The following is a 139,862-nucleotide window of genomic DNA, read 5'->3' as shown; positions in this document are numbered from 1 at the left end:
GCTGACCATTTTGAAGTCGGGGGCTTTTGAGGGAAAAGAGAACAAACAGGAGAGGACTGCACTCATAGTTCGGCTTTATTTGGTTTCAAACTCAGGACCGTCTTTCTGTGAGGCGACAGTAATCACAACTGAGCCACTGTGCCGCCCCAGGAGGCTCTTGAGCTGCCTAATATCCCAGCACCGTCCTCATAATATATATAAAAGATAAGCAGTTATGTTAATGTGGTTATTAATGAAGTAAATCAGTGCACTCATTTGCAGATAATCCTATGTCAACATACAGTACTTGTCTTCACTCATTACATGGAATATATTAATATGAACTCAGGCATGAACTCAGAATCTTACAGCAGTGAGGTAATTTAGGTTTTCTTATTAATATGATAATTTGTGCAGCAAAAAGAAACTCTACAGTCTAATCAGATCACCCACTTAGTTTCTCCCCAGTTTCTAATGTGTGCTGTTCTTGTGTTTTCCCGAGAATTTGTCTCCAAACAGATACCCAGGCATGCGTCACTGAGTAAACATAAACAAGATTTACATAAAAAGTTAACAAAAGCATGAATCTTTAATACAATAGATCCAATCATTGCTTGCTAAAATGCTGCTGTAAGTGCAGACAGAGACACACAAACAGCTCAACAGTGAATGGCCATGTAATGATCTCAAAGCATCTAATGAGGAGGTTCCCAAGTCATCAGGTAACGATTCGGGTGAAAGTTAAGCACATCGGGGTGATACATTACCTGTGATTGTGTTGCCCCATTGATTCAGGCTGTGAGTTCACAGTGAGGTACAAATCTGCGGGTGAGAAAGAAACACTGTGCAGGCAGCATTAGAGACAGCTGGGGAAGATTGGGGGAGGAAACTAATTTTGGCCTCCTACAGCTCAGTCAACAGTAAAAGGTAAAAGATTCCTCCTTCCTCCCAGATGGAAACAGTGTGAAGCTGTTATGATGCATCGGTATCAGCAGCATTTTCCTTTAGGCATGTTAGGATTTTTTTAAATACATGTTAACTGATTTTATAATGTAGTCTTTTGGACAGTGTGAACAACTCTACTACTTCAAAAAGACCCATTTGTCCTGTACAGTGATGGGAAAAGTACATAACTCTATTACTTGAGTCAAAGTATAGATACTCCTGGTCAAATAATACTCCAATACAATTAAATGAGCCAAATTATTATGTTAGCCCTTTGAAACCTAAGCAAATTAACTTACTTTCATTCAAAAACATGGAAAAAAGGCAACGAGCAACTTCACAAGAAATTACTCACAAATCTGCAACAGTAAGTTACAAGAAAATTACCTAAAAAATAGCAAAAATTGAAAATAAAAAGTGTAAAAAATGAAGACAAACAAGAAAATTACCTGAAGTGCAAAATAAAATAAAATAAAATGAAAATATCTAATATGTTATATATAATTAGAACTGTAGTTTTATGGACAGTTTCTGCTAGTGCTTTGATCATTTTCTAATAATTTTCCCCCTCTCTCTTTTTTTTTCTCCTTTTGCAAATTTCTTGCATTTTGCCTGATATTTCTTGCTAAATAGTTGGTTGCCTTTCCCCACATGTTTTTGAAAGAAATCAAACCAATTTGCTTAAATTTCACAAGTTTATATGCTTCTGAAAAGCATCTGACTCAATGTAGGTTTCAAAGGGTTAAAGTACTGGAGTACTTGCTTTTTTTTTTTTTTTTTTTTAAAAAGTACTTTGAATACTTTGTTTACAATGCATTACACCTCAATGCATTGTTGTGTAATGTCACAACAGAACCTGATGACTCTGAAACAGCCCACTGAATGCACTGACCTGCTTGTAGAACCTGTAAAATGAAAAGCTTGTTGAATATGCTGCAGAAATGCCCTCAGAAACACAAACTGACCTGCTTTCTCCAACTTGATGGAAATTTCTTGTAGTTTGTGATGAAGTTTGTGCATTCAACATTTAAAATAATACAAATCATTCTTCATCTCAAAAATCTCAAATATGTACTTGAGGTATGGCCATGGGTGATCTGGAAGGGAATCTTCATCTCCATCTGCTGCTGTAGCCGTTACTAACACCATGTAACCAAATGCAAGCTCCTGCTGATGACCTCTCCTCTCTACCTGTCTCTAACAATGAACTGCCCAATTTGAGGAGCACATGCACCAAGGTAAAGGTACGAAAACACAACATTCGCAGAACTGCATGATCACAGTTTATGGACTTTAGAAAAGAATTTTTTTTTCTCCTGACTTCAAAGCAAATGTAAGGCCTTTGTATGTATGTAGTGGAGTAAAAAGTACAGTATTTGTCTTTCTAATGTAGTGGAGTCACAGTAATGAGTTAAAAAAGAAATACTGTACAGATACTCAAAAACTGGACTTGTACTTAAGTAACTATACTTCGATTTTTGCCATCACTGGCCCTGTATGCCAGAATAGTCTGCACATGCCATATTGTCTGTAATTTTTGGAAATCAATGCACATACATCCATTTATGTGGCAACAATCAGCATTGTGTCCTGTGTTTTGAGTTATTTGGATCCAAGTGATGGAAACAGAAAGTAATATGAAAGTAGCTGTATCATCTCAATTTGTCAAATATTGCCGCCTGGTTACTAAGTTACATGCATGTAACGTGTTAACACGCAGTGACAGCGTGTCAGTTTATGTCTGTTAAATGTGTTGTGTCTTTTAAATATACTTTCACAGGAAATGTAGAGTTTCTGCTCATTAGGCGCATACAGTCTTTTTTCAAATAAACATTTGACTTCAGTAAAACATTTTGTATTTACATTCATGTCCTTGTGCAAAACAAGCTCTTGGTTAGGTTTAGAAAAAAAACCCCCAAAACATTAAGACCAAGCGGCTGTATGTGACAATTTGGGAATTCAGTCTCCCGCATGTTCCTCACAGAGAGGCAGAGATCACACAGCCATTGGAAATTTCCAAATGTTTCCCCTGCTAAAATATTTACCCCCCCCCCCCCCCCCCACAAAAGACATTTAAACATTTTGAATTCAGACATTATTTCTAACATGTTATCTCCTCATGAGTTAATTTTTGTTTGTTTGTTTGTTTTTATTCTTTTATTTTTCATTCAGGATTTGGTTTCCTGTTCAGGAACAGGTTTCCTGTTTTATTTTGTCAATCAAATCTCTCATTTCAGATCACTTCACTTCCTGTCCCTGTGTTTTCCCCACCATGTTGGATTGTCTGTCTCACTGATTAGTTTCACCTGTCCTGCAGTCCTACCTGAACAATCCCTTTGGTTTTTTTTTTTTTGGTCAGATCGTCTGCTTAACTTTCCCAGTGGCTTCCCTGCATTTTTGGATGTTCCTGTTAATTGCTGCTGCCAGTTTGCCTGCCTGTCTGATCTACATCTCATCTGACTGTAAGCCTGTTTTTCCTCACTTTTAAGTATCTTTTTTGACACCACCTGACTGTTGTCCTGCATTTGGGTCCTCCCTGCCTCTGCTGCTTCACTCAGCCCTAATAATTAACCAAACTGATCAAGTTTTGAACAGTTATAGTACTTTATCTTTTTAAAAAATGTGAAGAGCTAGCACTTCCCAAATTTCCAATCAAAAGAATGCAAACTACTCACATTTCACTTGTTTAAGGCTTTAACACCTGGATCGACATCAGTTTTGTTGTGCTGCAATGAGACGCCTTGCACTGGCATGTAAGCCTCTGAAACCTCATTAAATTGGTTTGATTTCTTTAAGAAAATGGGGGGAAAAGCAATAAGCAACTTGGAAAGAAATGTCCCAGAAATTACAAAAACAAAACTGTATCAGGTGACAAGAAAATGACTTGAAAATTAGCACGGGTTAATACTTATAATTATATATTTAAAAATATGTTACAGAAAAAACAAATATTTCTTAAGGTTGTTTTTTTCTGTTTGTTTTTGTTTTTAAATCTAATTTGATTTGCTTATTTTTAATTCCTTGTGAATTTTGACTGGTTTCTTGCTTTTTTGGGGGGCAGTTTCTTGTTCTGGTTGATATTGCAGTATTCCCATGTTTATGAAGGAAATCTGGCCAATTTGCCCAGGTTTTAAAGGGTTAATTGGCTCATATCATCATGGTGGAAAATATGTTTAGGAATAAAGTATAAAATGTATGTGTTTCTGCAGTGTTTTGGTTAACTGACCATGTCTTTTTCCTTACTTACTGGTCAGCAAGGTTACAGAGAGGTGTCAGTTTCTTGGCGCAGGCTGGAGACAGGCATCGTGTTGTTCAGACTATATAACTAAGACGAGGCTCACACCTCCATCTGTGACCTTGTTTCTTGGGTATAGTAACTGAAGTTGGAAAGATTGTTTCTCCATGGCATCACTCTGATGTGGGAGTCTGTTTCCTGGTACTGTAAATGATTGTTAGACAACAGAGACTAATGAGAATGTTTTCTCTTTGCCAAAATAGACATTGACCTGAAAGTGAATTTTTTATTCATCAAGCTGAATAAGAAATTCTTGCAAACACATTGAACAGAGGGACAAGTTCAAACATGATCCTTTATGGGGACAAAATAATTGTGCAAAGACAGTAAAGCAGAGGTGGACAACAGTGTGACCTGGCCAGGTCGAGTGTCTGCAGGCTTTCATCATTATAAAACACAACCGTGGACGATTTCTCTGATTAGCACAGCTCGAACCAGAAAGGGTAAACTAATCAGTGAAGTGTGTAGCACTTGATTTGTTGTTAAAATAACCTCTTTCAGCTCAGCTTTGGATGTAAACAGTGCTCAGTGTTTTGTTTTGTTCTTTTAATCTGTGATAGAGCAGACTGTTGTTAAAAAGTTGTGGATGTTGGACATTTTCTGTGACCGTGAAGTGCTGCAAATGGATTTCAGACTTCCATTCTGCAGAGTGGTGTTTGCTACAGGGACTCTGCGTTGCTTTTACATTGAGATGCATGATGTGATAGTGGTCTGAGGGCAATAGCTGAATGCTGTTTTGTATTTTGTGTTTCAGTTTTGATAGTACCTCCTTAGGTTATTTAAAGGAATGCTTCACTCACAGAACAGCCATTGTTAAATCAATTAGTCATGTTATGTTGAATTTGTAAAGAAATCTTTGTTTTTCTTGCATGCCTCTGTGGAAAACAGCAAATGTTGAATCATTGATTTATGGGGGACCATGTTTATCACCTGGAACTATACCAAAACATCTGTTTACAAACTCTCACAACTTGACCAATTACCAATAGGTATACAAATGGTCATTTTGAAGGCGAGCTATTCATTTTAAAGGAATAGGTCCACATTTTAGGAAATACATGCTTTCTTGTTTTCTTGTCAAAAGTTAGATGAAAAAGTTGATACTGAATTGAAGCGACCGCCAGCAGACGGGTAGTTAAGCTTTGCAAAGAGAGTCTGCTGGTTGATGATAAGACTCCAAACTGGGAAACTAACTTCTGCTTCTGCATTTGAGAGTGATTTCCTCGGCGGAAACCCCCCCACCCAAAAAACCCTTTTTTGCAGATATAAAAATCAAAACTTCATGTTTTAAGTCACTGGTTTGTCTGTAAGCCTAAACTTTAGATTGAAAAAGTGTTTTATATATAGATTGAAAAATAGTTTATATATATATATATATATATATATATATACACACACACACACACACACACACAACACACACATTTATTTATTTATTTATTTATTTTTTCTTTCACGGTACATTGAAAGTGAACAGTTAGGTTGGCCTATCTGCATGTTTTTTTTGTGCTCTTCATGAGTTTTCCTTCGAAATCACGTTATTGTTATTCATTATTGTCATAGTTTTCTTAACTGGAACATCTCACCTCCCACCAGTTCACAGAGCAACATAGCTTGATTCCAACTCCTCTTTGTATGACTCAGGAAAATTAGATATTTGAGGAGATCACAGTCAAATTAACATTACTAGGATTTTCAAGTCCATTATGAAGATGGATTTGGGTAATTATTCCATCATACCATCCAATAATTAGTCCTCACTTTACGAAAAAGACTCAGAGAGAAAGGGTGCAATGACATTTTGTGGTCTTAAAACTTTCTGCACAACGAACAACAGTCACCTCTGCATACAGTGCCTGTGGAGCAGATTTCTGTCCGACAAATACAGAATGATGCTGTGTAATTATTTCCATTCATGTGTGCGAGACCTTGATTGTAATGTGCCCTGACATTTTGCAAGGAAAACAGGCCTAGTTAGAGTTCATGGTGATTGCATGTGAGAAAGAGAGAAGATGTGAGCACTGTGTGAGGTGAGCAATAACCATCACCTGTCGATTAAAGTATTAACTTAAAGAATCTGCAGGTGCCTGCATAACTTACTCTAATGCTTCGAGTTCCATTTCAAATTATGTATTGTTTTTGTGTGTATTTGAGTGATAAGACATTAAAAATATATACATATAGCTGCTGAAGTGAACAAAATAACGCAAAGTATAACACTCAGGCTCCTGGTCAGTGGTAAATGGAATGCAAGGAAATATAATGAGTTAATAAAAAAATACTTTTAGGGTAATTTTGATATTTATTCTGGAACAAATTGAGGTTGAACATGAACCCTCCCATTTAAACAACATCATAGTTTTTGACTTATTGTTATAAAATGTATCTTAAAAATAGAACATAAATAAGTGATTGATTTTCTTCTGCAATGTTATTCTTAATTTTCTTTTATAGGCTTTTATTGTTCTACTAGGACACATGACAAGGATTTTTACTGCCATGGTTTTGCTGCCCTATAGAGAAAATGAAGGTAACTCACGCCGTGTGGGACGGAGGCACCATCTGGTCAGGTAAGGACACTGTTATCTCGTTTACCAAAGTGTCCACTTTCACTCCAAAAATGAGGGTTTACAGTGTCTGGGGCTGTGAGTGGAGGTGGTGCATCAGGGTCTGTAATCCAGCCTTGGGTTGCAGAGTCATATGAATGTATATTTTCTATTGTGATGAGTTTGTCCGAATACTGTAGCTTTATCAGTGTAGCAGGCACAAAGCATAAAAAATTTTACTGCATTTTTGAAAAATGCAGTAAAATGAGAAACCAGTATTACCACCTAGTGGCTGTATGCCTCTGCAAAACAGTCAAGTTGCAGTTACAGTTTACATCCCTGTCTGTCTAGACTCATGTAGCCATAACAGTTGATCCTGCTTCAAATATGGATGTTGCTGCAAAGAATCTGGATGCTTCACTAGCGTCTTCATCCCAACAGTAAAGATCAAGGCAGTCAGCATACTTTAGTCTCCCTTTCTGTTCCAGAGTTAGTGTTGAAAGCATTATGATGTAACAGTGAATTTAACCTTTGACCTTTTGGATTTAAAATGTCAAGATTTCATCATATTATGCTGTTAGAAATGTGTGCGAAATCTTGTCATAATTAGCATAATAATTCTTAAGTTGCAGCTAGAAACATGTTTTTTGAGGTCACTTTGACCTCTGATCAGCATTAAGGCTGAGTGGACGTCTGTGTCAAATTTGAGAACATTTCCCCAACATATTACTTAAAGCCTGACAAGATGGACTTTTTTTGTGATCCTATGATTCTATGCCGTGCAAGGTATCCTTTCTGCGGGGCCGGATCTACATTTACCTCAGATGTAATCACAAAAGGATGTCTGTAGTTATTATTCTCAAAACAGAAGAACACTTCACACATTCTTTTCATGAGACAGGTGCGTAGGAGATGGATGAGTAGATCAAAAGTTGCAAACAAACTCCCGCACACTGTCTAACTTAAATACATTTATTTTCTGTGCTAGACCTTCATTAGGCATGACTGTGATGTGTGGTAAATAAATGTCTTTTTGCAGGTTTCACATTGTGCGGGAGTTTGTTTGCTGTGCTCTACCAATCTAATGTTTTGGCTTCACACAGTCCATGCTTTCCATGATGTCGTCATCATCTCTGTCAACTAAATGTTTTGTTCATCTCGTGCTTTCTTTTCATTGTCCACGCGTCTCCCAAGTCTCACTGAAAGAGTTGTAACAGCACTTTATCTTAATACTCCAGTGGATGAAGCCTCAGAGGCAGCAGTGGAACAGTGTTTGTTATGGCAGTGATGTAATGTCCAAATCATCAATCTAAGGCTTTTGTTGTGTGATGATTTCAGGCTGATGAGCTCAATTAAATGTTGTTTGTTGACACTGACACATCACTCCTCCTTTTTTCATATGATAAAGACGGGGGCTGCTGAGGGAACAAAAGTCTTTCAGTCTCTGTGTTTCTGTTTTGAGTTGTGCCAGAGTTTCTCTGTGTGTGGTGTTCATTACGCTGTTGGTCCAGTGGGAATTTCTTTCATTCAAACCAGTGGCTGAGATTTGGTTTTTGGTTACGGTGGTGATAGGTTAAAGGTTTAGGGTCAGGGACGATAATGACCGTGGGTAATTCAAAGAATCTCATCATGAGTGTTTGTGTTTTCAGAGCTTATATGTCATTAAGCTTTTATTCCTGTCATGACGTTTCTCTCGCTCCCCCTCATTGTCAATATGGATGAATAGCATCATCAAAACTAACTTATTTTGGGATTACCCGTTCTAGTTTTCTGTGAAGTTGAAAATGTCTAGCTAACGTTTCTTTTTCATAATATTTTTACATTATTTCTTACTTCTTGGATAGACATCTTTGGACATTTTAATAAACTCCTAAAAGTCAGCTCTTTTTGTAGCTCACTCACAAAAAAGAACATGATATTTTGTTGCCATGCATTCTCATTTCCAATATGTCAAATGCCAACACTCAACCAGTAGATTTATCATCAAGCTGTGATGCTCTTAGTATGCCTGCATCATCAGTTTTGCACACTCAGGGATGATAAGTCAATGTACGCTTGTTGCATATATTGTGTTTTTCAAAATAAACTTAACAAGAAATTTTTAATTTTAACAGGAAATGTACAGTTTCTGCTTATTAATTACAGACTGTTTTCATAACAACAACAACAACAACAACAACAATAATAATAATAAACTTTATTTGTAAAGTGCTTTTTGAAACAAAGCTTAAATAAATGTGGAACATGGCTGAAACACATTGTTTGTAGGTTAACTTCCTTAAGTTTGGGCAAAAGGTTTGAGGTTAGATTTAGAAAAAAACATGGTTTGGCTCAAAAGAAGGACAATTGTCACTTACATATTCATAGCCTACTATAGAACACTATGTTGTTATTAAAATAACTCAGTTGACTTTTGGTTTTACATAAACAGCATTCTCCTTGGTGAAAGTCCTCATCTGCCTTATGTAGACTTTCTTTCTCTTTATATCACAACAGTTGCTCGGGGTGTGAAAAACGGCAGCTGCAATGCATCTCATACTGCCACTAAAGGGTGCCTTTGTGCGTCGTTATCTAAAGCAGAGTGCAACTGACCAAGTTGGGAGTGAGATAGAGTTGTTAGTTCAGGTCCACAGCCAACGACCAGCTCTTCACTTCTATAGAGAGTTTGGTGCTTTACACTGGTTGTTAACTTTTTGCGTCAATAGATTTAAAAAAAAAAATGCATTGACCTGTGCGTGTAACAGTCCGTAACCTGACACATTAATGGAATAGTTTAAAATTTTAGAAATACACGCATTTGTTTTTTCTTGCAGAGAGTTAGATTAGAAGATTGATGACGCTCTCATATGGCTGCTTGAGCCAGTAGCTGGTTAGCAGTTTAGCACAAAGACTAGAAATAGCTAGCCTGGCTTTGTACAAATGAATGAATGAATATCTGCGCTCCAGCATCTTTTAGGCTAATGTAAAACCAACAGTTTGTATTGTTGTGAGGGTTAATGTGCCTATTTCTTCCAAAAACAAGTTTGTTTTTTAAGTTATTGTCTTACACTTTGGTTTTTGTTGTTGTTTTTATGAAAATTATATATGGAAAACATGACATTTATCCAGAAGTGTCTCTGAAAATGTGCCAGGCAGATTGTTTTTTTATATAAATGCTTAATTAGTATCCTGGCTGCCAGTAGAGCTGTCATTTATGTCTGAGACTTTTGGACTCTGTGCTGGTATTTATTTGACAAACACTGCCTCACCAATTGCCACTGTTTGCAAAGATGACATCTAGTAAACATCTCTCTCTGCAAACACAAAAATATGTGAATGCTCACATTCACAATGCCTCACTGAATACATCTGAGACTGGTGATTGCCGAAATGTTTTAACAAGTCACAATGCACACAATTCCTTCCATATGTCGAGCTGTAACTCTCACTGTAGTGGCTATAAACACAGCTCTACAGCGCTAAATGTCCGGTATGACGATGCTGAGACTTCAGGTCTGTCAGGCTGCAATCCACTGCTGCTAAAGTCAACACATTTTGTCAAATGAGTTTTGCTGATAAGTCTGAAATGCAGATTTTGTTTTGTGGACACAAATTTATGTGAACATTGTGTTTCATCTACCATGGAAAGATTATGTGACAATGTCATAAATCGGACTTTGTGATTGTAGTACGTTTACAAGCTGAGGGCCAATCTGATTTTATTGACCATATAGGCTATAGCTGCAATGACACAGGTCATTGAGTCTGTGCTGTACTGGATAGTTTTCAGTGATGTCAGCATCAAGTTGGCTGCTGTGTGTGGATGGCTTTGGCGAAGGATAAAGGGAGTTTTGATATCTTTCTATGGGAAAGAACACAGTGACTATTAGAGTAGATTTCAATGGTAGCTGTTCATGAACACAAGTAGGTGCTTTTAGTGCGTTCATGTAATTCTATTACAGAAAGACTGGCCTGAGAACAGGTTTGGTTTCATCCACGTCTCATACTCCGCAGCTCTGTCCAGCTGAGTTTCCTCATGTCCTCACAGTTCAGCCCCTGACCCTGCTTTGCTCAAGAGTTTCCTTTCGCAAGGCTCACTGCCTCCTCCCGCATTTGTTCCATAACCATTTCTTTTCCCTGATGACCCCGTGGCCCAAGTTGCACCTGCTCTACAATATCCCATCATGTCTGAGCTCTGACTGTGCCTGTTGGCTGTGTCTCGTCAGTTTCATTTGCATCCTGCTGAAAAAAAAAATCCCTGCAGCTCTGGTTTTTAAATCTTTATACTCTCTGTCAGTTTCATTTTACATTTTACCTTCGTACGCTTAAGCTTTTCTATTAGTTTGGATGGGTTTATCTCCCCTGCCAATACAAAGCCACACTAGGAAGGCTTAAACTTCTAAATCTGCTGTTTAGCATTTAAGGTTGCACTTTGTAATGTCCCTAAACTCTTGCTGGGCTTCGTAGTGAAAAAAAGCCAGATAGTGGCAATCAAAATCTACTTAGGCCTCCTAGGTCAGAAACTTAATTTATATACTGTGTGAGTATGCAGTAAAACTTAACATTTGATTGTATTAATTGATTTTGAATTTACATCTTGTTCCCTCTCTGCTGAGTGTGCTCATTTTTATCACAAGAGACTAAATTATCACACATCAATAATTGGCTGTAAAAGTATTGAGCTTTTACTTCAAAGTTTTTTCCCCTCCATATCTGAGCTTTATACTGTATAGGTGCACAGGTTGACATAGTGTAGCTGATTTGACAGGCCCTTTTTGAGATGTGTATCCCCACTTTTTCAGCATGTACAGGTTTATTTGTATAAACTATGCTCTGGATTCATCTCCTCAGCAGTACATGCACATTTGACAGACTTTACACCATTACTATTACAAACACAGAGATACATCATTTAATCACAATCTGACTATGTGTGGACTAAATCTGTCCAACACATCTATCAAACTTTATATCTCTGGTGGCTGCTCTGATTTTGATGAGGGATGGTACGTCATGATATTCAGTTGTGTCCTTGAGAGGTTGTTATAATTAAGGGAAGTGGCCCCCAACCCCTTCACTCACTCACTCACTCACACACACACACACACACACACACACAAGCGCACGCACAGTCTAGACCTTGAATGACCAGTTTGGTGAGAAAGGGCCCCTTATCCTCCTTTGTCGTTAATTTTGTGTGTCAAGTATAAGAGGCTTTTCACAAGATCAACCATTCAGCTGCAAAGGGTTTACAACAGATAAATCACATTATTATTGCATTTTCTATGTAGAATGTAGAGCTTTTGCTACTACCAGAGCTGCATTTAACACTTTTGAATTAATCTGCCAGTATTTACTGTTGAAGAAGACATGTTGAACTAAAAATGCAAACAGGAAAATAATTGAAAATTCCAAAGAATGTGTTTGATTTGAACAAACTATATATTGAGGGAGTAATGAATTACACTGGAAACCAAACTGAAATTATGTCAAAGCAAAGATGGGGAAATCTATTGCAATACTGTATAGAATTATCTTAACCAATTCTTAATCAATATTTACTATATACTTCATATTGTTCACTAAGACTTTGATACATCCAATTTTTATACTTTTAAAGATACGGTTTGTAACTCGAAAATGACGATAACTTTGTTTCATATTTGCTGAAACTTCACCATTCTGAAAGAAGTACACAAGATAGATAGAAGAAGATAATTTCATCTTGCTAGAATGAGACTGTGGTATAGTCAGCAATAATCAGTCAGAGAACAGGAGTGTCAGAGCAGCTGTTAATCATGCCAATCTCTGTGAACAGCGTCCAAACTGTCAAACAAAGCAGCGCTGAATCAGCATTGTGTTACTGAATGGCATATTTCCTGCCTCAAATGCTTTCAGAAACATATTTTGGTGTACTGTTTAGTTGTAAAATGAGTTGGTGGCGGATGCTTGACAGTCCAGTTTAACTGAATCCAACATGGCCGCTGGGTCACAAACTTCCTCATATTACAGCTAAACAGTACACTAAAATATGTTCCTGAAAACATGTGAAGTTAGAAGTGCAGTAACAGAAACTTGATTCATATTTTATCAGCACTGCCTAATTTGACTGAGATGTATCAGCAGTGATTGACAGCTGATGTTCTTCACAGATTATTTGGCCCATTTAGTCCTTGTGAATATAGAGACAGTTTCAGTTGTTGGGTTTTTTTTTTTTAAATAAAAGTTACTATCTGTAGCTTTAAAGTGAGTTGTGTGACTTTTAAAATTAAGAACTCATCAAGAACCAACTTTGACAAACATATTATTAAAGGCTCTAAAATTCAGATAATTGGAAGCTATTAAAATGGCACAAATCATGCGTAAGTTTAAAAACACATTTCCACTTGAAAAATACAAAAATACTATATCAAAGTCCACAGGAAGTTCAAATGTGAAAAAGTGTGCATGTTTAAGAAAATATGTGGCATACTGTGCGTTTAAATGTTGTTTTTTAAGATCACTTAATGGACAAATGTATTATGTTTTTTTTCCTTCTCTTTAGATGATGTAAAAATCCACTTTTCCTGCAGTATTAAATATGACATGACATTTTCTGAAGTCAAATTGCAACATCAACAGACAGAAGTTTCAGGTTGTTAACAGTATCTAGTGAGTTTTTTGATAGGTCCGAAGAGGTCTATGCTATAACCAATTTTCTTGTTCTAGGAAACATCCTCATTGCATCACTCTATCAGTGAAGGGAATCATAAAATAAAAGACAGAGCTTGTGCAGCATATTGCACAAAATGTGTGCAGACAAGTTGGTATAAGACTCTGAAAAGTAATTTTTGTGTTTTGACCATCTGCAATGACCACGTGAAATTGTTTGGATGCAGATATGATAAGAGTATAGGAGAGCCCAGGATATAACACAGGAGGGAGAGAAAGGCAGCGAGGGGGAGATGAGCCTCAGCCAAAACACAGCTGCTGGCTGAATAAGTAAAGCCACCTAGAGGAGGAACACAATGATGAGAGGAAGCAATTCCCACAGACTCCATCAAACACAAAGACTGGAAAAACGGACACATGGGAGAATGTGTGAAAGCTGCAGACTCTTTTTTTTTCTTGCAAAAGTAAGAAGCAATTAGACCTACAGTAGAAGGAACTCTTTGTAAAGAAGGAGTAACCAATGCCAAGGAGAAGCTAGTTTATCTTCAACAAATGTGGGCCAGCGATTTTGCAGATCTTGTAATATAGAGAAAAAAGCAGGGAGGAGAGGGATTTTGGAGGGGGTGTTGGCTAATGGGGAGGTGGAGGAAATGTTTCCGTGAGAGAGCACATAGTGAGAGACGCGAGGCAACAGATGGAGAGAAGTGGCCCAGAGAGGCTGACAGCAGTGATACTCCAGAGAGAGAAGGCAGTGGGGGGTGAAGCCCTGCGTCCACTGAATAACTATCAGGATCTTATTAGGAGACGCAATAATGTGCTTTAAAATAAGTGCTTGATATGTATGAGTCTATTAAGCCTGAGGTGGTTATTTTGCATGTGTGCTGATTAAAAAAAAATGACTGTTTTGATTTAATATTTAAAAGGTAATGGTATTTTTACCTTTATGATTGCGTTTAAATATAGTGCAGAGCGACTGTATGTCGTTATGCCTCATCATCCGCTAAATTGCACGCTCCACAACAATGTACAGGCATTATGAGTCTGCTTGAAGGGAGGGGAGATAGAAAGAGCGAGGGAGGAGGGCGAGGAGGGGGAGGAGGAGTAGGAGGAGGAAAATGAAGATGAAGTGCTTGATGTATGTCTTGAGAACAAGACTGGCCTTAATGATAAAACACTGCCAATGAATAAGTCTGCCAGTGGACAGGGCAGGCCTGTCAGCGTAAGCATAAAAGGTGATGAGTGAGAGCTTTGCACTGTTAAACCTTCATGCTCCAGGATGCACAGTGTCGAAGCCACAGAGATGGCCTAGGAATATAAAGCATAGTTATAATTAACTGCTGATATAAAAGTGGCAGCATCCCCTCTGTTTAGCAGCAAATAAAATAGAAAACACGCGATCTGCTCCTGAATCAGAAAACTCAATTTCAGTAAATTGTTCGCAGCATGCAGAATGTGACCGGAATCAAAGCCTTGTTTACATTTTCAGCCAATGAAACTCAGCGTGTTTAATCTCCTGCTCAGTATTTCAACAAGTGTATGAAATAACTCTTATTTTCTCAGGAAAACAGCCTCAAGTGCAACAGATATAACTCAGTTGTATTTGAGTCCAGTGCACATTCGGCACCTAAGGCAAGCTTCCCCTGCCACCCCTGCCCTTATTACAAATTAGAACAACAGCTAATGAGAAATGAACACAAATAAACAAATTAGCTAATAAGCAATAATAATAAATTCAAAACAAAAGAACATTGTACATGCAAATTTGGAAATTTATGTCTTCTTGTTTTGGTACTGCAGTCGGGCTCTTGACTTTTCATTTTCTCTTACTCTAATTCTCTCCACACATAGATGGATTACTGAACGGGCCTTCCAGGCACAGGCCCAGGGGCACAAAGTGTCAGGGGGTCCCTTTGGCCTTCACCTGCAAAATGTCACTTTAACTAACAAATACCAAGCAGGGAAGAGACTCAAAATGACCACAGAGAGACAAAAAGCCACCACAAAGACATGCAAAGGAACTGCAAAGTGACACAAAATAACCAGAAATAGCATAAATTACTCCAAAGAGACACAAAATTACCTCAAAGAGATCTCAATAAGTATAAAATGACACAAAACAACCACAAAGAGATGCAAAATGACCAAAATAAGACACAAAAATGCCTCAAAGAGACACAAAAACACCTCAAAGAGACACAAAACAACCACAAGCAGACAAAAAAATGACCACAAAGAGACAAAAAAAAACAAAACAAGAAAGATGCATAACTACAAGACAAGCAAAACCACCACAAAGTCTGTGTCTTGTGGTTGGGCCCCCTGCATATCTGTGCCCAGGGACCCTTTGCTCATAATCCGATCATGCCGCCACATTCACTTCACCCCACCAAACCTTTGGCTCCCCAGGTAGCCGTCTGTGTCACCCATGTAAGATCCACCACTGACTGAGTCACTTCGCTATATGAAGGTAAACATGGAGAACTGTTTTTTTTTAGAATTTTTTTTTGGCTTTTATTGCCTTTAATCGACAGGACAGTGTGAGCATGAAAGGGGTAGAGAGAGAGAGGGAGACATGCAGCAAAGGGCCGAGGCCAGACTCGAACCCACAGCTGCTACGGCAAGGACACAGCCTGTGCACATGGGGCGCTCTATCCATTGAGCCACCAGGTGCCCCAACATGGAGAACTGTTGATTTATTCAGCATACATGACAGGTTTTTAACACGCCTTCTGTGAACAACTTCATATGACAGGTGTTAATAAATCAAAAGTGAGAGATTTGAAATGCTGAGTGTGTGAGATTCTCAATCAATTTACAGGTTATGAACAGTGCTACTGCATATTTATAGCACTTTTAAAAACAACCACCCTTTACCAAAGTGCTGTGCGGTACACAAACAGTAGTAAAAAGGCACAATAAAAATAATAAATGGCAATGAAAAATACAAGGAAATATCATAATATGTGCACAAAATAGGATAAAACATGTAAGATCAATTTATGAAAAACCAAAAGACCATAAAATACTCAATTATTAAAACCACTAAGAGTAACCAAAGGCCATAGAAACATGCAGGCCTTGAGATATGTCTTAAAATTGTCAATGGAGGGGTAAAATTTGATTGAAAGTAGAAGGCTATTCCACAGCTTTGGAGATGCCATGACAAAGGCACAGTCTCCCTTTCCCACTATCCTTGATTGAGGAACAATTAAACCAATTGCTCTAAGGATCTAAAATGCCTCAGGACAAAGAGGTTCTAAAATGAACAGGGCTGCGAGCTCATGTATGTATCTGTCTCTTTTTCTGTTATCAGTTAGATTAATAATATCTAATTAAATTATGAGTGAAATAGATATGTAGATTTTAATTGTGCTTGGGTTTTTTTTAAATACAGTGCTGTTCTTAATTATTATCTACTTTCTGTCTATTTGATGCACAGAGCCTGTTAGCAGGAGAACCCTTACATTTATTCTCATGCTGGACAGAATACAGAGGGCTTGTGAAAGGAGAAGGAGCAGAGATGTAACGTCAGTTAAGGGAAACATGATCCCGAGTCTGTGCAAGGTATTTTATTTTGAAAATTGACCAGATGCACCACTGCTTGACTTCTGCCTGGTATGATCTGGTCTGTGTGGCGTGACATGACTGCTGTCTGCCTCTGGCAAAAATAGACTCAGCGCGTAGTCTCTGCGAAGCAGAGCTGGGACCGGTAGAATAACGGGTATTGTCTAGACCGTCTATGATCAGCTTCAGAGGCCGTGCCATGACTGTAACGCAGCACAGGTGGACCTGGTGGAATTCAGCCGCAAGAAAGACGTGAGCTTGCCAGAACTCTGTAGCTCGCTCTTCATCTCTGCTCAAGACTACATTTGACACAAATAGTATGATACACTCAACTCTTCAACCAAACTGTCAGGGGTTGAGCTGCATTGTTTGTAATGTAGGCACATGGAAGTAAACACATGGTATAGAAAAGACAATATCTCTGGTTTGGCTGAACATCTATTTTTATACTTAAAAACTGTCCATTGTGAGTCCAACAATGTTATAAGAATTTGATGCTTAATCATTCAGGTTAAGGTAAGCCTTCAGGGCATGACTGAAAGTTAAATTAGTGTCAAAAGTGTTTGGGTGGAGTGCAACATGTTTAGTATAATTATAGTATAATTTATTTACAAAATACTCAGTTTTCACATTCCTTTTTAGTGCCACAGTCCAATCAACACTAGCCACTCTGCATATTGCTGGAAGCCACAATGTCGTGAACAGTTAAAAATCAGAAGCTGAACCACCGAGAATGAATAAGGAGCATTAGCCAGTTGTTTTGCAGACCATCAGATTTCACACTCAAATGATTTTTATTCTGCGCGGCTGTTGCCATATCTGCAAGTTATAAAAACAAGTTCCTGCTTTAGCCAACAGCCACTTTTATCAGATACTTGAAAACCTGCTCTGAATACATTACCATGAATGATGAAGTGTTTTAAAAGTCTTCTTTCGTATTTGGTCTTGAATTCATTTTCCCTGCCTTGTAAACTAAAAAAAACCCCTCCATAATTAGTACATAATATATTTTCATATTGCTCATGTTTAATTACAGTGTTTTTCAATACATTTACACACTCTGAAAAGCCACTGTAACAACTGTCAGTGAGCTCATTGAAGTGATTGCATTTGATCAAACTAATTCTAACCCTGTCAGTGTGTTTCCTCTAGTTGTGCTTTTAGCCGAGCTAGCGGCATGGCTCTGGGCATGGCAAAATCTGTCAGTCACTTAATTGGTCAGCTGGTCCACCACTTTGGTGCAGGCTGAAATGTGGCAACTCATAATGGATGCATTGCCATGAGATTTGGTACAGATATCCATGGTCCCATGGACTTTGTTGATCCCCCAAATTTTCACCAGCAGGCCAAATTTTTCACTCATCCATTGAAATGTTCTGTCATCTGCTGGATGTATCAGAACAATATACATGCGTCCTTGATGATGAACACTACTGACTTTAGTATTCCTGTGACTTTTCCTCTAGCGCCCCCACTACAAGGGAACTGACCTGAAACGGCCCAATACCCCCCCAATGGTCTGGGCGTGGCCTAAAGCAGGAGAAAGCAAGAATGAAGGACAAATAAAAAAACAGGAAGAACAAACAAACAAATCAAAACGAAACGAAATAGATAAATACATAAATAAAAGAAAGGGAGAATAAATTGAAAATGGATGAATGAATAAATAAAACTCTGATCTGAGTCAGCTGTCCTGGTTCAACCCCGACACTTCTTCATCCACAAGGCCTGACCACAAATGCCCCCCTGGAGCCGCCCTCTCTCTCTCTCTCTCTCTCGCTCTCTCTCTTGTGTGAGCATTGAGCCCAAAGCACCATGGTGTCTGACTACAGCCCCACAAAGCCTCTAGCATGGCTATAAACTCTTAGTCTCTTTTAAAACAGTTGACTCTCTATCACTTGTATTTCACCTTAAGCTTTTAAAACCACCTTCATATTTAAAGTGCTTATATTCATTCAACACAAACATGAACACACATAAATGGACATACACACTACATGGAATAAACAAACATACTGCTACCCTCTCACACACACAAAATATGATGTTATAAATGCCAGCCAGAGTATGTCTCTCATGATGTCACTGCACTTACTCCCATTAGACCGACATGACAGCCTTTTGTTCTTCCAAATATATTGGCACACTTACCCACAGATCCACAATTTTATACTTTATAAGTTCGAGACACTTACCAACACATAAGAAAGTCTTACAAGAAAGATACATTTGGAAGCCTTAATGCATTTTTCTGTGTTGTTGGTTGGATTTTTTTTTACATTTGATTGGAATAAAAGTCATGTTAGGGCAGATGTCAGCTGATTCCCAACTGGCGTTTCAGCCCTTTGAGTACACCAGGGCCAGTGGTCAGACCTTAAAAGCCTACAGTCTGGTAGGTTGAGGTTTGCACAAAAGCACTTCCTCTCCATTGAAACACTCACAATGGCCGAGGCTTTTGCTTTGCGGGTAAATTATGCAACTTAATGGATTCATCTGTGGTCGTCTCTGCTGAGGTAGATTGGCTGGAGAGAACACAGCGAAATGTCTGGGAATGTGGAGAATTACAGAAGGATGAAGGGATATAAGAATGGGAGTGAAGGAGAAGGGGAGATGGGATATCTCAGAGGTAAAGATACCGCCAAGGGCTTTAAAGCTGTAAATCCTCCTTTCTTGAAGAGATGTGTTTTTTTCCCTTCTCCCTCTCACTCTCCTCCCTTTCCAACCTCCCCATCATAAACACACACACTAACATAAATGCACAAATGCACTCAAACAGACCTTCTACTGCACAACCCATAACATCCAGCTATCTATATGGAATAGCCTGAAGTACTGTATAAGAAGGGATGTGTGCTCTTATGTTGATGGCAAGGGAATGGCGCACAGGGTACTCAGCTTTAATACCACAAAATGATCATTTGAATTACCTCTGAACTAATGCCTTTCAGCCTTTGCATCATTAAATTTACACTTTATTGAGCTCTTACAGTAACAATTTACAAGAGAAAACTAATAGTCATTTCGTCTTACGTTCATGAAAGTGTTCACAGTCTTCTTGTACTAACTTATCCTAAATTTTCTATTTAATCTGACTTGAGATAAAAGAGGTTCACATCTGGGCTGCTGAAACAACCCTAGGCTTTTTCTTTCTATACTAATATGATATTTAGCCATTTTCATTTTTACAGTCAGATTGTAGCTGATAATGTTCACAAGATATGGTTTGTAGACTTTTTAATTGCCTCTGTATCAGTCTTGAGGTTCTATGAACATTTTTTTCATAATATGTTCATCTTTAGTCTGAAATCAAGCAAATAGGATGTATGGTACAAGTAGTACAAGCAGTCAGAAGAACCTTTTTGGTGAATAGGAATTATAATGTGTTTGTTAGCTTACAATGAGCTGTTTCTATCTACATAGAGAGTAGGTGCTTGTCCACAGAGTCTGCCATGTTGCACCACCATGTTTCTACATAGCCCAGAATTGACAAACTAAGCACCGGCTCTAGATAAGGCCATTTGAGTTTTTGTGTTGTCACAGTAGTTAGCAGCCTCTCCTCAACAGTGACAGAGAAACACTAATTTGTAACATGAACATGTTGTCTGTTGCCTGACACCCATTTTACCTAGGTATCACACATCCACCATCCTCTCTCTGTGATGAGAAACTCAGCTCATCTGCATGTTACCACATCATGTATGAAACATACAGAAGTAACACATCCGTGGTTCGAAGAAATGTACAATACCAACATTCTATTTTGACAACATGGCTGGACATTAATTTCAGTAATTTCTTCTCTCTTAAATTCTTACTTTTATGTATGTACATAAATGTGATGATGTCATTCATGTGTTAACCAGCAGATGATTTCCAACTGGTAACTGGCTTATTTCTTTGGATGACAGCTGACAACACTGTAACTAACAGTCGTCTCGACAGATGAGATGACTGAACAAATCTTAGCAAATTGATCATTTATAAAAATAAAACAGTTAATGAGTACAGGTAATTAAATCTAATGGCAGTGGTAACACTGATGTCAGAATATTAGACTTATTGACGTGCAAGTAAATTAAGTGACATGGTGACGGTGCAGTTTGGCTCATTCAAGTGCAGTTTAAAATGCAATTTGACAAGTCCAGACTAAGAGTGTGTGGATACTTATAGGTGGCAGTGTGTGGGGTTATTGACTTGATATTTACTTACTTTACTTTAACACACGAAAACCTACATCTTTCTAAGTGGACAGTGTTCGAGAGACTGAAGGACATAGAGACTGTTGGGGGACATGTGAAGAAACATAAAGGACAGCAAAACATCAGCGATGTGTCATGAAAACTCCTCCAAAACAGAGGTGAAGAAGGTGGATGTCTGTGCACATGTGATAGAAAGACATGAAGAAAAGTGATGGAAGTGTGAGTGGTCAGCCTATCTCCTGTTTATTAAATGAAACTGGCATTGAATCAAGACACTAAAGACGGTGGGTGAGAGCAGATAGAAGGAGTTGGAGAGGAGTGTGTACAGATTAAGAGTGGTATTAATTCTGACCCGTAATCTCTCTGCCTCTGTAATTGAGGTCGCACACCAGGGGAGGCTGAGTTTGGAGAGAGACAGGCTTTCTGCTTTACTAAGCTCTAAGGAGCGAGCAAACAGACACAGAAATGAACTGAGGGGATGCAATCCTCCCCAGACCTTCTGACTGTAGAGTTTGTGTTTAGAGACAAAGTGAGGGGAGACAGCCAGGGACACAGTGAGGACGACCTCCGTAAAGTCCCACAGACATAAAGTCAAGTTAAATCAAACACAAGACCAAAGGAACTTGAGATGAAACTTAGCAGTTAGTCAAAGTAATGCACAGAAAGATCAATAGTGTTCTTTCGTGTAATGTGAGATGAATGGAAAACACTGTGTGGAAGCTGCCAATGACTCAGCAGGTGATAAAAAAACATGAACAAAAGCATATGTCTAGTGGGAATCCATGCTAACATTAGTTAGTTAAGATAGCTTCCACTTTATGGGTAGAATACAAATGACTAATGCTATATTAAAGGCTTGAGAGGTACCAGTGTTTCATGGTATCATGGTATAACACAGCATATAGAAATGCAGAAGGTATAATTTTCAATACTATCAAAAATGCAGATGTTCCTCTTTCTGTTAAGATGATACTGAGATGCTGTATTGAGGGGATGTATTGCAGTGCACAGCACGCACCATCAGAGGTCAGTCTCTGAGTTGAGAAAGATGACACTTGCGAGTGGTGAGGATAACATTACAGGACTAGAACAAAGAAAAAATTGACTTTTTGGACTTCTTCCAACTACAAAAGCAGTTAGTTCGCCACATGAGTTTTCCACGATCAGCGCATCATCTCTGTTCAGCCGACTGATGTGTTAGTATCTGTCATGGCAACAAGTGTCATTGTGTCCTTTAGCAAGAAGGGTACTTTTACCTATCTATTTGTTATTATGAGCCACAAGTATTTAAGACCAGCAAGACTTGTACTCTGTAGGCATAGGCTTATTGTATTTTGGAGCTCTGGTTCGCCCAAGCCCGATTGGCCCTGGCCCGACCAGCTGGGTTCTGGCTGTAATTTCTTATTATTCACCTGGGCTTGAGTCTGCTTCTGGCCCACTGTTTTTTGTTTTGTTTTGTTATTTTAGAAACTGGCACTTCTTGTGTGTAAATGGCAGGATTTTTTATGGACTGAATGAAGAGGGAAAGAAAGAGAAAGAGGGGGAACCACAAGTGTACCTTGAGTTATACCTTGTATAATTATTATACAGTATAATTATTTGAGAGCGAGCGGGTGAGTGAGTCAGTGAGTGAGTGAGTGAGATGAGAAACTATGGAGATAACTTAAGAAGGATGAGAAGTAGGAGTGGTGTGAGGAAACATGTCAGCCTTAGTTTGTTGTAATGTTTTGATATAAAAGATATATATATAAAAAAAATATATATATATATATATATATATATATATAGCCATACATATATATATATATATATATATATATATATATAAGAGCCAACAACACACCAATGCAATGTGTGCTTGATAGATGATAAAATCACTAAAATGTCCATAGGCCCTAAAGGTCTTTGACATGTAGCGTGCCACAAAACTTAACAGCATGTCTTCCAGCAACTCAAATGTCTGTCAGCCGCTGCCGTGAAAAACACCAACCCAGCGGACTGAACCTGAGATGCTTTTTCAACAAATATGGCCAAAAAAAGGTTTTGTCCTCTTCTGACAAATGGAAAAATGTGCTGCTTAAATGCAGTGGTATCATTACAGTTTATATGTCCTCACATTAAAGTAAGTAGAATTTAGATTTCAGTTTGACATCTGTATAGACCAAAGCTCCCAAGCATAAACATAAAAAAATCTAAGACAGCACCAAAACATTTCACAACATGTCCAGGACTGGAAAAAAACTGGTCTTTTGAAAAAGTCTGAGATCCAGAGCATGCAAACATAAAAACACATTTCTCCTCGGTGCAGAAAGCTACTCTTCGCAGTAACCCCGTCTACCTCCCTTAATAAAGACCTCAAAACCAAAAGAAGAAAACACGTCTCAGGATACTTAAACTGTCTACCTTTCTTACAGCAATACCAAACCCAGCTGAGTGTGCTCATATGTGGTCTGTCCCAACCCACTGATTCTTCTCACAGCCTCTGCTCTTAGTTCCTCAGCCTCTGAAACTTCACTCCTCTATTCACTCTGTTCTTTTGCATCTGTCTGAGATCAATATTGTAATAACTGGAGAGGAGAAAGCCTCATCATAATCAATAAGAGCAACGTATAGCTAGGCAGAGGTAGACAGAGAGAAATCATTCTGCCCAACAGCAGAGCTGAATGTTTCTGACACCTCATTCATTACACTATTGAATAATCCATCGGCTCTGTCACAGCCACAGAAGAATAGAATAAGCTCCAGTGAGAGCTCGTCTGCGGGCGCTCGCAGCGGGAGGAAGACCTACGGAGAGCTTCATATTTCCTTTGATTGCACAAGATTCACATGGGTTTAAGAACATATAAATGTATCCACAGGAGTTTGGAACAAGTCTGAGACAAGTCTAAAGGCTGTCAGAGCAGAGTCCCAAATCAAGTCACAAGTCTAATCCCCCTCTAAGGTTTCTGAAAGCTGCATTTCAATGCTGGCCTTCCAAAGAAGTTGAAAACCAACTGTTAACATGTCCATATGGTATTTTTTTACATGCCACAAGACATATCATGAGCAAAATAAGCAGTCAATGCAATGGTTGAGCATTTCCACTTTGGAACTGTAGTGTACCATTGACGTCACATAGCCAATTCGGTCAACTTGCAGGTTAGGGCTTTTACACATAATTTATGGTATCAGAGGCTAAATTAACTTTTACGATTTTGAAAACAATGACAGAGATGTGAATTTATAATTATATAATAAAGATGTAACAATATGAACACACTGTAGCTGATATTATTTTATGTTTCACAGCCATTAACACTGTATCCACTTCATCTGGCTCTATTGGATGTGAAGGAGCTGCAACTCATTTTGGACACTTTGATCCGCGATCTCATTCTTTTCGGTCTCTAGCCAAACACCTTGACCATAGGTGAGGGTTGGCATGTAGATGGAAAAGTAAATCGTAAGCTTTGCCTTATGGTGCAGCGCCTTCATCACTGCAGATGCTGTCCGAAACTGCCTATACATTTGACATCCCATTTTTCAATTACTCATGAAAAAGGCTTGAGATACTTGAACTCATTAACTCTCTCCCAATAAACAAAAGAAGCTGACTACACTTGGTATTCTTACGACTTACCAAGTCGCTGACTGTGGTGCACAGCAGACTCTTCATGTGAGTCTGATTGAGGCTCAAACATGAATGGTATTAATCTGATATTTCCTTTAATGTTAACATTAGCTATCTTTATGCACACTGCTCTTCCACCGATGACCCTAACACTAGTCTTACATAGCTAGACCTATCTCCACACTTTGTTTTAGTGCTGTTCCAGCGATAGAGAAAGCAAAAAGAGAAACCTGCTGCAAGAGGCAGTAGTTGGCTGGCACAAGGCCACATCCAAAATTTCTCAATGGGGGAGAACTAGCCAATGTGCTTCAAGCCCCTTTTCAGAGTTATGTTTTTCTTTTTTACTTTTTACTATTTTTACTACAACAAAATATTAATCATCAAAGCAGAGTACTTGTGACATATCGATTGGCTACTTTAAAACACGTCTGGAGTGGGACTTTAATAATGTTTATATACATGCACAAGACACATTACATGAGCTTTGCTGTCTTATGTATTTTTAACTGTATAAAATTTTAACAGACAAAAACATTCAAGTTTCAACAGTATAAGTCAAGTCTCAAATTTGTCAAAGCCAAACACGTCTCACTTTCAGATCTGTTAAAGTTTACAGCTCAGCAAAACAATATTACAAAAAAAGATAAAAAAAAAAAATGTCTGTAATAAAGGAATGTAGGTGTATGTTACAATTTTAATGCATATTACTAACTTAAGAGTTTGGCCAAAAATGAGATGACAAAGACTGTGACAAAGTCAGTTCAAAACAGAGAGAAGGCACTAATACCAGCAATTTGAAATCCATTATATCTGTTAATGGCTTGTTAGTATCCTTTAGCTTTTCCCTCAGCACTCCAGCTGACACATCTCTCAGGTAGCTTTCAGTGGCTGATTCTAATGAGGACCTCTTAAAAACAAGATGGTGCATCTCCAGGGGCTTATTATCAAATTTAACATTTAAAAATAAACAGCTAGTTATATGAAATCTTCCACAACAACCTTGCAGATTGTCGCTTTAGTTCATGATTCCAGTCACCTCTCACAGCTTGAGACGGCAGCATCATGCAGGGGTTTCACCTTTAAAAGAGGTATTTGATTCTTTACGAGTTTATCCATCGACAGCAACATCAGTTCACTACACCCTGAGGTTTGAAAAAAATAAATCCGTGTACCTTAGTGGCTTATCGCATGCCTGCAAAAACTGAAATCTGGCTCTAGTTTCTGGGGACAAGTAGGACACTTACTGATGATGAGATGCTATCAAAGTGACTCTGGGAACATTTTGTGCTTGATCTTCAGTTCATATCTAGTTTGGCCTTGCTTGGGTCAAAATGATTGCAGCTGCTGCTCACGCAGCCGCACGAAACTATTACACCGTGAACACAGACGCTAAGGTGGGAGGAGAAAGACTCAAACGTAAGATGCAAAGTCATCAGCTCGGATCCACATGTGTCTGACAGACAGAATGAAACACTTCTTAAGAATTGCACTTGCAGGGCCTGGAGGGCTTGTCAGTTGACTTCGGTGTGCTTTAGACTCGGGGCTAATAAGGATGTGCTGTTGGGAATTTGTGTGCATGACAGCTAAGCAGAAGGAGAGGCTTTGATTAGCTACGGGGCCCGTGCAAAGGGAATCATAGCACAGAGACCAGTCATAAACCTGAACCCAAAAAGGTTCAAATGCTGCAGAGGTTCAAGGCGGTTTAAGGAAATTAAAGCATGCAAGCTCCATCTTCTCTGACTAGACACAGTGCATTTAAAGGTCAAATTGGGGAACAATCTCAAGGTTAAAGACTTGCTGAGATAACTGCTCATGCATTGCTAACAAGCCCTAGACCTTTGTGGCATTTTAGCCAGTAAAAACATGTGAAATTGAGGCTGTCAAACTAGATCATGGCACAGACGAAAGAGCAAATGATTATTGTTAGGGCCCTAATCAGATCAACTTGTACCTGTAAACAAGCTTTTACGGTACAGAGAACATCCTCGCTCTTAAATGACCTTAACACATGGATTGTGACAGAGATGATTAGAAAACATCGGGAGTCACCATAGGAGCCCTGGTTGTGTCGGGGGGATGTTGTTTTCAGTCTATTTCACACTAAGAGGAATTCATTAAGATGTTGAGATTCATTTTTTGATTGAGGGTTTGGAAGAATTATACTGTGACCACTTTGGGAAATAAAAAGAAAATGATGTCAAAACAGCAGCAATCACACTAGTTCTACTAGTAGTTCATCTATTAGAAGTGCACACCATCACATTTAGACAGTAAATTGATCCATAAACTTTATTTGTCCCATTAAGTTACCTGTATGTTTGTCACCTTTAAGCTTATTAGTGATCAATTGGTGTCATTATTGTAGAATCGTGTACACATAATCGTTAATCTATTTGATGTTGCTTGTACAGAAATAAATGACTTCTGGAGGAACTCATATTTCAGAGTGGTGTAAACACACAGTAATGAAGAAACCAATGAAAGCAAATTAAAACATGTAAACACTATTACTAATATCTCTGCAATTATTATGCCAGTGGTTTCAGAGGATAGAAATTCAGTTATTGCTTTCTGTTCTCATGAGCATGAAGAAATATTTTGATATTTTGTCTGTCTCACTTGAATGGTCATATTTTTGTCAATTTCTTTCTTTCTCTCATTATTACAATTTCCTGCATTGCAGAAGAGCTGAAGAACTAGTAAGTGCTAGTGTTGTATCATCCATTCATGAGCTTATGTTGTTTGTTGCAAAAGCTTTTTTTTTCAATTGTAAATCAAAGTGGTTCCCTTTTAAATGACATGAACAGTGGTGGATAATAAACCTTTTGAGACCTAAGCAAATTGGTTTGATTCCATTAAAAGAAATGGGAAGGGGACAAGCAACTTAGCAAGAGAAGGCCCAAAAAATGGCAAGAAATTAGTAAAAAAGTTAGGAGAAAATGACCTGAAATTAAAAACAAAAAAGAAAAGAAAAGAACCCCCACCCCAGAAAAGGATCTCAAGTGAAAAGTTTTCTGGTTTCTGTTGCATAACTTTAAATGTATAATAAGATAATTACATATGTAGTTTTCTGGACATTTTTTCCTCTTTTGTTGTTGTTGCTTTTATAATATCTCATAATCCCCCCTCAGCTAATTTTTAGATCATAACATGTTTTGACTCATTTTTGGCGAGGGACATTTTTTGGCCAAGTTGCTCAAAAAAATTCAACTAATTTTCTCAGATTTCAGAGGTTTAAATACTAGGGAAACGCACCTCAGCATCAGAAAACTGGTAATGACACAGTTGTTACAGGGTTAAAGTTGGTCTGAATCTAAAGTGAGTAAATACAGTACAGATGTAGCGCAGACACAACTTTGCAATAATATGAGCACTAAATACTAAATATATTCTTTAAAATTAGGTCACTTGACTAACAATGACTTTATATATGAATAAATGGGTCTATAATGAAAGACACACTTGGTAACGCCTTAGACAGAGGTCACTCTGACCCTCCTTTGTCGTCCAGCTGAACTCCTTCTTTAGCACAATCAGTCTCTCCTGAGGTCAATCATGTCATCCTCAGGGGAGACTGACTGTGGCCGCCTCCTATCCCAGCAGAGAAGAGGAGGATGGTCTTCATCGTGTCACACTCACTGGCTGGGAGCTCAGGGAATGTGCAGTCGAGTGGGGCGGGGAGATGTGTTGACACAGTCACTCCAGCTGTTTTTAGACCATAAGTCATGCTTTAAGGCCTCAGGTGGCTGCACGCTATAGTGATTTTAAAGCCCCTGAAAACCCTATTTTTCAATCAGCTTCTTACTATGAGTGATGGCGCCAACTTGAATTCAACATTTTCTGCCAACTTTTTCAAACTTAAATCGCACAGTGTGTAAATTCTACAGCTAGGGGCCTCAACAAAACCTGAACAAAAAAAGTATGACTTTGATGATGTTGTGAAGTACTGTGTGGGATCATGGGCATTGTTGTCTTCATTGATAAACAACCACCATTGGTGGTGAAAATCTGTCTGAAATGACTCAGACAGAAATTTTGATGACAGACAAGTAGAGTCTTACTTGTAAAGTTTTATCCATGTCACATTTAGTCATGTTTATTCACAAGCAACATTAAATAACATTAATTTATCAACTTAGCATTAGATGAGTTAACTAACCATACCGTTATTATAAGTTATTGTAGTAGATTTTTGACATTTTAGTGTGTAAATGTTACACTTTTAATTCTGATTGTTGCTTATTTAGTCATATATACTTTCTAAAAATGGTAATTAAACAACCTGAGTCTCACAATCAGTTGGACTTTCACCTGAAGACTGCTGTCTGTGTCCTGTGTGAAACCAAAAGTAAATCAAGTCATTTAAAAAAATAAATAAATAAATGAGTGTACTAGTAAGGTAATCATACTATGCTAGTGACATATGTCATGCAAAATTTCATTGTATCAGTAAAATACAGATTTATTTTAAGTCCAACTATGATGTTTTTTTCTAAACTGAACCACATACTTTTGTTGCCAAAACCTGAAGAAGTCAACCCAAAATCGAAGTGTTTTACGGACGTTCTAAGTTTATTTTGAAAGGAGCATTTTTGCACTTTACCAGCAGAACCTGTACATTTACCGTGAAAATGGAAGTTTATTTTGACAAAACACAATGCATGTAATGAGCGTAAACTGACATGCCATATCTGAGCTTCTAAAACTGATACTGGACAAGTACCATAGTGTCATAGTTTGACGTGTAGGGCCACATTGGTATTTGATGTGTTGAGAGAGAATGTCTTTATGTGAAGCCAAGGTTTCAGGCTCTTTAAAACTACAAACTTCTGCAAAAATACAGGATGTTGACCAGAGCCTGTCCAGTTTGCCTGTACAGCTGTAACATTCAGCCACTCATGCAGGACCTAATGCCATATACTCTGCAGAAAATACTTGTCTAGTTTTATGGATTTGAAATTTCCAGGCACCAAAAACATATTTAATATGAAAGGCTATAAATCAAAAGATTTCCTCCATTCACTTTTCTATTTACATCAGATAATGTTATGCTAATACTTACATAGCCTTTTAAACGTCTACATCTGAAACAAGAACATTTTACAGATTCTGTTTTTTTTTTTCTACCACAGTGACGTACATTGAAACCTAAAGTAAAATAAGGTGAAGCTCTGAGTTGCAGCTTTTATGGCTTATTAGACAGTGTGGGGGGGGGGAGCGAGTGGAAAGGTGGGAGAGGATTGGGGAGGATGTGTTATAAAGGTCATGTTTTAAATAGATAGTTTGCACCTGGTTGATTTCTGATTTTTTTTCTTGCTCTTCTTCTTCCTCACATCTGTGTCAATTAATCTCCTGAAGAAAAGGTAATTTGTTTCTTTCATGCCTCCGTGCTAGCATGACTTAAGAGCTCCTGACAGAGCAAGTGACAAAATGACAGCGTGTGGAAGGAGTGGAAAGGCAGTGAGAGATTCTTGTGGACAGCTTCATATTACTTGTTATTCCTCTAATGCATAATTATTCCGAAGCTGTTTACTCCCTGAACTTTAATTGGCACAGCTCATGTAGATGTGCAATGATTTACAATAAGGATCAAGAATGCAAATAACGTAAAATGGGGACGTATTTCAAAAGCCAGTATGTTCCCCCGACTCCCCTTTACAGCGCAACGCTGAAATTTCATTACTACTAAAAGCATTGCATGCAATTTTGACTTTTATCACAAGTGCTTTTCTCACAAAGCTGTAATGCATTTAACTGTCTCTACTGACATGGAAAGTATAATATTTTCAAGCAGCAGTCAATCAGAAATTCTTTCAGGTATCAAGAGATGCCCCACTGGCCAGGTCTGTTACCCAAAAAAACAGCTGAAAAACCTCAGTGTGCTACAGAGGCCAAATACATCTGAGGGAAGAGAAAATTACAGAGAGCAGCTGTGATTTGGCCCAACAAAATTGTGAAGAAGATGTACAAATAATACAAGAGCAGTCGGGCCAGCAAGTGCAGACAGATGGCAACATCTCAAGGCAAAGCAAAATGAGAGGAGGAAATATGAGTGCAAGTACACCAAAGAAAGATGACGCAATAAAGCTCTGACACTACAGAGAAAGATGGAAGCAGAAGAAGGGGACGGATGGACGGAGGGTGAAATAAACTAGAAATCAGTGGAAAAAATGTTTGAAAAAATGCCGGATGGCGAGCAGCCGTTCCCATTTACCGAAGATAGAGACATGGAGCAATAGAAGAAGAGAGGTTGAAGCAGAGAAGTGGGAGGGTGGCCATCAGTGCACAAGCCTGAAGCAATGAAACATTACGCCGGGATAATGAAGATGGTTCTGCTCGGTCACACTCCACATTAGCCCAGAGTCAGGCCGACCCCAAAGTGTCAACAAGTTAATAGACTGGGTATCAGTGACTCTTTCACACTGCTGCTCTCCACCACAAACACCAATTATTTACAGGAATTTTGTGGATAAATAAACACAGATACCTCTGCATGGAAATTAATAACACGGCCTTCGGTAAAGCCGAGGGTGCGAGCAAGTGTGTTGAATTGTTGATTGCCATTGGTAGTGTGTGTGTCAAGTGGCACAACAACCATGTTTGTGTTTAGTATTTCTGTGTGGATGAAAGACAGAGGTAGGGATGTGTTCTTGGTGCTTCTTTGTGGTCTTTTGTTTTTTTATGGACAGGAACTTCCACTTTCAATAATTATGTGTTTAAAGGAATAAGCACTATATGAAAATTGCATGGTGTTAGCTTGTTCTTTATTTCTTTGAATTATCTTTTGAAAGAAGATGTTGGAGTGGGACATAATGTAGGGAGTGATTATTCAAAAATGAAAATCAGTGGGGAGTTATGGAGTGGGAGAAAGGCAGTTTGATTTGATGGGAGAGTGGGAAGCACTGGAACTGTCAGGAATATTTCTGGTTGGTGTTTTTGTCTGTTTTTACTGGTGCAGCATGAGCTCTAATGCTGTTAACATTATTTTATTTTGATATAAAATAGGTGGATAATATGGTGGCTTATTTGTTTTCCTTGACAGTTTTACACTAAGTAACCTTACAAAATCTATTTAGAATCCTTTAATTTATTCAGTTTTGAGACCTTGTAACAGTCATTCAATAATACTGCAAGAAGGGTTAGGGTTAGGGTTAGGTTTCCTTCTTCTTCTTCTTCTGCCAAAGCATCATGTACAATACAACAAGACAGTCTACAGCCATGCAAGTGGCTCCAGCATGGCTGTACAGGGACTCTACTTAGACCAGCAGTGCTTTGAGTTTAACACAGGAACAGCATTGGGCTTTGAAGCCGATTTGACATAGTGTCCAAAATGTGAAATTATAACTTCTTGGTCATTCAGCAAATTACAAGACAAAATGCCAGTTTGACCTGATGATGGCGCTAGATGAAAAGTTGAGGAATAAATAAAAAACTAAAAAATTGATTCTGAAGGGGATATGAATATCTGTAACAATTTTCAAGGCAATTCATCCAGTAATTATTGTCAAAACATTTCACCTCACCTTGTGTTAGGGGATCATGAAACTCAATAGGATACATCCTCTGGGAACCATGATTGCTGGTATAAATAGTTGCTGAGATATTTCATTCTGGACCAAACTGGTGGGACTGACTGACCCGCAGACTATCATTGCTAACCCAGGAGCCATACTATGGCTAAATATATCTACCAGTATCCATTCTGAATCCCAGTAAAATCTGACAAGTTGATCTTACTTAAAATAAGCTTTGAAACCGATTGCTCTAAAAAAAGAAACAATAACTATGAATCTTAATTTGAGTTTACTTAAGTTTACTTTATATGTAATTGTTAAGTTTACTCAAAATTTACTTAATTTTGCAAAGGTGTTGCAACTTCAGAATAACAAGTGAATTTACCTTGTTCTAGCAACTTCAGTAAACCAGACAAGTCTGACTTCATGTGATCACAAACTTTGCCAATGATGAAGTTAGGATATCTGCAAGTTCTGTTTTGTTAACAGGTTTAAGTATACACAGACATGATTGACTAGTTTGCAACCAGCAGAATGCAGATATGTTGCACAGCAAATTTGGTTTACTAAAGTTACTAAAACTAAGAAAGACTGATTTCATTAAACTAATCATTTTTAAGTTGCAAAAACTTTATAAAATCAAGTAAATATAACTTCATTTTAAGTAAATTTTAACAATTACATTTAAAGTAAACATAAATTAAGACTGGTAGTTATTTTTACTTAATTTTTCAAGGCAATCTCTGTCCTGGATTTTTTTCAAGAAAAATCAACTTGTCAGATTTTACAGTGAGGTGGTGGTCAAACCGGGGAAGTGCTCAGTTTTGAAGTCATTGAGTTTTTTGAATCATGACTGCTGAACAACACCCACAAATCTCCTAAGATTCATTGCTCCCCTCTGTACACAATGAAAGCAGTTTTACTGCGATGCATTCCAATGACATTACAAAGAAGGCTAGCTGGTCACAGCTCCGTCCTTTAAGGCACTTTTAACCCAAGTCTTGAAGCCATGAATTTTAATTCAAATCATTGATGAAATATACCATTCTTTTGGCTTGAATACTTCAGATGCCACACAACAAACAAGTGAACAAAGTGTGATCTTGTATTGGGTTGAGAACAGCCACATGGCGCACGGATTATGTTGGCTCAAACAGTGTTTCTGTATTATTTAAGTAGCATGGTGAAAGACTGTTGTTTGTCACGTCTTGATATTTAAATCAAATCCTTCTCAAACTACAACTGCACGATGTATGAGGGACTCTAAATCTCTCCGTTTATTTTGATTCTACTGCAGTAAACATTTGAATGAGGCAGCCATAAACAAACCGAGCATCTCCAAGTTTTTATTTGAGCAAAATTAAATAGACGGGGAGCTCTTTAAGACAATTTGCAACCCTCCATCTCAAGCAATTAGGTGAAGATGGGATTGACAGCAGCACGGAGGCAGATGCAGAGATGTGACAGGCAGCCAGACGCTCTCCAGTGTGCTACGCCCAGTGCTCTTAATGCTTTGGCTTGTAGATAACTTTACAGATCAGCTATGATTATGTTGCTTATTAATTCAATCAGTCAGCTCTGGCTGGCTGCTCTTTTATTAGTGCAGTCTTTTACTAATTCACTCCACAAAGGCAGATGTGAGTGATGCAAGCAAAGGGAAAGCAAAGGAGGGAGAGACAGAGCAAGGAAAGACAGAGGAGACCTTTGGCAAACTCTGCAGTAATTGCCTCGAGTCATTTAAAAACGGGTTTTGAGGATGAAAAATTGATCCATAGATCTATTTAATCAAGAGCTGACTCAAGAGTTGTCCTTTAGAGTACCTTTGGCTGCAGACAAGACTTAAATAAAAAATTGGATACTACGTTTTAGATTTTACTTTTTTGACATTAAGCGTGGTGCCACATTAATTGACCGAAGAGGCCTGCGTGTCTCTCGACAGGTTTCTAAGGATTCAGCACTGCTGTGTCATGAATGGACCAAACACATCCTCTGAAAGCCATCAGAGACCTGAATGGCAGTCTTTTTTTGGGTATAAAAGAGTAAAAATCGGCTTGACTTATTTGCAGTATCATACTTGGAGTCATCCTAAAGCTTAAAAACATATTAATTACATCACATGATAAAAGTTTTACAAGGCTGTTTTTGTGACTGTGGTTCAAGCCTTTTTACAAAGATTAGTGGAGAGGGTTGTATATTTCTTTTGATTCCAACACATCAGAAAGATGCTGTAATCACATCACAGTTGCATCATGCATCATTTGCAATGTTTTGACCTTGTTGTACTGAGCTTGTGTGTGTGTGTGTGTGTGTGTTTGTGTGCATTTGTAATCTAAGGCACTGTTGTGGCTATTCATGTGTGTTTTCTTTTTGTTAGATTGTAAAACCAAATTATGAATTGTCGGAGAACTATAAAATGCACACTCACTTCCCAATGTTGACACATGAAAAATTAATTTCTTGTCGCACTCCCTCTCTCTTTCTCTCTCTCTCTTTTTCTGTTTGTTTGTGTGGTGCGTGTGTGTGTGTGTGTGTGTGTGTGTGTGTGTGTGTGTGATTGTGCACATATAAAGCATTAGCTGTCATTCAACAATACATCATGGTAACAAAAGCATAATGGCTTATGATGTCCTGATGTAAGAGTCAGGACATGAATTGCACTCACAATTAAATATTTTATGGAGCTGAATGTTTCACCTCAGTCCCTATTTTTTTGTTTTTTTAGTCATAATATGCTTTTCACCAATTGTCAAATCAAATTTACAAAAATCATGAATGCTTTTTTTTTTTTTTTAAAATGCAATTAGTTGTTAAAACATTTTTTTGGGAGCTTTTGTGTCTCTTTTTTCAGCCTGCACATTCTGCATTTCCTTTTTTGTTGACCACTACAAAAGTGTTTGTACCCAGACAAAAATTATCCATGGTATGCTTTCTTCTAACTGACATGCAGTAACTTGACATCAGTTCTTTGTGGTTCTGTCTTGCAAAATGATTGGATGCTGTTGGATTGGTTCAAACAAGTCAAATCAGGGGAATTAGGTATTGACTTTGAATGAATGAATATTGTTAGTTGATGATGTGATGATTAAGTGAAAAGGCACAAGCGATTGAAGTCAAAATTCTTTTGTGTTAAAGTCCAAGTCAAGTTTTTTTTTCTTTGGCTATTCAAGTCGAAAGTCATCAGATTTGTAACTCAAGCCCACATCTCTGTTGAATTCCAAAAATCTACCAACCACTCAATAGATGGTCATTGTTTTGTTGGCTGGTGAGCGAAGCAAATCCGTCAGCCACTTTAACAGCATTTGGCTGCTAATTTTCAACCCTGATTGTATGACCTCCATTACATGTTGGTAAAACGTTTGGAAGAAGCTCTTTATTTTCCTCTAATGAGTTAATTTTAAATCACTTCTGGACATTGTGATGCTGATTTTATGAATTCAGAAATGCTGCTCCATCCTTGTGAAATAATTTAGAGACAGATGCTGGAGCTCAAAACTCTGGTGTTCTGGAGATCTCATTAGGGGCACTGTTTATTTTAGCTGTATGCTCTTGCAACAATGCTCTTGACTAAAAAGCTGATGATGCACACTTGTTAAAGATATATATACACTGAAATTATAGTATGACATACCAATGTACAAGACAAACATTGGCTGCTGTGCTTTTCTTGTTTCTTCCCTTGTCTCATCTTTTTTGGGTCACGCATTTGAATGACAGCTGCTTTATAAATAATGCTGCCACCACATTTAGCACCTCTTTCTCTTTGCACACCACAAGGACCCACAAGTCATTAATGTAAAATAATTAAATCAAAGTTTCAAACAAAGCTCAGTCAAACGCCGTCAATTGAGCTTGATTAACAAAAAGACATCACAACCACAGGAAACATAAAATAAAGTATCTTAGCTAATAACCCATAAAATATGTAAAACTTGATTTGCCTCGTGTACATATTATTATATATATATATATATATATATATATATATATATATATATTTACTTTTTTTTAAATGTCACTCAAAATAAAAAAAATATTTGATATGCAGGAGATCAAACTCTTTGTGAAAATCAAAAACACAAAGTGGTGAGTCCTTTTTGAAATCAGCTGTCAAGTCATCTGAATGATTCTTTTGTCCTTATTCACATCAGTTTTTAATTATTCTGCTTAGTTTTAATTAGTTTTGTTTCAGGGCCACTGTGTGTATTTAAAAGCGAGAAACAAAGAGAGAGAGAGAGAGAGAGAGACAGAGAGAGGAAGGGAGGATTTTTTTCCCAGATTGATATAGCTTCCTCTGCTTAAAGTGTTTCGCCATGTACAAGCATGAATAACGCAAAAAGCAGTCTGAATCGGAGGGATAGAATCGTGGCATAATGGGAACTCAGTGATTTTTTCCATCTCTCATTGAGCCTTGATGAGGTCTCTAACATGCCGCTTCTTCTTCGTCCTTGATCTCAAGAAAGAGCAGTTCACTGTCAGCGGTTGCTATGGTGCACATATCTTCACACACGGCAGTATGCTGTGTGATGTCTTCATGTCAGCAAGATCATCAAAAATGTCCCAAACCACTGTGAACATAACCCAGTTTGTACACTTGAAACACTCCCCAAGAAGAGCAGCGTGACATGGTCAGACAGTCCCAGCTGAGGCTGTAAGAGCAGGAGGTAAACATCAGTGTTTGACATAAAACTCAGCTCAAGTGTTTAGTCCACAGGGGCATGTCTTCTGTTGCTTGTCGTTAGCAAGCTCAAAAGCCAGATTGGTGTGGTTAATGTTACCAAACACGGTAGCAGCGCTTAGCGTGGGAACCTTCCATTGAGGACAGGAGCTGAGCCAGCTCACAAAAGAGGGCAGTGGCTTCTAGCAGGATGTAAACATTGGTTACGACAATGGAAATGAACTCTCCACAGAGGGAGAAAGGACTGGAGTTTCCAGTGAGGTGAACAAAACTGTGAAATGCCACATACAGTGTATGGAGAAGTGGCAGCAGCAGTGCATAACCAGGAAGCAAATAACTTCACCTTTACATTTAAATAGTATTTCTGTCATCATGAAAAATAGTGTGGTCTGGGAGGATCGTTTCAAACTCTGGTACCGATTAGTGTTTTCGATCTAAATAGTTTGCAAGAGTTCATTTTATACCTGAATAGTTGGACATTTAAAAAAATGCTTCACCTCCTGAATGGTCATCGCATTGCACATTGCACATCCAATCAGGGTGCTCTCATGCACTGTTTGTATGTAGGGATGTACGATAATGTCGGCACACCATCGATATTGGCAGATATTGGCTTTAAAATGAAGATCTGAATTGGACAACATGCTGATTTCTGCTGATATCACAAACCAGTGGTCTTTTAAATTGACAAAGCTAACATGTACAAAACATCAAACCTAAATTGAAGTATTTTTCATCGACTTAATTGTCACTAAAATTAGGTAGGGAAAAAGTGGATACATCTGTCAGTATCGATTATGAGCCAGATGAGTTATTATATTGGATATTGGTAATTGGTAAATATTGTTCTTCCCTATATGTATGTTTACCTACAAAAAGTAATTCACCATATCCTATGTAATCATGAGCCAGTAATTTCTGTATTTGGGAAGTCTGTGATCACCTGACCAATGCACGGCTAGGAGTGATGGTGCATGCCCACTATACGCTCCGATTCATTGTGTATATGAAGCAACTGATTTACTGCAAAAAGCATGCTAGGATACCTGTGATTCAAGCTAATGGTGCAACAAGGGGGACTGGAAAATTTGATTGTGATGATTTGGCGAGGCATGACAGACGTGGGTTTGTGTGAATCTGTCGTGTATAGTGGGCAATCACCGTAAGAAGGAAGTAGTCCACCTAGGGAGGCAGGTTGGGGTGGTAAATAGGATTTCTAACCTAACAAATGTAGCTTTTATTGCTTGAAATTGAAGATGCCTAACTATGTTTCTTTTCCAAAACCTACTATACCATACCATACTATACCAACTATAGTTGCCAAAAGCAACGTAACTTTGTTAAGTAACATCATTCATGGGGCAGCAATTTGTTAATATTACACAAACTGTTGTGTGTGCATTTTTGCGAGAGAACAAACAGTTGTATAAGAATATGTAGATCAATTAAACATTCTATATTATATTACATTTGGGGGAAAAAAACCCTTTGTTTTCTCATATTTCTCCATAGTGAATGAGGAATCCCAAAAAGGCAAACAGTCTTGAATTGAAGTCATAGGGGGATTACATTTCTAAAAAATCAAACTAGATAAAAATATCGGTTTACAAACTTTTATACAACTTCTGCAGTGTAATCCAGGTTTCATTCATGTAGTCGGATTTTTGTTTTTTCAAAAACAGATGTGTTTGACACCTGTTTTCTTTTACATAAGAAGTTGCACACACAGATTAAGACTGCAAGAAAACAGTAAGATTTTAGAGAAAATGCATGGAAAGTCCTAAGCATACGACTGGATAAATGAGACGTGTATTTTACTGCATGAGCTGTGTGAGAGTTAGTAAATGGATGTTTTGATATAGTTTTACTGTTGTGAAACACAAACTCTTGACTTCAATTTATCAAGAGTCCTTGCATTTTTTCTTTATTCACTGGAAGTATGCGAAAAAAACATGGGAACAAAAGCTTTCCTCCTGAATTCACAATAACAAGTGGTGAGTAATTGGCATCGAAATAAGTATTCCTTTAAAACCACTTAACATACATTGGACTTATTGCAGGTTTAACGTTAATACTATTTAATGCTGTCATACTGAATATATTTTGTCCCAGCTTGTTTTAAAGCTTATATGATGATGTTTGTACTGAAGGAAAACTTCAAACCAAATAATTTTTTTGGACTGCACCGTTATATCATATAAAAATATTCTACATGTCTTATACATCATTTAATACACAACTTTGGGATCACCACTAGAATGTACAATAGAGTTTAGTGAGTTTCAACAAGGTTTGGCTCCTCGGCATGAGTTGGCAATGACTGGCCCACTGGGAGGTCAGTGAGGTTTTGGAGGCCAGAGAAGCAGCTACCAAAGCTAGAAAGGTCAAATCTTTAACCTCAGTGTTGATTTCTAGTTCTGTGCATCTAGGAGGGGATGCAGTCTTAAACTTGTGTGTTCACAGTTTGTCACAGATGTTTAGGAGTTCTGAAAAAAACCTGTCTGGTTGGTGCATTACATTTACATTGATTTTTGATGAGTGTCTGCTCCAGTAGTGGCCATGAAACAGTTTGTTTTGGGGCCATGCCATGAAAAATCAGCTAACTGACAAGCTGAAAAAGGTGTGATAGAAACACACATTGTTGGTCCTTTTTATTAATTACCTCAGAGCATAGCAGCAAGTTTGTGTTGAGTGCATAGAACATGTTGTCCTGCTATAAATGTGTGATGTCTTCTGGGTTTCATGGAGAAAAGAGAATTGATATCAGAATTCATGTATAAAGTCATGAATCATAAAATATTAAATAATGTATTTACATAGCCTTGGGTGCAGCAACCCATCATGCCCATCCTTGCTCTGTGCTGCCATTTCTGACCTGAATTACATGTGATGATAATTATATTTGACTGGCTTATTACATGTTGAAATTCATCCGTGCAGCATAACTCCTGCCGTTGACCGGGGACACGGTAATATGAAATTATTTAAAACCTGCACTCATGTTTTTTCAGTTAAAATATGATGCAATGTCTGGTTTAAATCAAGTGTGAATTGGTACAGTTTGTTGTCACCAGCTGGCTACGTGAGACCGACCAGCCCAAATCCATGTTGCTCAAAGAAGGATATCGCATTACAGGAAATAATAACGCTGGTGTAAAAGCATATCGCTGACGGAGATTTTCCGTATGTATTAGTCAGTTACATGTTCCCAGTGTGCACTGAGGTTGGACGGTGGGGGTTGCATGTAACATTAGATTTATTGTGGCTGCTCCCGCTCCTCTCAGCACCTGTCCCAAAAGGCAAATTAATCCCATACCCAAAACATATCCCTCTCTCCCCCTCTGTGCACGGACATGACACATCTGTCTCAGACATTATCCACGGCCTGACATGTTGTTGGGACACATCACATGCCACCTTGACATGAAGGATGTAGCTACTGCAGCGCTCTGCCTGACTGACTTCACAACTTCTATGTGAAGTCCTTTTTTTCTCTCTTTTTGAAGAATCCGCTTCGCTCTCTGCTGCCCTACTCGCCTCATATAACCCCAATCATTACGCTTTCATGCTACGGGATAGACAACAAAAATGAATTGAAAAAGAGAGACACGTACGATCTTGAAATTGCACAATCATGTACTTAACAAGAGCCTGCTTTCCTGTCTTAAAATGCTATAAAATATGTACTGTACAAAGAGTATTCTGTGAGGCATCCTTGGCTGACTTCTTGTGATAAGGTTTGTTTGTCTCCATGTAATTACAATTACTGCACTTCACTCTTCAGTGTTTTGTGTGTTGGGTGTTTTGCAGAAAATTTCCCCACAAATCTCGAGGGGACCTTAGGGGACTCAGTATTTTTTTCAGTGGAGGAAAACACAAATATTTACTCAAGTAGTGTAATTAATTATAATACTGGGGTACCTAACTTGTGTATTTTCTGATACTTCTAGTCCTCTACATTGCAGGAGGAAATGTTGCTCATTTACATTTATCTGGCAGCTGGAGTTAATGGTCACTTTTAAGACCAAGTTGCAGAAAGACAGCTCATAAAATACTAAGCATTGTAAAAGATTAAACCATTTGTACTCCCGACCTTCTTGACTCATGATAGCTTACAATAAAGAACTGTATTTGTGGCTTCTTGTCACAAGTCAATGAATGGTTAGCAGTTCCACCCAATGCTGCTTACATATTGGCACATACGTTTTAACTGTACACTTAAAAGGACAGATCACCCCAAAAACATATTTATCAATCTAGACTGTTTAGGTGTTAGTTACAAGGTGTTTAAGATATTGGCCGTGAAGATGTCTGCCTTCCCTCCAATATATTGCTAGGTGGCTTTCACCTTGTGGTGCTGAATGCGCCAAAAGATTACATTTGAAAAACTACACAGCAATGTCTCCAGAAAACATGACCCAGTTATTTAAGATAATTAGACCTTGTTGCAGAGGTGGAACAGAGTCATTGTTTTGTAAGTGACTTCTAAGTTACAAGTCTTTATCCTCAAGTTCCAAGTCCCAAACTTTGCGTTTTGCGTCTGTCGTTGTTTCCTAAGTGGCAATGATGTGTAGACGATGAAGAGACTGCCGCTGACACCGATTTGGTTGCATAAGAATTAATTTATTACAACAAAGTTCAGCATCCACCAGGCACCCTAATCTGCCTGGGAGAGGATTCAGTACCAATGCGAATCTCTCTCTCTCACAGCTCATGCATGTCTCTTATATAGGTACAAGCATCTACACATTCATCAGTAAACATTCCTCACCTGCTGTGATCAATCACAAAGAAAAAAAACCCCAAGGGGCCGCAGTCCATGTCATTTAAGCCTAGTATCAATATTCTACTCATCTGGCTCCAAGACGTAATCATCCCTAGACCTCTGACCTCAAGATAAGACCCATACAAACAAAGCATAATACACCTCACGTCCTTAACAAGTGAAAGCGCACTCTTCACCAAATGTAAGGGCATTTTAATAAATGTGCAAAATATTAAATTAACAAAATAATGATTGCCTTTTTAAAACATTGCATATATTTGTTAAAAAAAGATTGTAGTAAGTTGTTGCAGCTCTGTCTGTAATTTTTAGCACGCATGTATCACATACTGCAATTCGTTTTTCGCTCACCTCCCATGTATAGGAACAAAATTATCTGTGGTCTTATGTTTGGAATTAGGTGTCAACTTGATTCCGCAAATAAAGGGAAATGAATTGATTCATGACACTGTTTAAATACCGTACTTTTTCATCTTTGGCTTGTGGAAAATTATGAGGTAATTTCAAGTTTAAAGGGTGAGTCCATACCTCTGCCTTGTTGTGAACCAGGTCCTGATTTCTGGAAAGAGACATTGCAGTTGAGTTTTTCAGATGTATTTTTTTTGTGTGCTTTGAGCACCACAAGCCAAGTGCCATCTAGTTGCATTGTACTGGAAAGAAGACAGGAGAAAACAGACATCTCTACAGTTGCTTTCTCTAACACTCCGGGACCAAAATGATCTACACTGATAAACACTACGGATAAGAGGGAAAATATTTGAGGTTGAACTGTCCCTTTAAGTATATATTGAATGTTTTTACATTGTTGCATTGGCACTTTCAATAACGTAAAGGATCTTATTACTTCTTCCGCCACTGGTATTTTTACTATTTCCTGATAATAAAAAATCCCACAATAAAATAAAATCATAAATTCAATCCGGTTCAGACCAGTGTGTGACTGTGTCCCTGTGAAGGCAGTGTGGTGCAGTGCCCAGTGCTCAGGTGGTGGCTGCCCTGATGAGACATGGCTCTTGGCTGTTCTCAGTCCAACTCAACAACATCATCAACAGCCAATCACAGGGTCCTGCACCGGGCCCTGAAGATCAAAACCACAGGGACTGGGCATGCCTGTAATGCTGCATTTTCACGCTTATTTACACAAATGTAACAGATGTACAGAAATGTTTTTTGCTTTAAGGGGGGGGAATATTGCTGGGCATATTTGCTCGGGAAATATGTTTTCTAATGCCTCAGACATTTCGGCTGATATTATTTTCAAGTATTTTGTTACTATCTCCCCTAGCCATACCAGCAGAGGCAAATCTACTCCTCCATCTAATGCTGCTTTGACATACAGCTGCGAAAAGAAATAAGAGAAGGGGGGAAAAACAGAAAGGAACAGAATCCAGGCTTCTTTTTCTGAGCAAGAGTATGTATTTTCTGGTTTGGAGCAGATAAAAACTCACTCATTTGAACTCATTTGAACCTTTGATCTGACTTTGAGGAGATAAAATGAGGAGATCTCGCTTTTATTATCCACACAATTTCATTTTATTAGAGTATTGTTGGGCTGAGTGACTTTTGTGATTAAAAAACAGCAAATCAAAACATACAGTAATTATGCATTGCATGGATTTTTACAAACAGCTTTGAGTCCCAAGGTGAAACACACACACACACACACACACACACAAACACAAACACACAGACACACACGCACGCACACACAAAACAATCAAGTACATTGTTGGCACATTTTCCCTTTCAATTACACAGCTGTCTCAAAATTCTGTCTCAGCAGCTCCATCATGCACTCCACTGCCCTATACCTGCAGGATATGTGTGTGTGTGTGAAGAGGGTGTTTAAGTGAAGTGCTATAGAGGCAAGGAGAAAAAAAGAGCTCAGAAATGTGTGTGTGTGGGACTGTAAGCGAATGAGATGAAAACGAGGAAGTGAGGAAGGGCTGAGTGAAAGGGATGGACTATATATGGCCCGTCTCTGCACCTCTTTCAACCTGCTCAGTGAGCCATGTGCTCGGCCTTGTAAACTGCAGCGCTACTTGATTACTTTGTCAGTCTCCTAAAGTGGCTTTTGCTCTTTGGAGAAAATAGGGGAGACACTTCCGACAGAGGATGTCCAGCAGAGGGAAGGAAGAAGTGCAGGGAGGAGCAGAGAGGAGACACTGCATCCAAATGAAGATAAAATTATATTCTGCTATCTTGTGGGTGAATAACGGTGTATCATCATCAGCCATGTCAAGTTTTTCAAACCAAACAACCATGACCTCAGTATCAAGCAGCACTTCTATAAAGGGCCCATTCTCCCTCTGCTGTGTACAGCTAAAAACTATTCTGTGTCATCCTCACGTCTCCTTAAGGAGACCTCAGAGACCAGACACAATTAATTCCTCATTCCCAATTCCCAGTCCAGTTCTTTGGATAAAATTCAAGTAATTATGAAAGACATTTCAAACACACTTGTCCTGAGGTACCTTGAAGGAGAGGGAGGAAGGATGTGGATGGTCAACTTCATGAAAAATGATGATGATACTGTACATCATTTAGCAGCACTTTCAAGGAAAACGAGTGATCAAAATGAAACATATTTTGCTTGGATGATTTGATCTACACAATGTTTAAAAGTTGTTTTTTTTTTTTTTTTTTAAATCTGTTTCACAGTAACACACACAAGGTGTTTCTCTCTCCAACACTCGAGGAGAATCCAGATAGACAGCGCCACCCCTTGGCAAAAAAAGGTACTCACTAGTCATACAATCCATCCCCATGTTTGCTCACTGCATATGCCCTCTAAAATGTTTAAGTATAATTAATGCCTATTGGCACAACAAATTTACAAATTACATCTAGAATAAATAACTTGATTTCATTTCATTTGGAGCTCTTTTAGCTCATTGGCCAATCTTTCAAGAGGCCACATTAAAAACATTTAAGCATACAATAATTCATAGACATTTTGACATATAATTGCTTAAACACACATCACATACATGCAAACATACACACATACGACATACACACATTAGCACATATACTACATATATTCGCACATCCAACTACACGTACTCACAACAACAACAGTGCAAAAATGCATTTAAATCAGAGAATCGTTCATTTAACAGTGTCTAACTACTGTGTTATTGTTTAAAGAGTTATTGTGGTGAATTCCATATTTGTAATAATAATAACAGTTCTGAAAATAAAAGTCCATCTTCCCATTTCAGTTTTTGTTTTTGGTGGAAGTGGAACATAGCGATTTTTATTCCTTATTCTTATATTAACTTAATGTTTTTTTACTTAACAATAACAGTTTATGCTTAATACTAAGTGCCATTTTAAACATTTGAATTTTTGATATTAGTGCAATAGAGTTGAAACTTCAGTGCCTGCCATGGAAAAATGAAAAACTCTTGTCAATTATGAAAGCTAAGCATTGGTCTTAGATACATGTTGCACTAGTGATACATTTGTGATAGGAAGACATATATTATTAGGGCTAGCCCACAAAGTTAAGTTACTTTCTATTCTCTAAAGAAGTGAGTGTTACTTATTGAGTGAAGAAGACAGCTGCTATACTTACCAGTACATACCAGTGATTTTCAACCAGAGGTCAGAGGATCGCCAGGGGTCCTTGAGGGATTGCCAGAGGGTCCACAGAAAAATGGGTAATAGTTTATTTTCACTATTTAAAGGAAACATTTATATAATATAGAGGGCTTTAGTGGCATCAAGTGGTGAGGATTGAAGATTGCAACCAGCTGAAACTTCTCCTGGTTCATTGTTCAGAATGTTTTTTACTGGGAGCAGAATTATTCGCAGAGGTCTCATCCTCTCCCTAACAAACGAACATGCTGATTTGAGCAGTAAAACACTGAATAAAGCAGTTTCACATTAAAAAATCTTTTTTTTTTTTTTTTTTTTAGATGTTCTCTCCATGAAAGCGCTTCCAACTACGATGGCCACTAATGAAAACACTAATGGTCCTATCAAGAGCCATTGTTTGCTTTTTTCAATACATGCCAGTGAGCACGGCAATCTCTGTAAACGAGGAGCTGCTCCTGATATAGATATAAACGGCTCATTCTACAGAAAAGAAAACACAATAATTCCTAGTTTCAGATAATTATACACGTACCTATTATGTTACATTCCATTTCTGCCAATATACCCCCCTAAATTCTATACATTGGACCTTTAACTTACAATAAAAGTGAGCCAACTGTGAGTATGAATATTAAAAGTGTCCATTCTGATAGTTTTCATTTCTTCAGCTGTAGTAAACAACTATATAGTTCTAGTCTGAATAATATCTAACAACCAAAATCTTTTTAGATGACGGTCCCTAAAGCAAATTATAAATGACCCCCATGTAGGAGTCCTCAACACAAAAATGTTTGAGAACCACTGGTTTCGACCTATTCAGAGCTTTTTCCTGTTTCTTTGGAGTGCATTTCCTCGCGTATCCTTCAAGAACAGATCTTAAATATTCATCAACCAACAGATAACTGTCGTTTTTAAAATGAATAGTAGGCATTCAGACATAGTTCCCTCTAAAGTGCATTGCATGCTTTTTATTCTCATGGCATGCTTATGCTTCAAGGTTTTACGCTGTACATTACTTTCACTGAATAGCTATTCATAACTTCAAATACCAGACCCAAATCATTTGCGTATTCAGGCTGAATAGATTTTGAAGAGGAGAGCGTGAGAGTGTATTGATCATGCTGCACCGTCCACTTGAATTCCTTTTGCTCTTCCGTATTGACGGATAAGGCTGCTGCAGACATTTATGAGGTCTGTGATCAAGCAAGGCTTTGTGCCATCTGCGGTCGCTGTGCGCATGAAATAAATGATGTGTTTCTTGGCCAAACAATACTTGAAGAACAAGTCTTCTCTGTGATCAAAGTGCAGTCAGCAGTTGTCATGTGGGTTTTAGTGGCAGCTCTCAGTATGTGAACACCTGTTGGTCTACTGTTTCAAGGCTGCATGCTGGTCCTTTGAGCCTTTGAGAGGGATGGATTTAGAATTTCTCTCATTTCCACCTATTGAACTTTTGCATCAGCTAAAGATGTTAGTGGTCTGTCAAGTGGTTGGTGCCATTGAACCTCACTTTGTTTTCATTGAATGAGGGTCTACATTACTTGAAAATATGATATGATTCATAATGTTGTAGAAAGGGGAGAAAAAGTGAAAATTTGAATATCATACATAAAGAAGCTGTACTTTCTGTGCAGTGTGGTGGAAAACCCAAAGCCGGCAATGCTGCTGATTTTGACGGACAACAACATGAAGAGCCCTGTCAGATCTGCACCAGTGAAGCATGGCCGAGCACAGAGGCCAGTGACGGGGGTTGGGTAGGCAATCAAATAAGACACATTATTGGCAAAAGAAAGAGTTATAATATTGCTGTTCTTTCAAAACTCACTACTGAATTAGATATTGAGTTAATAAGTAACTATTGTTTCCATGAGAGCAAATGCAGATAACACTGACAGAATAGAAATTGGGTTTGGTGGAGCATAAAAGAGTCTTTCAAAAGACGTAAATAAAGATTGAACCCTTTGACAGTTAATATACGCTGTAGCTCAGGCTCACATTATGAGCAAAGCTTTAGTAATAACAGGCATTCAGAGGGCTGGATAGTTTTGGATTACTTGAGCCAACCTGATATAAATGTAAATATACATGGGGTATAAAAGGAATGTCATGGCAATTCTTTTACATTTAAAGTAGAAATATATTTGAATTTAATCTTAAATTTTCCATTTTATACCTCAAATGTGATAATCTGAAAGATCACTGGATCAAAGTCAGAGTGACTCCATGTCCTTTATAGAGCCATGCAAGCAGGTTTGTGGTCTGACTACTCAGCAGCACAAGAGAAAGGTCTGAAAATAAACTGCAGGTTAGGATTTTGGTTACTGTAAATAGTAACAGGGACATTATAGGGGTCATCGGCAAGCATTTGAAAACTGGAGGTCATGGCTGTGCAAATGGTATTTCGCTACTGCCTCTGCATGGTGACATAATGAGGATACTGGAATAAACTGTAATAACAGCTCCCAAAATACATCCAAACAAAGACTACACTAACCTGGACTCCTGGGTATAGACAGTCAAAGTAGTTAGTAAGTAAGCTCTGGGTTATGTATTCACATTTGAAAATTAGACTCCAGGGTCCACAATGGTTAATTTAAGCTCTTCGTCTTGGCTACAGGCTTCTGTAGCCACATCATTTGACTGGACAATAAACATCCTATTACTCTGCTTCTGACTTCATTTCACATCAGTGATTTTAACCTTGATTTTGTGGGTATAACCTCGGAAAGTCAGAGATAACCCTGCTCTGAAGCATGGTTAAGCCCTGGGCTAACAGTGAGGATATCCGACTATTGAAGGTTTTGAGTGTGAAATGACTGTAAGCCCTGGGCTAACAGAGGTCTCAGCCAGAGGTTAAATATAGAGTGAAAAGTCCTTATGATGTCATGATGTCTTTATCCAGTAAAGACTGCAGGTTAAGAAAACAAAGCAGAACTGTTCCTATTCTGAATGGATATACAGCACATAATATTGCTCTGAAACATCACTGTGCATACTTACAAGACTAATTAGTATAGTTTAGTTATTAGACCAAATTTAACTTTCAGTGCATCACCTCTTTTTACTTCTGAAATTGCAATATTTATTCCCATGACACAAAACTGTCAGAGATAGAAATGACCAGGTAGACATTGCACAAGAAACACAATTTAGGAAAACATTTTTTTAAAAAAAACTTTGAAGTTGTACTATAGCAAATTAAAGCTTTTATTACTGTGTCTGCAGTACAGCTGCAAAGCTTTGTACAAGAGGTGGTAGATACTGTAGTTTACACTGACAGAGCAAAAAAAAAAAGAAAAGAAAACAACATAAAACATATTACTAAACATAGCCTACTTGAAGACTGTCGCCATCTTGTGACCGGTTGGATATTAAGGTCCTGGTCTCCTTGTGTGTGACATAGCCTATATAAAGTACCATCTAAAGTTTTCTGTAGAAACTATTATGATTCTAATGTATATGTTATAAATATGACGTCTAAAAACCTTTACACAATTCTTTTTTCTTTTTGTCAAAAGGGCTAAAGAGAGATGTTCTGTTGAATGCCTTTGGAATGTAGAATTTATTTCTGCAGCAGAACAGTCTGCATATTGTTTATTGTTGTTGTATTTTTTTTAGCAGTCATCATTTATTGAGAAACAGGCCTAGGCCTATGTTTAACTGTGCTAACCTGGATCTTGTTGATCATCACATCCTTTTGCTTAATAATGTTTTCAAATGGTTTGGCCAAAATGAAATATTATGAAAAACACACCACTTGAATTGAGATGGTGGTTAGTAGGCTATTGTGGTACAAATGCAGTATGTGCAGGTTTACACGTGCAGGTAAGAAGATCTGTGATTACTTAAAAGATAAGTTAAATGGTTGATTTGCAATAGCCTACTGTTTTTCCTCACAACCAAATATTGACACTGTTTTTTTTTTTCAAATTCCTTAAACTGAAGTGATACATTCAATACATGGGCCTATGTATTTGATATCTTTAAAACAGAGGTTGTTTAACAATTTTTCATGATAAAATTTACTTCAACTGCATAATAAACAAAATGTAGTTGAACTAAAGAAACAAAACAAAAAAACTTAAGTCTGCTACAAAGATGGAATAAAACTGAAATGTCTGAGTAATCTAATAGTTTACGCCAATTTAAAATCGACGAGTTTTAAATTTTCAATTGTTGTCAAGTATATTTTAAAATCAGTATCTCTAAAAATATAAAATGGGGAATCGTGTTTTGAGGCAAATCATCATATACTATTTTGCTAAGATATTAATCAAATTACGTGCTTTTCAGCAGCTGCAAACTTGGTATTGTTAAAATCCATTTATACGGTATAACTTATTTTGTTACAGACGTCTTTTTTTTTAAGTACATTTGTAAATCAAACCAAAATAGACTGTGCTTCTTATTTTGAAAGCAAGAATGAAGCGGAAGTGATGTAAATCTGTGTGGGCGGGACTACCGCTTTGTATCCTCCACCAATAGCGTTCTTGCTTGATAAAATATGAAAATGGCGGCTCTCTGTAGTGAGTTTGGGGACTTGGTGCAAATCAAGAAACAGCTAATATCGGTGATTTCTCTCTGCAAAGAAAGAGGACTTTTACACAGCGCGAAATGGTGAGACTGAGTGTGAGCAGTGCGGCATTATCTGCCCGTCTTTCCGCTCTGTTACCTTACTAACTAGCATTAAGGGTAAACGCTAGTTACCAGTCAGTTAGCTTCGTTAGCGGTGCTGTTGACAAATCTCATTAGCGTTAGGTTTTGACAATTTAGCTAAAGCTGGATAAAAGTATTAACACTAACATTACCACTAATGTTACATTTCAGTCGTTATACGATTACTCGGGTTAAAGAAATCAATATTGTGCAAAAACGCTACATGATACAATGATGTTACCTCTTAACCACTAACGCTATTGGGCTTAATTGCTGTCGATTAGAAAACTTGTAACGTTAGTTGTTGGACAGAGTTAGATTAGAAGGCAAATAACTTTGTGCTTGTTACAAACATACACCTGGTGTGAGCAAATGAATGTAATCAACGGCCAAGTTTTGTCACATTCACGCTTCCTGTGTTTACGTTTTAGGGCTTCTGAATTGGCATTTGCTTTGGACCCTCTTCCCAAGGATGAATTACCCCCATCACCTCCTTTTACTGAGGTTTGTACTGTTTACTGCCAGGCCCGAGGCCTTCTGGGGTTAGCTGGTTTTAATTACATCATTTTTTTAACATCCAGATTTCCTTAATTTCCCCTTGAAGTAGCTTTTATGGTTAAAATATCATCGTATTCCAGGCTGACCAGCAGTATTGCATATGTGCATTATAGTCTTTATCAGCTTGTTTTAGCTCTTCATTAAAGCTGTGTGATGTTGACTGTGGAAAATATGCAAACCTTAGAAACCGTGTTTTTATGTCAAATGGATATATTAAATATTCTGTGCATCATATAATACACGTTTTGTCAAATTCAGCCTAAAATGCACCAGTCGACCCCTACAGATGTAAGTCTTTAAAACAGATAACAAATGTATTTTTCCAGCACATAAGCCTTATTAATTTTCTGTAACAGCTGGTAAATGAAATGTGACCTCACACAGGAGTAAATAGTTAATATCTTAGGAACTTAAACTATTTTCAGCCACAAGGGCAGCCTAAGTGGGATCTTCTTAAAATAAACTACACTGCCTGCATTCATTGTAACAAAGGAACATGTCAGCCAGTAGAATGTTGTGATCACTGATGTATTTTTAGTAGTTTTGAACAACACTGATGATCTGTGGCACAGAGTAAGAGAATAAGCTAAATCAAGATTGTTTGCAATATCTGTCAACTAATTGCAAAATGATTTTTTTCCCTCATATTTATATGTTCATATTTATTAGTCTGTGGAATCCATGCATTGTTAGTTTGAGACTTCTCATGGGATTTGCTGTTAATCAACTGTATAACACAAGGAGGAAATAAACAATATGAGGTTCAAAGCTGCAGAACCTCTTTCTGTATAAGTTTTTCTATTGTGCCCCTCTCTCAATATGGGAAAAGTCATACTGCCCCCTGGTGGCTTGTTTAATGTAAAAAGCTAAACTTGCTGTTAAACATCTGTTCAGAAGTGACTCATATAGTTAACACTTTCTGAAAGTCATTTTTTTCAGTGAAATTAATCTAATTTTGTTTAGTCGTGGAGTTGACTTTACACATGCTATAAAGAAAACCATTTCTTTTTCACTGTCTTTCTCAAATACAGGAAGATGCACAAGACCTTGATGCACTTACGCTGGCCAAATCCTACTTTGACCTGAAAGAATATGACCGTGCCGCTTACTTTTTGAAAGGCTGCTGCAGTCAGAAGGCTTATTTCCTCTATATGTACTCTCGCTATCTGGTAAGGTTCTCTAGATATCTTTTGTGCCCACATCCTTTGAGCCCCGATATCATTTCATGACAAGACTGCTTTCACTTTGATAATAATGCTTGTGGAACATTGTAAAAGTTTCCCTCTTTGTGTCTTCAGTCAGGCGAGAAAAAGAAGGACGATGAGACTGTGGACAGCCTGGGTGAGGACTTGTCTGTGTGACCTTTTAAAAGAGAACTGAAAGTTCTTTTGTTACCCTTTGTAACCTAACTTTTTCTTCTCTGTGCGGCTCTAGGTCCTCTGGAGAAGGGTCAGGTGCGCAATGAAGCCCTACGAGAACTGAGGGTCGAGCTCAGTAAAAAGCACATGGCAGGAGAGTTGGACGGGTTCACCTTGTACCTGTAAGAACTTTTCCTCCAAAGTGTGCAAACTTTTCTCAGATAATGCAGAGAAATACAGTGGACTTCACATAGACTCTATACGTGTGTGTGTGTGTGTGTGTGTGTGTGTGTGTCGGAACACAGTTATGGGGTGGTGCTACGAAAGCTGGATCTGCTAAAGGAGGCGGTGGAGGTGTTTGTTGAGGCCATTCATGCTCTTCCTCTTCACTGGGGAGCCTGGCTGGAGCTTAGTAACCTTGTCACCAACATTGAAATGGTAACTATCATATCATCAACCCCCACAGCCCTCATGACTTTTAAATTAAACTCTTACAAAGTTTTTGTTTCATGTTTGCTCTCATATTCAATTAGTGCATAAATATGTAAAAACACATTCCATCTCAGGTAATTATATGGACTGAGGTGATTGCATTTACCCTGGTCGCTTGATTTTTGTCCCCAGCTGAAGTCACTGTCTCTGCCAGACTGTTGGATTAAAGACTTCTTCATGGCCCACATGTACACAGAGCTGCAGATGATAAAAGAAGCACTGCAGAAATATCAGAACCTCATGGAGGCCGGCTTTTCCAAGAGCACCTACATCATCTCACAGATTGCTGTTGCCTACCACAACATCAGAGGTTTATTTTCGACCTTTTCAATAGGGACTTTGTCAGTGGAATAATATGGTTCAAGTTTTGCAGAACTTAGTCTGTATTCATTTCAGATATTGACCAAGCTTTGGCTCTCTTCAACGAGTTGAGGGAGCAGGATCCGTATCGCATCGACAACATGGACACATTCTCCAACCTGCTCTATGTCAAAGTGAGTTCACCAATTGTAATGAATTGAAGAAGTGTGTTTTCATAGGAAGTTAGAAGTCTAAATAACATCAGTCAGTAGGGGTGAAAAGGACCCTTAAGTTGGATGGATGCTTAGTGGCAGAGGGGTCTCTAAATGTGTGTGTGTGTGTGTGTGTGTGTGTGTGTGTGTATGTGTGTGTGTGTATATATATATATATATATATATATATATATTGCTGATGGTAATGATTATTTCCACAGAGCATGAAGCCTGAGTTAAGCTACTTGGCCCACAACCTGGTGGAAATCGACAAGTACAGAGTGGAGACTTGCTGTGTTATCGGTAAGTGTTGAGCCAGCCTGATCAACGTCACTGTTAAATTCTCCACCACTATTTTTCAGTGATGGAACAATTAGTTGATGAGTTAATAAAATCAATCATAACTTGTCTTAAATTGTTTGGAATTTAGCAGGTAAAGTACAAAAGTATTGAATAGTTACAGCTGCACAGGTGTGTTGGCTTACTTTATTTATTTTTTTTAACTTGAAGTTTAAAGGTTTTTCATCTGGTCAGACAACATTTTTTAAGACATACTTCTGTGTCTCATCCACAGGTAACTATTATAGTTTACGCTCTCAGCATGAGAAGGCAGCTCTATACTTCCAGCGTGCCCTCAAACTGAACCCACGATGCCTTGGAGCCTGGACCCTCATGGGCCATGAATACATGGAAATGAAGAACACTTCAGCTGCCATCCAGGCCTACAGGTCAGACTGGAGATTTGGTAGAGCATAGACGGCCCTTATGCTGGTGGCAGTCTCATTGTCTTGTTCAGTGTGTTAGTGATGGAGTTTTACTTGATAAAAGACCTTTCACAGGAGTGCGTAGGATTTTTATCAGCTATACTGCTGTGAGGGTTATTTCTTGTTATCTATGCCAAACGTGAGCCTGGAAGGGATAATGCATCGGCCATCAAGCATGTGTATGCGTGTGCATCTGTGTGTGTATCTGTCTGTCCACAGCTTATCTGAAACAACTACTGGACTAATCAGCTGAATTTTTTTGACATTTATGACTGACTGCTCAAGGACCTCTCGTGGCTGTGGTGATTCCGTTTTTTGAAAAACTTGTTTTATTGACTGCTCTGCTTTTCTGTCATCATTGACTGCTGACTCATCTCTCCTTTTAAGTGGCTGCTGCAGGGTGATCAATAAAATCACATTGCTAAAGCCAGTTCTGCCACTGAACAAGGGTAAAAACGAGCCTTTCCTGATCTGCTGCAAGCCTCATTTCACAGTTGCTCAAAAGTTGGCATCCATAGAAAAGTTTGGTCCCATTTTGAACCAGAGCATCTGAAGATGAATTCCATACCTGATACTTTATTATTATAAATCCTGAGGGTTCCCATGGTCATGAAATTCTTGGAAAGGTTATGAAATTAGAAAAACTTTTATCCAGGCCTGGAAATGGTTTGGAATTAATAGAATGCTTTGAAAAAGTTTTAAATAGATACTGTTTTGGCTATTGTATTCATGAAATTCTCTAAGCATATTGTGAATGTTAATTGAATCTTCCTCTTTTTTCCCCCCAAAAAGAGGCACGGCTTTGAGGTTTTGTGTAGTACCTGTATGTGCTGGTGTGGTCCATTGGCATATGCAGCTAGTTGGTGGTAGGAATGTCTAACTTGTGAGTAAAGACAGCAAGCGTTAGGTCCCCTAATGCCTGGGAAGTGCATGTTCATAGGCCAACCTATTCCAAACTACTTAAATAAAGTCATGGAAATTAAGTAAAATATTGCAAAGAAGTTCTGGAAAGGTTTTAAAAATTCATCAGTAAAAATGTGTGGGAACCCTGTGCAACTTTTTCCCGACATGCTATACTATGACTTTTTAATAGTGTTTTCGACATGCATACGAGGAATTTTTTTTTCCAACATACAATACTATGACTACAATATGACTTTTTTGTGCTATTTTGGAGGACTTGCTGGCTACATATGAGAGTATAACTTTGTCATGCTATTTTGGACAACATACTATACTATGACTTTTTTGATGACATAGTATGGTATGACAACATAGTATGATGTTTCATGCCATTTTGGATGATATGTTATACTATAACTTTTTTTTTATCCCATTTTGGGCGCCATACTGTAATATGACTCTTTTTTGCTGTTTTGGATGACATTCTGTACTATGACTTTATTATGCTATTTTTGACAACATACTTTACTGTGACTTTTTTAATGCAGTGTTAGACAACATACTATACCATAATTTTTTATAATATTTTGGATGACATACCGTACTAGTATTTTTTTTTTTTGGCATTTTGGACGAAATACTATAATTTGAGGTTTTCATGCTGTTTTGGAAGCCTTAATATGCTATGACTTTTTATGCTTTTTTGAACAACACAGTGCAGTACAACGTTTTTATGCCATTTTGGATGACATACTACAGGATGCTGTCTTTATACTGTTTTTGAAAACATACTATACTATAATGTTTTTATGCAGTTTTGAACGACATACAAAATTGTGACATTTTTCATGCTATTTTTGATGTCATACTATACTATAAATTTTTTTATGCAATTTTGGTTGACATAATTTAGGATGACCTTTTCATGCCATTTTGGATGCCATACTCTACTATGACTTTTTTTAAATGCTATTTTGGACATAGTGCAGTATGACATTTTCATGCCATTTTGCATAACATAGTTGGGGCGGGGATCTACACTGTACTAAATGCACTTTTCTAGTTTTAACTCTTTTTTTTTCCCAAGCAGGCATGCCATTGAGGTGAACAAGCGTGACTACCGTGCCTGGTATGGCCTCGGACAGACATATGAGATCCTTAAGATGCCCTTTTACTGTTTGTACTATTATCGAAAGGCTCACCAGCTCAGGTATGGCTTTTGACAGAATGCAGTGTTTTAGTCAGGTTTTATAAAATATGCAGTGGTCTTAAATAAAATGCTTAATATTTGTTTTGACATACAGTTATTTATTTTTGGTAGGCCCAATGACTCGCGCATGTTGGTCGCACTAGGGGAAAGTTACGAAAAACTGTCGCAGCAAGTGGAAGCCAAGAAGGTACTTGCATTACAACAGTCAGTGATTCCTCGTTTGTGTATTAAATTCTATAAGCCTTATGGCTGGTTTTTGACATATTTTATTTTCGTCTAGTGTTACTGGAGGGCATACTCTGTTGGAGATGTAGAGAAAATGGCTCTACTCAAGTTGGCAAAGTGAGTACAATTCAGTATAAGTATCCTGAAGTAATACTATTGAGTACATTCAATGAAAAAGATCTTGTAGTAAAAAAAATGGTTCACGTCAACATTCAAATACAAAATGATCTGATCTGTGGCTTTCTTTTTTTGTCATCATATGTGAATGTGACAACTGTATCGGTCAGAAATAGAAGCTAATTTTGAATTCTGCTTCATCCTTTTGTCAGGCTCCATGAACAGCTGAATGAGTCTGATGATGCTGCCCAGTGTTACATGCTTTACATCAAAGACATTTTCTCATGTGGGGTAAGAACTATGAAGGATCCAAAAACATATGATGATTTTTGACTCTTATGTCCACAAACCTTTGTAGTTTTGATCTGGGGCTGTATTCATGAATTAGGCCAGGCCCCTTAGTCTTAATTAAGGGACACACAGGGTTCTCACAGTTATAAAAAACCTGAGATGTCATGAAATCTCACTATCATGTTTTCCAAGCCTGGAAAAAGCCATTGAATTTTGTTGAGTATAATAAAATTGTTACATAATCTCAAGTGGATAGCCTAGTAATGTAACATGACCTCAAATACATTTTCTGTAGCTGGTGACGTAGTATAGCTCTAATTTGTCATGACGTTTCATTTACCATCACGTACGCTTCTCCATATTCTCCTGTGCCACATCTCTGTTTTCATCATAAAAAGAAAATCTTTTCCTCACAGGAACAACTGGAGCATGCTGAGGTGAGCACAGCCCTGCGGTACCTGGGTCAGTACTATTTCAAGAACAAGCTCTACGATGAGGCGTCCCTCTGCGCTCAACGCTGTTGCGACTACAATGACGTAAGTGTTCCTGCATTGTGCAGCACTGTCTTTCCATTGCTTTAAAAGAGCTGACGTGGTATTAACACATAAACTGGTGTGGATGGTCACTCTGCTCATAGGCTCGTGAAGAGGGAAAGGCCCTCTTGAGGCAGATATCACAGGTCAGGGATCAGATTGAAACGCCATCTGCAGATCTGTTTGCTCCGCTCTCAAACAACAACACTCCCGTCAGAAGGGTATCACCACTCAATCTTATCTCCTTCACACCCTGACATCCACCTTCCTGTTCACTGGCTTTATAATGGACAATTTGTGTATCAATCCGCTTTGGGGGGTTTGATTTTGCCAAAAAACACCATTGGAAGGATTTACTTGTTGATGCAGAGATTTGTTAATGACATTAAAAAAATGGTTGTTTGTAAAATTCGCAATCCTGATAATTTTTGTCCAGGATAAGACAAGTTACATGCTACAGACTTGAAAACAATCGAAGCTCTTGCAATGAATGCTGGGGGCACATAAGGTCCAAATAGATTTTTTGAATACATATGCAGCTTTTGTATGATTCAATGCTAGGTCAACAGTGGGGAAAAAAGCACAAATAGAAAAGATCCATCCGAGCACAGTAACTCTGTGCTAAGAAGGGACATGTTGAGCTATTTACACATAAACACACACTTAATTAGAACAAAGACAGCAAAAACACATTATGTTTTCACTTGCGCACTTCTCTCATGCTGTATATATATGTAAATAGTTTAAATAAAGCACATGGTTAAAAATGTTTATCCAACAAAATGCATTTTTGTCGTGCCATAGTCCAATTTAAGACTACTCAAAACAAAGCTTTTGTGGATTTTATTGTAGAAAAGTAGTAAAAAGAGAAAAAGGTGTACAAGGGAGTTACAGAGGCAGTGAAGCTGATTTAAAAACATGCAATATTCTCACCATACAGTCCATAATTATTGGCTACTGACCAGCTTCTCTGCTCAGGAGCACCTCAATTTCCTTGGTAATACACAGAAACCCCATTTGAAGCGACATACTACATATGACGTTTTTGGCAATTTTTGAAGGACATACTATATTATGACATTTTTGGCAATTTTTGAACGACATACTATGATGTTTTTTTATCAATTTTTGGATGACATACTACACTGTGACGTTTTTGGCAATTTTTTGACGACGTACATGATGCTTTTATCATTTTTGGAATGGCATACTATAGAATGACATTTATATCAATTTTCATACAACATACAATATTATCATGTATTCATCATTCTTTGAAGGAAATACAATACTATCACATTTTTATCAATTTTTGGACGACATACAATGCTATGTGTTTTTATCAGAATCTAAATGACATACAATTCTATGACATTTTTATCAAATTTTGGACATTTTCCAAAAATGTCAAATTTTTACATGTCAAAGAATGGCTGAAATGACATATTATAGCTTGTAGAGACACATCATAGTATAACATATCGACAAGAAAAGCCAAAAATCATAATATAGCATGTCGAAAAAATGGCCGAAAACAACATAGTGTAGTATGTCGAAAAATGTTACATGCCAAAAAAAAAGGGGCTGAAAACAACATTTAATTGCTTATAGAGACATGGCATAGTATGGAATGTTGAGATAAAAAAGCCAAAAACGTCATAATTGGAAAAAAAAGTCCAGAAACTTCATAATTTAGCAGGTCAAGTCAATTTTATTTATAATGCCCATTATCACAAAACACTTCCTCAGAGGGCTTCACGGCATACGACATCCCTCTGCCCTTAGACCCTTACATTGTTTAAGGAAAAACTCCTCCAAAAAAACCCTGTGACGGGGGTAAAGAAATAGTAGAAACCTCAGGAAGAGTGACTGAGGAGGGATCCCTCTTCCAGGACGGACAGACTGCAATAAATGTCATAAGTAACAATTGAATAATGACAAAAAGAAAAGAGAAAGAGAGGGGGAGAGATGCAACAGCAAAAATCGCAACAATAGCATGTCATATAACAATAGTGATAGGTATAAGATTACAAAATGTACTCTATGATGGCATGTGATGTTACATGCAAATATTGTAGGTGTTGATAAAAATCCCATGCGTATATTGATAGTGGAGGCATGACTCATAATAATGGCAGTAGAAGGTCACGTCAAGCAGGATCATGGCATCTGCGCAACCAAGGCCCACAACACAGTCGCAGCCTCAGACAGGACCACAGCAACAGCACAACCAAGACCACGATCAAGTTGAGCCGGAGGTACAGTATCAACGCAGCCACAGCACGAGCCCGGCCAAAGGCAGGGTCACAGCACCAGCACAGCTATCGCCACAATCAGGCGCAGCCAACATTGAAGTCAGGATCAGGGAAAACTAGGAAACAAGGGGGAACGCATGCTCCGGAGAGGCACCCAGGTTATTATAATACAGTAAATAGACATGAGCGTTTTCAGATGGAGGGAGCGAGTGAAGGAAAAAGGAGCTCAATGTATCCTAGAAAGTTCCCCGGGAGATTAAACCTATGTCAGCCTAACTAAAGGGCTGGTCCAGGCAACCTGAGCCAGCCCTAATTTATAAGCTTTATCAAAGAGGAAGCTCATAAGTCTACCCTTAAAAGTGGAGACGGTGTCTGCCTCCCTGACAGAAACTGGAAGATGGTTCCAAGGCCAAAAATGCCATAATTTAGCATGTCAAAAAAATTGCAGAAAAGGACATAGTAGAGTATGTCAAAACAAGTTAAATTTTGACTGTTCCTAAAAATGGCTGAAAACATGTAATAACTTAGTAGAGATGTGTCATAGTATGAAAAGTGGGAATGAAGGCCAAAACAGGCCAAAAATCCCATAATTAAGCATGTCAAAAAATGGCCAAAACGGTGATAGCATAGTATGTTGAAAAAGTCAAAATTTGACTGCTCCTAAAAATGGCCTAAAACAACTTATAATAGCTTCTATAGATGCATTATGGTATGCAAAGTGGGAATGAAGGCCAAAAAGGCCAAAAACCTCATAATATAGCAAAGTAAAAAAAAGGCCAAAAAGGAAATAGTATAAAATGTAAAAAAAAAAGTCAAATTTTGACTGCTCCTAAAAATGGCTGAAAACAACATACAATAGCTTGTAGAAACACGTCATTGTATGCCAAGTGGGAATAGAGGCCAAAAAAGGCCAAAAACCTCATAAATTAGCATGTCAAAAACATGTCCAAAAAGGCATTAGCATTGTATGTCGAAAAAAGTCAAATTTTGACTGCTCCTAAAAATGACTAAAAACGAATTATAATAGCTTGCAGAGATGCTTAATAGTATGCAAAGTGGGAATGAAAGCCAAAAAAGGCCAAAAACCTAATAATTTCACGTTAAAAAATGGCAAAAAGCCAATAGTATAGTATGTCGAAAAAAATGATCCTAAAAATCCTTAAAATGGCTGAAAATGACATATAATAGCTTGTAGAGATGCGTCATTGTATGCCAAGCGGGAATAAAGGCCAAAAAAGACAAAAACCCTCATAAATTGGTATGTCAAAAAAATGGCCAAAAAGGTGATAGGTATAGTACGTCTAAAAAAGTCAAATTTTGGCTGCTCCTACAAACGGGTGAAAATGCAAGACAAAAAAATGGCCAAAAAATTGTCATTTTTTTACATGCATTATTTTGCTGTTTTTGGTAGTTTTTGCAAGATTCTTTGCTATGGCATGTCTTGGCAGAGTATTTTATGCTGTTTTTAAGTGTTTTTAGCTGTTTTTGGGACATGCCCTTTTTTGACATTTTAGCCATACTATAGCCTTGCCTTTTCGGTCATTTTTTCAACATGCATTATTTTGCTGATTTTGGTAGTTTTTGCAAAATTCTATGCTATGGCGTGTATTAGCACGCTATTTATGCTGTTTTTAGGTGTTTTTCAGCTGTTTTTTTGGACATGCCATTTTTGACATTTTTGCCATAATATAGCCTTGCCTTTTCGGTCTTTTTTTTCAACTTGTTTTTTTGCTGATTTTGGTAGTAGTTTTTGCAAAATTCCATGCTATGGCATGTTTTGGCATGCTATTTTATGCTGTTTTGAGGTGTTTCAGCTGTTTTTGGGACATACCACTTTTTGACATTTTAGCCATACTATAGCCTTGCCTTTCGGTCATTTTTTCAACATGCATTATTTTGGTGTTTTGGGAAGTTTTTGCAACATTCTATGCTATGCTGGTCTTGGTACGCTTTTTTCTGCTGTTTGGGGGTGTTTTCAGCAGTTTTTGGGACATGCCATTTTTTACATTTTAACCATACTATAGCCTTGCCTTTGTGATCATTTTTTCAACATGCATTATTTTGGTGTTTTTAGTTGTTTTTGCAACATTGTATGCTATGGCGTGTCTTGGCACACCAGTTCATGCTGTTTTGAGGTGTTTTCAGCTGATTTTTGGGGCATGCCATTTTTTGACATTTTAGCCATACTATAGCCTTGCCTTTTCGGTCATTTCTTCAGCGTGCATTATTTTGGTGTTTCTGGTAGTTTTTGCAACATTGTATGCTATGGCATGTTTTGGCACACTATTGTATGCTATTTTGAGGTGTTTTCAGCTGTTTTTGGGACATGCCACTTTTGGAGATTTTAGCCATATATAGCCTTGCTGTTTCGGTCATTTTTTCAACATGCATTTTTTTGCTGATTTTGGTAGTTTTTGCAACATTGTGTGCTATGGTGTGTCTTGGTACACTATTTCATGTTGTTTTGAGGTGTTTTCAGCTGTTTTTGGGACATGGACTTTTTTGACATTTTAGCCATACTATAGCCTTGCCTTTTTGGTCATTTTTTTCAACATGCATTATGTTGGTGTTTTTGGTAGTTTTTGCACATTTCTTTGCTGTGGCATGTCCTGGTAGAGTATTTTATGCTGTTTTTAAGTGTTTTTAGTTTTTTTTAGGACATGCCATTTTTTTGATTTTTTTAACCATGCTATAGCCTTGCCTTTTCGTTCATTATTTCAACATGCATTATTTTGGTGTTTTTGGGCCATTTTTTTCAACACTCTACGCTATGGCCATGTCTGTGCATGCTATTTTATGCTGTTTAAGGGTTTTTCAGCTGTTTTGGGGACATGCTATTTTTTTTTGACTTTTTAGCCTGTTAGGTCATTTTTTCAACATGCATTATTTTGTTTTTTGGTAATTTTTGCAACTTGCTATGTTATTGCATGTCTTGGCACGGTATTTTATGTTGTTTTTAGGTGTTTTCAGGTGTTTTTGGGACATGCCATTTTTTGACATTTTTTAGCGTTGTCTTTCAGGTCATTTTTTCAACATGCATTTGTATTGTTTTTTTGGTAGTTTTTGCAACATTGTATGCTTTGGCATGTCTTCGCACGCTATTTTATGCTGTTTTGAGGAGTTTCAGCTGTTTTTGGGGGGACATTTTGTATTTTCAAATTTTAGCCATACTATAGCCTTGCCTTTTGGTAATTTTTTCAACATGCATTATTTTGGTTTTTTGAGAACCACAGGTTTTTGAACGAAAAAACTTTGAATGAGACAAAGCCTTTATAAGCTCTCATCGTGATCTCATCTCAGCCACATTTTTGTCAGAAGATGATCCAGCTGCCTTTTCATGGAGAGAAATGAGAGATGGAGGAAACAAACTCAAGCCAAGTTTTTGCAACATTCTATGCAAACCGACCGAGGCCAGCCACCAGAACCACACGAGTTGTAGCCGAGATGGTTTCCAGTGTTCTCACAAAGGCCACTTTTTGCAAATTTCCAGAGCTAAACCGTTTCCCCGGCATCGCATTTTTTCAGGAAGGTGATTTTTTTTTTCCTGTGTTTTTTTTGGAGTTGATGCTCTTTAATAATAGGAACACATAGGAAGTTTTACACCTAGGTCAGGATCTCCCATTAATACAATTCCGGGTTATTCTCTGATCAGGCCTCCTCTTTATCTTTCCCTTCAATGTTTTATAGGATAGGTTGCCTCTCTGCTGTTGATCGGTGCTTGACATTGACTTTTCATTAATCTTAACTTTTCATCTGCTTGATCATCTTGCACTATTTTCAGTGCACCTGATCAAGTACAGATGTCACATCTACTTCAGTTCCTAACTTTTTTTCATCTCCTCATTTTTATTGTCGCTTCATTTATGAGTTTTTTGTTCATGTAGTCAATTTATTTTACTTCGTGTCTTTGCTTTATTCACTTTTCACCATTTATCCATACGCATTAAACTTAAACTCATTCATTTGTAGTTTTAGTAGCATTTTTTGCTGTGTAGTGAGTAGTTTTTTAAAACTTTCATTTATAAAGACACTTGATTTGTGATGTGTGTGTGTATAATGTCATGTTCCCTGTACACCTGGAAAAAGAACTCTTAGGAACCTTCATATTATTCAGACATGATTTTTTTTTATAAGGCAAAATGGGCTATCAACTTTTCTATTTTAATGACTGTGCTCTGAGGTGTGTTAAACTCTAATTTTCAATGTAAACTTACTGTTCCTAATAGCCTAAGTTGAGTCCCATTGCTCCACTTCATCTTTATACCAATTCTAAAGCCATACTATAGCCTTGCCTTTTGGGTCATTTTTCCGACATGCATTTTTATTGTGTTTTGGGCTGCGTTTGCAACATGCTATGCTATGGTGTGTCTTGGCACGCTATTTTATGCTATTTTAAGGTGTCTTCAGCATTTTTTATAACATGTCACATTTATGTTTTGAGGTGTTTTCAGCTGTTTTTGTGACATGCCATTTTTTTGACATTTTAGCCATACTATAGCCTTGCCTTTTCGGTCATTTTTTCAACATGATTTATTTAGCTTTTTTTTTTTTTTTTTAATTTTTTGCAAAATTCTATGCTATGGCGTGTCTTGGCATGCTATTTTATGCTGTTTTGAGGTGTTTTTTCAGCTGTTTTTGGGACAGGCCATTTTTGACATTTTAGTCATACTATAGCCTTGCCTTTTCGTCATTTTTTCAACATTCATTATTTTGGTGTTTTTGGTAGTTTTTGCAAAATTCTATGCTATGGCGTGTATTGGCACGCTATTTTATGCTGTTTTGAGGTTTTTTCAGCTGTTTTGGGACATGCCCCTTTTTGACATTTTAGCCATACTATAGCCTTGCCTTTTCGGTCATTTTTTCAACATGCATTATTTGAGCTTTTTTTGGTAGTTTTTGCAAAATTCTATGCTATGGCGTGTCTTAGTACGCTATTTCATGCTGTTTTTGAGTGTTTTCAGCTGTTTTTGGGACATGCCACTTTTTGACATTTTAGCCATACATAGCCTTGCCTTTTCGGTCATTTTTTCAACATGAATTATGTTCGTGTTTTTGGTAGTTTTTGCAAGATTCTTTGCTATGGCATGTCTTGGCACGCTATTTTATGCTGTTTTGAGGTTTTTCAGCTGTTTTTGGGACATGCCCCTTTTTGACATTTTAGCCATACTATAGCCTTGCCTTTTGGGTCATTTTTTCGACATGCATTTTTTTGTGTTTTGGGCTGTTTTTGCAACATCCTATGCTATGGTGTGTCTTGGCACACTATTTTTGCTATTTTAAGGTGTCTTCAGCATTTTTTTATAACATGTCACATTTATGTTTTGAGGTTTTTCAGCTTTTTGTGACATTCCGTTTTTTGACATTTTAGCCATACTATAGCCTTGCCTTTTCGGTCATTTTTTCAACATGCATTTATTTAGCTTTTTTTTGGTAATTTTTTGCAAAATTCTATGCTATGGCGTGTCTTAGCACACTATTTTATGCTGTTTTGAGATGTTTTTCAGCTGTTTTTGGGACATGCCATTTTTTGACATTTTAGTTATACTATAGCCTTGCCTTTTTCGTCATTTTTTCAACATGCATTATTTTGGTGTTTTGGTAGTTTTTTTGCAAGATTCTTTGCTATGGCATGTATTGGCACGCTATTTTATGCTGTTTTGAGGTGTTTTCAGCTGTTTTTGGGACATGCCCCTTTTTGACATTTTAGCCATACTATATAGCCTTGCCTTTTCGGTCATTTTTTCAACATGCATTTTTTTTTTTTTGGTAGTTTTTGCAAAATTCTATGCTATGGCGTGTCTTGGCACGCTATTTTTATGCTGTTTTTGAGGTGTTTTCAGCTGTTTTTGGGACATGCCCCTTTTTGACATTTTAGCCATACTATAGCCTTGCCTTTTCGGTCATTTTTTCAACATGCATTTTTTTGCTTTTTTGGTAGTTTTTGCAAAATTCTATGCTATGGCGTGTGTTTTGGCACGCTATTTTATGCTGTTTTTAAGTGTGTTTTAGCTGTTTTTGGGACATGCCTTTTTTTTGACATTTTAGCCATACTATAGCCTTGCCTTTTCGGTCATTTTTTCAACATGCATTATTTTGAGCTTTTTTGGTAGTTTTTTGCAAAATTCTATGCTATGGGTGTCTTGGCATGCTATTTTATGCTGTTTTGAGGTGTTTTCAGCTGTTTTTGGGACATGCCACTTTTTGACATTTTAGCCATACTATAGCCTTGCCTTTTCGGTCATTTTTTCAACATGCATTATTTTTCTGTGTTTTTGGTAGTTTTTTTGCAAGATTCTTTGCTATGGCATGTCTTGGCACGCTATTTTATGCTGTTTTGAGGTTTTTTCAGCTGTTTTTGGGACATGCCCTTTTTGACATTTTAGCCATACTATAGCCTTGCCTTTTCGGTCATTTTTTCAACATGCATTTTTTTTTTTGCTTTTTTTGGTAGTTTTTGCAAAATTCTATGCTATGGCGTGTATTGGCACGCTATTTTATGCTGTTTTGAGGTGTTTTTCAGCTGTTTTTGGGACATGCCCCTTTTTTGACATTTTAGCCATACTATAGCCTTGCCTTTTCGGTCATTTTTTCAACATGCATTTTTTTTTGCTTTTTTTGGTAGTTTTTGCAAAATTCTATGCTATGGCGTGTATTGGCACGCTATTTTATGCTGTTTTGAGGTGTTTTCAGCTGTTTTTGGGACATGCCCCTTTTTGACATTTTAGCCATACTATAGCCTTGCCTTTTCGGTCATTTTTTCAACATGCATTTTTTTGCTTTTTTTGGTAGTTTTTGCAAAATTCTATGCTATGGCGTGTATTGGCACGCTATTTTATGCTGTTTTGAGGTGTTTTCAGCTGTTTTTGGGACATGCCATTTTTTGACATTTTAGCCATACTATAGCCTTGCTTTTTCGGTCATTTTTTCAACATGCATTTTTTTTTGCTTTTTGGTAGTTTTTGCAAAATTCTATGCTATGGCGTGTATTGGCACGCTATTTTATGCTGTTTTGAGGTGTTTTCAGCTGTTTTTGGGACATGCCCCTTTTTGACATTTTAGCCATACTATAGCCTTGCCTTTTTCGGTCATTTTTTCAACATGCATTATTTTGTTGCTGTGTTTTTGGTAGTTTTTTGCAAATTCTTTGCTATGGCATGTATGGCACGCTATTTTATGCTGTGTTTTGAGGTGTTTTCAGCTGTTTTTGGGACATGCCCCTTTTTGACATTTTAGCCATACTATAGCCTTGCCTTTTTCGGTCATTTTTTCAACATGCATTTATTTTGCTTTTTTTGGTAGTTTTTGCAAAATTCTATGCTATGGCGTGTCTTGGCACGCTATTTTATGCTGTTTTGAGGTGTTTTCAGCTGTTTTTTTGGGACATGCCCCTTTTTGACATTTTAGCCATACTATAGCCTTGCCTTTTCGGTCATTTTTTCAACATGCATTTTTTTTGCTTTTTTTTGGTAGTTTTTGCAAAATTCTATGCTATGGCGTGTATTGGCACGCTATTTTATGCTGTTTTGAGGTGTTTTCAGCTGTTTTTGGGACATGCCCTTTTTGACATTTTAGCCATACTATAGCCTTGCCTTTTCGGTCATTTTTTCAACATGCATTTTTTGCTTTTTTGGTAGTTTTTGCAAAATTCTATGCTATGGCATGTATTGGCACGCTATTTTATGCTGTTTTGAGGTGTTTTCAGCTGTTTTTGGGACATGCCCCTTTTTGACATTTTTAGCCATACTATAGCCTTGCCTTTTCGGTCATTTTTTCAACATGCATATTATTTTGCTTTTTTTGGTAGTTTTTGCAAAATTCTATGCTATGGCGTGTCTTATTGGCACGCTATTTTATGCTGTTTTGAGGTGTTTTCAGCTGTTTTTGGGACATGCCCCTTTTTGACATTTTAGCCATACTATAGCCTTGCCTTTTCGGTCATTTTTTCAACATGCATTTTTTTGCTTGTTTTTGGTAGTTTTTGCAAAATTCTATGCTATGGCGTGTATTGGCACGCTATTTTATGCTGTTTTGAGGTGTTTTTCAGCTGTTTTTGGGACATGCCATTTTTTGACATTTTAGCCATACTATAGCCTTGCCTTTTCGGTCATTTTTTCAACATGCATTATTTTTTTTGTTTTTTGGTAGTTTTTGCAAAATTCTATGCTATGGCATGTATTGGCACGCTATTTTATGCTGTTTTGAGGTGTTTTTCAGCTGTTTTTTGGGACATGCCCCTTTTTGACATTTTAGCCATACTATAGCCTTGCCTTTTCGGTCATTTTTTCAACATGCATATTTTTGCTTTTTTTGGTAGTTTTTGCAAAATTCTATGCTATGGCGTGTATTGGCACGCTATTTTATGCTGTTTTGAGGTGTTTTCAGCTGTTTTTGGGACATGCTTTTTTTTGACATTTTAGCCATACTATAGCCTTGCCTTTTCGGTCATTTTTTCAACATGCATTTTTTTGCTTTTTTGGTAGTTTTTGCAAAATTCTATGCTATGCGTGTATTGGCACGCTATTTTATGCTGTTTTGAGGTGTTTTCAGCTGTTTTGGGACATGCCCCTTTTTGACATTTTAGCCATACTATAGCCTTGCCTTTTCGGTCATTTTTTCAACATGCATTTTTTTGCTTTTTTTGGTAGTTTTTTGCAAAATTCTATGCTATGGCGTGTATTGGCACGCTATTTTATGCTGTTTTGAGGTGTTTTCAGCTGTTTTTGGGACATGCCCTTTTTTGACATTTTTAGCCATACTATAGCCTTGCCTTTTCGGTCATTTTTTCAACATGCATTTTTTTGCTTTTTTGGTAGTTTTTGCAAAATTCTATGCTATGGCGTGTATTGGCACGCTATTTTATGCTGTTTTGAGGTGTTTTCAGCTGTTTTTGGGACATGCCCCTTTTTGACATTTTAGCCATACTATAGCCTTGCCTTTTCGGTCATTTTTTCAACATGCATTATTTTGCGTGTTTTTGGTAGTTTTTGCAAATTCTATGCTATGGCATGTATTGGCACGCTATTTTATGCTGTTTTTAAGGTTTTTTCAGCTGTTTTTGGGACATGCCCCTTTTTTGACATTTTAGCCATACTATAGCCTTGCCTTTTTGGTCATTTTTTTCAACATGCATTATTTTTTGCTTTTTTTGGTAGTTTTTGCAAAATTCTATGCTATGTGTATTGGCACGCTATTTTATGCTGTTTTGAGGTGTTTTCAGCTGTATTTGGGACATGCTCCTTTTTGACATTTTAGCCATACTATAGCCTTGCCTTTTCGGTGAGTTTTTCAACATGCATTATGTTCATGTTGTTGGTAGTTTTTGCAAAATTCTATGCTATGGCGTGTATTGGCACGCTATTTTATGCTGTTTTGAGGTGTTTTCAGCTTTATTTGGGACATGCCCCTTTTTGACATTTTAGCCATACTATAGCCTTGCCTTTTCGGTCATTTTTTCAACATGCATGTTTTTGCTTATTTTGGTAGTTTTTGCAAAATTCTATGCTATGGCATGTATTGGCACGCTATTTTATGCTGTTTTGAGGTGTTTTCAGCTGTATTTGGGACATGCTCCTTTTTGACATCTTAGCCATACCATAGCCTTGCCTTTTCGGTACAGCAATCGTATAGTATATCGAAAAAAGTCAAATTTTGACTGATGCTAAAAATGGCTGAAAATAACATGATAGCTTGTCGAGGAATCATAGTATGCAAAGTGGAAGTAAAGAACAAAAAAAAATCCCATTATTTTGCATGTCGATAAAATCGTCAAAACGGCAATAGCATGTTGAAAAAAAATCTAATTTTGACTGCTCATAAAAATGGCTGAAAATGACTTATAATAGCTTAGAAAGATGCATCATAGAATACCAAGTAGAAATAAATACCCTCAAAGGCCACAAACCTCATAATTTGGTATGTCAAAAAAATGATCAAAAAGGCAATAGTATAGTGTCAAAAAATGTTAAATTTTGAAATGTCAGAAAAATTGCTGAAAACAACATAGCTTGTAGAAATGCGACAAAGTTTATAAAGTGGAAATAAAGGCCATAATTTAGCATGTAAAAAAATTGGACGACATACTATACTGTAATGTTTCATCAGAATTTGGCCAATATACACACAAACACACATATGCATGATACATATATATGTATATGTATATACATATACACACACACACATACACATATAAGTATGTATGTACGTACAACATCATGTTTTGACATATGCTCATGCCTCATGCTGTGTATATATTTATATTAAAATATATGTATAAGTAATTAAAGTTAGGAATGTGTTTCCTTTTAATTTTCATTTATTTTTGTAATGTAAATGCAAACAAAATCAATTTTCATCTTCCATAGTCCAATTTAAGCCTACTCAAAATGAGGTTTTTGTGGATTTATTGTAGAAAAATACAAGTTGGAGCAAATGGTGTACAGAGGAGTTGCAGAGGCAGTGAAGCTGATTCAAAAACACATGCAGTATTCTCATCTTACAGTACATAATTATCAGCCATTCAGAAGGATCTGAATTTCCTTGGTAGTGTACAGCAACCCCATTCAAAGTTTAACTGTTTTACTGCCATGAATATCAGAACTGTATTTGGAATAACAGTGATTTAACTGCACTGTGAATGTATATATAATATAAAGTTAATAGCAAATTAAATGTTTTTTTCTGCATAATACAAAAGAGGAAACTCACACTGATGCTCCTAAGAGCTTAGTACTTCCCCCTCAGACTGCGTGGGGTTGGGACAGGACTGGGAGGTGGAGACTGCTGGCGAGAACGCAAGATCCGTGAGTAAGGGGTAACATTTGCTTCTTCAACAGCACGAGTATTGTATTTACGTGTTGGGGTACGTGTCGGGAAAAGAGACTGGAAAAAGGGCCGTTTATGTGGAGGCCGGTTCTCAGTGTCACTTGGTGTGGGGGCCACACAACCCCTCTTCTTGCAGGAAGCCAGTGTGGTCAAGGTAGCAGAACCTGAGGGGGGCAGCTGGGGCCTGACAGCCTGTGTCTGTGCAAGGGTCTCTGCTTTCCGCCTCAAGTCAGCCTTTACAAGCACCAGGCCATTCTGGAGGTCCGATAGAATCTGGTCCTAAGAAGAAGTCAGTTGACAGGGTTAGATAGCACCATAGAGGGTGAAGTTAGGATAAAGTCAGAGATTTGGAGGGATAAGTGAGCCACACCAGTTTGATCATGATATGCAAAGTAATCACCTGGTGCACATGTTAGAAACCTAGATTTAGTTTAAAAGTTGGCTGTGCATTAAGCTTGTTAGTAGAGAGAGTAGAGGGAGAAAAAAACAAAGTATTTCAAATTGAGAATTACACTTGAAACAAATCCTGCTTTAAAATACAAATAATCGTTGCTTCTCTAAAGTTAGCGAATCCGTAATCAGCCTATAAGTTACAACAGATATCATTCTGTCCAAACTCTGCCCAAACAGAAAATGTACATGCAGAGCTTCCATAGAGACAGAATGAGAATAGAAAACTTTCATTCAAAAAAATTTAAAAAGTCATAGTATAGTATGTCATCCAAAAAATGATAAAAACTTCGTATGCAGTTCAAAAATAATAAGAAAGTCATGTTGTTGTATGTCATCCAAAAATCGAAAACACGAAGCAATACGTCACAGTATGTTGTTAAAAACATCATAAAAATGCAAATATTACAATGTCATAAAAAAAAAGATTTTCCAAAAATTAATAAAAATGTCAATCAAGTATGTCAGCAAAAAACTGATAAAAACATTGTATAGTATGAGTTCAGTAAGCCATCCAAAAACGGATTAAAATGGTACAGTGTACTTTGTTGTCCAAAATTGATAAAAAAAAATAAATAAATAAAAAAAAAAAAACACAGTATATATAATGTTGTTAAAAAATGTCATATTATAGTGTGTTGTCCAAAAGCTGATGTCATGGTATTGTTTTTAAAAATTGATATAGTATGTTGTTTAAAAAAAAAAAGAAGATGCAAATGTTATAGAGTAGAATTTCACCCAAAAATGGATAAAAACATAGCAGTATGGTATGTCATCAAAGTATGTCATCTCAAAGTATACCATGACAAAATAACAGTTTATAAAGTCATTGTATAGTAAATTGAAAAAGACTAATAGTATAGCCAAAGAAACAAACTAAGAACATTATTATTAACATCAAATGTCCAAATGTCACCGTAATTTCATTTGTTTGCACCAAATTTTATATTTTTTGTGGCCTCTGATCGAAGATGGCTAAGCTCACCTTTAAAAAATTAACAAAAAGGTAATGTCTATTAAGTATTATCAGCTACATAACCTTATACTGTGCATATTTATGGCTGTACCTGTTTGGCCAGTGTCTCATCTGCAGCTGTTAGCGCCTGCCGCAGTCTCTCTCCTCCAGTGTTGCGACAGCAGGCCCGTTCTCCAGACTGCAGGTCTGCCCCAAGCTTCTGCAAATCCAGGCGCAGCTGTCGCAGGTTCTGTTAGAAAAAGTGAGAATTTTAATTTTTCTGAGGGTAAAGTGACACATATGCAGCAAAAAAAAGAGGGAAAAAAAGGAGTTTTTCATATGGTAAAGCAGTATCTGACCCGTTGACCATCCTCAAGCTTGCGGTCAGCAGCACCGGTGAGGGTGCCTGTCGTGCCTGGGACTTCCAGCTGCATTTTCAGCCGTGTCAGCTCTGCACGGGCAAGCAGATCAAGACTGTTAAGTACCATTAGCGACATCCAAACATCAGCACGTTATTAGGGCAGTGTTTTATTCACCTTGGTTCTTGGTGAGCAGCTCAACACGACACTGATTGAGCTCAGATTGCAGTCTGCCAGTTTCTGTCTGAGAAGTGAGGCGCTGAGAGCGTCGAGGGCCCTCAGAGTCTCCATGTGGTGCAGACATGGAGACCGGTTCAGCTGCCCTGTTTTTTTCAAGGGCAGCAGACAAAGCTTCAATTTCCTGATCACGCTCCTGAAAGAAATGATGCAAAGAAAACTATTAATGAAAGATAACGCAGCTCAGATGTAGCAACATGATTACAAATATAACTACGTTGTGGATACTCATTGCATTTTTGGAAAATGTATGTTTTTAAAGTGCTAATTTTTATAGATTATGTGCATACTGAAACCCTACCGGGGCAGAAAGTCTGACAGTAACGCAACTTGAAGCTGATGATTTAGCTCTCACCTTCAGCTCCTGGCTGTAGAACTTCTTCAAATGCTTTTGCACATTCGCTATCTTGTCTTCATATCTCTCTTCAATTAAAGCCCTCTCTGCCTCCAAGGTGTCACTGTTGGGCAAGAAGACATCACGGCTCAGGATCTGCATTCTTTTCAAATCCCAGCTGTCTCTCATATTTTAACATTACAGCTTTCCAGTAGCGGCAATGTCTTTGAATAAAAATACAACAAGGAACGCAATTGATTTGCAAGCAAATTCTGCACCAAGAGAACTGCTGGTTTTACTTTTTCTTTAAATGCAGCCTTGATCAGTATTAAAAAGGTTTGATGTAAACAAAAGAGACACACACCTGAACCCTTCTTGCATCCCACTGATGACCTCCATCATCTCAGAGACCACCTGCTCTCTCACATTTGCCTCAAGATCCTCTCTCTCCTCCCGCTGGCGCTGCACCTCTCTCTTCAGGACATCAATGGCCTGCAGCAAAGCCTTCAGAGAGCACAGTCGGCTGTTAGGGACACTCTGCAAATATTCTTTTTTGAGACATTTACAATGCCGGTAAGCTGTTTTTAGTTAATCTTAAAAGGCCTCATCTAGGTGTACATCTAAATATGCGGATGCTCATTGCTTTATGTTTTGCAAAGTAAAGAAACTTGGTTATGAAAGTGGTTGTAGAGAATAGCAAATATTTAGCTCTCACATATGATGGCAGGAACTGTTACCTCAGTGTTTAACATGGTGATATCTCCGTCTTCGACATCACTCTCATCCTCGCCCTCTTCCAACAGCGAACTTTCGTTACCATTTGCTGCTGGCTCACGCAGCAGGGACAGGATGTAGGCCACTCTGGTCTTTGTGGATGGGCCATGGACCAGCTGAAATTAAATTTGGCATGTTTTTTATGTTTTTTTAATCATTCTTCTGGTCTTGTCTAAACATACATGATCAAATCTCTTATTACTATCTATTACTATATCTTATTACTTGAGTGGCAATCGCTGAGAATTTCAAGGCTTGAAGGGTCTCGTCATAGATGGAGGCACACGGGTTGATGTTGACCACCATGCTGGAGGTTCCTCGGCCACAGAAGAAGCCCTGGAGGACCCGAGTCAGTTTACTGTCCCTGAAGGGCACCACTTGAGGGGGTCGCAATCTGTGGAGGTTGTAACGTTTTAAAAAATAAAGCTCTCTCTGAAAATGCTCAATCCATCATCTTGTAAAAACAAAATAAACTTATTAACGCTGTCTCATATTATATGGAAAAATATTGTCTTTATTACAGAAGTTAACACGAAAAAAAAAGCTGAGCATTAAAGTTCATTTTTAGATCTTAGGAACAGAAAAAGGGGGGAAAAAACAACAAAAAAAAACTCTTAAATGCCTGCTTACCAGAGGAGTTATTTGCCTTTTTTTTTTTAATTCACAACACTATTATTATCACATTATACTGATCATTTCCATTTGGGTTAAATACGTACTTGTTGTTTTGGTTGTGCCTCAGAGCAGCGATACAGCGTCCCAGTGTTAACAGGGAGGTGTTGATGTTGTTGGCCTCCTTCATCCTCTCACCATTACGCTGCTCTTTACAGCGTTCGGACCCAGCCAGATCACACACAGTCAGTCTGAAGATGAGACGGTAGGGGACACACTGTGTTTTATCTCTTTCACAAACTCAAAATATGCCGAAATCATCCGAAGCTAGAGTTCAAAATAGGTAACTGAAAGTCAACTTACTCGCTGATGTGCATGGCCTGGGCTGAATCTGCCTCTGGGCGGACGTGCAGGACACGGATGGAGAAAATGCTGTGGCTGAGTGGGCGATAGATTTATGATCAGAGAAGCGAGAGTCTATCACATATGTCAAAAAGAATCAAAACACGGCAAATGCGCAATGTGCTCCTACCTGCGGCTGGAGTTTTGGTTGAGGTGAGTGCTGGCAAAGCTCTGGTTACGACGTCCCGCCCTCAGAATTCTCCAGGCTTCCTCGGCACTGCGGACCTGGATCCAGCTGAGGTCTGATGTCACAAGAGGAAGAAGCAAAAGAAGTTACACTTGACATGCATGTTTAGTGTGTTTGCTTTGTTTCGCTTCCTTACATTCACATGGATACTTCAAAATCTTTACAGGAGCACTCTGTCAAAAATGTATCATCTATTGCACAATGTTTCTCATAATGTCATGTTGCACTCACTCAAATAAGCAATCTACAGTTTTTAATATTTCTGTCCTACATGAGACAACATACATTAGATGAGAGACGCTGCATACTGAGTTTCAGGAGGTTCACACTGATAAAAACACCACACTAATTATAACAGTTTAATGGTCTATAAACATGCAAACAAGTAAGCGTTACCTTTCACGTAAGGATTGCCTTGCTTGTCGTCACTAAGCCGCAGCGTGACTCTTTTTCTGGGCTGCAAGGAGGGCGAAGCATCCAGGAGGTCGTACAGGAACTCATTGTAGATCTCATAGAAGGACACCCAGATGGAGAACTGCACCCCTTCCTCCAGATCATCTGCACTGTGTGAAAGGCTGTCAGGCTCCAGACAAACACTGTCGGAGTCTGCAGAGACAGAGAGGGCTGAAAGTCAATATATGATGTGTTTCAAGAGAAAAGCTTTTACTACAGGACTGCATGTATAATATGGATATTATTTAATTTGCTTTATTTTGACAAGTAAAATAGTAACCTTACTGGAATTTTTGCGTGGCTTTGTACTATGCGCTCGTCTGTAATTTATCAACATTAACATTAGGGGTCGATAGATTATCGGCCTGGCTGATTATTGAGGCTGATATTTGGCGTTTTGCCAATTATCTGTATCAGCATTATATTTTAATGATCGCTGATAATTTTTAATCATTACAAAGTGCAAATAAAGTGTCAGCATGGGAGGAACTTTTATTTTGTAAAACCTCAGTGAGCTAGTTTTACCGAGTCATTTTTTATTGAAATTTTCACTTGACTAAAAATGTTAAATTTAAAAAGTTATGTGACAGCCCTTGGAAATTTGCCAAAGGTGTCTCCAGTTGAAAATATAATACACTGCTGTCTTCCTCACCTTCAAGGTGGGTGGCACTGTGACTTGTAGAGGAGAGTCCTCCAATGCCGCTGTCCCAGATTGTAGTGGTGCCGCCTCGACGAGAACTCTGATTCTCATCCTGTAACAAACAGAAACAGTATGTCAGCTCAAATCTGCGTGCAATAAGACGTCTAAAGAGCAAACAGAAGTTAAAATCAAAGCCCCCTTTTGTGATAAAGGTGTAACATTTTTTCCTAGTTTGATATGCAAAGGTTGGTGGAAGTTTTTTTCGAGAGTTTAAAACTTGGGACTAAGATCTCACTGGACACAAACACACACACATATACATATATACATACATACATATACACACATCTGTCCTTTACTCAGACATAAACATAAATTCTTTTCTACTAATTCTTCAGTTGTTAGTGTTATATGCATTCAAAGATTTAAGGAGAGGTTACGTGGAGACAGAGATGTCGACTAACATCTGTAGCACTCACTGTGAGTTATGTCATAGATTCTAGCAGGATATTCTTTTTAGGCTTAGAACATAAAAAAATGGGTCCACCACATTTTGTGAGTGCTGGACTGCATGTAATTCTTTCTCTGCCTGAGTGCAGAATGAAGAAGTTTAAATGGCACAATAACTTTGAAAGTTGTTCTCATGTTTACCTCTTTGAGCAGAGAATTTCTGCGGATTTCCTCGGCCCTGACCTCACTGAAGCTGAGGTGCCTCACATCCTGATACATGATGGGCTTCAGGTCCATGGCACCATAGAGACGACCCTGCAGTTTCCTGAACATGGATACTAAAGCCCGCGGCAGGAGGCCTGCCTCTCGACCACTGCCTGCAGGACAAAGTTTCAGACTTAAGATTTGCATTTTAAACATTTAGCAGACCACATAAGCACTGAGTGCTATATCAGCATGTACGTTTTCACAGAGCTGCAAACACTTAAATCACAATCAAAATCTGTGCCTATTAGCAATGTGTCCAAGAAAAAAAAATCTCACCCTGAATAGTGTAAGTCTTTCCTGAATTGGTGACACCATAAGTGTAGAGGAGTCTGTTTTCTCCTTGAAGCACATCTTTCACCATCTTCCTCATTGTGCACTCATAAAACTGTTGCTGTGTGGTCTCTGGCCCCAAAATCTAGGAAAGATTGGTGATGAGAAAACATCAGTGTGTGGCTCTTTTAATAGAAATAATGCGAGATGTCTCACTCCAGGATTCTCCTTGCTATTCAAACTCATGAAACAACCTGTTTATTTACCACTATGTTCATAAGTGTGACGCTCATACCTTTGAGAAACTGAACTTGTGCATGCTCTGGGTGATGCCCCTCTCTGCTGTCCTCATGTTCTGAGACTCTTTTGGAGCTTTAAGCAGCAGAGTTTCTTCATCTTGGACAGCCACACAACCCTAAAAGAAAAGGGGAACCTTGAGCACGAGCGTACTAAAGCAATAAATGCATATTATCTATCCACATAATCATCATCTTACCTGGTCTTCTCCCCTGTTACTCTCTGCCTCAGTAAGTGGCCGGATGCGCAGAAACACCTTCACCCTCTCTGCATTCCCTCCATCGCAGCTTCCTTGTCTCACAGCTGCAGATTGCACTGCTAGTTTCTAGTGACACAAATACATCTTAAATGTTTTGCTACAGACAACAATTCATATCATGAGGGAGATGTGTGAAAAATACTGGTGTCAAAATATTAATAAAAGGCCTTGCAAATGTTTTTCCTACAGTTTAGGAATACATGTTTTGGGGGGAAAAAATATGAACTGAAATCTCATTTGTTCACAATTTAAACTCCACAGAGTATACTGCAACACCAAATAAGCATACTCTCATCAGCTCTCACCGGTTCTGTAGTGGATGGCTGGGTGTCCAGGCCGGGGGAAATGACAGAGATCTCAGGCAGACGTGGTCTGCAGAGACCTCCATGTTCTGCTGCTGTAGACTCAAACACAGCCACGTCCTCATCCTCATCAGAGCGGAATCCACACGGGGAGGACAAAGACAGCGCCATTGCTTACCTGTTATGAAAAGACAAATCTCAATGAGTAGGGGGTAATTCTAACTATGAACAAAATGCAACACTTTCAAACCTGGCTGTGTGCCAGGAAATTCTTATGTATGTTCTTTACCTTTGCAGTACTTTGCCTTTATTTTTCCTCTTATTACATTTACTAAATGTTAACTGTTTGCATCAACCAAAGCAATTTACCTTTAAGTGAAAATCTACTTGGTAACCTATTCTTATTCTGATGCAGTTTTGTAATGACCCTTTGCATTCAGGCTTAGTGTCAGGAATTACTGAGATACAATATAAAGAAACATGTATAAGTGCTCCTGTCTCAACTACTCTCACACATATTTGTGACCATGTTTTTCCTCAACTGTGAGCCTACACAAGGGGCAATCACTTAAGAATGAGCAGCAACTTGCTGTTATGACAGGATTATTCAAAATTAGGGTGTGTCATGAAACAAGATGAGCCAATAGAAACTGGATGAAACTACTTCAGAGCCAAGCAGTTCAAGACTAGTCAAACAAGAAAACGATTTCCCAGACTTTAACCTGATCTAACAAGTATTGGTGCAGAAAAATGACAAAATGAAATCATTAAAACGTGCTTTTACAAAAACAGTAAAGTTAACCATGACTAATAGCATGGCTATGTACTAGCAGTCCTCCACAGAAACACACTGCAGAACACTGCATGTTGAATTTAACGCTATTATGTTAGATTACGTTTAGATGAATGGCACTGCACGTTTTTACAGAACATGCAACGTTGAAACGCTGTAAGTGTCCGAGGTAAAGTTAACAATGATAACGTTTATGCACATGTAAGATGTCCCTTACCTACTGGAAACATTATGCTAACGTAAATAGAGAATAAAAGTCACTCAACTCTCCTCGCGGTTATGTTCCGTAAGGTAAACATTATATAGTCAGGTCGTTTTCTTTCTTAATAGCAAATCGGAATTTAAATAAATTGTAACACAATGTTAGTGCGTGAGTACAGGTTAACGTTTGGACGCGCACGAGAAGCTCTGTCACCGTTTGAAATTTTGAAATTCGTGCGGTCACTCCCTCTGAACACAGGTATGCTAATACCGCTGTGGGCTAACGTTAGCCGGATAGAAACCTTCGGATTATTAGATAGCTCAACTCGTATAACTACTGCTGTAACTTGACTAACATGCGTGTTGTTGTTAGCACGCGAATGGTCAAAAGGAAATTTAGGTAAATCTTACCGTACCTCTAATGTCGACCGTGCGATGAGCACCACAGCGATGTTAGCTAAATGTTCTCAAGATACTGACTAAATCGCCAAAACTCAAGTACCTGACTAAAATACGGGGGTACTGGCCTAAAATATAGACCAAAGCTACCTGAAACTAACGCTAACGTTAGTCAAGTGCTTCTTCTCGATTTCCGAGCAGAGAAACACTCCTCTCTCTGTGGACCTCGGCTATGTTGTTTTACCCGACTGCGTTTGGTTTTTGAACAATGCGCTTTTCCTGCAGAGCGAGTCGCCCATTGGCTACATTCAATGACGCCACGATGACGTATCGTGCGTAACCGTGCGTAATACAGCGTCGACCTCCAAAAAAGTATTTTTTTTTTTCTTTTTCCTGTTTTTTTTGTTTTTTAATCAACCGTTTTATAAATAGTACATTCAGTGGTCAATAGAAAGAATTAAGAATAAAAATAAGGACACAAGTTGATACAAACCAGACAAAAATAAAATAACACACACACACACACACACACACACACGGGTTTCAGGCTATATTTAGGCTATATAACAAAGCTGTAACATTTCAAAAATATAGTGTTTTTGGTTAGTTTGAGACATAATTCTAAGTTAGATATTGTTTTAAGGTATACATCTCGATCTGCATTGTGTGAAAGTTGTATATGAGGGCAATTTCTTGAGACATTTTAGTTTATGCATATAAAAAATTAGCTACATAAATGAGAAAATTAGTTATGTACTGCTCATTCAAAAGAAATTTGGATTTTTTAATATTAACAAATCAGGTTCCTTGAGTGAAATGCTCTTGCCAAAATGTCCTTGGTGATCCAACCGAAAATCACCCCGGAAGATCATCCCATGTACACACTGAAAAAAAGTTCTCTTATATTTCTTCCATATTTACATTATCATCATTATATTTGTAAGTCAGAGTAAATAGGCCTCCACGTCTCACCAACAAGAGCCTGGGCTGTCCGTTCATGTTTAGCAGGTGATACTGTTTTCAAAATAAATTAATTTCAGATTGAATCAATCCAAACAGATGCAATACACAAAGTTAAACGGCAGATGTCGCAATTTATCTACTATTAAATCAAATAGACTTAAACTGCAGGTTACCATTTCTTTTTCATGCTGTCCCAATACCAAATGCATCGAAACAGCAGGTGAAGACTTGCTTATCCCAAAATGAAAATGTTTCTATTTATTCCATGTGCGTACCACACAAATGTTACATTTTACATAACAATTTATAGTGATGAATATACATTTAAAACTGGTCTAAGAACAGAGAGTAAGGATTTGGATGCAGCAGGCAAACACGGGAGCTAAATATAAGAAATCCCTGCTACTAACAACATAATACATTAGAAATGTGTTCAAAAATTTATGTTAAATCTTACAGAAATCAGAATGTCAGAATGACCTACTGCATGTGTAAGAATGACATATGCCACATTTACCTGGATGCCGTCCATTCTAATAGATTTTTGTACCTAACAGAATGATGTACTGCACCTAGCATGTGATCTATTAGTCACTGAAATGGTAAAATATAGACCTATACAAAATACTGCATGATATGCATGTTTTGTGATTTACTGCAGTTTTTTTTATTTATTAAAAAACTAAATCACAAAAAACATGCACCAAAAGACAACAAAAAGACATTTAATTTCACAGAAAACAAAATTAAAAATGGAGGTCAGAGGTTGCAACTGAACTGTTTTTTGTTTCGTTTTTTTCTTTACTCCTAATAACACTGTCAGGAGATGTATGTGATTTAAGAACACTGGCTAAATTTACATTGAAACTAAAGCACTTTCCTTGATGATTTGCCCATGCTAAATGCCCATATCAGTAAATCAAACGTGTCACATTGTTTAGCCATTTAAATCTTGTCCAGGTTCACAGTTTTGCTCCATAGTGGTGGTGATGCTGTGAATGCTCACATGGTTGTGTGAATTTTGGAGCCTTTGTTTCTGCACACTGTGCTGAACACCATAACAGAAGTAGATAATTAAACCTGTTTAAAGGGGGAAAAAAGGTCATGTTTGTTTATTTTATGTTTTTGCACGTTTCGCTTAAATGGAAATGTGGATTCTAAAGTGATATTCTTCACATACCTACTGCCATCCACACTGCATAGCGGATCCATGTGTCTGATCCAAGCTGAACCATAAGATAGATGTTGACAAAGGTGCTGAAAATAGGAAGCAATGGCACACAAGGAACCTGTGCATATGGAAAGCAGAAACTTTGTGAAGATAATATCACAGCAAAAAAAAAAGTATTAATCTTCCCTGTTTAGAAGTTTACAGCTGCAAGAAATATATGAATTGTTAACTGGTTGGTTATTCCTATTTTGAACTTAGCAATCAAAGTTCATGATTTCAGTCATGATGCTTCACTGGATGAGTACATAATTACACATACGATAGATGAGGCATACCATGAAAGCAGCTTTGGTTGTATTCTGTGGTTGTCTCCAGATGATCAGGGTAATGAGGACCAGCATCAGTATGATGATAGAGACACAGAGTAAACTCCACCACTCGTGGGCCTGCAGGGACTCTACAGTCCCGGATATGATGAGGCTCAGGACGACAGCTAAAAAGACTGAGAAGAGCCGTATATATCCAATGATTATAATCAACGGAAACCATCTGTATATGTTGCATAATATTTAAAAATGATGTTGAGAAGATCACTCACTGATAAAAATAGTTAAAACTGACACATTTTTCGATGTCCGTGAGGTTGCTTGTGAAGGAGGAAAAAATACTCCAGAGACTGTAAACGGTTCTGATTTGCTGAAACTTGAATCTTCACTGAGGTCTGTTTGAAACCTGTGAGAGTGATGAAATATAAATGAATTCACCCAAGCATTAGATATAAAGATATAGCGGTAACTTTTAAATCACAGCTACCTAACACACATCCGGCCCATGTAATGATATTTCACCATAATCAGTGAGGGTAGCCCAACAGAAGAAAAAGTGCATTCTTAATGTAGAAACTGCTCAGTATCTGCCAGCTGTTATGACACTTAATCAATGTGTATTGTTAACTCATTCTGCATTTTACATCTGCAACACCAACACCAATCATAAACATGGACTTTTTTCCACACACATATTAAATTTTAAGATTAGAGTAATAGCACTATATGCTCTCATCATGATGAATCATACCTTAATATGAGTATACATATGGCAACAAGTGTGTAGGCAAACAGGGTTCCAATTGACATCATGTCAACCAGCGCCTTCAGGTCAAACAACAATGCCATGACAGCTGAAAAGACATAAATAATAATAAGATTTTACATAAACCCAAATAATTCACTTTTGCACAAATGTCAATAAATAATATTTCAGCTATAACTTTACCCAGAGATTGCTCAACAATCTTGCATCATGCATCAGTTGACATGCACAGTAAGGGTTCATTAAGGGCAGATTTACTCACCAGGAAAGCATTAACAATTTCTCCATATATTGTTCCTCAAATAAATACATTTCTACAATTAGAATCAGGGCTGTGTTTATGAAATAATTTAGCAGTGAGCATGAGGATGAAAATCTAATGTCAACAAAGGAGGAGGTTCAAATAACAAAATCAACATAGGAACTAAGATTGCAGACAAATACAGGGAGGGGCTTAAAATAAAATTAATTGTACACACAGTATTACCTGCTACAACCCCTGAAACCAGGGTCGCTATGACAGGACTTTGTCTATCACTCATTTTACTGAGTGGTCTGAAGAGAAGTCCATCCCTGGCCATGGCAAAGAGGACACGGGGCATTGGGAACATTGATCCTAACAGGCTGTGGGGGAAAAGCTCAAATAAGTCCCAGATAAACATTCATAATTCATGTTATTTACTTCTGTTTTTATCTGTAACAGTGATTCCAATGATCCTTATTTATGTTAGCCAAGGATTATGAGAATTAAACTATTCTAGAAATTGAAAATGAGATTATTAAGCCAAGTGATGACTGAATTGTTTTTGATATGAGTTGGGTTAACAAGTGTCACACTGTGTTTTATACCTTGTTGACAGTGCACACAGGGATCCCACAGCCACTACATACTTTGCAGGGCCCCAACCGATGTATGTAAAGGCCACAGGCAACGGGCTGTGAACACTGAGCAAATAGTACGGCATCATAAGAGTCAGTGCTGCAGACACACCAAAGTAAGCCAGGAAGCAGATGAGGAGGGACGCCACAATGCCCAGTGGGATCGACTTCTGAGGGTTTTGAACCTCTTCTCCTAAAGAAAAAAACAGTATTATTATTGTATTGTAACGTTTTGTCCTTTATATCGTGCTATGCTCCTACATCTTGTAAAAGTCTTACTGTGTACTGCATCTGTGTTAAATGAATTTACCTGTTGTGGCAATGCAATCAAATCCAACAAATGCATAAAAGCATGTAGCTGCTCCTGCTAATGTTCCTTCAAAGCCAAAAGGGAAAAATCCCCCACTGCCATATCTGGTCGTGTCATTCAGTGATGTGTAGTTTCTGCAATGAGTGAAATATTGATATTTGACAAACAGTAGCAGCATGAAACATACATTACTGTACACTACTGTAATTAAACACAGCAGAGAACATCAGTAATACTAATGGGGTTGAGATGTTACACGTGGGTCAGATATTGTGTGGGAACGTTTGTTTTCTCTTTAATTATATAAAAAAATAAGATCCCATACTCAAATCCATCTAGGAGAGAATCTTCACCAATGTGCCAGTTGTTGATATCCCCCTTAATGACTCCAGAGAGGATAACAAACAGCAACACAAGGATGTTAACTGCCGTGAAGACCTTATTTACAACAGCTGACTCTTTAACACCAAATGCAAGAATTCCTAGAAAGAAAACACACAGAAAATAACAAAGTTGATCATGAATATGAATACAATGGAGGATTGTTTACAAAAAGATATTTGATATTAGTTTTTAAAAAATACATAAAGCGTTATTATGAACTGTTTTTTTCCCTCATTTCCACACATAAATTACAATAATAAAGTCTTATATTTGGTAACAAGCCACAGGGGTTTAGATAATAAAATGTACCTGCCAAGAGCATTATAAGGCCGGCTGCAAAGAAGTCTGGGTAGGGAGCTAATCCAGGTAAGTCCATCGCAGCCTGTTTGCCCAGAGAGCTGGCAATGACATTTCCAATGAGGTCATCAAAGGTCCCACTCCATGCTCTGGCAACACTTGATGTCCCTTAAAAACAGTGAAAAATGAAAAAAACAAAATACAACTTGTGCAGATGAACAGAAACTCATAAAATGTCCAACAGTTGACACGAGTGCTATAAGCAACCATAAAAAAAACAAAAAACTGTTGTAACCTTTTATGTTAGATTTGAGGCTCATTTGAAACACCATGAAAAGTTTAAGAAGACATATTTACAAAAGAGACTTTTCAAATATGGCTATAAAAATCAATCATATATATAGTAAATGTCGCGACTGTCTTTACCAATGACATAAGACAGCAACAAGTTCCAGCCAGTGATAAAAGCCCAAATCTCTCCCACAGTCACATAGCTGTAGAGGTAAGCAGAGCCAGTCTTGGGAACACGAGCTCCAAATTCAGCATAACAAAGTCCTGCAAAGATGGAGGCCACTGCTGCTATCAGGAAGGCGATTATGATACTCGGCCCGGCCACAGTTCTGGCCACTTCTCCTGACAGCACGTACACACCGGCCCCCAGCGTGCTGCCGACCCCCAGAGCCACCAGGTCGAGGGTGGTCAGGCATCGGCGAAAGTTAGACACTTCTCCTTCAGGCTCCAGAGGTTTCCTTCGCGACAGGCTCTGCAGGAGGAGCAGTATCTTTGCACCAGACATCCTGTCAAATAATCAAGACATGTTTCATTGGTTGCTCAGGACAAAACAACTTGAAAAGATTAAAGTGTGTATTTTGATTTTAAAACAGTTGAAAGGCAAACCAGGAAATATCTCAGCAGACAGTTTTTTTGTATTTGTACATTGAGTTTTAGTATAAAGTATGTTATTCTAAAAATAACACACAACATACTCAATAATATTTTCTCTGGAGCATGTTAAAAGTGAGTACATTTCTAAATCAGATGCTCCAAAAGACACAAATGAACTCATTTCTATGTTAAATTTGATCCTAATTTGCATTATTTGTCACATTATAGTCCATTTTATCAGAATTACATTGCAGAAATCTTAAATTCAAGTTTAGCTGTGGATATGAACAAATGCTGCAACAGTTTGAAACTGTAAAAATGTTTAAGTGTGAGAGACACACTGGAAAAACTGATGATATCTTGTACATTGTATTCAATAAGCTACAAGCACAATCAGACTAACACATATAGTAAGTCATTTAACCACACAATGAAGACAAATATTATTAAACACAATAATTAAATTGTACTGGTCCTTGTCATATACAATGATTATTGGTGGTAATCAGTTAGGTGGGTTATTTACTACAAATATTAGCTTTACTACTGTAGATTTATTATTTTAACTATTTTCATGATGTATCAGTGATGAGTCCGGTAATAACTTTTAATTTCAAAATACAGACATTTACTGCTGAAAAAAACCCATCATATAAGAAAGACATTCTTACCTTTTCAGCTGAATGTTGCAGTGTGAGTGCCCGTGTTTTGATCTGTCCCAGACCACACACTACTCGTGAGGATAAATCCATTCACTGTGAACTCTTCGCAGCTCGACACATTTTTGACACATTATGTTACATTTCAGAAGTACGTGCCATTTCTGAAAGAGACAGGATCAGAATGATGATGAGGTGAGAGGGCACCTCTGGCATGTTGAACAATAACATAAATATTATAAAGCATTTTCTTCATGTATGTGTGTGGATGGTGGAGGCCTTTATACTACATTTTGCTTAACTTTTCAAAATGAATGAATAAAACATACTTTCAAGTTAATACCATAATTGAAATTTTAAAATATTTCACTTAACACATTTTTTGCCCCCAATATGCATATATTTATGACTGCTGTTTGTCCTCTTTCAGTTAGCCGCTAACTACTGCTAGTTGCTTATTAAATCTCCTGTGGTGGGTCACATACATAACATGTCATGAAAACATCACGCCCGTGCCACCCATGATCCCATCCTAATGGCTGTCCTTTTTAAAAAGGTACCGTTTGGGTGCTTTCATTACCTCAAGTGGCAGCTTAAAAGGTGCTTTTGGATCAGGGTGCTGGTGGCCCGCCCAGCTTCCTTTTGGCGATGCCATTAAGTACAAACCGTTTTCACCAGTTTTCAGTTACTTTCACTTTTTAACTCAAGATGCTGAAACATATTCAGTATTTAAGTCCTCAGTTCTCTGCCACCTTGTTCATCTAGTCCTTTTGTGTACTTTTTTTTAACTTAAAAAACTCCCCTTTACTATTATTCGAGCCTTCACTTATCATCATGTCTATGTCTGTCTTTTTTTCTATTTTTCTTATCCCTAACTTATTTCCCTCCCCTGTACTGTGAGCATTGCCAACCCGGAAAAAATTCCTTGTTCCTCATTTGTTGAAGTTGGCCAATAAACGTGATTCTGATTCTGATTCTGATTCTGATCTTTAGAGATTGAGAGTTATAGCAACTTAACAAAGAACTGCCAAATGGCAACAACAAAATCTGTAAATAATTTTCAATATTATTTAATACAAGAACTAAATCCTTCTACTAAATCTCGACGACTTACACTGGCCTCATCCTCCACACGAGGGCAGGGCTTCCAGCTGCCAGTGCATTCTCTGAAAACATTTTAGTATTTCTGAATCTCCTGCTGCTGATCGGGCTCTTTTAACATGCTGAGGTCTGCATGTAGTTCAGATCTGCCTCTCTTCTCTCAGAAAGAGAGATGATTTTTCAGCCATGAAGATGATAAAAACAAATAAACTATGAAATAGTTTTGAGTATATCATTTTTAATCTTTAACCTTATAGGCTCTCCCACGTGTCCGATGTCTCGTGGACACTGTTGGTTTATGCCACAGATGAGTCAACATGTTGTAAAGTTGAAATTGTGTTCACTGGAAACATCTGCTCAGCAACAAATTGAAGACTCGTTCATCAGAGCATGAGGAAGCAGCTAATTGTTTGAGGAACATAATGGTGCGATCCACTGCTTCCAGGGGTCCCTGGTATCACGCTGCAGCTCTTCTGGAAAATGCGATGAAATATTAAACCTGTCTAAAAAACTGGTGACTGAATGTCTATGAGAATCAAATTTTATTCTGTAGCCAAGAGTACTGAGAAACATGTTTGCATATCAGTTTTTCCATTGATAAAATGAATATGAGTAAAATTTGGACTGAATTTGAGATGTATTTTTTAAAAATATACCTTGATAAAAGGTTGGGTTTGAAAATGGAATTTTAATGTTTGTTGTAACAGAGACACAAACATCCAGTAACACAACTTGAAAAACACATCAATGAAGGCTGTAGACCAAGATAAACTTTGCAACATGTTTCTTTTATCTCATATTCTATTACTGTATGATCCTGTAATGCTACGGTAATGGCAGATGATTTTTAAATCTCCAAATCTCTGCCACTTTAGGTTGTGATGACTTCAGCTCAGGAGGAGCGAGCTGTGAGTAGACTTCATTAGCTGAAGGAAATGGACTACCCCTCTCCCTGTTAATGATTCATTTGAGGAAAGAGGTTCAGAAACTCACACCATTGTCCAGTGAATTCATTCAACACCCTGGATATTTTGGGGAAAAGGCCTTAAAATCTGCGTACATACCTGCAGACCAACTGTTTCAAGCGTATTTCAATCACACAGTCAGGAGTTTAGGTGGTAAGTGTGATTCTGTTATTTTCCATGTTTGATGTGTTAGAATTGTTTTGGAGTTAAAAGCACTTAAGAACAGTTTAACAGAATTAAGCCAGAGACTGGTTAGTTTTAGATTTAAAAATATCTTAAATAATGAAAATAATGTTCAAAGCAAAAATAAAGTAACTTCCAGACTGTGTATGAAAGTTACAGGAGAGCAAATACGATTCAGGCGGTATCTGTACCATACAAAAATTTAAAGAGAGATTAAAAGGGGATGGATTTTTATTGTTTGGATTAAACTGTTGAACAATGGAAATATACATTTTAAAAAGTAATTAATTTTTGTTTTTCGAAAGAATACTTAACAGAGCTATTATTGAGGGTTACAAGCCTGAATTAATATTTATGATAATTTATAATTATTCAGTCACAACTTAAAATGCAGACCACTTTTTGGTTTGTTTTCATTGCTTATACTTGCGTAATAATTGGATTACATATAAAGACTGAATATAAAAACATGTACATTATAATATTACTGTCAGCTACCTTACTGTTTAGATTTGGAAAAAAAAACACACTGTTTATCGTTTGTTTTCTACAAATAGAGGACTTGAGAAACATTGGATACTAACATTGTACAATGAATAATTATACAATATTATTTTCTATAATACCTTTGTTGGAAGATTATATTTTAATGCTTTATATTTCCAAGAAGATGTCAATAAGAAAGTGAAATTTTATATGGCTAAGGCTAGAACTTCTCTCAATAATGGCTAATATGGCGAACAGTGGCTCTTACAGCCAGCCGTTAGTTGCTTCATTATCACAGCTCTGCCCCAGCATTTTTCCAGCAGTATTAGCCAGATGCAGGGGGCTCTTCTCCATGGTGACTGGGTTCACTGGCCACAGCATGAGACCGAGCACTCGCAGGAAGGAGGGTCATTAGAGTGTGACTTCACTCATGTAAATCCAGAATCTATTTCGGTTCAGACGGATATTTCAAGCAGCATGGCTGTAGTGTTACTGATGTGTGAAATGTTCAAATTCAGATTCAAATTTATTTGCTCTAGACCACAAACATAACAAAACCGACAACTCTTATATAAATATACCCTAACTCTTAAAAACACATGTAATTGTGTAGCCCTGCCAAAGTAGGTAATAATAGCCTCAGGTCATGTTGGCCTCTTACACCATTCTTGCCCTCTGTTCCTGTTTATATGGGAATGTGAGCTCAGTGAGTTTATTGGCTTGTATCCACACACCGCTACAGCACAAGAATGATGTTTATATCTTGTTGAATAATATGAGAAAATAAGTGTTTCTCTGCCGATGATTCATTCATTTTTTTTGTTCATATTTGTTTACTTTTAATAAATTAAACTGAACATTTGATGTGATTTTAGCCCATTTGATTACAAAACTGCTATATGTTTTTCTCTTTTTCCCCTTCTCATCAGTGCAAACATGAATAACACAGAACAGCCCAGCAGGCAGATTGATGGAAGGAGATAATACTGAGAATACCTTCACTCTGGGGAGTTGTAGAAAATAATCCTTGTCATTAGAAAGAAACAAAAGATGAAACTGGTTCTGTATTACATGATAGTGTTGGGGTCCAGCTATGTGATTTCAACTTACGGGCCCCATCAGAGAGCACAGATGACTGGTGATATTTTGCTTGGAGGTCTCTTCCCCATACACTTTGGAGTTGCATCCAAAGACCAAGACCTCGCAGCCAGGCCTGAATCCACACAGTGCGTCAGGTAAAGTTTTAAGCATGGTTTATATGATCTGACTGAATGAGTGTACTCAGCTTATCTAAATCAGTGCCTTCTCTGCTTTCACAGATTCAATTTCCGCGGTTTCCGTTGGCTCCAGGCCATGATTTTTGCAATTGATGAGATAAACAACAGCAGTACTCTCCTGCCCAACATCACCCTGGGGTACAGGATCTTTGACACATGCAACACAGTGTCAAAAGCCCTGGAAGCTACGCTTAGTTTTGTGGCCCAAAATAAGATCGACTCCTTGAATTTAGATGAATTTTGTAACTGTACTGATCACATCCCAGCTACCATCGCAGTAGTAGGAGCAGCTGGATCTGCAGTCTCCACAGCAGTCGCAAACCTACTGGGTCTTTTTTATATTCCTCAGGTGAGTAACAGAACAGTATCACATAGATACTCCACCTCAGTTGATGTCTTAAAACTGAAAAGATTCCACATGGCAACCTTGTATCCTAAAAATTGATGTCCACATACAACAAATTCGCTGTGGATAATACATAATGCCTCCTGGATCAATAAAATACGCAAACATGCAAACCTTTGGCACTCCTCAAATTACTCTGAAAGATCCAGAGTCCCATGAAAATACCAACAGAAAAAAACCCTAGACTCCTCTTCATTTCCCTCTTTTATTGCAATACCTTACATATGTGTGTATTTATAAGTGTACTATGAGAAATGTCATGATAAAATAATCAAAGCATTACAGAGGTGAAATTAATGTTTGGAAATTTTCTTTTGTTTCCTGAGTAAACATATACAAAAAGAGACAAGACCGAGTACTGCGGTCAAGTCCGAGACAAGACTGAAACTTTCAAAAGCTGATCCTGAGACCAGTATCAAGGCCAAGACCGATCCAAAGTACAGCAACACTGTCCTGATCCCTAGACGATGTGTTATATCAGCAAAATGACAAAACCTTTTTATTGACTAAAGAAAAATAAGCAGGACACAATGAAAACCTGAGAGATTAACCTGAAATCTTTACCATTTCAGATCAGCTATGCCTCCTCTAGTCGCCTCCTGAGCAACAAGAATCAGTACAAGTCCTTCATGAGAACCATTCCTACAGATGAGTACCAGGCCACAGCCATGGCAGACATCATCGAGTACTTCCAGTGGAACTGGGTCATCGCTGTGGCCTCAGATGACGACTATGGACGTCCAGGAATTGAAAAGTTTGAGAAGGAGATGGAGGAGAGAGACATCTGCATTCATTTGAATGAGCTTATTTCTCAGTACTTTGAGGATCATGAAATCCAAGCACTGGCTGACAGGATCGAGAACTCCACAGCTAAAGTCATTGTTGTGTTTGCCAGCGGTCCAGATATCGAGCCTTTGATCAAAGAGATGGTGAGAAGAAACATCACAGATCGTATCTGGTTAGCCAGTGAAGCTTGGGCTAGCTCCTCTCTTATTGCTAAACCCGAGTATCTTGATGTTGTGGCAGGGACGATTGGCTTTGCCCTAAAGGCAGGGCATATTACAGGCTTTAGAGAGTTCCTACAGCAAGTCCAACCAAGGAAAGACAGTCACAATGAATTTGTCAGGGAGTTTTGGGAAGAAACCTTCAACTGTTATCTGGAGGACAGTCCGAGACAGCAGGAAAGTGAGAATGGAAGCACTAGTTTCAGGCCTTTGTGTACTGGCGAGGAAGACATCTCAAGTGTTGAGACCCCGTACCTGGACTACACACACCTTCGCATCTCCTATAATGTGTATGTCGCAGTTCATTCCATTGCACAGGCCCTGCAGGACATATTCACCTGCACACCTGGACACGGACTCTTTGCCAATAATTCCTGTGCAGATATAAAGAAAATGGAGGCATGGCAGGTAAAATGTGCATATTTTTTTTACCTCAAACCAAAGCAATTCCATACCTAGCATTTAACTTTTGAATCACCCAAATATGTGGTTCTGCAATGCAGGTCTTGAAACAGCTCAGACATTTGAACTACACCAACAGTATGGGAGAAAAGATGCACTTTGATGAGAATGCAGACCTGGCAGCAAACTACACCATTATAAACTGGCACAGGTCTGCAGAGGATGGCTCTGTGGTGTTTGAGGAGGTTGGATACTACAACATGCACATCAAGAGAGGAGCCAAACTGTTCATTGACAAGACAAAGATTTTGTGGAATGGATACGGCTCTGAGGTCAGTCAAGCTGTTCTGTAGAGGATGTTTCTGTTATTGTATTCTGTTTTGGTTCTGACATTTGGTCTATTTTTTTATTTTCCTGGCATGATCTACCAAGAATTATCAGCCAGTATTCGCAGCAAGGAAGGAAAACACTGAAAGTTGATGATCAGGGACAACAGGAGATTTTGCTAATCTGCCACCTGAATGATCAAATTTCATGAAAATATAAAGAAACATTTCTGTCTTGATCACAATCATGTGTATTAAATCTCAGCATTACCTGCAAATTCTAGTGAATATTTAAACTTTTCACTTAAGTCTCATAGACCGCCATTATATTAATAATTAAACCCATGAAAACAAAGACATCCAAAGGCCTGAAGGTGCCAACTATGAACAAGATCCCTGGTTTGAATCTGATGACCCATCTTGCTCCTAACTTCCTGTTGTTTCTTTACTGTTGACTTAGTTGTTAAAGCATAAATCTGCCTAAAATAGGCAGATTTAAATTTTTTAAATATTTTTTTTTAATTTAAAAATTTCCAAACTCACAATTTTTGGTATTTTACCTCACACCAATCACATCTGAACACACATTTACATCCATTATAACTGCATTATTTTCTCTCTCTCAGCTTTTTTTGTCTTTTTACATCCTATAGGTTCCATTTTCTAATTGCAGTGAGGACTGTGAACCTGGTACAAGAAAGGGGATCATAGACAGTATGCCCACGTGCTGCTTTGAATGCACTGAGTGCTCAGATGGAGAGTACAGTAATCATAAAGGTATTAAGATGCCAAACATTCACACTGTCGTGTTTACTAATGTTACACTTTGCCAATGTTGCAGTTCTTTCATAGATTATTTTTGTATTCCCACAGATGCCAGTGTTTGTACCAAGTGTCCAAATAACTCTTGGTCTAATGGAAACCACACGTTCTGCTTCCTGAAGGAAATTGAGTTTCTCTCCTGGACAGAACCTTTTGGGATAGCTTTGGCCATATGTGCAGTATTGGGTGTTGTCTTAACAGCCTTTGTGATGGGAGTCTATGTCAGATTTCGAAACACGCCAATAGTGAAGGCGACAAACCGAGAACTGTCATATGTCCTTCTGTTCTCCCTTATCTGTTGCTTCTCCAGCTCCCTCGTCTTCATTGGAGAGCCACAGGATTGGACATGCCGTTTACGCCAGCCTGCCTTTGGGATCAGTTTTGTTCTCTGTATCTCCTGCATCCTGGTGAAAACTAACAGAGTACTTTTGGTATTTGAAGCCAAGATCCCCACAAGTCTCCATCGCAAATGGTGGGGATTAAACCTGCAGTTTCTGTTGGTGTTTCTGTGCACGTTTGTCCAGGTCATGATATGTGTGGTCTGGCTTTACAATGCTCCTCCCTCCAGCTACAGGAATCACGACATTGACGAAATCATTTTTATCACCTGCAATGAGGGATCAGTGATGGCTCTTGGGTTTCTCATTGGCTACACATGCCTCCTTGCAGCTATATGTTTCTTCTTTGCATTTAAATCACGGAAACTCCCAGAGAATTTTACAGAGGCCAAGTTCATCACTTTCAGCATGCTCATATTCTTTATCGTTTGGATCTCTTTTATCCCTGCGTACTTTAGTACTTATGGCAAGTTTGTTTCAGCTGTGGAAGTCATTGCTATACTGGCATCCAGCTTTGGGATGCTGGCCTGTATCTTCTTCAACAAAGTCTACATCATCCTCTTCAAGCCCTCCAGGAACACCATCGAGGAAGTGCGATGCAGCACCGCAGCCCACGCTTTCAAAGTGGCAGCCAAAGCTACACTGAAACATAACACAGCTGTGAGAAAAAAGTCCGGCAGTATCGGCGGATCATCTGCCTCAACTCCATCCTCATCCATCAGCCTCAAGACCAACGGCAATGACTGCGACACGACTTCAGGAAAACATAAGCCAAGGGTGAGCTTTGGCAGTGGAACAGTTACTCTGTCCCTGAGCTTTGAGGAGTCAAGGAGGAGCTCTCTTATGTGATGGCATATGTGTGGACATGTCAACCTTCAATTTCAATCGCATTAATAGGGTGTATTTTTGGACTTTACTTTGAAATTAATTTACACATTTTTTTCATTTTCTCAGTTGCTTATCATTTTGTCAGAGAAATGACCAGTTCAACTTATATTCTGTACTATACCTGCAATTCTGTGACTATTATTGTATTCAGCAAAACGATGATGTACACTAAGCCTGTTAATTATAATACGATTTTGTACAATTAAAAAAAACTACATTACATCCCTTGAGTTGTTTTTTTTTCTTTGGAGACACAATATATCCAGCCCTGTCGCTAGAAGATAATGCTCAAATTATACATTTCTGCAAACCACAAATATGTTACATTTGCACAACTGATATATCACCATTTCTAAAGTGACGTAATATATGACCTAACTTTTGTCATCAGGAGGTGGAAAGGATGGTGGATGGTGTATTACCTTTAAGTGAGATGCTTTACAAGCTGCAGACCTTGAGACCAATGTTTAAAACCAGCAACACCGGTTGTTGTTTGGCAACCCTCTGTAGCGTTTCCACTGGTGTTTGTTTAAATGAATATGAGTGTTGGGGCACCTGGTGGCTCAGTAGGTAGGGCAGGCGTCCCTTGTCCAGAGGCTATGTCCTCGCCGCAGCAGCTGTGGGTTCAATTCCAGCCATTGCCCTTTGCTGAATGTCATATCCCTCTCTCTCTCCCCCTTTCACACTTAAGCTTTTCTGTCTGAATAAAGACAAAAAAAATAGTCTTTAAAAAGAAAAAAAATGAACATGGGTGTTTTCAGTGGCACATTGCAGCATTTGAGCCACCAAATCTAGGTGTTTATCAACATGTCCATGCTTTTCGACAAACTTGGGTGTTTTAAGCCAAAACATGATCTATTCCTAACAATAAGCAAGTAGTTTCTGTGTCTAAACCTAGCTACACCTTTATCATAGCATTTTTGAGAAACTTTAAGTTTCACAATGTATACTCATACAACAGTTCTTATGATATGCTACAAAAAATGTGCAAACAAAGGTTAATTAACGAAGTAATAATTAATGTAAAGTTACAAAGGTTAAGGTTTGGCAAGTTAAGTGACTGTGGTTAGGTTTAGGGAAAAGGGACATGGTGAGGATGTACCTTAAAATGACTCAACATTCACTCAATTCCAACACCAGTCTCCTGGGGAAAAATGTTTTGTGTCCCATCCACCACCACAACCAACCTCCTACCTGGACCTATCAGGACCGCTTCCTTTTTTACTCCCATCAGCACATTGGTCACTATTGTAGTCTTCCAACCAATATTGGTGGATTATACATGAATAAGTTTGTGGGATATGTACAAATTTTGGTGCATTACTTTTCATAGGAAAATGTACAAACAGTGCATGAGAGCAGCCTGAATTTCAACATATCAGCTACAAAGTAATGCACTTGCAAAAACATACAATGCAATTTTTTTTCTTACGACTGGGTTTACTTATCTAATTTAGATTAGTGAACTCTTATAGCATCTATCTATCTATCTATCTATCTATCTATCTATCTATCTATCTATCTGTCAGCAATAGAGTAAATGTTAACAAAAATCAAAGCTTGAGGACAGACATCACCAGTTGAAAAACTGACTGTGTAGGTAACACACCATATACAGCACAAAGGCCTGACTGCTAACACGGACCAACATTTGACCACCAGAGGACAATCCAGGCTCCTAAATTGGATGAGCAAGCCCAGAGGATGCATGAGTCACACAGTAAATACACAATTACAGGATGTCGACAAAATGTTCCATACTTTGTAATTACGTTCTATTTTGGTCGATCACAGGACAACAAAAGAAACGGGAAGCATAGTTCCTCAACATAGCAATGCCAAATCAATGCCATCTTATTCAGGGAGGTGAAAAATATGAAATATATAAAGATAGATTTGTTTAGGGAAGTGTCACTGCTGCCATTACAATCTCACAGACTAAACCACAACACAAAGGGTGTCCCCTCCCTTGCTTAAATACTCTTTTGTAATATTACCTTTGGGATTTTTGGGAGGATTTTTTTTAATGTTTTTCTGATCCCCTCCAGTTAAATATAATTTCTGCATTGTATGTCTCATGTTTAAAAATGCCAAATGTTGTGACACAACCACAAAAAGCAAAATGGTAGTGCTTATTAAACTGAAATTCTGTGATTTACTTAAAGGCACAATTCCATTATATAAATTATGATAATCATGACCCAACATGCAAATATATATAAACTTTCTAAAATATAGATCTGAATAAAAAAACAAACCCCTGATCAAAACAAAACAATGAACATGCAAATGGAGGTCTAAAGGACATTTTGGTGCTGGTCTTTCAGAAAACTTTCTCTGCTTGCAGCTTGCTTATCGCATGTCTCTGACATCTGCAAACAGTGCAGGCCTATCTCACATGTTAATGTCAGGCTCGCAAAAGGCCCACACTCGACAGTCATGTATTCACACTATGGGGCAGTTATAGAGGGGCAGGCACTGTTTGTTCCGACCCACTCTGTCTGATTGTCAAGTGTGAAGAAACTGAGCTGTGACTATTCCATGAGTAGAAAAGACTCTTTACCTTCATGATGTATTAACAAACCAAAATACAAATTTACTGTAACAATATAAAAGGGGCCATTCTGCATAAGTTAGGTATTTTTTGATGGTAATACTTGTGTTAAGTTCTTAACACAGCTTTTACTTCTTATGTATATTACAGTTTTTTACCATTAAAGAAGCACTGGAGTGCTTCTCCTCTCAGATTATTAAGTGATGTAAAGTGACTGCTCCTGTGCTGGAAGTTGAGAAGAGAATTACTTATGAACAGTGTCTGGCCATGCTCTGAAAATATTCTTTAAGGCCTTTGGAAACATTATCAGTTAAATCTGATTAAAGGCTAGCCAAGATTTAAACATTTACAGATCGACAATGCCAGCTAAGGAACTGCAACCAAAGAACAATCGTCAGAAAAAAATCTAAATTCACCACATGTAGGTGAGGGAGAGTGAAATCTTAAGCCTCAGCCCAAGAGTCAAACCACAACATTACAGTATCATTACAGTAAACCACAAGGAAGCTGATCTTGAGTGAGAAGAAAATTGTAACATTAATTGTAATTCCAGATATTATATTAACAATAAAATGAACTCAGTAAAGAGCAATATAATGCCAACAGGGCAAAACAACAAGTAACAGAAAGTATCCCACTATTTCTAATTTTTAGTCGAGAACTTTCCAAGAGGGAAGCTCTTACAGTAGAGGGACACAAGGAAAAATGAATAAGAAGGCGATTGAGGAGTGCAGACCTCCCACATCGCTCAACAGGAGGATGACATGCTGAGACATCCAGAATCATGACTGACCTGAGGTAGGCTGGAGAGCAGCTGGACGACCACGTCCACTGTTAGCAGGAGGACAAGACCTTTGTCCTTGGAGCCAGCGAAGCCCAGCAGAGACACCAGCATGCTGTCTGTCTGATCTGCAGTGTGGGATGAGACAGAAATTGGACAAAATGACCAGGAAGCATTGCATGATGGGAATGTTTGTCACAGCCATGGTCCTGGCTAAGAAAGAGAAGAGAACAAGTCAATTTCCAACAAGAGCTCTGACAAGAACCTGAGCACACTGAGACACAGATATTACAAAACTCAATTTCAAATTTCTCAAACCCTTTCACACACCTTATTAAAGAGCAAAAGACTGACCACAAATTAGATAAAGATGATTAAAGCCCACGTTGCACCTGTTGTCACGATCTTATTAAATTCTAGATTGGCATCAGGAATCATTGGATTTGCATCATGAAATCATTAGATTCCAGGACCAAGAATGGTCCAACATCTAAGGCAGAGGCCTTATCAGAGCTGCAAATAGGCTAGCAGTGTCAAAATAGCTTTGCAAGAGCAAAGTAGCTTGGAGAAGATGTACACAACTATATAAATGCATATCCAAAAATGAGACAAAAATAATATTTTTTTTTCATATTATTTTTTTTAATAATAGTTTATTAAAAAGTTATCTAAATCAAAGTTAAGTCAAATGTAACAAGGAGCGACGACCTTTATTTTGAAAACCTAATGGAAGTATCTATACAAAACATACACCATGCTTTGAGATTCATCAAGCTACCAAAAAACAGCAATAATTTCCTGTTTGTTGATGCTGCCTTCAAAGGCAAAGTTCTTAAAGCGCTGCTTTGTGTGAAAATCACGGTTTTAATAGAATAGAGTAAACAGACATCTTGAGGTATCGACAGAGCACAGTTTTTTCTTAAATTACTGACTATTTTGAGGATATTACGCATTATAGTTGTCAGCTCAATGAAACACTTAAAGAAAAATACTCGTAAATATATTTCTTAAAAACAGATAGGCCTGACTTGCAAGTTAACTGACGAAAATGCTATTCCTCAAAACATATTTTCTCTCATGGGCAACATGTGTTTATTTATAAAGTAGGCCTATATACACTGCACTGTGTTTTAGTTTTCTGTAGTATTTTATAACCTACCTGTCTTAGTATTTTTTTAAGCTTGTTTTTATTTTCTGTTCTCTGGATCTCATGTTTTAATTGCGTTTAAATGTCATTTTATGGTGTGTTTCTTTTGCACTGGCTCGTTGCTTTTGATGATTTATGTAAAGCATTATGAATTATAAATAAGTGAAGAGCATATGTAATGTATTTGCATTTTCCAATTCAGTGCTAAAGCTTTTACTATGAAACACATCCAGCGGAAGTACCGTGTATCTGGTTACCTTGACGCACTGTTATCTTTTGCTGCTCCGGGGCTGATAACGTGGAATAACGGTATTTCTTTCAAAGGTAAGACGCTCCAACCAAACCAGTGACTTTTACCTATAACGTAATATCAAGAAAATACAATAATCGCTTACGTTTCGCTGAAATGAGGTTTAACAGTGCGGCTAGCTTCGTGCTAATGTTTAACTTTTACAGCTGTTTAACTCAGCACACCGTTACATCCGCATTCGTCAGCTAGCTAACAGCTAAAACGTTACGTTAACTCTGAGCTCATCTGGGCACAGCTGGAGCCAGATCTCGGAACAAATTGTACATTTTACTGTTATAAAACATGGACAGTAATCAGAGGAAGAATGAGATGTCAGTTATGTAAAAGTGATGTGATAGAGTCTTTACATGTGTGACATGGTGTTGCTCAGAGCTAGCCTACGTTAGCTTGTCACTATCTTATGGTGACTGTCAATATGCAACATTAACTTCAACACGGTGAAGGAGACGTGAGGGGAAAAGGGTTAAAATATATATATATATTATTATTGTATTTGTTGCATTTTGCCATAGTGTTGAAATTCATGGCCAACCATCCCGATTTTATTTTAACATTGTAAACTTAATATCTTAGCTTTGCACTGCTGATCAGACAAAAATAAGTATTAATAATAATTTGGGGAGATCACAATTGTGCTGCACACTTCTGTGGCATTTCAAGACAAACGATTTACTGATCAGTCAGTGAAATAATCATAGAACAACCAGTAATGAAAGAAAACATTAGATATATGTCAGATTAGTAAGGAAAAAGGTGAGGCTCTGTAATGTGATACCAAACTTTGTCAGGGGGAACAGAGAAAGAAAAATGTATAGTTTCTGGGTGTTAAATTTCCATTCAGGAAGCTCTTTAAGTGGTGTGTAACAGAAGAAGTGACTCTGAACACAAAAGAAAAGAAAAGAAAAATGAGAACCAGTATATTGTCGTTGTGTTTTTTTTTTTTGTAGTTTTATGAAAAGGAATGGAGATATCTCTTTAAAAGTGTAACCTGCCCTGTCAGGGTGTAGTTTTGCATGTGAAGATGTGATATTATTATGCAAACATGCTTATTCTTGACAGTAACATATTTTTCCTCTCAAAATCAATCTACAGTTGTTGGAGAACTCTCTTGAAACTGGATTTGAAGGGTTTGGCGATGGATTTGCACTAATACGTTTTCCACTGTGTAGCTCCCCAGCATGTTTCCTTACCATGGGATGACTGGTTTGTGAAACTGTGGCTTTCTGTATTTTTGCTGAAATGTCCTGCACAGAGGAAATATCTTAAACTAACAGCATCTACAGTTGCCACCTTCACTGTTTCACATCAACGCCAGCCATGGGCTTCTGTTTGCCTGTGTGCAAGATTTTGCGGAGGGGGAAATATTTTGTCCTGATCCTTCTCTCGCTCTCAGTGCTGGCATGGATCGCAACTTTTTCAGGCGAAACAGTGAAATCCGGTCAGATGTCCTCCGCCACACCACAAACTCTTGTCAAAGGAGACAGTCTGAGGGATAAACTCAACACTTGGACACCGGCACCTGATCACCTAAATACTCTGGCACCAAAAGTAGAATGCCCTGAGGAGTCACCGCTGTTACGTAAGTAAACACTGAAGTGCAGGAAGTGCGAGATCTGAAAAAAGAACTTCTCAGAAGTAATTAAATCTGTTTGTTTATAGTGCCTCTTGCTTCATATGAATGATTCATTTGTACTCTGTTTTATGTTTCTTTCTGTAAGTTTTCCATCTTTACACTGACAACATGACGGTGTAGATGAAAGAGCAGTGGAGTAGATAACTGCCATCTAATCAACCAGACAAGGGCTTGCACCAATCTTTAATCTGTAATTGAACTGCATTCAAAGGTGCTAAATATTGTCAGTCTTGAGCAAAGACAAAAAGGGAGCAAAAGGAATCATTTTAAAATGTGATATTTACTGTGTTGTGAATAGCATTAAACAGAATGATCTCTCAGACTCATATTTCTGGTTGACTTTGCTGACATCCACAGAGGGGGCTGTGAAGCTGTCTTTTGAGTCCACTCTGAAACTGAAGGATGTGGAGAGTGAAAACAAAGGAGTGGCTGAGGGCGAGTACGAGCCCTCAGACTGTGCGGCGAGGCAGAGTGTAGCCATCCTCATCCCTCATCGCAGCAGAGAGAGACACCTCCTCTACCTCTTACATCATCTGCACCCCTTTCTGCAGAGGCAACAGCTACACTACGCCATTTATGTCATCCAGCAGGTATCGCTTCACAACATCAGTTTAAGTGTACACTGTATTGAGAATATTTTCACCACGTTATCTTACTGCAGTCAGCCCTCTCTGACTGGGAGGCCATTAACAGATTCAGTTTTCCATCTATGCTCTCATCAAAGCCACCAGTCTCCATTCATGTCATTGTTCACGTTATTGTGTGACTTTGGTGAATTTGAATTTTACCAATCCTGTGCCAAAGTCACACAATAATACAAACAATATAAATGACCGAAGCAGCGGTGAACCAGCTGCTCCTGTTTCAGATCAATCACTATTTTTGTCAGTGGTGTCTGGTTTTGAAGAGAGTCATATTACGGCTTCATTTTCCTGTTGGAAAGGTAAAGCCGTTAGAATATTCTAAATATAGCATGCACTTAAACTGAGAGTGCTTGTTTTGATGACAAAATCATGTTTGTTGCTGCCCCCGTCCACAACATTAGATTGCTTATCTTCCATGTCAGTACACCTGCATGTATGAAAAAACGGAAAGAATCCGCACACCAGCATATGCTCCCAAAAGATTTACTAAATACCTCCACACATGTCAACTGCCATCCTCTATCTAATACAATCATTATGGAGAGTACAACCCCAAGATCCAAACTATCTAAAAAAATAAAACGTTATTGCATGACATTACAGTATTTTTTAAAACATAAATCTTGCAAGGAAAACCAACCAACTGACTAGTTGTTCAATCTTTTTCTCTTAATAAAAATCAGTTTCAGTTGGCAGTTTTCATATCAGTGCATCGCTACTGGAAACATACAATTTGTAACACTTGTAGACTTAAAAGACTTCATCAGAACACAAGTCATGTTGAGTAATGCACAAAAAGCACTGCTGCTATTAACAGAGGAACCAGTGAGGAAAAACATTTTCACATGCCAAAGACAAATCATCTGCAAACACGTCATGTTCATAGAAGGTTTACAAATGTGTTTAAAGAGAAACATCCAAATCAACAGTGTGTCAGCACTGGTTTAACTATTAGTTTAAAATCTGAATGCCGTGTTTAGACCGTCAGCAGCATATTTATCCCGAGTAGTTCATTTTCAACCTTAATTGTATGAAATACTTTGTAATATTTTGGTTCCTATGTGATTATCTGGTACCGAGGCAGTGAGTGTCTGGCTTACATTGTTGTTACTTTTAAAAATCAACCACAATAAAGCACATTCAGCTCCTTCAAACTCATATGCTAAGCTGTTTGTTCCTGCAATAGCCCTAATGTGATGATGCCACCGCAATAATTGAAGTTATTTAATAACTAGCCCACACAAATAGTATTTAATAATTTCTCTCAGCTGTGGCTGTTCTGTAGATGACCCTGTACTCCAGCCCTCCTACCTACCTTTTTTTTAAATGGATAAAGCATACAACAGGAGAATATTGATATCTACACTGGACTTTGAACTACACATAGTAATTATGATTTTTATCTTCTTTTCTGCTGTTTTAAAGGCTGGTGATGCAACTTTTAACCGTGCCAAGTTACTCAACGTCGGGTATTTGGAGGCACTCAAGGACTACAACTGGGAGTGCTTCATCTTCCACGATGTGGACCTTGTTCCTGAAAATGATCATAATTTATATATCTGTGACAAGCAGCCCAAACACTTGGTGGTTGGCCGGAACGCCACAGGATACAAGTAAGTATACAACTTTGAGTAAATTTACCGCAAGTCATGAGTCAGCAGTGAAACGTTATATCATCTTTGTGAATAAACAACACACTATTGTTAAACTGAAAACTTGGTATAATCTTTAAACAAAGATGTTTTATTTTTCCCCTAATTTTTCACTGTCAGGCTGCGTTACAAAGGCTACTTTGGAGGAGTCACAGCTATGACCAAAGACCAGTTTCTTCAAGTGAATGGATTCTCAAACACGTACTGGGGTTGGGGCGGAGAAGATGATGACCTTCGCATCAGGTGAGACAGAAACTAACCAAAACGGTGTGTTTCTTTTTAGCACATCTGGGGCAGAGGGAGTGTATGTTACAGCACTGATTTACTGATACATGTGGGTCTGCTGTCTGCAGGGTTGAGCTGCAGAAAATGAAGATAGTGCGCCCGCCCGCTGATGTCGCTCGCTACACCATGGTGTTTCACAAACGGGACAGTGGCAACGAAATAAACAAAGACAGGTCAGTAAGTGAAGAGATGCGGGTAATTTGTTAGACTTGTTTTACATATTATAAATCAGTGAAATATATGGATCTTGATTTGTGCTCCTAATTTAATCTCTTCATTTTTTTTCTTCCCAGGATGAAACTGTTGGGACGAACACCGCAGGTGTGGAGAAAGGACGGACTGAACAGCTGCTTATATAAGACTTTGTCGGTAGAAAGGCTCCCTCTTTATGTGAATGTTACTGTGGACATTGGTAAGCCGCAGAGTTGAGATTTCAAACAGAAAGCCCCTGCTGTGACCAAAAACTATTTTATGATATATTTTTTACAGTACGTTCAGGCCACTGAGTGCAGAAAAGTTATTCCGTGTTTAAGACACCATATTGAGCACACAAAACGCACATTGTTTATATTAGTTTACATTGTGAAATTAAGTTGAGCTGGTAACTACATATTTGCACATTTTTGCATATCATGCTGCTTCTTCATATTGTTACCAGCCTGCAAAGTTTTTTTTCCTTTTAAGTAATGATTCGCTTTGGTCACATAAAGAAGTGACTGCCATCCTGTAGCCAGATTTCGATTAATTTATGCAAATGTCTCATTTTTTGCCCTTATTTTGTAGTACTTTATAAAACGTTCTAAAACGTGCACACATGGACAATGTGTATTTTGTGCGCTTCATTCTGTGGCTGCATTGACTTTTCTTTAAAAGCCCCTACAGACACAAGCGTCATCGCTTATTTTGCCTCATTAGACCTTGTCTGAAGACTGTCTGGGAGGCACAGATTAATGACTGATTAATTCATTTATATCTCCCTTTTATTGCTATTTTAATATTTCTTTGATCATGTAGTGACCTCACACATTTCCCAGAAGTCTTATCAGATAACTGATAACAGTTAGGTTACTGTCTATGTGTCAGTCGGATATAGAGGAACAATACAGTTTTGCATCACATGTACCTTGGGTGCAGAAGAAGCAAAGGCTCAAGGACCACTGAAAAGCAATAATAATAATAATATGGAGGGCTGGTCTTATCAAGTGATATTCAATTTAAATATGTCATTGTGAAAAGTGATCATGCATATTGATATTGGCCAACTATTAAGAGATTAAAATTATTTCTGCGCTTGGGATTTAGTAGGCACTGTAAACATTTGACTGCACTAGAATTAACCTACATTATTATTAGTTCTACACTAATAGCTTGGGCTGCCTAATGTGAACTGACTTTATTTCCAGAACTTAAAAATATTGACTATCTTTGGATGAACATTTTTTGTCTTAAAAAGTAGTTTTGTGAGCCATTATGACAAGATATGATTTCTTATGTTGCATGTTTTTGTCGTTTGTTTGTTTTTAACTACAAGGCCTTACATGCTTTTTTAAGCAGGTATTAATGGGTGGTGGATTTTTATTTATTACCTTAACATTTTTAATGATAATTGTAGTCTTTTGAGACCAATCAATATAACTTTTTTGTATTGTTATCATATCTGAAGAAATTTCAGTCTAGAAAAAGCTGCATACTTATGCTTTTGATCACTGCATGCTGCCTAGAAATGTCTGATACACTCATATCAAATGTGTTAAATGATTTTATTTTACTTAATTTATATTTTGAAGGTTGAGTAGCTGCTGGTATATTACAACTACAATATGTTGTGTGTTTATCTGACCAGAAAATACTACATCTTTAAAGAATGAGCAATAATACTGACTGAATGACAAATCTGGTTACAGTTTACTTGAGTCACTCCTCTTTGTGTTTTAAATTTCCACAACTGTTGGACCAGAGCTTCATAATAACTACAGGTTAATGAACTGAATCTGCAGTCTGCTGTAGCCTCGATGACGCTCTTGAATGAGAGTTACATTGGTGCAGATACATATTTCAGTAAATGTGATCTAGGTTGTTGGTGGCCTGACCGTCCGTTCAGTTCTTGGTCGCATCTCACACATAACTGAATGTTTTTGGGTTGTTTTTCTACTGTGGGTTGAAAACTTTTACATGTAAAAAAATATTGCTTAACTATGACTTCTCAATGGGATTTTATAAAATGATCAAAACCAAGAAAATTTTGGTAATATTGTAGCATCAAACATCTCACATTTTTTATTTGTACTTTATATAAACCATTGTATGAAATTCAAAGTGAAATTCATTTTGACTCTTCGGGAATGTAACTTGGTGGATTTATTTTGAATGTGTTTATGTTGATTTGAGATGATTTGTCTTTTTTTGTGTATGTGTGTTGATGTGTGAGGAGATGTGAGGAGACGTGCGTTTCACTTCTAAAAGGATTATTTTCTCTTTAGGACATGTACAATAAATAGTATTTTTTCTTATGAATTGTCTTGTGGTTTAATGTGTTCTGTGGCAAGAATCTACTGTTTTGGCACTACAATTTTAGTTCATCTGATAAGATATGCACTTAAATGTTAGGGATTGGCAGGGAAAAACTGATACAGCATGATATTGAAATGAGTTCAACAGAGTGAAAACTTAAGCTTATTAGATGAATCAGATGTTGACAAAACTTTCCTTATGGGACATGTTTTGCAGTTGAAATTAGATAATAAATACTAAAATATTGCAACATATGTTATCACAATAGTCACCAAATCTCAAAACATTTTAGACTGCAGTAATATTGCATTTTGACTATCATGATAATATCATATCATGTGGCCTCTGGTGATTCCCGCCCATATTAATTATAAAAGTAAAAGAGCATATATTCTTTCCTATGGATGGTTTCAGGGTAAAACAGAGCTCCTTTAAGAAGCTTCTCCCCACTTATTTAGAAAACCTGAAGTAATTCACTGTATTCCTAATATTTTATGGAATTAATGTTACAGTATAATGGTATTATATTGCATGTAACAAAAAAGGTGGCAGCAGCCTGCAGTACATGGATCTGACCAGTGGAGGGGCCTTGAGAGCACAATATCCACAACTGGAAATACCTCTTGAGTGAGGTCTCCCATCCTTGTTAACTAGGTAAACATTGCTTGTATTGCTTGGCTGTTTGCGCAGCAGTAGCCTTAACTCATCATTCTTACAAAATAGATGTGGGAAGACATCACACACATAGTAAAAATGTGGACCATTTATGTTGAAGAAAAAAAATACATAAATGACAAATCAAACAAGTTTTTTTTCCCCTGATTTTAACTTTCGTTAAATAGCGAGTTACTGAATTATTTAATATATTTACTGTGTGTATATTTAATGCATTTACTGTATGTTTGCTGCTAGTTTTGGTGCAGTTGTATGAGGGCTTGACTTAGGTTTAACAGCCTACATTATGTTACTTGGTCATCAGATCTGTTCCTCATATTCCCTTTTAAAGGAGTATAGTCTCTCCTTGACACATTGTTGGTGAGAGGAGAGATACTGCGGGTGAATGTAGACTATGGCATCCCAAACATGAATTAACTAGCACAATACCCCATCTTTACCACTGAATGCAATTGGAATACCTTTTGCAATTGAATTTTCATCATAAAATCTACACAAATTGAAGGAATTTGTTGTGATTCCTACTGTGGTGCTTTGCAGAAGCTAAATTATGCCGCAGAAACACCACAACATTCATGTACTGAATGAAAGGACAAGAAAACCCCTTATTATTCCGATACAATGAAATGTCTTCTCAGCATAGACCTATTTTTTTTTAAAAGCAGTGCAAAGAAAGAGCGGGATGTCTGAGGCTTTGTATGGACAGAATGATGTCATCTCCTCTTCCTATGGTGCAGAAAGAAAGCTTTGTCTTGTTGAGGCCAGGCCTGGTCATCAAGATCACATGTGACATTCACACAACACTTTTAGCACAAAAATATCAACTCTGCAAGTCAGAACACTATGATCAACTCTACAAACAAGTCCATTCAGATATGTACAAATGCCAGTGGTGCCTACAATGTGTACTGTATTGTTCCCACTTGTATATATATAGTAACACTAGTATGCGGATAGAGCATAAGAATGCACCATATTTGCAAAAGTGAGGAGAGCAATGATTTATGGAAAGCAATCCAACTGTGCTTTACATTGAATATAAACTCCTTGGTTGAGCTTTTATGTGTTCTTAAAAGATTCAACTACTGGATGGGAAGTATTTTTTCAGTTAAAATCATACCAGACAATGTAAAATGATTTCATTGCAGTATTTTGAGGCAGCCCAGCAGCTCATGGACCCTCTCCGTGTGGAGCTTGTGCAAATATCCTCTGGGTGCTCCACTTTGCTGCTAAGGTTCAAAGTCATGCGGGTCAGGTGAACTGATCTATTATATGATGGAGGATTTCCATTTATCTTTGCTAGGGATAAGAAGGTAGATCAGATGGATATATTCAGTGTTAAATGTGTATAAAGGTATAGAAAAGTTTTCTAAAAGAAATCATGCAAAATAATCAAATAAATAACACTATTGATGAATCTACACAAAAAATCACTAGACTAGTTTTTCTCAGCTCTATTCAGAGTTTTTGATCTGATAGCTCATTGTTTTGGTTTTCTGGCTTGCAGTTTTACTGTTCTGGTTCACTCACACCACCTTAATCATTTGCAGCCAAAGCCTTGGAAAGTTATCACTCGATTGATTGGACGTTATCTGTGGTTATCAGCCTCATAGCTATGGGTGAGAAGGAGCCTTTGCACCTACTTGAAGGTTTAAAAAGCAGTTATCAGTCCATTAAATGTTTATTATCAGTTGTCTTTGGGAGTAGTTTTGTTAGGTTTCACTTTTAGCTTTGCTGGATTAAGGCACTTCTAGATGGTTAGTTTTAGAAAAAAGATCATGGTTTTGGTTAATATAAGTATGCTTATTATGTCATGTAACAATGTGACAAACATACAGTGGAGCATTCAGCAGCTAAAAGGCCAGATATTCCCTCTGGAGTTGGAAGAGACTAAAACCTGGGGCAGAAGAAGCAGTAATATTTGGATCACATTCATCAGGTGAACACAAACACAACCACAAATTAATGATGATGGTGCTCCATATGTGCTGGATGTCTAAATGGGCAACTTTTAGCACATACGTTTGCCATATCAAATTAATTTGTCTTTAACACCGCCCCAAAGTTAGAGCAGTAAGCGTTCATATGCTCTTATGGCCCAAATGTGACTCGGAAACCGTAATTGTTGCAAAGTAATGAGGCAAGTAAAACTAGGCAGTGCGTGTACCAAGCAACCAAACCAAGTTTCCCAACATAGAGTTCTGCCTTCAGTTCTTGTGTCAATTTTAATTTGAAAAATGTCTCCAATGCAGTAAATCCCTGTGGTCAGTGGTGGTTTGACAGTGGTCCAACTGGGGTTAACATAAGACACAGATACACTGCAATTAGTGATTAGGTTTTAAAATATCCCCCCAGAGAAAGTTCAGTATTTTAAAGCTGTAATATTTCAGACCTCAATTTATGGAATTTGGATTTTAGGATCTGTAATTTTCATGTCAAACTGTTAAAAAGCTACAAATATGAAGAATACATCATCACTACCAGGGGAGTTTTTCATGATTTTTCTCAGGGGAGTACAGTGATGTAACTGGATTACATTTATTCAATCAGGGAGTACTAAAAATACTTGGAGCACTGAATGAAAACGTTATTTTACAAGACTAACATTAATGCTACACGTTTAACGCATTCATTGAGTACGTCTTTGGGATAAAGTTTGAAAAAGACAAACATGAAACGCATAGCAGTTAGTAACGAGAACCATGTGTGTCATCCATCTCCTCACCCTAACCCCCCAACCCCCCCCCCCCCCTCCCCCCCTGTGCCCTTCAGGCCCTCACTTCAGTCACCTCCCACTTCCCTCTTCCTTCAGAACCCGTCTGTTTTTGTTTTCGAGCCCGGGCTCTTTGCACAGGAAATTGTATACATTGGGAGCATTCAGGAAGGCAGAGAGCAGCTTTCCCGTTAGCTCCAAGTTTGGGTACATGAAAAAAAAAATGGTTAAAAGAGGTCAGTAATTCCTAAACTGGGAGAGAAACAGAAGTCAGCTGTTCTCCTCCCCTCACTTCACTTCCCTCCCCTTTACTCAACATTTCAAAAATCCCTGCCACACCACTGCCACGAGTCCATCTCTAAACATAGAATATTCTAAAAATCTCAAAGCAGAAATCAGTTTTAAAACAAAAAAAATAATGTTCCTGAGGGGATTTGCCTCTCTTGATGTGCTTCCTCAGCTACAGAGGAGCCAGTGAAAAGGGGAGACTGTGTGGAATGAAGGAAAAGAGGAGGAGATAAAAAGCAGCACAGAGAGACTGGCTGGGGGTGAAAAAACAACAGGAAACCAACCGATTCTAATGCTGTTTCTGCAAATCCTCCACAGATAAAGCAGTGGACTGCCACGTCCCGGCCAAGCAACAGTCCCACCATGACTTTTCTTTGATCATCACTTCAATTTATGGCAATCTAAAGGACTTAACGTTCAAAATGTGACGTCACTTCTGCTCTCAGCCTCCAACAGTGTGGTTAGTCAGAATGTGAGCGGATGCAGAGTTTTGGGAGCTGATCGCTGGGATTTCTATATGTGGCTGCTTTTTTGACCTCCAAACTCAACCTCTCACAGGGTCATATGGATCGATCGTCGTGCTTCCAAGGATCTGTTTGTTGTAATCATCGGGACTACTAACTGGAGACACATGAAGAATAAAGGGACTAAGCAGAAGGCCAAAAAGAAAGGAAGTGAAAATGTGTTCGGCTGTGACCTGATAGAACATCTCCAGAATTCAGGACAAGATGGTAAACTTTTTTTATTTTGCTTGTTTTTTTTTTTTTAATCTAACATTCTTTTACAAGCAGCTATCATCAAACCATACACTATTTCTTTCATAAATTATTTTGATCACACATAGAGGATAACATTTATACTAAAAACTAATCTTTATTAGTCATTCCCTTGATTGTTATAGCTATGATGACCTTCTACATACACATCAAGTGGTGAGATAAGGACAAAAAAGACAAAAAAAGTGTCTTTAATAACAAACCGGGGCTTTGTTCAAAGATTACACTTATAACTAGTATGTATAGGCTACATATGTTTTACATTTACTGTAGTTAGGCCATTCATTCACACAATTACTGTTTTAAATGGTCATTTGTGACTTTGGGTGTGGCTCTTACATTTTTTGTGTCAATTTCCTATGGTGACTATACAGTAGTTCCTATGACTAGTTTTGTTTCTGACAAAGACTGGGCGGTGCTCCAGCCTATGGATGACAGAAAATAATGAGCCACAAAACAAAAAACAAAAAGAAAAAAAGAAGTGCAACAAAGTGCATCATCAATTAGTCAAATGTGTGATCAGGTTAGTTTGAGAGGGATGTAGTCTTTTATCCCTTTTTGGGTTTTTTTCTGATCAAATGTTCTTTTTTGAACAACCGTCATCAGTGATTCATTTTTGGGAGAACCATGATATGTCAAAAAAAAGAGTGAGCAGAAATCTCCCACGTGCAGAGGCATATGAGTAACTGTGCTGAGGATAACTTTAAGGAAGACCTGTTAGAGAGGACGCTGTAAGGCGGGGCATTCAGGGCAGGAAGTGAGGGAGGAGGTTTAGGTCGTACCCCTCCTTCATGGATGTTCAGCAGACATATTATGTTTTTAGTCCATAAGTGCATCATGTTACTGTTTTTGAATACCAATGGAACCTCCAGACAAACTAACAGAGACACACTCATGGTAAAGGTTGTATATATGAGATTAATATAGCAGCAAATAACTATTTGCTATTTAAAGATATAGTGGAGTAATAGCAGAAAATGAAGTCACGCTCCCTGTGTGTGTGTGTGTGTGTTTTAATTTGAGCTTCTCTGTTTTTTGTTTTGGTAGCCAGACTGGCCAAGTGTGCATGTCAATCCCTCCCCTAATGCACCCCTGTCTATCTAATCACTGCTGCTCTTTGATCATACGTTTTTTTTTTTGATAATGCTGTTTTGACCCATGGTGGTGGGGCGCTGTGACAGCGGAAGCATAATGTCCACCCTCCAGTTCACCTTCAGGTTTATAGTTAGATTTTTCAGCACTGTAGCTGTTGTTAGCAACATCAGTACAGTTAGCACTGCTAGCCACAACCATTTCAGGCTCAGGCTCACCTACGTTTGTTACCGGCTGGCCGTCATATTGTTTTCAGACGGGCAAGTCACATTACGTCACCCACTCGCAGGAGTGTTTACCAGTCCAGTGTAGGGTGGTGCAATCTGGTAGTTGTAAGTTTCCTACCTCTTGAGTGAAAGAGAAGGCCACAGCCATTTTCTTAGTTTTCTCTGGTCATATAGCACCAATGTAAAAAGTATTTGTCTCTTTCTACTGTATCTGTTTTAAGAACATCTTTTAAGCAGTGGAATACTTATTTAAGCATTGAAATAGATCTCGTTTATGCATCTCAGTTGCACAGAAAACATTTTTAACCCCACTTGAACAAACGACAATCAAAAGATGTATGTTTGTAAACTTTCGATTCCTCATTAGGGAAGTTTTAGATATAGATATAGAAGATATACGTATATACGTTTGAAAGATCAAAAATTGAAACATCTAAAATAATAACAAGCAATAGAAAGTGAGCATAAAAACTGTGTGGGACGTAAAAAAGGATAAAAATCACCAGTTCTGCCTCACACAGACAAAATGAATCATGGTTAAGTTAAGTTGTTTATAACTTTTAGTCCTATTTTAAGCTGACATTGTAAAACTACAATTATTTCAGAATTGCAACTCTAAATCAGCAGATACCCAAACATGTCATCTGGAGGAGGAAATACACAAACTTAATCCTTCACTTGGCCAATTTTATAACAAGGTTTTGTTAATCTGGTTCTGAACCTTAAAGTCAACATACAACAATGCTACCATTACATTTTTATTTTTTTTTATAAAACCTGACCAAAAGAAAGACTGCAGGGCTGTTAGGGGTTTTGTATACTAACCACTAACCAGCAGCTCCAGTTTCAGTGTTTACTGGAACATTTAACATTATTACAGAAACAAACAACTTGCATCTGTTGACTGTGTTGAGTCTTAATTTGACATGTATTTTCCTCACCACACACCATGCACTGATTTAATTTCATGTGCCACCATAAAGTCTTTAAAGTTCAGTCCAAACTGTATTTTGTTACCAGTCCAGGAGAAGCAGAAATCCTTCCTGAGTGAAGCGAAAGAGAGGCACTAAATGAAGGCTCCAGAGCTGTATTTGACCACAGGCATGTCACCGAGATGTCCAATTAAGTCAAATAGATGAGAATGTAAATGGCAGATTCTTGGTGTCTGCTGTGATTTCTGAGAAATGAACCATTAAAATGAATCTTCCGTTTTGTGGAGGACGAATTTCAACTGCAAGACGATCACCACTAAGAGACATGGACATAAGAGTTTAGTTTTAGTTGTGGAAAAGTCTAAATCATTACTACTCTATATCACACACTGCTTAGAGGTTAAAAGTCAATTTGTTGGTTCACGTCTGACTGAAAATGAGCAACACACTTAGGGGGCTACTTATTTATATTAAGATAGCTTTTAATATTACAAGTTTTCTGGAATGTTATGTTTTAATATACAGGAATTATCTACACAAAAAAAAGCCCTGATTTTCACACATTACGGGACAAAAATCTGAACATTGAATGGGGAATCTTTTTGTGTCACTCCATGAAACTGACTATACAGTCAACAGACATAAATAATTGTCACATTTTAAGGAATGAAATGTCATATAAATATAACTTTAACTAACAGATCCCTCTCTCTGCTGCTGAATTTGAGAGTTTTGGCTCAGAGTACAAGAAAAAACTCATTTTAAGAAAACATCCATTAAAGATATGTTTTGTTAAATTCCATACATTTTAAGACAAAAAATAAGACACTACGGTACATATTTTTAACTATTGGATATCACCATTAAACTTTTCCAAATAGATACTTACATTAAAAAGTATTTTTTGTATTATGAGCTTTCTGAAATGAAATTATAAATAATCTAATTAATACAGCTCTTTGGACATTTTCCTTCCACTAGTCTGAAAAAAGGCATGTAATGAAAGAAAAATTGCCCCAAATCTATAAAACTGACCAATGCATGAAGATATGTTTTAACTTGCAGTGTTTTGCCTTTATTAACATTAATATTAGCCAGGATAAATCATCATTAGAGTTTCCCTCATCTGTACCACTGTGGTCCTTCAGTTACACTGTAAACAGAGCTAAAGTTACAAATGAGTTGATCTTAATAGTCTGTGTTTGAAAAGAAATCCACACACCATCAAAAATACAAGACATTCAGCTTCATAATCAGCTGATCCAAGTACACCTACTTGCAATCAATTGTTAGTTCCAGTTTTAGCTAAAGAGAAGCTGTGGTCAGACTGAATCAGAGCATGTGATTTAGCTGTAAAACCTCACTTAAATCGGTTCAGAGTTTTTAAAAACTGCAGTTAAACATGCTTTTGTACAGAAGATTGCAGTTAAACATGCTTGTGTACAGAAGATGATGTACTGCAGTTGAGAAAAGCTGTGCAGGTCAGTGGTAACATTTCAAAAGCAGTTTTCTATTAGAGGAAATGTCGTAAGTAATACCAGCTACAAGGACTGGGTGTGTCAACCTTCCTCTGAAACAAACAAACCATTTTTAACTTCCTGTCAAAGTCCACCTACAATCAGCGGCCCTAAGGAATAGAAAACAGACATAGTGGAACAAACCACTTATATACCATGAGTCAATCTTATGCGCATTGTTACAGCTGCAACATTAGATTTACTGTTCATTTTGCTGCTTTTAACATTTAAAGTGACCATCAAGACTAAAAGTATGTATAACTAACAAAATGTCTTCACTTTAGTCCCTCAGGTTTTGAAGAAATGTGCAGAGTTTATTGAGGAACATGGGATTGTGGACGGGATCTACAGACTGTCGGGGGTCACCTCAAATATCCAGCGTCTCAGGTACTCATGCAACATGTACAGCAATACCTCTGAGGTGTAAAAAACCTCACGCCATGAAAATATCAGTCATCAGGCGATGAGAATTATTATTTCATTACAAAGCAGGAGAGTTTGAACCTTACATTCTCTATGATTACTGGTGTAATTATATTGTTTGGTCCAACTCAGGATAAAATGATGCTATGTTACATCAAATATTTTCTGTAATCATTCCCATTAAAATAGCATTAGTATTACATATTTTTACCCATGCAGGTCAATAAGGAGCCATGGTTATCTTTAACTTGCATCATATTTTGCCACATTAGTCAACTGGATATCTAGCAAGCCACGTACTGCAGCAGTAGTTAGCAGGGGTGGTAACAATCAAAGCATTCAGCTAACTGTGTGTGCATGTGTGTGTGTGTGTGTGTGTGTGCAGGCAGGAATTCTGCTCCGAGGCGTGCCCTGACCTTACAAAGGAAGTGTACCTCCAGGACATCCACTGTGTGGGTTCCTTATGTAAGCTGTTCTTCAGGGAGCTACCCAATCCTCTGCTCACATATGAGCTATACAGCAAATTCACTGTGAGTACATTCAATGCTGATTTACTGTAAAAAAAAAAAAAAAAAAAAAAGATCCTGTGTGACCTAGATGTGGTTTTACAGCAGAGTCATGCTTTACAAAGAGTAATTAATAGCAAACAGAACGGCAACGCCAAACATCAATAAGCAGCACTTCTTCCCAAGAGTCCCTCAGTATATTTTACGTCAGCACTATAAAGATTTATTTATTATCATTTTTCACAAATGTGACCCCATCCCTCTGGCTCACCATTGATCGGCTTTTTTTTATCTCTTCCCTGGAGAGCACAGTACCATTAGCAGATGTCAACCAAACTATAAGCAATACTTTATTGCATTAAAAACACAAAAGTATGCATTAATCATTTTGTTATTTAGAGTTTGGCTGCCTGTAATCATAAAAAGATGCCCCTGCTTATACTGTATGTCAAAACTGATTGTATGAGAGTTCAAATTTGTTTTATGTTTTATGTGTGCATTTTTTTGTGGGCTACCCTGTTGGCAGGCTGTTCTAGCAAATAACAATTTGTTCTATATAACTGACGCTGGATTTAGAGATGTAAACATTTTGTTTCTGGCCCTTTTTAAGCCCCTAATCTTTTAGGTTTTCAAAATACCAACTTTGTGTTAATCAGATAGCATAATCTATGCTCATGTTGTTTATCCTTCTGTTCTTTTCCCTAAAGAAATCTAATATTATTGAGAAAATGTTCTTTTTTTTGCCTGTTGTGCAGACCACATTTACTTGGCATTGTTAGGGATTATTGATGTGTAATTAAACAGGACCTTATTATTATTAGCATGAATTCAAATGTAGCAGATTTGTCATCTGAACATTCATTCTATAACCTCTACTCTATCAGAGGATAACAAAAATAAGTTTCAAGATTAGTAATGCTATTTACGTCAAATTCCTCCCCCACCTACAGTATGTTATGTAACGCAAAAATAGTAAAAGTAGACACGTTTTGCTTCTTTTTAAGTAGCAGCAGTAAAAAATTGTCATACTCAACATTTGTTGTTGTGGTTTCAGAATTATGAAGATCGTTGGAGAACTTTTCAATACAGCAGGATGTAACCTCAACAGGATGATTTTTTTTTTCTACTGGGAAACAATCATATTTGTCCCCAATTGATGCACAGATTTTTAGGCAATCTATGATCTGAAATGGTTTAAAGAATTGTGAAATATAGCTGCCGTAATGGCAAAAAAAAAAAAGAATTCCTCAGGGTAGCATGCCCCCAGCCCCCCTTGGTTTGGGCTGAGCCCCAAATGTTCACAACAGCCAGCTCTGCCCATGGATAATGTTTAATAAAGCAAAAGCAAAGGCAAAAAGCCCTCAGTATATAATGAGATGCTAAACTAAATTCAAAATTTACCTGGCAACTTGTGTGGCCAAAATTTGGCTAACACAATCTCTACATTTAGCACGAGAGAGGCTTTTTCTGTATGAACTGCAGATGTGAAAGAAACTGTAGAGAGGGAAGGAATACCTGGTTCATGCTTCTGAGTAGCTTTCTGTGTACCTTGACAGGCTATTAGCATAACTTGGCATTCATACATCTTGTACTGCTCGTGCCTGAAAACTCCAGTTCTGCAGTGTTTTAGGAAAAATTTGATCTTTACATGGCACAATATGAAAAAAAAAAAAAAAACACCAAACCCAGTTTTCCTGTTCCCGCCAAGTTGTCTTGGAAGAAATTAACTCCCTTAACAGCATACGCATTAGGCATGATTTGTAAACTGTTGGATACTGTAGGTTATGTGCTATATGTTATGTGTAATATTTATCAAAACGTGACTGATCAGACGTCATGTTGAGTAATAGACTGTAAAGAGACTGCGCAAAAGCATGTTTTAACTGCTACTTATGTCGACAACTAAACCTGTGACTCACAAATGCAGCCAACAAGATGCCAACAGCTGTTCGGGCCTCAATTACATTAGTTTGACTTCACGCACTCCAGCAAGTCTGTTTACATTTGCTCAGCAGGGATAACTGGGTTTGGAAACTTGATGCAGGCCTGCAGGGCCTCAGGTCATCAGCACATAATTCTTTTGACAAGGACATCTGTCTGTTTGCCTGCAGGAAGCGGTCACGGTCCAGGGGGATCATGAGAGACTTTTACACATTCAGGGAGTCATCAAAGAACTGCCGACGCCTCACTTCAGGTGAACTTCAGCCTTTTGCACTCTTCGCAGTCAAGACATTTATACAACTGCTTGGCCTGTTTGTCAGCTTTTACAAATAATGTCACAAATGTTACCAGAAATGTTTGTTAACTCTCCTCAGGACTCTGGAGTACCTCACTAAGCACTTGGCCCACCTTGCTACCTTAAGCAGCAAGACAAACATGCATACACGCAACCTGGCTCTGGTTTGGGCTCCAAATCTATTAAGGTGAGGATACTTTCCAGTCTAAAAAAAGCTTGAATTTTTACTTGTTTGCCCCCTAAGCTGTTGAAACCTGAGAAAACTGGCTTGATTTAAAAATAAAACAAAACAAAACAAAACAAAAATCCTAAAAAATACAAGGAAATTACCCAAAATGAGGAAGGGAAAAGAGAAACAGGCAAGTAAAAAGAAAAAAATGCTATAAAAAAATGTCAATATAAAATATGATTATTATAAATATAGTTTTGTGGACATTTTCCCTTTCTTAAAAAAAAACCTAAATCTAAATCTAAATCTGATCTACTAAATCTATTTAGTTCTACTTTCTTGCAATTTTCCACAACATTTCTTGCCAGGTTGTTCATTGCCATTTTTCCCATGTTTTTGAAAAACAAAGAAAAAAAAGATCAGGGTTCAAAGGTTTAAGGCATCTGAGTGCAGCACAAGAAAAATGATGTCGATCCAGGTTTCAAAGGGTTAACTTCAAAGTTTTCTTGCTGACAGCACCCATGGATTTCTTTAGATGCTTTTGAAAAATGTGCATATGTAAAACATGTTATTTTCTGTGAAGTACAAAGGTTATTGTCATGTCTTGTTTCCTCAGATCTAAAGATATTGAGGGGTCATGTGGAAATGGAGACATGGCTTTCCAGGAGGTGCGGATACAGCAGTCAGTGGTTGAATTTATTCTCAATCACACAGAGGAGATCTTCAGTGATTCTGTGCAAATCAAACCCAAAGAAGGTATGAATGCAAACAGATTCTTCTGAGAGAGATATCTTGGGCTAAATGATTTACTAAGTCACCACTGAAAAAAACTGACTTATTATATTTCTATAGGACTGAGTTTGAAGTGTGGGGAGAAGTATGCGACACTCCCCATCAGTGGCCAGTGTGGGCCGATGAAACTGATGAGCCTGGAGGAAGCTCAAGCCCGCTCCTTGAGTCCAAACCATCCTGTGCATAGAGAACGTCAGCGAGAGAACAGTCTACCTAATACAAGCACCGCCACGCTCTATCACACCGTCATCGACATATCAGACAGCAAGTAAGATACATTTGCATTCAGTACGATGCATGTATGATTACTGTATTTACAATGTATTTATTACACAGAACAAGCTGTGGGAACGCGCTGGGCTTATTATTCTCTGTTGATCTATTAGGAGAAAATTTTCTGGGAAATCCAAGAAGTGGAAGTCCATCTTCAACCTGGGACGGTCTGTGGACTCAAAGGGAAAACTGAGCCGGAATGGAAGTGTGTTCATAAGAGCACAGGGGACAGGTAAAGTGTCCAAAAATCAATCATATACACTTTAAGGAAAAGTCACTAAATGTATATGTTGTTCCTGCAGTCTATGGTAGTCCAAAGTCAACAACTTACTCCTCAAGCCAAACAACAGAGAGACAGACTTGTAATATTATCATGTATAAAGAGAAAGATTATCATCAAAACACAACTAGGAATTGTATGGAAGCCCATTTCTGTCAGTGTGATCAAAAAACCAAGGTCCTGTTATGTCATCATACCTTTTTTTTTTTTTCAAAATAATGATTCAGTGTGGTTTTCCATTATTTTGAGATATTACATAATAATTTTGATATAAAAAAAAATGAAAGATGAAGTTTACTCCATACAACACTAACTAGCAGAGCAAGACATTGCAAGATGAATTTAAGGGGTGATGAGACGATTCCTGGAGTAAAAAAATAGAGAAAAAAATAATTTCATACTTCTAAAGGTATGATTATTATTTTTAAGATTTTTATTTTGCTCTTTTTATGAAATACTACAAAGTGTTACTTCTTTGCACCTATGAAAAAAGATTTAATGAAGCAAATAATAGCACTTTTTTTTAATGAGCTGAAACTTAATTAAATTATTTTTTTTTAAGCCTCCAATTATTAAAATGTTTTGCTCAAGTATGACAATATAATGTTCTTCTGACAGAAAAGGCAGCTCTCCGTCCATCCAGGAGTATGGAGTCCTTGTGCTCCTTACCAACAGGTGGGGCTAAAACCTACATATATTTATCTAAACAGAAAACAATGTGTAATTTTACAAACTAGAAATTTTGTTATAAAACAGTCGTGCATCTATTACAGATATTTTCTTACAGTTCTCTTGTTGAATTATCATGTCATTTTTACTTAACAGATGATGATACAGCAGGGCACAACAGTCCAGCTGGTGGCCTTTTTGCTCCAGATGTAAAATCCAGAACGCTTGGATCGGACTCACTCTATGATCTCAGTGAACAAGACCAAAACTGGGAGTTTAAAGGGTCGAAAGCTGACGGGGCAACAGGTGGCTGGAGCTCCAGCACGAATCAAAAGGGGCCGCCAGGTGCTTCTGCACCCCCCCAAAAAACACTGCCAGAGCAGCTGAAGGTGTACAAAGGTGACGACGTCAGCGGCTACAAGCCCACCTCTCCGAAAAACAGGAGGATGTTGTACTCGGGCTCCTCCCACAACAGCTCCTCTCGGCCCTCCTTCCCGGGAAGCTTCTTCCCGCTGGAGTCCTCGCCAAGGCATCAGCGCAGAGCCGTCAACATATCTGAGCCTTTTGCTGTGTCTGTACCCCTGCGAGTGTCAGCTGTTATCAGCTCCAACAGCACGCCATGCAGAAGCCACGCCAAGGAAAAAGCAGCTACTCTGAAACCCTGCAAAGAGAGCTCAGAGCCGTGCAGCAACAGTGGAAAGAGCAACACTTTCCCCCAACTGGAACCCAAGAGGCAGGAAGGAACGGAGAAGAAAAACACGGAGGAGCCGACCTCAAGAGTCCCTCCAGAGGGTGAGGACATTTTAAAAATGTCTTCTAACATTACATATAAAGTCATACATGTGTAATAGGATGTCATAAAAAATATGCTTTCTTATTCAGATGCAAGCAAAGAAGTGGTGAAAGAAGGTCAAGGAGCGATGAATACTTCTGAACTGGAACCAGCATCCCTTGCAAATGCAAGAGAAGGCAAAGATGCAACGCCATCTCCTGGGAAAGAAGTGCACAACCAGCAGATAACCATGCAACGGGTAAATTATGTAGTTAGTTTGTCGTTGTTTAGTCATTGGAGCTTACATTTTCTGTCGATGTAATAGTCAATTAGGTTTCTCAAGAAAAAAGGCTTAACATATTTAATCCAAATGTAAAAGTCAACAAATCAAACTCCATGTGGCACTGTTACTTGGTTAGTTGATAGTACCCTCTGACTGGTCTATCGACTACTCAGGAGTAACCAGGTCAAGTCAAATTAAGTCAGATAACTGGGATTTACATGTAGAAATTACAGCATTGTAATCTGAATCTCAGTGTTACGACTTTAGGGTAAAACAGGAAGCGTTTGTTTGCACTTTTTGAGTTGTAATCCTATACACAAATTCAGGGAAGAACCGAAAAAAAACAATTCCCCATCACTGCGGCAGCATCTCCCAACTGAATGCAAGCTGTCCTTAGAAAGATTCAATTTCTAGTGTGATCATTACTTTCTATGTGACATTATTGTACTTTTGACAATGATGTCAAAAGAGTTTGGGAACAACCTGTGGAGTTTTCGGCTGCTCCAACAGTAGTGGCAAACTTCAACTTTAAGGGAAAAAAAAACTCATAGTGAAACAAATAAAGTCAGCTAAGTTAACACTGCTTAGCTAGCTATTGCAAGGAAAAGGAGAGCGAGTTGCTGATGCTCACAAATATGGACTGAACTTTCCTAGGCCATGGAAATAACATATTGGAAGTCTTAATTTAGGTTGTGTTCCTCCTTGAGTCAATCAACCAATTGCGGTGTTATTGTGAAATATAATTGTAGGATAATATTGACAGTAGTAATCTAGAACAACATAAAAACCACAGAGTAAACATTAATCCATCTGCATCACAAACAACACAGACAGTAGTGTCCACCTGTTTCTGTTTAACAAGTGACCATATTAACTGGTGACTCTGCTGAATGCATCGTGGTTGCTCATAGCGACAGCAGCTGTTGAACACATGAACAGATCATGTACGTGTGTGAAAGCCTTCAGTTTTACTTGAATCTATTTTAAATACACACTAATCTGTGTTTATTATCTACACCCACCATTTACATAAATTCCTAAGAGCAACCATGGACTCATTCTGCTGAAAGTCAACAGTTAACACGGTCACTCATTGAACCGAAACACTGGCAGCCCTATGTTAAGCAGAAGTGTTTTTTTAAACCATGGCACACACTCAAAAATGTCTTCATTTTATGCCAAAATTTGTCATCCATTTAGAACATAGACAACCACTGCTGCTGTCACTGTCTGAGCAGACACTGTCTAGGCCTACAACTTGCCACTGGAGTAATGGTGGCAGCACTAGACAGTGGAACACACTAGGCGGACGCTGGATTTGTCAATAGTTACATTAATTTCCTTTTTCAAACTTCCAAATTATTTATATTTCTTTTGAGCGATGAATACTGCTCAGATCTTTGGCTCAAACCAGCACATGAGGATGATTACGTTTGTTTTAGAGATCACTTAGTTAGGCTATATTTAATCCTCTCTGTTTTTGTTTGTTTACTGTATCATTAGGACAAGAGATCTTCAAGTGGGAAAGAGCTTTGGTGTGACCTCCACCAAGAACTGAAGATAACTGAACCTGAAATCGACCTGCTGGATGAGACTTTTAAACCTGTTTTTAGCTCCAAGAGCACCTGTGAGGGCATGAAGTTAACTATGGATGTCAAGTCAAAACGAAGCCGCAGCTCTCCGTCTCTGTCGTTGCTATTCAGGGAGCAGTCTTCAAATACCTCTCTGAGTGATCGTTTAATCGCCACTGGATCAGACTCTGCAAAGAAACAGCCCTCAGAGTCAGACATCTTGTTTTCTCTTCACAGAAGCACAGAAAACACCCGCCCTGCTGCCATACTGGATGAAAAGGAAAAGAATCTGCATCTTAAAGTAACAACTGTACACAAAGATGAAACAAAGCAGTGCCAGCTGCCTTTAAAGGTAACCTGTATAGATGAAGCCATGAATCTTTTCACGATAGAGGACGCACCAACGGTTGTAGGCTTCTCAGGATCAAATGATAGAGACCAAAAACCAGAGAAACAGGGAGTTCCTCAAGATGACAAAAGTGTCTCCTGTGACGGAGCAAAGAGGACTGTGATTCCTGAGATGGAGGTTATTCAGAGGCTGTCGGTTTGTGTGGAGGAGAGCCGCAACACCTTGGAGCTGCCAAACCTCGACAATGACGAAGGATGTGGAGGAAACCTTGAGGAGCTGGACTTGGTGGAGCCCTGGGAGGATTTCAGCTCCAGCAAGCAGTGGGTTACCAGTCCTCTCCACTCACCTGACGTGGAGGAGCTGTTAAACCAGCTGTCACCCTTCAGCTCTCATGGGGAAACTCAGATTTCACCTCCTTCGGTTGATAATAACAAACAGGCTCTCATTAAGAGCACTGAACACTCCTCCTCAGGGAACACTGCTCACTCTACAAGTAGCAAACCAGAGACTAAATGGACGTACTTACCGTCAGGGGTGAACAGCAGTAACACAACACAACCTCACACAGGAAAATGCAGCACAACAAAACAGAAGAATACAGCGTCATCTCAAAGGTTTTACAGACAGATGTCCTATGAAGCAGAGAGAAGAGAGGAATACTTCTTCTCTAAGCACAGACCATATTCACTTAACTTAGACCTGGGGCATCGATGCATCAGAGACATTTCCAATCAGCAAAACCGGAACTCGCCAGAGCTTTCCTCCACTCAGAGAGGCCTACTGACCTCCTCTGAATCTGTACACAACAGGCTGCCCTCAGAGCTGGAGCTGTTTCTGAGTGATCGCCAGGCGCCTCTACGCCGAAATTCAGCCCCAGTCAGCGTGTCGTCGGTGCGAACAGCCTTTATGATAAAAACATGTCAGGCCAAAGCTGTGCCTGTCGTCCCTCCAAAGGTGCAGTACAGTCAGATACCCCCCTACAGACATGAGAAGGACTTTGAAGCAGCGAAAGAGCAAGAAAAGGAACGTCCGAAAATGTGTGTGGAGAAAAGCATTTCTGCACCTCCTCCGATGATGTCAGATCTAAAGGAGGAGCTGGAGAATAAAGAGCCTGAGCCCAAACATTCAAAACACCCACATGTTGCAGAGTCTGCAAAGACCACGTCTACGCCAGAGCTGCCAGTCATCACTAGGAGACACGCGCCCAGTCTGGAAGTGTTTGTAGATTGTCCCAGACCGAACAGAGGGAACCTTTTGCAAAGACCGTCCTTTAGGAACAGGCAGAGACCTCAAAGTCTAATCCTGCTCAGCCCTCCTTTTCCCATCATGGACTATCCTCCATCAGGAGATGATGGCAAGCTCCTCTCGTCCATCAAGAGCCTAAACGACACGTCAGCAGTGAATGTGTTTTCTAAAGAGATGGCAGAGAACTTCAGGACGCAGGAGGGGATTGCTCTTCAAAACAAAATGACTATTCCAAAAAGCGGACAGAGATTGGAAACATCGACAAGTTGCTTCTACCAGCCGCAGAGGAGGTCCATGATATTTGACAGCAGGAGCCACAGACAAATAGAGTGACTGGAGGTGCAGTCATAAGACTGAGTGTGTGTAAATAGACAGGAAGGAGAAAAGGAAGCCATGATGTATGTGAAAGACATTCAAAGGGGACCTGTTATGCTTTTCCATATTTTCTGTCATAATGTTACAATGTCAGATGTTCATATTACGTGTGGCTAAATGAGTAAAATTGTGAGAAAAAACATCAGGCTTCAGACCGTTCTGATTACTCTGTTTCAAGCAAAAAAAAGCTAATGTCAGTTTGTGGCAGGTTTCTTTATATGGTCATCTGCTCCAGGTATGCTACTTCAAGTGCTGACATCACAGAGTTTACATTGCCATGTAGCTACATGCTAACGTAAGGGAAATGCAATCTTGGTTGTTGTAAATTGGTCCCCGAATTCAGGTCATAATTCCTATTGGAAAAGCCTGGTTGTGAAGATTTTGGTTGAGAAACTTGGTGATTTGTCATTCTGTTACAGTCATTCCCCAGGTGCAAAGACACTGCTACATGTAGCCACATGCTAACATCAGGAAATCATGTAATCTTTATTGCCAGTGTTGTTTATTCTCCCCAGTTAAGAATCATATTCCTGCTGTAATGTTTCCAGTTTTGAAGTTTTTGTGGTGATTTTTCACGACAGATAGTGATGCTATACTCTAGTCAAGTACAATCATTACCTGGCTACAATGAAAGTGCAGAGATACCGAGATATAGAAGACCCAGGAATGCGTACCAATCAGAGCAGACTGGCTTTTTAGGGAGGGGGGCTCAAAAAAAACAGACGCTTAAATGGAGCGTTTCAGACACGGACAGACAGAGGCTGAATACAGGTGTTCCAGCAAAGACTGTATAAGGAAAACCATGTAAACATGCTCTAATAGAAACCAAAAATGCAATTATGAGTCTGAAAATGAGCATCATAGGTCCCCTTTAAGCTTGACTGACGTGGGGCTGCAGGGCTATTAGTCTGCTGATAATTTCCACGATAAATCATTAAATTGCTAATTCTATAAAATATTAGAAAACAGTTTTTAAAAATCTATGGTTTCCCAGTGCCAGAGCTAATGTTTTTATGTGGCCGATGTCAAAACAACAGTCCAAAGCCCAAAGACATACAGTGATTTTTTTTTTTTTAATCTCAAGGTCCACCTTCTAGTTTTTTCAAGAAGTTTCATTCACATCTCGCAGTTGTTGACAGGTTTCAGAGGAAGGAGTTAATGCAGTTTTCATAGAGATAACTTATTGGGCAGGTTCCAACAACTGAGGAAGACTGTGAGATGTGGTTGAAATCTCCACAAAAAGCTTGTGATTGCACCTTTAGAATTTTTTTAAGTTATTCATACAGATTAGTTGTATAAAAATGATGATTTTTCATCCTCTGTTTCGAAAATAAACTTTTTTAAGTAAACATATCATACGATTGTTAGTGTCAGTTCAGGGGCGTCATGCTTATTTATGACTCCATATTATTCCAATGTGGCACTTTCGATTGTAAAAGAGTCAGAATAAAGCCATAATAAACAAACGCATTCCACATTATCAACGGTTCTGTATCAGATTGCGACCTCTTCACATAAATATTCAAGTCTTAACTGTATTTATCCTCAGACAATAAGGGCTCTGAACACAGGAAGTGTGCAGTAAAAGTTAACGGTAAATGTCAAACTGAAGAACTGACAATAAAACTGTTAAACAGCCATGCATTTGATTATGTAGATGAAGATTTGATTATTATTTATTCCTTTATTATCGACACATGATATAAAGTGAACTTGATACATATATACTGTATGTAGCTGTTGGCTCCGTGATAAGCTGATGTCAATGTGATTTTTAAAAAACTAATATTTAAAAGGAAATTCCTTTTTCTGATTTAAATGTATCACAAACTGAATCGATGCTATTTACCCACAGATGAACTTTAATTCATGTGTATCTTCGTTTTCTGTAATTGCTTTCTATTTTATGACCATTTTTACTTGTTGTTTGTTATTTGTTGACAATTGGAACCAGCATTGTAGACTCTGGAGGACATGTAGGACTTTGTGCACGCTGACTGTATTTAATGTGTTTGAGTCAGAGTCAGATGATGGTGTCTCCGGGGTTTTTTTCTCTTTTCTTTGCATTTAACAAACACGGGATCTGATTTATTTAGCTTTAGTGCGCATGAACATAACATGAACATTTGGATGTTGAAAGAGGAAACAGTGTATTTTCTAAAGACATGATTGAGCTCACAGAGTTTTTATACTGTAGTTTGGATGGACTGGATGAATGATTAGAGTGTTTTATTCAAAAAATGTTTGAGAAGTGAGATATAAGTGTTTTTGACATTTGTTTTGTAACTTTTGAATACATGCTGATACTGAGAATGACTGACTGAAGTGTCTGTATTCATAGGAAAAGCACATGATCTGAGAATTTTGAGATGAGAGTTTTGCCTTAATAATCTGACGGCAGCACCTGAAGTAATGTACATAAGACACTTGATGAGTTTTGTTACAACGGAAAAGTTATAAGAATAAAAAGTTCTGTTTTTGGACTACTGTGTGTACTGTGTGGGGGTTGCATGTTATCTGTTCAAACAAGGATAGGTGACAATCATGACAACAACAGGTATCAGGTGTCATTTAAGTTAATATTACATTACTGACATTGTTCAGTTACAAAAGATTAGAGATAACATAATAAAGATTCTCCTTTACGGATGGTAACTTTTAAAATGTAATAGGTTACTCCATTACAAATGTGATAAATAATCTAACTCTTTCAATTATTTCATCAAAGTGATGTAACTAATTATATTCCATTACTTTTCTAATAAATGTCATAAACTGGGCAATAAAGCTGAAAAATATCTGGACATGGGCTATGCCAGAAGAAATCATTCCTGCCAGGTGAAAACATGCAAAGCAAAAGAATAAATGTTACACACTACATATAAACTTTTTACAGAAAAGAATATATTCTGAACTCCAAATATTCGATTAATGACAATTACATGCAATTTAATTGTATTTTTTCCTCAGTAGCTGTAACTGATCACAAACTGATTACAGTAACTGCTTACAGTTACATTTTGTAACTTAATTATATGTAACTAGTTACTTTCGAACACTGCCTAGCAAATATGAGCCTTGGTAACTGCAGTGTTTTTGCTGAGTAGGGCACACTTGTGAAACAGGCTTTATACTGTACAGGACTCAAGTCATTAACTCTGCTCTGGACATTTGTTTTTTCTTACTCCTTTATCTCCCTCAATTCAAATCCTTGCTTTGCCCCTCTCTCCCTTCAAAGTATTTCAGGCAACACATATGGAAACATTGTCTCACAAGCTATACATGTTTATACTAAGATGTCCAAACAGTGCCTTAATTACTGTCTGGTTTGTTAGTCCAACTTTTACCAACTGTTGTATACTAAATTTCATGCAATAATATGAAATGGAAATGCTTCGATTTTTCCTGACAACTTCATAACTTCCATACAGTCCTTAAAAAAGCAGGCCGCTGAAAAGGAGTATTATAAAAGAGGCTGTGGTGCTGCTGTGGGAAGGAGGAGTATTCAAGAGGCCCCTGAGAGTGAGGGGGCCCTTTGGACATCAGATGTGTTATTGCACAAAGCCTATATTCGGGACTTATAGCAGCCTTTTTGTTGTTATTTGGGATATTCTACTACACAGAAATAATTTTGTAGCAGTGAAAATGTTGTTTTAACTATGAATAAAACAGGATATGTTTTTGCTCAAAATTCCCTATAGCACAGTTGTGCAGTTCTTTGTTAATCAGCCAACCCTGGTTTTTGCCACCAGATGACGCTCCTGCTCCACACTGTACATCTGAGCGAGCCACTAACTCCGGAACCAACAGACAGAGACATGTGCTTCAGGCACATGAAGTGCTCCTAACAGTCATAGGCTGCTGTGGCCCGTGAGTTATCCTACCATTGTCTATGGACGGAAACACTGTTTCTCTGTAAAAACCAAGTGCCAATATGCGTTACTTCCACGTGTGTGTGCGTGCATATGCGCACGGAGTGCGTGTAGTTTCCCTTCACTACAGAACTTGCACTTGTCTCTCTGTCGTCCTTCGCAAAATCATTCTCGTTTTAAACTGCGTGATGCCATTTGCAAAACCACAAAAATAAAAAATCCAATCACTACAACAGTGATTAAAATTACATTTGCGCTTTTTGTTAAAATACAGAGTACAATACGGTTACACAATGCAGCAGGACTCCCGGTCCTGATGCACAAGTGTTTTTCTTAAATGATAAATACGATGCAAAAATAATTATGTATCTTTAATCTTTTTTTTTTTTTACATATCCTTATCTTTTAATTACTGGGTGCAGACCTGGGAAATATTTTGTATTTTATTTTATTTCATTTATTTTACTGCCTCAGTGACAAGGTATAGGCCTCTTATTCCCAGCTGACTCTAATATTCATATTCATATGAGCACTGACTAAGGTAACAGTAACCAAACGATGATGGAAAAAAAAGAGTCCACTGTAATTTTATCCAAATGTCACATCAAATATTTTGCCCAAATTCCCATTGAGAAGCATTCACTTTGGAGCAGCGATGTGGCTCGCAGAGGTCACTTCCATGTCTGCGCAGTTCATTATTTCTCGACCTTTGACACTGCTTGTGTATGGGCCGAGAATTAAAAAGGCGTATTCTCAAGCACACTGAGAAAAAAAAGGCAAGCAGAGCACGGTGCGCGCGTTGAATATTCAATTAGAGGGGGGCGAAGTGAGGAAAAAGTGAAGCTGCGTGCCAGTCCTTCATCTTACATTACTGATTAGCTGTTAAACAGATTATATACAGCTGAATGGGTTCAAATGTTGCAGCAGAAAACAGTTGGAGTTCAAGGCGACGCCGAGCAGTTTCCTTCCCTTTCACTTCAGCAGGCTCAACACACTTTGTCACCACTAACAGCTCCATAATACATGCTGCTGATGCTTTTTATTTTTTACCACAGCTCTTTAAAAAATATATGGAGAGCAACTAAAATTGTTCAGCTCGTCGATGCAGGCTGACTTGTTTGGATGAAAATGTGCCAAAATATAGAAGAAAATACCTGTACATACTATGAAAATAATTAATGTGTAGCTGCCTTTAGGTGTTAATAAAAAACTAAAACCCATGACATTTTCAGTTGTTACCCACACATAAACATTTCGCGAAATTATCTATTTCCAGTAGAGTATTTACTGGCAAACAGCTGCACGCAAAATAAAAAAATCCCACCATACATCACAAAGTATTGAAATATGAAGATAAAACTGCATTACACAATTAATTAGTTGTTAAAATAATATCCTCTAGAAAATAGTCTCCCTTTTTCCAACAATAACTCAGTACTCGACATTTACAAGCGAGGATGGAAGCCTGGAGCAGCAGGGATTTGTCCTTAAAAAGCGAGTAAATAAACATATTATAAACGTGCTAAAGTGTTTAAAAGTTTATAAACTATTTCCTTAAAGTTTTGAGGTTAACGTGGTAAGTTTACTAAACACATTTACTAAGCTGGATAAGTTTAAAGTAGTTGAATGTGCAGTGCCTCAGCAAGCCACGCGGGTCCAAAAGAGCTCTCATTGAGAAGCCACGTGTCCGTTTCCAAAGCCTCTCCAACTTAACCACCTCCTTTGTACGACTAACCCACATCGGCAGCGTCCCTCCACATAAAGGGATTTGCAATTTCAAGATATTTCAGCTTAAATGTTTTTGACAGTTCCCTCGCTTTTACCTCGGCTTGGTTATTTTAACTGTGCCAAATGGGTCACCTTGGGTTGCTGTCTGCGCGCAAAGGGCTTTTGCGCGCATTCAGTCTGAATTTTTTCCAACTTTCCTTGACGGGGAAACCAGCTGCTGGTCGTGAAAAGACGGCTTATTAATTGTCCTTTGTCATGCAGAATTGCTTGATTTCTAAAGAAACGTACAAAGGCTCTTTTTCAGGATTCAAGTATTTTGTTTCGTGCGTATTTTCAAACCATCGAATCAGCTGCAGCGCCGCGCCGTCTACCAGACTCTCAGGTACTGACTGCCTGCTCCCTTTGTCCCCTTTTAATGCTGTTGTAAATCGTGCAGACTGATTTGTTACAAGCTGTTCTTTTAATCTGATAGATAAGAGACATGTCAAAGAAAAGCCGTAAATAAAAAATTAGCCAGAATAAAGACAAGGGCGAGTCTGCTAGATGGGCGCCTGTTGACTCAAGCGGCTCTCCAGCGTCAGGGGAGCCCTCTCCTCAGCTCCGTCAAGGTTACGTCCACAATTCCCTTTTCTTCTTTTTAAAAAGACACCGTAGTCCTTTTAGCTTCAATGAATTGATCGGCACAAAATTAAGAATAAATAAATTGAGCATTTGGAGCACCGAGCGTATAAGCTCCCCCAGGGCGCATACCCCCGGGCTATTGAATGGATAAAGGGCGCTTTGCAGAGGACGTTGTGAGCAAAATGGGGCTCTATGGTGCAATTAACAAAATAGTCTAATCCCATATCTTAACAAATGCAAATATTTGAGTTTTGTTAAAATGGTTAAGTGAACAATTAAATGAAAGTTTACAAGTGAAACTTCACATCCAAAAAGAGGCACACTGATGCAAATAATGTGCTGTACGCAATTTAAGAGTTTTTACTCCTTTTTAAAAAGTACAGAGATACGTTCCCAAGGAAGCAAATATAATTTAAAGCCCATTCAACATAATAAATATAATTTTGAGAACCAAAGCCTCAGTCAGGGAGCAACTGTAGCGGTGCGTAAAATAGGCGAACAAAACTGGAACTATGCGCTGAACTCCAGATTTGGGCTTTTCGGAGATGTTTTAGTAATTACATTACACATTTTTAATTTGAGTAAAAAAGATACTGTAAACACTCTTTTTAGACTAATTTTAACCAGAATAGCCAACATAAGTATTTTGCCTTATACACTGAATTTGTCTGAAGATGCTACGTATTATTTGATTTGGCACTTTTTTTTATTTTGTAAATTTAATGATTTGCCATTAAAATCAAATTATATGCTAATTAATAATTTTGTTAATTGATATAAGGATAATATTGGCCGACTGGAAGAGGCTTGCATTAAGTCAAAACCCCACCTGGAGCTCATAAAACCGACAATAAACTTGACCACACTGGTGCCTTAACAATAAGAACAATACGGGTCATGGACACCAAACTGCGTCTGTTGCTCATTTATTTTCATGTTAGATCGATATCTTAAAATATGCACACTCCTGATGCCCCATTATACACCCAAAGTGATTATTAACTCAGTCACACGAGACGGATCATTGGGGATGAAACTTAAAAAGATCTCCAAGGGGCCAAGCAGTGATATCTGGGTTGAGTGTCCCACAGGGAAAACATGTAAAAGGAATCCTAAAACAACGTCTTTGTCACCTCTAAGTGATAAAGATTATTGAGCATTTGATTTACTCGCTCAGAATGCCTAATGCACTCCACAAGCATATTTTTGTTTGTCGGTAGTGTGTAAAGCAGACTGGGAATCTCAGGAAAAAAAGACTTTCACAATTTCTTTTTAGCTCTTTGCGCAAAATGATTAACTTTGACGATCACCTTTTTAAAAATATTTTTCTAACACACCAAACACCCCCTGTGCATAGCTGTGCTTTCATATAAGATAATATTAAAAAAAATATTTTTGAAACTGCAAAGGAAAATGGTCTTACGTCTGAAATAATGCACTGCACATGTTGCCAACGCGCAGCAAGAGTTTAAGTGTGTGATAGAATCCATTTTAACAAATTTTGACCAAAGGCTATCACACAACATTTGACATCATCTTATTGTCTTCTCACAACATGTTTTTTTCCTTTTACATACAATTTAATGCCCAGACATGCTGATTTTAACCTGAGTTTACGCGCGCCACCGTGCGCACTCGGTGGTGCGCAAAGACCAAAATATTTAACTCACACCACAACGTCTGCCGCTCAGAAATATTTTTATTTAAGTATCAACATTTTTAAATAAATAAATATTTTTTCAATTACACTGAAGATATAATTTCAGAGTGATCTCAGCGATGTGACATTGAAGGAATTTCTCTCCAGCTTTCCACATTTGAAGTTCCATCCACATAGAATGAATCTAACCAGTATGTATACAAAATACTGTCTCCCCCAAAATACTAATAAACAATGTTGCTATTGTTTTTGGGGCTTGTCTTTACAAATATGCCTACCATACTCATCGGATTGGCAACAACAAATGGACCGTTTTCAGAAAAAAACTACATACAAAGCGTACAACATGTATACAGCTATACAATAATTCAGGACAATTCCCTGATTAAATATTCTCTTTCTATGTACAGACGACTGAACGCTAGCGGAACAGTCATTTTTTGGCTGTATTCAAAATCATGAGGACCAAAATCTTTCAGAGGGGAGGCGAGTGGGAGAGTTCAAGGGGAGACGGACAGGTCTACGTCCTCTTTTTCGGACGAGGATGGAGATATGGGAATGTCATCCTCCTCTTCCTCCGAGCATCTCGCGGTTGACAGGGACGAGCATTTGCAGTTATGTGATCCAGTCCTTTGGCCGCTGCTCTTGCCCTCCTTTTTGTGCTTCACTCGGCGGTTCTGGAACCAGATTTTCACCTGTTTCTCAGACAAGTTCAGGTATGTGGCGATCTCGATGCGCCTCAGTCTGGAGAGGTACATGTTGGACGTGAACTCTCGCTCCAGCTCCAAAAGTTGCGTGCTGGTGAAGGCCGTGCGCATGCGCTTGCTGCTCTGAAGTTTGCTGTTGCTGTTTTCTGTGGGGGGAGAAATATTGTCAGCTACAGTTGATTGTGAAAACACGTGAAATGTGTCCATTCAATCATGCGTAAAATGAGTTTGTACTCACCGATGGAGATGCAGTGGAACTGTCTCGGGTCTGGCACTGAGTACGCAGCTTGGTATATCCCCGGCGCGTGGCTGAGGCTGTTGGATGAGGAGTGTTGCCTGGACAGAGCTGAGTGACAGTACTGTGAGCTGAATGGAGAAAAAGACGCCTTGAGGAGCGGCAGTGCCGGTGGTGACGGGTGGAGCTGGGACGCGGTCATGCACAGCGGACAGAAGCACAGCAGCCCGGCTTTCCTGGAGTGGCAGGACCCCGGCAGCCCGTGCGGGTGGTGCGGCGAGTGCACGGCGTACGGGAATAAAGGTGGGTTGTTCTCGTTCCCTTTGTCGTTGGCCTCCCTTAAAATCAAGGAATCCACGAGAAAAGACCTCGGCATGTTTGCAAAACTTGTTGCTCTGCAGTGTGGTTCAAGTGACTGAAGCCGGCTCGTGGTGTCAGCGTGCTCTCCTCGGGGACGGTGGACAGCGAAGTGGTGCTGAAGGCGCAGCGGCGCTCCTTAAATAGCCGCCGTGGACTCGGTTCGGCCATGTGACGGTTACGCTGTAAGCGGCCGAGAGCTCTCAATAGGGTTTTGTGCCTTTCTCTCGGCATTCCCACTGCACGCTTCCCCATTATTTCACTTGTTAACTAAATGAACTGCATAATGTAGTCTATTCTTGTCAGCCCCACCCACGCCGCAAGAGGCGGCACTGCCCATTCTCCCTTTTATCATCACTCTCATTTTATCATAGAGCACAGCTTAAATTTGCGAGAGAAAACGTTCCTGTTACTTTCGGAAAGCCTGTATGTGCATTCAAGTTTTGTCTTAAAAATTAAGCATCCTATTAGGTATGTATAGTCATAATTGTATCTGTATACGCAGGGCGAGAATAGGAAACTTTTAGAAATATTTACAACTGTTAATGTTTGTTACAGTTTCATGATAAATTACAGAACTATTTGCCATCGTTTTCTTGAAAATCAAATGTTCATTATGCCTGTGAGATCATAGATGCAGGTGTGCATGTATTCATTATTTTTTTCCTGAATAAACGCCAACCAGTCTTGCCTAATTTTTATATGTATGTATGTGGTTAATTATTTCTGCACTTGTGTGGCTACTTTCCTGCTTGCAAACATAAACGCAACAGCTGAATGTAAAGTTTATGCATATCCATTTTAAGGTTAATGTGTCATTTCTGGGCACAAAAAAGGGACAAGTCATTGCCTGAAGGCAGTGCTGTTAAAGAGCAGTGATTAATTCCTTTGCTCGGGCCCCTGCCGAGTCGGGGGAAAGAATATGTAAAAATAACCAGGTTTTCACTCTGCGGCCCTTATTGAATGTCATTGTGGAGGGTTTTCAATGAGAGAGAAAGAGAGTCGAATTAAAGTGTGTGACAGCGGCGGATAGACGCAACAAAGGCGACTCTGTCATAGAGGAGCCCAATGCGCGGCGCGTGAAGCCCCCGCCTCGCGCTCTGATTGAATTAAGTAATAGGAAAACATTTTCTTTCACTTTAAGGCTCTCTGAACAAGACCTTCAAAGGGACGGGACCCGTAATGTGTGAGTAAATAGTGGAATGTGATTTCTCTTTCTGCGAGTTTTCTTCTTTTTGAAACGGGCAGAAAATAGTCTTAAAGTTAAGGATAAACGACATTATAAACAGCTAGCCCCAACGCATCGATGCGTTATTTCTGATGGGAATATGATAATGCTAAGATAGTTAAATGCATTCAGGTTAACGCAGTTAAATCTGTTTTTTTTTTGCGTCATTATTATTTTCTATGTAGCCTTTTTAATTATGTGAATACTGTCGACTATTTCGGTTTTACATGTCTTCTATTTTAGGCACATATCCCATAAATTATCACGTTCAGCTCCCCAGCTCCAAAACATCCCCACATGAGGGTGTGATGCTATCTGTTTTCTCCTCATTAAATAGGCCTAATGTGCTCAGCTTCACACCGCTAATCTTCCATAAAGGCCAGACCTGTAATTAGGCTGCGCCATTAAAGTAGCTACAAATTAGGAGCAGTTAAACCCTTTAACGAGACAAAATATCTGCCCGAATGACTGTTGAATCTGCGAGAGCCTTTTTCATTTTTTTCTATATTAGTGTGTCCTTTCATTTTCTGCCAGGAATTGGTCATTAACTAGTCCGTCAATCTTGATGCATTCTGTTAAACCTGTAAATACAAATCTACCGCTTTTATTCCGATTCTTAATGAGGTAATGACATGTTTTCATCCCACGTTAAAAGCACTATTATTCTCACGAAGAGTGTGCCAGATTATGTGGTAAAGCACCAAGTTAAATATGTGTATTTTTTGCCAGCTCTGAACATTAAAAAGGATCTTAAATGCTGCCTTTTCACAGAGGCAGATAGGCCTGGTGGTGGTGGCAGCTTGATGTATTGCTTAACATAAAGATGTTATCAAAGGCCCTAATTTTCAAATTATGTACAGCAGTCACCCCGTGGATAGGAATAGAGGCTTCATGGGTCGTCACGCAGGGAGGCTCATCCTAATTTGCAATCCCAACTGGAGACTGACAAATAGTTTTGACCTCCCTCTGGAGGCGCGGGCCAGAAGTGCAAAGAATCTCATTCTCCATAATCACTTGTTACTGAGATAAATAATCGAGGGAAAATAGCCCACTCACATTATAACAACTCTATTACATTATTTTTGCACTAGTCCCAAGCTAAAAAAATATACATTTATAGCCACTTATGTTAAGAATCATGCATCATCACATCCATATCTGTGTTTTCCCTCCACAAAGCAATGAGCTCCACAAACTAGCATACAGCTGTGGGCTGGTAAAGCTTCTTATGTTTGATAGGGGGGAAAGCAATGCCCCTGAAATAGTAAATTATTTATAAGATATTAAGTTGGAACAATTGCCATCACTCAAGTTCATCCCTGATGATAACACTGACCAGTGCCTGCTGTGCCGTTGGAGAAGCACATTTTCAGGGGCTTTTATGCAATTATACCCAAAGATCTCGTGCCTGATGACATAAAGAGAGCAGTCTGTTTATGGAGATGTAGTCAATATCTCCTTTTCTTTTTGGTATGAATAATTCATAGTTTAAGACACTATCCCCCCTCACTTAATATGTACACACACTTAAACACCCACACATCTCTAATACAAATGATGGTTTTAGCTGACAGTGTAACAGGATTTAAGGTCCCAGTGGGGTTTGGCCCAGCCGCGGATGGGCGCTGTGACTGTCGACGTGACACAGAGGGCCGGCTGCCCCTCCTAATCTCCCCCTGAGGCAACATCACAGACTGCGGATCCTGCTGCACCTCTATGGACGCACAAAGGCCTGATTATCATTCATATGCTCAGCAGAAACACCAGTCCAATAGATAACAGATGACACATAAGTACCAGCTGAATGGTGCAATATGTTGAGGCTGCTGGAGTCTATAGGGACTAATGAATCCTTAAGAGAGAGGGAGGCTGACAAAGAGATGCAGTCAGTTGAGGTGCCTCAATGTGACAGATATAAGGCTCTACAGGTGAACATGAACTTAGGTGAAACAAAGGAAACTAAATGTGCAACATTTTTTAGTTGCAGTTGCAAATATAAGGAATTAAAGAACCAACTATCATAGCTCTCTCATGTGTTTTATGATGCTGAACAGTGACCGATCAGAAGTGGTGATTATTTCGGGATGAGAAGATATTTAAGTGACTATTTCAAGATGATAATTGAAAGAGTACTGCTTAACTCCGCATGGCCTCACAATTTAAGAGATCAAATAGCATTTTTAATTAAACTTTAACTGCAAGAAATCCACGTTGAACTTAAACCAACTGAAATTGTTTTCGAAATTTGTTTTCGTTTTAATAAAATATGAATGTAAAGATATGAATATGAATTGTGCTGGAAAATTTGTTTTTTATAGGCTCAAACATATTTGCGTTTCTATCATGTTTCCCTTTTCAATGCTAAATTCAATGCAGTGGCCCAAACGCAAGTCTGAAGTTGCTGAAGTTAGATTTGTTAATATGTTGATTTACATTTGATTAATCCCCACAAACTGCCCATTTGAAAGCACACAGTGTAACTATTGTAGCTCTATAGACTTTTTCACAACAACAATTTCACTGCCACAAAATTGACTTATTTTACAATAGGAGTGCATACAAAACAGAATAATGAATACAAAACATAGGTGAGAAAAGCCTTAAATATTTGTGCTGCTGTAAATATGGTTCACTATTAGATCAAGTTTGACCTTTTTTCACAGTTAACTCCAAGCAGTTCCCTTTCGTCCATGTGCATCGATTGAAAGCACAAAGTACAACAGTTCTAGCTCTATAGACTTATTTTTACAACCCCAATTTCACTGCCACAAAATGTACTTATTTTATAACAGGAGCGCACAGAAAAAAGGACAATACATTCAAAAAGTAGGTGAGAAAAACCATAAATATTTGTGCTGCTGTAAATATGGTTTGAGATTTGACTTTTTTTTTTACAGTTAACTCCAAATAGTCCCCATTCAGGGTAGCAAGACCAGGATAAAAACCGTTTTCAAAAGGGTTATTGTGAAATCGCTCTGGTTTGTGCACAATTTAGGGAGTGTTTGTTAAGGGAATAACAGGAGTGACTCTCTTGCAGAACAGCAAAACACAGGATGACTTTTCTGTCTCTGGTGTGTCTGAGATGTAAACACTGGGACTGACTACTGGATCTATTCTTTTTACTTGTTTGATGACTCCCAAACATGGTTTGTTGTGATTGACTGAGTTTGGATGAAATGTTTTCAAAATCATTTTTCAGGATTTACAGGAATAGCTGCAAAAATCCTGAGTGCTGACTGTTGCAAAATCATTGTGCAGGCAACAGTGGCCCTCCGAAGAGGAGGTCACAAGTACAAAAGACTGTTTTTAAATTATATTTTTAGATGCCTCTGTATTATTTTTCTTTGACTCTTTTTTTCAGTTAATGCTGGGAATGATGATGATTAAGTTAAGACTAGCAAACCAGAAAAAAAGCAGAGCACACTGAAATGATGACATCAGATAACGAAAGTGGAGAACATTAATGTGTAAGACGCTGTCTGATCTGTGGTGGACAGGATAAACTCATTATGGTTGATGGTCTGGTCATAAAATGCTTCAACATAATAAGGAACTTTTTCCCCTCTTCTTTGAAAATTGCAGATAACAAAGGCAAAAAGTCTCCTCTGGTTTCTCAATGAGTGTTAGCACAATTCAAAAACAAAGCAATAGGAGAGAGCAAAGTGTTAATACAATTACTGGGTTACAATAAAAATAAAAAAAATATTACATAACTCTGTCTATTACTTCAGGGTTTTTTTCTGTGGTTATTTAAGTGCTTTCTGGCATTTTTGGGGGTATTTTGAGCTAAACCTTAACTTTCCTAGCCCTTCTCAAGTGTTTTTCGTGCCCACACCACAACACAAAGTGACAGCATTGTCACAAATTAAAATAGAAAATTAAAACGTTTATGTTTCATCATATTCACAACAACTTTACAAATTGAACATATTCATGGTTTGCAGAAACGCATAATGTCAACAGTTATTGTGGTGACTGGGTTGCATTTTCATGTGGCTACAAAGCTAAGAAAATACAAAGCAGAGCCACTCAATAATACACCCTAATCATCAGTGACCTGAGAACTATCACTATCACCTTTACCAGTTTGATATTACAAGTCAGTGTCCTAAAATTAGATTTATTTATTATATTCAGTATACTTAATTTCTGGATTAATTCTGCTGGGAAATAAATTAAATAACATTTGATACACACTTAGTTCTCCACTGAAAAGCTAGAGGCCACGCTGCACACGGAAGTATCTCTGCGTGTCTGAATATGACAAATGGCGCATCATACGTCATGCTGACACAAGTCTGATCTGCGGCCCATTGATGTGCTTCGTAAAAAATCTCCTAGCAACATCCGTCACTGAGGTCCATTGGAGAGAAAAAGTCAAGGTCCCACAGTTTGTGACTATGAAAAGTCACTGCTACAATCCGTAGTGTTGTAAAACTCAGCCTACCTTTAACAAAATTTAAAGTCATCCATCATAATTCCCTAATAATTACGACTGCACTTAAATGTAGGGTTTCAAATAAAAAATATAGAGATAAATAGTCATTTTTTTCAAATTTTTATGCAAATAGAAACAATTTAATAAAATTCTCAGGTTGGAGCTGCATGAGCTAGAAAGCTCAGAAAATAAACAAAGCCTACATTAACAAATATGCATATTACACCACTAATCATAATTAGGAGAAATTACTAACAATGAAACAATAAAAATTAAAACATTGATGTGACAGAAATTGTCTGAAAATGTTTGGTTCATTCAGATTATTTCTATTTGATTAGCATTTCACTTTGTCTTTCTCATTATCTCTCTCCTGATGGTGAATGTGGTTGCTGAATTTATGCCTCAGTCTGCCGTGTCGAACCTCTCTGATGTGTTAGAGTCCAGGTCAAGTGCTGTTGCTAGGTGCACCCTCACAGCTATGGCTGCCTATACACAGCTGGCCACACTGACGGTCTCAACACTGGCATTCTCAGTGAAGCTGACAGGTCTGAACAACTGAACATAGCCAATGAATAAGTAATAATAAGAAAAAAACAGTTATCTGACAAAGGACACCTCACGAGAGCATGGAACAAGGCCGTGTAACTGGGTCAAAATTTAAAAAGGAGAAAAAGAAATCTTCACTCTGTCTACAGTCTTAAAACATGTTTGGGCACAACAAAGGATCAAGAAAAAGATATTAAAAAAGTGGCAAAAACATACGACTACAGCCCCTTTCCCACAGCACAAAAAACACTAAACATCTAGCTTTTGTATTTCATGGGAAAGGTTACAATCAGCATCCGCACCAAGGTCGAATGACTCCTGCAGTAGTCACGGGTATTTATCTACTCCAGCTCCAATCGGATCTGATCGGCAGTGACAGAAATACGACACCCAGAAAAACACGCTAATTTTAGCCCCTTTGCTGGCACGACGCAATGGCTGGACACCACAAAAAAAAAGAAAAGAAATGCCTGTCTCTGTCCAAGTAGCTATTGAACATCATTCAACATTTAGTTGGCACCAACTTTAAGAGACTGAATAAGTAATAGAGACATAAAAAATTTTCACTGGCCTCCATGCTGCCTTCTACTGTTTCCTACACCGTTATCTGGCCCATTTGTGATGTCAAACATGACACACCAGAAACAGGTTTTCCCACATTTAAAAAACTTGCATACAAGTGTCAAAAATAATTGTAAAATGTAGATGCATTACTGCATTTGTCAAAACTATGAACAGATTTTGATTTTGGCAAAAATTGTTTTAGCATTAAAAAGAAAAACATTTTTGGACATTTTATATAGGATTGTCATCCACTTTGGATGTTTTTTTTTTTTTACAAGAAAATACTGCACTTTGACATTGACTTTACACCTATTTACCCGACACCTTTGATTAGTGGCTGTAAATACGACTGACTCAAGAAATAGCTGGTCAGTTGCTATTAGCGCTCGTGTTTTTAGCATTTGTGATTTATTAACTGGAAGTTGCCCTATTTAATAGAGAGCAATTTATAAATTATTTTAAATTAATACTTCAGCAGGAAAACACATGTTGTGGGCCTTGGCATGTTTTTGACAAGAACAAATGAGAAATAGATGCAAACCTGACAGTCTGTCGTCTCTAATGAGCCAATTTACATCTAAATGTGATGATTTTATGGGAACTAAAATGTTCAAGTGTGCTTTCCATGAACTGTTTCAACTTCAGAATAAGACAGATAATACAAAACAATACTGTTGGCGATCCAATGTCCATCACAGCTACTAAT

At 38.1% G+C, this 139,862-nt stretch overlaps 7 protein-coding genes across 8 annotated transcripts; 4 read left to right on the top strand and 3 right to left on the bottom strand.

Moving 5' to 3' along the window:
• Nucleotides 1–49,844: 49,844 nt before the first annotated feature.
• Nucleotides 49,845–57,710, top strand: cdc23 (CDC23 (cell division cycle 23, yeast, homolog)). Its single transcript, XM_042499313.1, has 16 exons — nt 49,845–49,957; nt 50,428–50,500; nt 51,586–51,723; nt 51,853–51,895; nt 51,989–52,094; nt 52,218–52,350; nt 52,537–52,714; nt 52,801–52,898; nt 53,138–53,219; nt 53,491–53,644; nt 55,674–55,793; nt 55,905–55,980; nt 56,074–56,135; nt 56,348–56,426; nt 56,843–56,962; nt 57,064–57,710. The coding sequence occupies exons 1-16, from the start codon at nt 49,845–49,847 to the stop codon at nt 57,214–57,216; spliced, it is 1,728 nt and encodes a 575-aa protein (XP_042355247.1). The 3' UTR covers nt 57,217–57,710.
• Nucleotides 57,711–69,603: 11,893 nt separating this feature from the next.
• kif20a (kinesin family member 20A) lies at nt 69,604–78,908 on the bottom strand. The gene is made up of 19 exons (XM_042499103.1): nt 78,697–78,908; nt 77,290–77,464; nt 76,925–77,050; nt 76,724–76,843; nt 76,435–76,573; nt 76,093–76,268; nt 75,454–75,553; nt 74,745–74,954; nt 74,292–74,403; nt 74,123–74,197; nt 73,867–74,010; nt 73,373–73,541; nt 73,111–73,263; nt 72,738–72,877; nt 72,395–72,497; nt 71,980–72,175; nt 71,803–71,894; nt 71,556–71,693; nt 69,604–70,317 (listed from the first exon to the last, which is right to left on the bottom strand). Exons 2-19 carry the CDS (start codon nt 77,455–77,457, stop codon nt 69,940–69,942), a joined length of 2,739 nt encoding a protein of 912 aa, XP_042355037.1. The 5' UTR covers nt 77,458–77,464; nt 78,697–78,908; the 3' UTR covers nt 69,604–69,939.
• A 1,671-nt stretch (nt 78,909–80,579) lies between these two features.
• zgc:175280 (cationic amino acid transporter 2 family protein) lies at nt 80,580–84,571 on the bottom strand. The gene is made up of 11 exons (XM_042499166.1): nt 84,202–84,571; nt 83,788–83,943; nt 83,420–83,576; nt 83,095–83,228; nt 82,755–82,977; nt 82,393–82,529; nt 81,891–81,993; nt 81,412–81,545; nt 81,149–81,315; nt 80,823–80,931; nt 80,580–80,722 (listed from the first exon to the last, which is right to left on the bottom strand). Exons 1-11 carry the CDS (start codon nt 84,569–84,571, stop codon nt 80,580–80,582), a joined length of 1,833 nt encoding a protein of 610 aa, XP_042355100.1.
• A 4,533-nt stretch (nt 84,572–89,104) lies between these two features.
• On the top strand, nt 89,105–93,478 carry casr (calcium-sensing receptor). The gene is made up of 6 exons (XM_042499722.1): nt 89,105–89,289; nt 89,374–89,680; nt 90,310–91,149; nt 91,245–91,475; nt 92,123–92,246; nt 92,343–93,478. Exons 1-6 carry the CDS (start codon nt 89,105–89,107, stop codon nt 93,476–93,478), a joined length of 2,823 nt encoding a protein of 940 aa, XP_042355656.1.
• Nucleotides 93,479–98,251: 4,773 nt separating this feature from the next.
• Nucleotides 98,252–105,037, top strand: b4galt4 (UDP-Gal:betaGlcNAc beta 1,4- galactosyltransferase, polypeptide 4). 2 transcript variants are annotated; one of them, XM_042499983.1, is made up of 7 exons: nt 98,252–98,323; nt 99,402–99,888; nt 100,300–100,532; nt 102,012–102,199; nt 102,359–102,481; nt 102,592–102,696; nt 102,817–105,037. In XM_042499983.1, the coding sequence occupies exons 2-7, from the start codon at nt 99,627–99,629 to the stop codon at nt 102,950–102,952; spliced, it is 1,047 nt and encodes a 348-aa protein (XP_042355917.1). In that variant the 5' UTR covers nt 98,252–98,323; nt 99,402–99,626; the 3' UTR covers nt 102,953–105,037. The 2 variants fall into 2 exon arrangements, with proteins under 2 accessions (XP_042355917.1, XP_042355916.1); XM_042499982.1 differs by lacking the exon at nt 98,252–98,323 and having other exon boundaries at nt 98,907–99,888.
• Nucleotides 105,038–108,921: 3,884 nt separating this feature from the next.
• On the top strand, nt 108,922–125,680 carry arhgap31 (Rho GTPase activating protein 31). The gene is made up of 12 exons (XM_042499043.1): nt 108,922–109,441; nt 113,539–113,641; nt 114,063–114,207; nt 116,295–116,377; nt 116,499–116,606; nt 117,205–117,344; nt 117,441–117,648; nt 117,767–117,885; nt 118,552–118,608; nt 118,759–119,394; nt 119,485–119,633; nt 121,161–125,680. The coding sequence occupies exons 1-12, from the start codon at nt 109,342–109,344 to the stop codon at nt 123,153–123,155; spliced, it is 3,843 nt and encodes a 1,280-aa protein (XP_042354977.1). The 5' UTR covers nt 108,922–109,341; the 3' UTR covers nt 123,156–125,680.
• Nucleotides 125,681–131,576: 5,896 nt separating this feature from the next.
• Nucleotides 131,577–132,462, bottom strand: gsx1 (GS homeobox 1). The gene is made up of 2 exons (XM_042500019.1): nt 132,024–132,462; nt 131,577–131,931 (listed from the first exon to the last, which is right to left on the bottom strand). Exons 1-2 carry the CDS (start codon nt 132,394–132,396, stop codon nt 131,579–131,581), a joined length of 726 nt encoding a protein of 241 aa, XP_042355953.1. The 5' UTR covers nt 132,397–132,462; the 3' UTR covers nt 131,577–131,578.
• Between the last annotated feature and the right edge of the window lie 7,400 nt (nt 132,463–139,862).

This window comes from Plectropomus leopardus, chromosome 13 (assembly GCF_008729295.1).
Source record: "Plectropomus leopardus isolate mb chromosome 13, YSFRI_Pleo_2.0, whole genome shotgun sequence".
NCBI lineage: Eukaryota > Metazoa > Chordata > Actinopteri > Perciformes > Serranidae > Plectropomus > Plectropomus leopardus.
The sequence above is the reverse complement of the archived record's forward strand: the minus strand, read 5'-3'. Positions and strand labels throughout refer to the sequence as shown.

Excerpts from the sequence above, each read along its gene's own strand:
- gsx1 (XM_042500019.1), bottom strand. The coding sequence starts at position 132,396 with ATGCCGAGGTCTTTTCTCGTGGATTCCTTGATTTTAAGGGAGGCCAAC. Across the intron at positions 131,932-132,023 it reads GTTCCACTGCATCTCCATCG|AAAACAGCAACAGCAAACTT; the intron begins GTGAGTACAAAC and ends CTCCCCCCACAG.
- arhgap31 (XM_042499043.1), top strand. The coding sequence starts at position 109,342 with ATGAAGAATAAAGGGACTAAGCAGAAGGCCAAAAAGAAAGGAAGTGAA. Across the intron at positions 116,378-116,498 it reads CTGCCGACGCCTCACTTCAG|GACTCTGGAGTACCTCACTA; the intron begins GTGAACTTCAGC and ends AACTCTCCTCAG. Across the intron at positions 117,345-117,440 it reads GCAAATCAAACCCAAAGAAG|GACTGAGTTTGAAGTGTGGG; the intron begins GTATGAATGCAA and ends ATATTTCTATAG.
- kif20a (XM_042499103.1), bottom strand. The coding sequence starts at position 77,457 with ATGGCGCTGTCTTTGTCCTCCCCGTGTGGATTCCGCTCTGATGAGGAT. Across the intron at positions 72,878-73,110 it reads TCACCATGTTAAACACTGAG|GCTTTGCTGCAGGCCATTGA; the intron begins GTAACAGTTCCT and ends TGCTCTCTGAAG. Across the intron at positions 72,176-72,394 it reads TCTACAGCCAGGAGCTGAAG|GAGCGTGATCAGGAAATTGA; the intron begins GTGAGAGCTAAA and ends CATTTCTTTCAG.
- casr (XM_042499722.1), top strand. The coding sequence starts at position 89,105 with ATGAAACTGGTTCTGTATTACATGATAGTGTTGGGGTCCAGCTATGTG. Across the intron at positions 89,681-90,309 it reads GTCTTTTTTATATTCCTCAG|ATCAGCTATGCCTCCTCTAG; the intron begins GTGAGTAACAGA and ends TTACCATTTCAG. Across the intron at positions 91,150-91,244 it reads AGAAAATGGAGGCATGGCAG|GTCTTGAAACAGCTCAGACA; the intron begins GTAAAATGTGCA and ends TCTGCAATGCAG.
- cdc23 (XM_042499313.1), top strand. The coding sequence starts at position 49,845 with ATGAAAATGGCGGCTCTCTGTAGTGAGTTTGGGGACTTGGTGCAAATC. Across the intron at positions 52,351-52,536 it reads TTGTCACCAACATTGAAATG|CTGAAGTCACTGTCTCTGCC; the intron begins GTAACTATCATA and ends TTTTGTCCCCAG. Across the intron at positions 56,427-56,842 it reads AAGACATTTTCTCATGTGGG|GAACAACTGGAGCATGCTGA; the intron begins GTAAGAACTATG and ends TTTTCCTCACAG.
- b4galt4 (XM_042499983.1), top strand. The coding sequence starts at position 99,627 with ATGGGCTTCTGTTTGCCTGTGTGCAAGATTTTGCGGAGGGGGAAATAT. Across the intron at positions 102,482-102,591 it reads GATGATGACCTTCGCATCAG|GGTTGAGCTGCAGAAAATGA; the intron begins GTGAGACAGAAA and ends TGCTGTCTGCAG. Across the intron at positions 102,697-102,816 it reads AACGAAATAAACAAAGACAG|GATGAAACTGTTGGGACGAA; the intron begins GTCAGTAAGTGA and ends TTTTCTTCCCAG.
- zgc:175280 (XM_042499166.1), bottom strand. The coding sequence starts at position 84,571 with ATGTCTGGTGCAAAGATACTGCTCCTCCTGCAGAGCCTGTCGCGAAGG. Across the intron at positions 81,316-81,411 it reads AGTTTTAACTATTTTTATCA|TCTTTTTAGCTGTCGTCCTG; the intron begins GTGAGTGATCTT and ends GGCTCTTCTCAG. Across the intron at positions 80,932-81,148 it reads CAACCAAAGCTGCTTTCATG|GTTCCTTGTGTGCCATTGCT; the intron begins GTATGCCTCATC and ends CCATATGCACAG.